General features: G+C 39.7%; 10 protein-coding genes across 12 annotated transcripts in view; 5 read left to right on the forward strand and 5 right to left on the reverse strand.

Moving 5' to 3' along the window:
• Positions 1-13,211: 13,211 nt before the first annotated feature.
• On the forward strand, positions 13,212-21,620 carry smarcad1a (SNF2 related chromatin remodeling ATPase with DExD box 1a). Its single transcript, XM_030765084.1, is given in 21 exon segments — positions 13,212-13,277; positions 13,400-13,466; positions 13,710-13,759; positions 13,870-13,965; positions 14,070-14,148; positions 14,278-14,762; positions 16,154-16,350; positions 16,645-16,735; positions 16,909-17,008; positions 17,120-17,179; positions 17,863-17,938; positions 18,191-18,326; positions 18,575-18,706; positions 19,034-19,129; positions 19,307-19,430; positions 19,713-19,828; positions 20,071-20,259; positions 20,439-20,557; positions 20,957-21,139; positions 21,236-21,342; positions 21,559-21,620. Coding segments are annotated over 21 exon segments (2,631 nt in total).
• Positions 21,621-23,303: 1,683 nt separating this feature from the next.
• Positions 23,304-25,374, reverse strand: LOC115804582 (perforin-1-like). Its single transcript, XM_030765096.1, has 2 exons — positions 24,839-25,374; positions 23,304-24,327 (listed from the first exon to the last, which is right to left on the reverse strand). The coding sequence occupies exons 1-2, from the start codon at positions 25,372-25,374 to the stop codon at positions 23,304-23,306; spliced, it is 1,560 nt and encodes a 519-aa protein (XP_030620956.1).
• Positions 25,375-30,694: 5,320 nt separating this feature from the next.
• On the reverse strand, positions 30,695-33,898 carry LOC115804593 (macrophage-expressed gene 1 protein-like). The gene is made up of 2 exons (XM_030765108.1): positions 33,449-33,898; positions 30,695-32,374 (listed from the first exon to the last, which is right to left on the reverse strand). Exons 1-2 carry the CDS (start codon positions 33,896-33,898, stop codon positions 30,695-30,697), a joined length of 2,130 nt encoding a protein of 709 aa, XP_030620968.1.
• A 9,363-nt stretch (positions 33,899-43,261) lies between these two features.
• Positions 43,262-45,846, reverse strand: LOC115818375 (macrophage-expressed gene 1 protein-like). Its single transcript, XM_030781739.1, has 2 exons — positions 45,338-45,846; positions 43,262-45,044 (listed from the first exon to the last, which is right to left on the reverse strand). The coding sequence occupies exons 1-2, from the start codon at positions 45,785-45,787 to the stop codon at positions 43,332-43,334; spliced, it is 2,163 nt and encodes a 720-aa protein (XP_030637599.1). The 5' UTR covers positions 45,788-45,846; the 3' UTR covers positions 43,262-43,331.
• Positions 45,847-49,486: 3,640 nt separating this feature from the next.
• Positions 49,487-50,316, reverse strand: LOC115811233 (histone H1). The gene is given in 2 exon segments (XM_075353571.1): positions 49,487-49,767; positions 49,769-50,316. Coding segments are annotated over 2 exon segments (600 nt in total). The 5' UTR covers positions 50,288-50,316; the 3' UTR covers positions 49,487-49,686.
• A 3,987-nt stretch (positions 50,317-54,303) lies between these two features.
• Positions 54,304-59,440, forward strand: tspan36 (tetraspanin 36). Its single transcript, XM_030777710.1, has 7 exons — positions 54,304-54,431; positions 56,288-56,479; positions 56,696-56,770; positions 56,904-56,999; positions 57,173-57,322; positions 57,429-57,512; positions 57,866-59,440. The coding sequence occupies exons 1-7, from the start codon at positions 54,372-54,374 to the stop codon at positions 57,938-57,940; spliced, it is 732 nt and encodes a 243-aa protein (XP_030633570.1). The 5' UTR covers positions 54,304-54,371; the 3' UTR covers positions 57,941-59,440.
• A 5,829-nt stretch (positions 59,441-65,269) lies between these two features.
• Positions 65,270-71,770, forward strand: mapk4 (mitogen-activated protein kinase 4). Of its 2 annotated transcripts, none has more exons than XM_030776142.1 (5): positions 65,270-65,812; positions 68,647-68,791; positions 69,412-69,573; positions 69,825-70,029; positions 70,777-71,770. In XM_030776142.1, the coding sequence occupies exons 1-5, from the start codon at positions 65,270-65,272 to the stop codon at positions 71,768-71,770; spliced, it is 2,049 nt and encodes a 682-aa protein (XP_030632002.1). The 2 variants fall into 2 exon arrangements, with proteins under 2 accessions (XP_030632002.1, XP_030632010.1); XM_030776150.1 differs by having other exon boundaries at positions 69,825-70,026; positions 70,786-71,770.
• Positions 71,771-73,614: 1,844 nt separating this feature from the next.
• slc20a2 (solute carrier family 20 member 2) lies at positions 73,615-99,262 on the forward strand. Of its 2 annotated transcripts, XM_030768732.1 has the most exons (11): positions 73,615-73,740; positions 84,185-84,749; positions 85,270-85,410; positions 86,472-86,557; positions 87,204-87,300; positions 87,600-87,719; positions 88,751-88,972; positions 89,174-89,774; positions 90,900-91,085; positions 94,230-94,314; positions 97,473-99,262. In XM_030768732.1, the coding sequence occupies exons 2-11, from the start codon at positions 84,461-84,463 to the stop codon at positions 97,635-97,637; spliced, it is 1,992 nt and encodes a 663-aa protein (XP_030624592.1). In that variant the 5' UTR covers positions 73,615-73,740; positions 84,185-84,460; the 3' UTR covers positions 97,638-99,262. The 2 variants fall into 2 exon arrangements, with proteins under 2 accessions (XP_030624592.1, XP_030624600.1); XM_030768740.1 differs by lacking the exons at positions 94,230-94,314; positions 97,473-99,262 and having other exon boundaries at positions 90,900-91,114.
• Positions 99,263-124,103: 24,841 nt separating this feature from the next.
• lipg (lipase, endothelial) lies at positions 124,104-127,451 on the reverse strand. The gene is made up of 9 exons (XM_030767663.1): positions 127,308-127,451; positions 126,783-126,962; positions 125,989-126,100; positions 125,617-125,841; positions 125,274-125,516; positions 125,035-125,155; positions 124,595-124,813; positions 124,389-124,493; positions 124,104-124,192 (listed from the first exon to the last, which is right to left on the reverse strand). The coding sequence occupies exons 1-9, from the start codon at positions 127,428-127,430 to the stop codon at positions 124,180-124,182; spliced, it is 1,341 nt and encodes a 446-aa protein (XP_030623523.1). The 5' UTR covers positions 127,431-127,451; the 3' UTR covers positions 124,104-124,179.
• A 3,812-nt stretch (positions 127,452-131,263) lies between these two features.
• mthfd2l (methylenetetrahydrofolate dehydrogenase (NADP+ dependent) 2 like) overlaps positions 131,264-143,532 on the forward strand; it is a 12,618-nt gene continuing 349 nt past the window's right edge. The window contains exons 1-9 of the mRNA XM_030765119.1: positions 131,264-131,337; positions 132,330-132,514; positions 134,606-134,728; positions 134,850-135,002; positions 135,274-135,381; positions 139,476-139,568; positions 140,802-140,927; positions 141,519-141,601; positions 143,135-143,160. Coding sequence (XP_030620979.1) covers positions 131,264-131,337; positions 132,330-132,514; positions 134,606-134,728; positions 134,850-135,002; positions 135,274-135,381; positions 139,476-139,568; positions 140,802-140,927; positions 141,519-141,601; positions 143,135-143,160 — 971 coding nt within the window. The remainder of the gene's footprint in view (positions 131,338-132,329; positions 132,515-134,605; positions 134,729-134,849; positions 135,003-135,273; positions 135,382-139,475; positions 139,569-140,801; positions 140,928-141,518; positions 141,602-143,134; positions 143,161-143,532) is intronic.

Here is a 143,532-nt window from a genome sequence, read left to right on the forward strand (position 1 = left end):
TTCAAGACTCATGGTATGGCTGCATGCCTATTCAACAAACAGTAATCCCAAGTTGACAAGAGGATTGGGAAAGCTGCCAGAATTTGCGCAGATTTGGGAACAGAAAATGTCACAATGGCAAACATGATAAGATTCTTATGATGGAGTACGGATCGCCATGTCGGTAATTGTTATATATCTGGGTCTAGTAATCACATTCAGCGGATTGAAAGCTGGTGGGCCTTTTTGAGAGCGCATCTTGCCCAATACTGGATAAATCATTTCCAGGAGCTGAAAGACAATGAGTGTTCCTGTGGAGACTTATTGGACAAGCAGCTTATATTGTTTAGTTGTCTTTAGTTGTATTGTTCAGGTACATTATAGGTCTATGCTCCTGTATCTCTCAATCTGTCCCTGTGTGTGTGTATGTGTGTGTGTGTGAGTGTGTGTGTGTGTGAGAGAGAGAGAGAGAGAGAGAGAGAGAGAGCAGCCTAGGCCTCCAAGAAACCCACCCTGCTTGCTTTATCACAATTTTTATAGTCAATATTAGCAATAAAAATATAGGTAAGCTGAGTACAGTCAGAGACTAGGGGGAGACTATCCAACATCTTATATACAGCCTACAAAAACAGGTGCACTTCAAAACCCAACCGGTTTTTGTTGACCTGACCTGATGGTACATATTTTAGATAAGTCATGGTGAGATTGTCATTGAATCACCATCACAATGCTGCAGAAGTTGACTTTGATGTTAATTTATTGTTTGTTTTCACAGCTACAGTTACACAGTAGGCATAGCCAGTAGCTACAACAGCTGCTTTTCAAATTCCTTTTAAATGGTTTGCTCCACCCACATACACAGCAAGCAGGGACGTCCAGATGGAGCACACCTATAGCTAACTGTGATCCCATGAGCGAATTTCAGTAGCACGTTGAGGTGCTGCATCTAAAATGCATGCATACATTTTAAAGGACTGAATCTCCCAAACTGACAGTCACAACCACATGCCAACACAAATTAAAAGAGAAAAGCAGTAAACAATTAAAATAAGGTAGAAACTAAGTGAGAAATTATTAAAACACAACAACAAACTAAACAATGCAAAATAAAAGGGCCAGCATTATTCAGACAAATCACATATGACATCTTTTCATGTAAATCAAATCACACTTAACAGTAACAATCTCATAACATGCCAGTAAAGTAACCATTAGCAATCCATCGCAGACACTACAAGATATTACCATTTGTTATTAAAATAATGTAAGCAGTTGTCCTGTAGCTTACTCGTCACAACACAATGTTGGCACAACGTCATTCTAGACATTCTTATTAATCTTAGAGGCGAAGAATTTTGCTTAGGGCTTGCTGTCCTCATAAAAATGACATTGGTTGCACGATGCTGGATGCAGAAATATTTTTATTCCCGATTTAAACAATTGCTTGTGAGACGAAAAAAGGCCCCATCCCCTTTTCCCACTCACCCTCTTTGTCCATAAGAGAGCATACAGTATGTCTCAAAATAGGAACCATCATATTAATATTTCAAATATGTTTTATTACATGAATTTTTATGCAAAATACACTCAACGTAAAATCACCAGTATCGTGCAATTACCCACACACCTCCAAGCCTCCTTCCCAGAACGAAACACAAAAAGAGGAGATCCAGTCTAACCATGTCACATGTTTCCATCTAAACGAATCAAGTGAACCTAGTCTGTCTTTATTATGTTCCTTGAACACTACATACATTTGTGGATGAAATGTAATCATTTCGTTTAAGTTCAATTTATTTGCCTTGCATTGAATCGGAATGCTTTTCTTTAGTAAGTCCAGTCAAATGAACGAGTGCATTGTTAGTCTTACTTGTATTATTATTGTTGAATGACTTAATATGACATTTGTCAGTTTTACTAATGTAAATCTTGTTATTAGATTCATCATTTTTGGTATTACTAGTAACTACTTAATTAAACTACCAACAGGTTACCAGAACAATTAGTTTTGATACAATGAACAAAACCAAGAACAATTTAAAGTTTCACATGTCATTGTTACAATACTTGTTTGTTTAGTTTGTTATTCCAAAGTAACCAGCTGGGTCTTTGTAAAGTGATGATGCTATATTTGCACTCTATAGCGCTACAGCTTTCACCAGGCATTAACAATAACCATAAGATGACATATGCGCTTAGCGTTGGGGGGAAGTAAATCTTTCATTAAGATAATTACACTCATGGTATACAGTTAACGTTAAAACTATCAGAAGTATCAATCAACACAACACAAAGGGGAAGCATAAACTGAACAATAACAAACTGGGTCTAAACAACAGTCCATCACCAGTCCAAGCCCCAAGGCATGCTGAAAAGCTCTGTCCATCTACCCCGGGAGTATGGAGCATATGCAGTAGTTAGCAATATTTGTGTCGTTGAGCCAAAGTAACTCATCCTCCTTGAATCAATATATGCTGAGCTAGTTCATCAGAATTTTTGTTGCTTTACATTAAACAAACAAGAACGAATCATGTAACAAGCATAGACACAATACATTCATATTATACAAGCATATTTCTATTTTGGTAATAAAGCATGTGCCTTTGTTGAGTTTTCTGAGTGTAGAAAATTAGCTAACTCCTAAAAAAAAAACTAGGAATGCCCCCCAAAATTTGATAATATATAGCTAGTCTTTTACAACATGTGTCATTCTTTCAATGTGTAGTATGTCACTAAATAACATTAATCTTTGTTCTCGCTGGTATTTTTCTTCTACAGGAAGAGCTGCAGCAAGCTGCACATTTGTGGAATACCCACATTATCTGCAGTAGCTTCAACTGGACATCCAGTTCTCATGTACACCGTCCCTCATCCATTTGGAGGACAAGATCACCTCAAAGAGGTCTCTCAGGAAGCAGTGGAGGCTTGTAAACAAAAAGGCTAACAGAGAGGACCTTATCCTTGCGATGAGACAGTATTCAGCTTGTGTTGCCGTATAATGGCAGAGAACTTCTTACCCTCACCAACCACAGCAGATGAAGCCATAGAGCTGTATCTCTTCCTGAGAGCATACATACTTAAAGACTTACAAATTAGCCCAAGAGGTATGCGCTACTGGTTATCGCGCCAGTCTGTCTACTGGTGTGAACAGGATCTCAATCTTGTTAACACAGATAACTTCTGACCCTCTGACAAACCTTAACATCCTTCTGGGTCCAGCATCATCCAGTCCTCTGATGTATTGTTGCAGAAAATGAAAGCTCTGGTTTTTTTGCTTCAGTTGTAGGAGATGCATCCAGCAACTTCAAAAGCTTTCTTGGGCTCACAAATGCTTCTTTTAGGGAGTGGCTCACTATTAATGACATTTTATCTGCTGCATATCTTGCTTGTGTGCCACTTTTAGAGGGACGCCTTTCAAATTGTCTTGTGTTGGAAGCACTGTTACATCCAAACAGTCCAAAAGATCAAGTAATTCATCCCTATCCTAATTTAAAAGATCTTCTTTTAAGGCACTGGTTATCAGGTCCCTATCTGACTGACTTATGTACAGGAGAAGACTTTATAAACAGCATATCCTGTGAGACTTCATTCTCACCAAAAATAATTGCCACTGTGAAAGCAGGGGCAAGGCGACAGGGAAAGTATCAATGGTCTTGCAATCCCTTCAGTAGTATTTGACCAATGGATTTCCACTCTTCCACCTGCCATTTAGGAGACAGTGATGGATCCCTCAGGTCCTCCCCATTCAGCTGTGTTGCCATAAACTCTGTCCAAAATGCAGCACAAACTCTTGAGACACCATCTGTGTCAGCTTCTTTTTCATCTATGTAAGTGTATTTCAGGAACTGTTTGAGGACTGCTAGATTCTTAAACTGGCTAATCAACACCTCCAGAAGACTGACCCTGTGAAGGTTTAGTCAACATCATATGAAGCTGTAGAACTGCTTGCTTCATCGCCTATAGATGCTATGTGTTGAGTAATGAGTGCTGTGCTTGTTAGAGGAAGCATGGATGTGATGACCAGCCCATCTTCAAACTGCAGGCTGGGGTGAGTTATCAAAGTGTCATCCAGTTGACAAGCCATGGGTTGTCCAAGGAAGGGGTCAAACATCACCTCAGCTGTGTCTCATGCATCTGTACCAATCTCCTTCAGATCTGGTGACAGAATCACGGTTCATAGCCGAAGTACATACCACGGGGAGTCCACCTCCGCCCGAGACCAACTCATCTCCTTATAAACGTGAAATGTTTCATGTAATAACAATATAAGTTATCATGTTTTAATGTGATACTAGTTTATTGTTATAACAAGAAAAGTTTCTTCTCATGACGTGATAGGTTTGTATGTCGTAACAACGTGAAAATATCTTGTTATAATGGGAGATGTTTCATGTTGTAACAGTATAAGTTGTCATGTTTTAACATGAAACCTTTCACGTTATAAAATGATACTTATACATTGTTATAACAAGAAAAGTTTCTTGCTAAAACTCAACAAGTTTGTATGTCGTAATAATGTGAAAATATCTCATTAAAACGAGAAAATATCTTGTTAGAACGTGAAAACCATTTTGTTATCGCAATAAACTTTTCACGTTATAATGTGATGCTGATCCGTTTTTCTTTTTTTGGTGTGGCAGCAATATTCTGCCGTATGAGACGGAGAGGAGAAATTAGACAAATTTCAAATTAAAACTCAATCAGTTTCCCTTTTGACATTTGGAGTGCAGCAGAACAAGTTTTAAACGATTATGTAGCAAGATTGACGTCTATATATTCTTGGTGAGTTACTTCAATTTCAGTTTGAGTCAAGTTAATTAACCGGTTCAGTTAGGCTGTGTTTTGTTGCGTTATGAGCTCTTTGATTCGAGCATTGATGTACATGTTATAGGTGGACTACACCTGCAATTTAGGGTTATTATTAAATAGCTCCTTAACCTGGACCATTGAGAAAGGAAGGATCTGAGTCCCCACCCCAATACAATTAGTCTTTCCTGCTGTGTGAAGTGACTAGTGTGAGTTACTGATATGTGAGTGTGTAAGAACCAGTCACTAGCAGATATGGGTATGGTGGGCTTGGGCGACTGTTACCCTGCCATACCAGCTACCATCCCTCAGATAACTATCTGTAAAACAGAAAATGAAAACAGACATACAGCTATATATTTAAGCAGGCTGCTGTGACTGCAACCCTAACTGTTGGACCATTTTAAGCATATCAAGTAACATCAAAACAAAATGTGATGTGATGGTCAAAAGACTTATCTGCTCCCTATATCCAACAGTTTCTAACAATCAAAAACAAGAGGAATGGCTGCTTATGCACTCTGATGCAATTCCTACAAAACAACTCTTTCTTCTTCACAACCTCCCCAACCATGAGAGGGTCCCTAGGTTTACTGATCACATTCACTCTGATGATACCAGTAAATCCCCTCATCTCCTTCATGTCCGGGTTGGTGCCAGCTCGCACAAACACACACTTTCCAGGGAGATTACTTCCGATGCACTCAGTGTTTGCTTCCAGACATCGTAGGATGGGGATGTCCATCCCATTTGCAGCTGTGAGCCTGATCTAGTTGGCTGATGTCAGTGTCAGCCCTCTTTCTCTAAAGTGTTGCTTAAAATGAGATTCAGTTATGGTGGTCACCTCTGACCTTATATGTGTTGTATGTAATTAATATTTCTAGTTATGTTACTTATGAAAATACATTTAAAAAAAAAGTTTACTGAAGATACCTTTCACTAAAAGGGAAAAATGTATTAGATGACTGACATTGATGGCAATCATTAGAATCAGCTGTAATGTATAAATTGCTAACTTTTTACTTGTCTTGAAGTGGTTAAAGTGCAGCTGTTGTAAATCGAATATTACAAGCCTTGTTTTACAATACAGGCTAGGTTTTTTTGGCGCGACTAGATTCACTGATGAGATGACAAGCCACACAGATTCGGAAAGAAAACTGCATGCAAAGACAAATTTCAGTTGAGTGTCCACCATTCACCAGCTGAATGTTGAACTGTGTCGTCTGTAGCGACTGTGTGGTACACACACAGGACAGGTGCAAGCACGCGCACACACACTCACGCAGAGATACACACACTAACGCTGATGTTCTGTAAGGATGCACCGAATATGTCGGGTGTTTACTGATGGCAAATTCTAAAATTGCTTTGAAGGCTCTGACTGTAATGTCATGCGCCATTTGTTTTGTCACAATATACTTGCTTGTTGGCATAGTACTGTAATTGCCTTAATTATTTATCCATTTGTTTAGTTAACTTAGTTTATAACCAAACTGCTTAATAGCATTATTTACACAATTAAACAAGCCTTTCATTTGAAACAGTGGTGTCTACCCTATTTCTCCCGCTGGGCCAAGGGCGTGTGTTTGCACTAGTGAGTTACAATTGCTTCAGGAATTTCTGGCATGGGGGGTGGGTGAGGAATGCATAATATGGATATTGTCAGTTACTGCTGTTTCTTCTTGTTAAATTATACACCTTAAATTAAAACTTGCATCTCACGTTAGCTTCTTGAGTTAGCTTGTTCCTTGTGCCCCATACAGCTGCTAATTCAATGTGAATGTAAGAAAGTGTTGAGTAATTGTAGAACTACTGTTAAATGGAACTGAGGCATTTTGGTTAGCTATTCATCGGTCTTAATATCACATAAATCAGTCCCTGGCTGTACTGTTTCATTCATTCTTAGCATAAACAACTGAAGAATGGTACTTGAATCGCAGCCTGGACATGTGTCTGGTGATATATTTGCCCATAACCGACTATGAATGAACTAGCTGGATCCCAGTGAGTCACTATAAAGATTATGATATGAAACAGTGATACCCCTAGTAAATGTGCAGTATGTTCCCTTAGCAGACAAAAGTGAGAACTAATCTATCCCCACATACTAATTCATCCTTGATGAAACTTGTTCACACTTTCCATTTCAAATGTGTCCCATAATGAAATGGATTAAGTAGAATCACTGCCATTATTAAGTCAGACGTTGCTGCAAACTCTTTCACATGATAATGTCAATTGAAATAACACCTACTGACACATTACAAATGATGGACAAAAGTTTCAAGTTCAAAAGCTAATTTTATTAAATAAAATCCTAAAGTAAGAAAACTGTATTTAAATAAACTATACTTAAAATATATTTGAACTCTCTATACATTCTATTTACAATCTATTAATAAACTAATGGCTCCTTAATGATAGATACTTTTTGGTAGGCTAGCGCTAAGTGATGCTTCAGCAGGCTGTGAACTACAGTAACCAGAGAGTCTGGGTTGCAGTACAACTCCAGTGGCTGGGAAAAAAGTTCCTCCAAGAGCAGCTTCAGCTGGTCCTGCAAACAGAACATGCACAGAAACAAAACGATTAAAATGCACCTCACCAGAACAAAGAGAGAACATTAACAAACTGATCACAGAGGGATGAACAACATAAGCTCTACATTGATTTAATTAATTTGGGCTCTAAATGGAAAAGAAACCGGTAAACTTGCAGAAGTAAAACAGAAGCTGTAAACTCACAGTCAGCAGCTGGAAACAATGCTCCGCTGCAGGCTCCCAGCTGTCAGAGGTGTCCCACGTGTGTATCACTGAGAACAAACGCTCCAAGAAACCGCCCTCAGACTTAAGGAAAGAAGAGAAGACATTAATGGAAATAAGACAACAAGATCAAACAAGCTATCTATGTTCTACAGTCCAATTAAAATGTGTTGCTAAGGTACTTACAGCCACGGGTGGCCTGTTATGGGAAAAGAGACGGAACAGGACAAGCTCAAAGAGAAGATCCAGAAAGTTCAGGTGGTGAACCTGAGCAGGGACAAAATGAATGTCATAAGAACATGCATTATGGTCATATAACAGAGACTTTTGTCAGTGTGCCAGTTGTAAAATTCAGAGTAAGCTTACGCCAGCCAAAGACAGTTCTCTGCTAATAGCGTGTTGGTTGGATGAACATCTCAGAAAGCCAATGAGAGAGTGATAGGCCTCTATAAAGGCAATCTCATCCTGAAAGCAACAACAAAAACATATCTAATTAAAAACATTAATTCTCTACATTACAAAACAAAACAAAACAAAACAAAACAAAAAAACTGGAGATCAACTGTTTAACCGAACCTTCTTGTTGGCCTTCACCAGGACACGCAGTACCTTCTTGCCCTGCACAAACAGGAAGTTCTGCACAAAGATGTCACTGAGCAAAGTCTGAGGAATAGAGAAACACCAATATAATTTAAGTCAGAATGGAACCATAGGCCAGAGCCATAGGCCAGCAACATCGCAGCAAAAACAAAGCTCTACTCACAGAAAAGGCCTTGCGAAGAGAACACAGTTTGAGGAGGATGTCAGAGACACCCTTGACTGTAAGATGTTGGCTAATGACAAAAAAGAAAAAAAATGTCTGTCAATCAATTCCTGACAAACAGTCTTAATCCCAATGAACATCAATGCAAAAAAAAAAAAAAATTCTCACATGATGAAAGGTACCTCCGTCCGTTCAAGACTTGTGCCCTCTGTAAGACACAGTCTTCTAGAGGAGACACCATCCTGTGAAACCAAATAATAAATCATGGTTAAAAACAGAAGGATCATCTTGTGATGTAAATGCCAAAATGGAGCTTACAATGTGTGTACCTGAGGGTTACTCTGGATGTCAGGATGTGAACCCAGGAAAGGCACCCTTCGAAAAGGAGTGAGAAAACTCTTCTCATACATCCACATACCAGAGGATACCTGGCCATTCAGGCCCATGCATACGTAGCTCAAGACCTCTTTATAGCGCTTGTGCTGCGACAAACATAAAAGAGACCAAGAACACGTTGAGTAAAGTGTCTAAAAGCATATGGTTAAGGTAGAGTTCAAAGTTCACCAGTGTAATGACACAGGACTTTTACTTCACAAAAGCCATGAACTGTAAGACGTTAAGCATTAAACCGTGTAGACATTAGGCTAGTAGATAACGCATACCAAGAAACGGCCTACTGGCACTTTTACGGCCGACCTGACACGACGGAGTGATATGTACTGTGTCACCATTCCAGACACCAACTGCAACTGAACAAAAAAAAAAAAGTCTTGTCTTTTTAAAGGTTTCAGGCACTGCCAAACTGCCTCATATGACTTTGAAACATAAAAGAGAAAGAGAAAGAGAATCGTTATGCTATGATACCTGTATGGAAGTGCAGGACTGAGTCACTGTCATGTAACGAGGGAATCCCTATGAGAAAAATAAAAGAAAGATTGTCACTCTAGAACTGACCTCACACCACAGTTAAAACTTATTCACGTAACCATTGTTACTCCCTCAGTGAAAATTTCCATATGCGCACCATGTTTCTAGTTATCACCTGTGGGTTCCTGACTTTCCTAGTGAAGTTCATCCAAGAAAGGTCAGTTGTTTGACCCTTGGACACACTCAAGTAGCAAAACATGGTCTTTACCCTCTATGAGAAAAATGACAAAATAAAAGAATGCATAAGTATACAAAGATCTCATTATTAACACTTTCATATGTCAGTACTCTTATGGATGAAAAAGTAATCAGGTCAGAGCAGGCAGTTTTTGGTCCTATTTATTAATTTGTCAATTGTCAGATGCAAATATGCAAGTTAGAGATGATTCAACTAAAATGGATGATGTACCTTGGAGGCTGAGCCGTACTGCCCAGCTAAAAGGAACCAAATTGTTCGCTGTGTCCTGTCCACTTCACCAGGCCAGAAAACCTGTGTTCGTGTGTTGAGAGGCAATTAACATCAAAGCCATGTGACATTTTGTAGGACGGTCCTATAATAAGTCTGGTGTACCTCAATTAAGTTCAGAGGCCCAGGACAGAAAGGGCAGAAGTGAACAGGAAGCAGCTGCAGTGTTGGCTCAGTAATTTCCTGTAAATCCAGATATGGAGAGTTAAGAACACTCCACAGCTACAAATGCATTAAAGCAATCATATGAGGTTCGAAAACCCACACAAACCTGGAAGATGATAGCATCGTCAGGAAATTCCTCCTCTTGGCCATTAAAGAATCCTAGGGTATGAATAGAGTATAAATTATTCTGCTGTTAGTGGATTGTGGATATTTACTCCGTTATAGAATTTTTGCCAGATTTTGTAAAAGATAGAAAGGTGCTCATTATGAGAGGGCTACAGGATATTACAAGATACTACAAGTCAGTGGCCAAGACATGTGTTATGCGATTTACGATGGATCCGCGAGAGCGAGATAGCAGTTAACGTTCTTTTTACGCATTCCTTCCTTAAACGCAGTCACGACTTTGTTTACCGTAACTACAGCGACTATGTTGAATTTTTGAAACATGACCATACTTGGATCTTGCTCACTTAGCTAACTAGCGTGCCAGCCTGTGGAATAACACAGTATATCCTTTTTGTTATTTAATTTATGTAAAAAATGTTTCTGAACACACTCAATAGATCTATCGGCAACAATACAACGTTACCATGATAGCGATAACACGAGCAGCCCCGCTAAAAGCCACGTTACATAGTTAAATAAGTTTAGTCTTTATTGAAACTGTATCAAAGTTATATTTTACAAATAAAGGCGAATTATTAGCCAAATGAGACAGAAAATAGTGTACATACCGTTAACAAAATTTAATCTTAATCGACGCCAAATGTAGAATGAGGCTGCGGTCGCAGCAACAAGGCCAGCTCCATATGAAATTGCCCTCAGATGGCGACTGTTGAGTCTGGGTAGCAGTTTAAGAAAGTTCATTTTAATATTGTACGGTCACTCTTAATGAAAACAGCCGGTTCGTGTGGTAGATGAAAATCATCTGTTGTGTATTGCTATAGTTTGTGCTTTCGACATTGCTTAGAACGTTGACAGTGTTCGGCCCGAAGGAGTCACAATACGCGTCGCTCAAATTCGATTGATTTGAAATCAAACACAGGCCTTTTTTTAAAGTATTGGGACTGCCTTATACAAGGCTTGATTTGATCGTTTAGATTCGTAACACTGTGAATAAAGGCAAATCATAGAAAAAAATCACATTTTTATATTCTGAAAAAAACGAATGTTCCTCATAGCTGTACTGAGAGCCATTTCCCCGATTTTACTTTCTTGCAAATTAAACATAAGAACTCAAGATTTTGTATAAATCATTCAGTTGTAAGACGTTTTCTCTTTACATGTAGCCTTATCAGAAATGAACGCTCATAATCTAAATTTAGCTCTGTTCTAACCTGTATCGATCCTCACTCTTTTCATTAGCAAAATGGGCCCGAACTTACTTCGCCCTGATGCTAAGAAAAGGATGATACAAATTATATGCAATTATGCGATTATTCTATTGAATTTATAACAATTATGCAAATATTTTATCATTTTTTTAAATCTTTTTTTATCATTTCTGATTACGTATCACATAACTTGTCCAAAAATATGAAATTGTGATGTTTATGTGTGCACAGTATTCTTGTAGGGAATTAGACAAATTTGCCACTTATAGATTAAAACAAGGTTAAATAAAGAAAATAGCGGTCAGAGTCTACGCATATGTAACAGCGTGTGTCCAATTTTGCGAATGAAATCATCGTCATTTTTCTTATTGCAATCTGGCAACCACTGGTTTGTGCTCTGGAGAGTCTACTCCTATTGGTTCACCCCGATCCTCTGATATTCTGTCCAATCAGAAATGTCAAAGTTTGTGACGCAGTTTGGGTCATGGCGGGAAAGAGGACAGTGTCCATTCCTGGGTGAATTGATGGGAGTCGTATACGGTAGTGCTGTTACAGTATATTATAGTATTTAATGGGCAGTCGTTTTCAGTGTTGTGCAGTAGTGTGTTTCAGGCGTTGTGTTTGAATTCGGAAACACAGCCTATGCAAGGCAAAACCAAGAGGTGGTAGGACTCGAGTCTCATTAACATTCAGCCGGCCCCGCTAAATCTTTTTCGAAAATATGAGCTTATTCAACTTGGACAGGTTCCGTTTTCAAAAGGATAAAACCGAACCTTTCTCTTCTGTCCTAACATCGAAAAAGGAAGACGGCTGTTCCGACAGTCCCACTTCAGATAAAGAGAATAAACCAGGTAAAAACCAGGCTGCAGGAATTCCTGGCTACTTTGTGTTGGCCACCTTGTTATCATGTAAGCCGGCTGGCTAGCAAGGGGGAGGGGTCAAGGAATGCATATGGGTATTGGGTATTGTCAGTCGATTTTGTTGCTTATTGTTAAATTTTACACTTGAAATTACGACTGAAAGTATTGAGTTAGCTCGTGTCTTGTGCTCCAGACAACTGTTGTTTCTATGTGAATGTAGGACAACACTGAATAGCTGGTATGCTAACTGTTAGACGGAACAGAAGCATCCCGGTTACCTATTCATAGCTCTCAATATTACATAAATTAATATAACTAGCGACAGGCCTGGCTGCGCCAGTTGATCCGTTTCTTTGGCGTAAAGCACCCAATAATGACGCTTGAATCGTGTTCTGGACACATTTGTGGTAATAAGTTTACCATAGCTGACTATGAATGAACTAGCCGGATCCTAGTAGGTGAGACACTAACAATAGCTGTGTGTCGTGTCTTCCGAATTTGTTTGTATTTTTATGGTTTATGTGCATTTATACTGTAGAGAAATGTTCCTGACTGGAGGAAAGTTTTTACTACGTTATTGTTGATATCAACAGATGTAGTCTGAATTATGTATAGTGCACGAGAACAAACGAATTCATATTAATGAAACCCCCCTTGATTCGTGTTAATAGCTCGCCAAAAGAGACCAGACAGCAAACATGGACGTGGTGTTACCTCAAGGCAGACAGTGGATTTTGACGAAAGCGTCTCGAATGACAGGTCAGTAGAAGTTAGGAAAGAGACCTACAAAGGGAACAAAAAAAATATATACATATTAATTACGAAAAAAAAATGTTTTTCATGTTGCCTGTGTGTCACGCTATTAATTTTTTATGGAATATTGATTTGTCGGTTCATGTATTAGAATATGTAAATAAAATAAAATGATCAGTTGGTGTGTGAAATATTCTAATTTATTGCATCATATCACACAAAGAAAATTGCCTTCATTTTTCCTTTTGTTAGATTATGGCTATGGGCAGCCGGCTTTGATTGATCGGTATCATTTCCCCCTAATAAATTCACAGGTCGTCCTCGAGAAAACTAGCGTCAGGTGAAGAAAAGGACACAAGTGACACTTCAGGTGGTAAGGCTAAAATCAGTGAGGAGATGGAGGAGAAGATTACCAAGCTAATGGAGATGTTTCCACAGAGAGAGAGGCATGAGCTGCTGGAGGTGGTTAAATTTGTATTAGGGTTGCTAACAGTATTAGACATGCTCTGAGCCATAATATCCAGATTTGGATTCTGAGTGTCTGTTTCAATCTTTTTTTTTTTTTTTTTTTTTTTAAACCAAAGGTGATTGAAAGCACAAGTACTCTGGATGGAGCTGTAGCATTGTGCCTGGTAAACTTTGGAGACAGAGGTAGATAATTAAATACACCAACCATTTAAGTGATTTATGTGGCTTGCTGTACGTGTTAAAATATTTAGTCGGTTGCATCAAAAGCCCTATACAAGTATTTTAATGAAGAATGGTATTAATGTAAAAACACATACACAGGCCTACGCTGAAGCTGTCTTCTGGGTGTTTTTTAATGTCCTTTGTTAATGCTGACCACTTCAAGGAGGTTTTTCTTTTTGACTATTTGTGTGCAGACTCAAACAGGCAAAGAGGGAAAGTTGGTCCAAGTGAAGACCGAGATCTTGTTCAGCCCAGTAAGCGGAGAAGGACAACTGTGGTGAGTCATTAAATCTGACGCACGGTTTTCTTTGCTTTGAAACCGTGGTAACTTTTTAAAGCTGATGGCCTGTGTTTGTCTGACCAGTCTGACTCTGAAGAGGAGCATCAGGAGCCCAGCATAGAGAAGCAGGAAGCTATGTTGCGCAAGATGCAGAGAAAACTCCCTGACTTGGAGAAGGAGGTGTGTCATAGCTGTGCAAAGAATGAATGAACAGTTTTATTCTAGAGCATTTCATTGGGTGTAGTATAAAAATGTCTTCATTGTGTGTGTATGTTATATCACAGGTGCTCAGGAGTGTGTTACAGGAACATGACTGGGACTATGGTAATGCCATAGGTTCACTACTCATGTTTTCATCCTCAGGTGAGGGGGCAAAAAAAAAAAAAAAACATAAAAAGAGATGTAGCCATTTCTCATGTCAGGTCTACCACTTATATTTCATAATGTGATGGAATAATGAGTACTTTTGATCTTCTCTTGCTGTAAATATAGATACTGATTCTCCAGAAAACAAGAAAAAGAAACCCAAAGTGTTGAATGAAATCAAGCCTGTGAAAGAGGGCAGAGGTCAGGTGGAAGGAGATGAGGGCAGGCGTAAACAAGAAAAGACCTCAAGTCTCTCGAGATGGATATCATCGGTCCCGAGCAGATCTTCCAAAACAGAAACGCAGAAGCTACACAATGACGTCAGCACAGTCAAGACTTCACTGGCTAAAAGTAAGACCAAAGCAGAGGTCAAACGGGAGAAAGAACCGAGTGATTCCGAGAATGAAGATCCCAGCAGCGAGGTCGAAGATTTATCGGAAGACTTCGATTCAGAAGAGGAAATCGATAACTTAGATACCAGTATCAGAGATCAAATTGTGCAGTTCCTCCAAGACGGGTCGTTGGATGAGCTGACGCTCATTTCTGGCTGTTCTCTCAAGAAGGCTCAGAAGATTATTTCACTGAGGCCCTTTAAGGCTTGGGATGATTTGGTAAGACATTCATCGTTCTTCCCATTTTTGAGTGATAGTCTTGCCCACACATGCATGTTTCACTCTTGAGAATGAGTTTCAATTATGCATTCATAATTATTACTCCTCGTAAGTGCAAAAATAACATGGTTTGTTCTTCTCAGACAAATTTCATAGGTTGTTGAAAGGTGTGGTATTAGCTGTATCACCAACCAATCTCTCACTCTGTACTATGCCATGTATCCATGGAAACAGACCGTATGCTTGGCTGATACCACATTCAGTCTTTTCTATAGCAAGTCAACGGATTTAAGAATCTGAGTGTACTTAATGGCTATAGCTGTTTTACAGTTTGAAAACTGTTAATGCACTAGCGGTGAGAGAACAATTTAGGAATTGAAACAAATTCTCAGGTCCTTTTGTAAAACATAGGCTCAAAGAAAGATGGAAATTGTGAAATGCAGACTGTAAGACCAAGTTTTTAACACTGAAGAGAAAGAAATAATATTAGATAAAATAATATTAGGAAAATGAAAGCATAGCCGAGAGCTAAATTATTTGTTTTGAACACACCTATTTCTGTTACAAAGGCAGTGGACCACAGTCAGTCACTGTTATGAAAGGTTCATGTGTGGGCCATTGTATAACTGAGATAGCCTTTGATGAAACACTGCATCACTGTAGGCGCTAAAACATTGTCAGTAATGTTTCCTTTGAGAATCAACACGCTTACTAGAATTAATTTCAAGTCATATTCTGATTTTACCACAAACCCTCTTGAAAACTTGTTGTGTACTTGTGTGTACTTTACTGTTTGTCTGAATCCAGAGAAAAACCCATCAGCCATAACAGAAATATTGGCTTATCAGGCAACTGTTAAAATCAAACTTGTTGAACTCTGTTCTTGGGTTCCCTGTTTTTTTTTTCCCCCTTTCTTTTCCACCCCGGGTTTATTTTCGTGCGTTTTTCAGGCAGGTGAGTCATGTGTGGCTGTGCCTAAAGGCAAAGACACGTGTGGATTTGTAAACGACAAGACGGCGTAAGCCTCTGGAATGGAGAGAATATGTGAATTATAGTAGGGAAAGTACAGCTTTGCATAGAGATCATTATCTATCACACGCTGTTCCTCGGAAAGCTGGAAAAGTTGTGTTCTTGAACTTCTCTGTGAATCGAATTGTGTACACCCAAGCTTAAGTAACAGCTTTTTTTTTCCAGTCTTGTTATCTGAAGCTTTGTTAGACAATATCTTCGAGCAGATTGTGTAGTAATATTGAATTACGTTCAATATTCGTGTCTTCTGATGTACAATATCAACAAACATTTAATATTTTAAATATATTTCAGAAACTGTAATGATTCCGGCGACAAGAACTGCTTGCCTGAGCTAAACTCATTTATGTTTCCATTCTTAGAAAGAGCAGTTTGACAAGGATAACGGCCTGTCCCTGGAGCTGGTGCAGGGCTGCAGAGTGGTGCTCAGACAGAGAGAGGTGGTGCTGAAACTGATGGGAAAATGTGAGACCATTGCCAGAAAGATGATGAAGGATGTGACACAGGTCATAGAGAAAGGAATGGGGTCCATGAAACAGCCCAGTGTCCTCAATAGCAGGTGAGAGCAGACTGAACCCAATGACCCGAGAACCGCCCTCCTGGAAACGGGTCCAGCGTATAGCAGTGCGATGAGTGATCAGTAACCCCAACAGCGTGCAAAGTGAAGTTACCGCCACGTTGCTCTCCTAAATGATCTCATTTGTTTATTTTCGTAAAGTTGGTCGACACTTTAGCTCATGCGGCTGTGGCAGAGAATGTCGCTCGACGTCGCCTGCGGAGAGCGCGTTTCTCGGCAACAGCTCGGTGGGTGTACTTGTCTGTCTGTCTAACGTTTTTTTTATTCTTTTGTCAGCTTCAAATTACAACCCTATCAGCTGATTGGACTGAAATGGCTCATTCTCATGTACCAGAATAATCTTAGTGGAATCCTGGCCGATGAGATGGTAAGCTGATTTCCTTTCTTTTTCTTCTTGTGAAAATCTGATCTACTCCACCATCATCAGCTACGGGATTTGATACAATACAGAACCAATGAAATAACACTGAAGTAATTGGTGTAATATCTGTCTCGTATAATCATAAAGTAGTAATGCAGATGATGTCCATTTGTCCACAGGGTCTGGGAAAGACCATCCAGGCCATTGCGTTCCTGGCTCATCTGTATCAGAAGGGTGTTGACGGCCCCCATCTCATTACTGTGCCCTCTTCAACCCTGGGTAAGGGCTCTCATTGTCTGAAATCTGTGCTTGGAGATGAAGTACTCTGGGACACAGCTCCTCCGTGGTAATTCAGCGTGTGTAACTGAAAACCCTCTCCTCTCTCTACAGATAACTGGGTTAGGGAGCTAGGGCTTTGGTGCCCTGCTCTTAAAGTGCTTGTCTATTATGGTGAGTAATATTCTCTCCTTTTGTGTGCTGCTCTTCCATTGTACAGCGTAGATGCTGTGTAATTTTTTTTTTTTTTTTCTCTTGATCCCAGAAGAACAGTTTTGCAGTGGGAGAAAAATGTTCACGAGGGAGATATTAACGGTTCCGAAGCAACCCTCAGAGTTTCTTATTTTCGTATTGTGTGAGGGTGATCAATTTCGTCCTGAACGCCCGATCTGGCCCCTCTGTTATCCAGCAGCTCCCAATAATTTCGAACATATTTTACACATTTTTATGTGCAGCGCATTAGCAGTGTGAGACCTTTTACGACAGAGAGCAAATCACTAGAGTTTACTGCTATCTTAGGACGAGTGGTCCCGTTCTGTGGTAGCCGCGGTGTCGTTTACATTTTGTAATGTGTGTGTGTGCGTGTGTATGGTGACCCCACAGAGACAGATGGAGTTTTAGTAGGTATAGCTGATAAATGTGAGAGGCTTTCCTTTATTAAGATTTTGAGCATGGTGTAATGTCTGCCTCATGACGTGGAAGAGCAAGTATCCTCTCCGATATTGCCCGTAGAAAACTTTGTGTTGCCGTTGCAAGCTTTAGACTTTACTGGTAGAGGAATTGCATAAGCTTTAAGTATGCTGTAAAGACAACACAGAATTCAAACTGACTTTCTCTGTTTTTGTGTGTGTTTAAAGGTTCTGTGGAAGACCGCAGATACCTGCGTCATGATATCCTCAACAAAGAGGTGGAATTCAACGTTATAGTGACCACGTGAGTGTGGTTTTTCGGCATTGTTCTTTTCATACCATTCAATACTTACCCCAGTTCAGTGTAAAGGAGGTCCAACAACTGCAAATTTTACCTGTTCTTACCTATGATGATTTGGTTATCATACTCACTGTCAGTCTCTACATGATGTGAGTCATGTAACCATGCTCTTTGTGCCTTTGTGAGGTTATTACCCCCGGTGTCTTGTGTATGAATCTAATTAATTTTTGTGCTTATCTGTCTTCCTCTTTGTAGATATAACCTAGCAATAGGAAATGAGAGTGACCGTAGTCTTTTCCGCAAGCTTAAATTGAAATACGCGGTGTTTGACGAGGGTCACATGCTTAAGAACATGAACTCGCTACGCTACCGCCACCTGATGGCCATCAATGTGAGTGCACAACATTTCCCTGTAATAACCTCTGTCATATGGCTGTAATTCTTGCTGTTGCTCAAAGTCAGAATAAAAGCAGAGTTTGAATGTATACACGGAAGTATTCATATTCAGACCTGTGATACTGAGAAAATTGTGCAGTGCATTCAGTAATAATTAATATTGGCACAAGTGTCATTTTTGCCCCCTTTGTCTGGCTGTTACTCATGTGTGTCCTTTCTATGGTCTGTGCTGTTTTGTCACAGGCCGAACACAGATTACTTTTGACTGGAACACCTCTTCAGAACAACCTGCTGGAACTCATGTCTCTGCTCAACTTCATCATGCCATCCATGTTCTCCAGCAGCACCTCCCAGATGGCCAAGATGTTCTCCACGGTAGGGGCCGCAAAAGAGCCACAACCAATAAGTAGAAACAGAGACAATTTACTTTCACCTGCCCTCTTTGAGTAAGTTAGTAGGACAGGTAGCACAGACTGGGCTAGGGAACATTCCCCTTAAGGAGCTGCTGAATATCCAGGCTTTTGCTGTAACCTACTGCACTACTGAAATACACTTGACTTGAGATTATCTGAGAGATAGAAATCATGCGTGTTAGATTACCGTTGTCAGTGCCATGCATGAGAAGAGATGCAGCACATTTCATTCTTCCCTGTGTGCGTGTGTGTGTATGCGTGCGTGTGTGTGTGTGTTGTCCCCTGTCAGAAATCCTCAGAGGAAGGGAGCAGTTTTCATAAGGATCGCATCACCCAGGCCAAACTCATCATGAAGCCCTTCATTCTCAGACGAGTGAAGAGCGAGGTAATGGCCTCTTCTCTCCTAAGCCCTCATGATCTGTCCATCATCTCTCTGTTCCTCCGTTCTGTCAGGATGAAGCTCTCAGCTAGAGGGCAGCGTTGTCCTGAGAACGCTGGAAGCACAGTCGCAGCGGCTTCTCAAACATTTCCCTTTTTTTGTTTTTGTTTGTTTCTGTTTCAGGTGCTGAAACATCTCCCTCCAAAGAAGGAGAAGATTGAGATGTGTGCTATGAGTGAGAAGCAAGAACAGCTTTACACCAAGCTTTTCAACAAGCTCAGACGCTCGGCCATTGGGGAGAGTATGTGTTAACAAACGAGTCCACGGGATTACGCACTCTTTTCCACCAAAATACGCTCTTATGATAAAACAGGTCCACTACGAGACCAGTGTAGCAAAGATATCAATTACGAGCTATTATGGCGATTAATAGAGTTTTTAATGGTAGTGGTTAGTAGTCTGATACATTAACCATAATGGGAGTCGAAGTGTTTGCTCCTTGTTTAGCCGTATCTGACTTTTCTATGTTCACTGTGTGTGTGTGTGTGTGTGTGTGTGTGTGTGTGTGTGTGTGTGTGTGTGTGTTCAGAGAAAGAGCTTTGTAATGTGATGATGCAGCTGAGGAAGATGGCCAATCACCCACTGTTACACCGGCAGTATTATACCACAGAGAAACTGGCCGCTATGAGCCGTGCAATGCTCAAGGTACGAACTGCCTGTGTTGTTTAGAACAGTGTTTAAGTCTGAGACATTAGTATCAGTTCTTTGCTTTCTCTGTCTGCATTAACTGTGTAGTATCCTGGCAGCAAAGATATGTGTATACAGCACAATTGATGCATGCATATCTCTGCATCTGTGCTTGTATGACTTGTGGTAGTGTACACCGGTTGTGCAAGTGTTTGCTCAGACAAACAACTGTTAAACGGACTTTTGTATTTCTGTGCTAGGAACCCACACATTATGATGCAGACCCAGCTCTCATCCAGGAGGACATGGAGGTGATGTCCGATTTTGAGCTGCACACCCTCTGTCTGCAGTACTCCACCATACAGAGTTTCAAGCTGGACAAAGAACTCCTGCTGGACTCCGGCAAGTTCCGCCTGCTCACCAAACTGCTGGCGAGTCTGAAAGACAAGGTAACTACTCGATTTAACGCTCTCCAGCATTCGTGCTGTCCCTCTGAGCTCCACCATGTGTACCAAACGTGTTTCTTATGTATTTAGACATATTTTATTAGTTATTGTATTCTCTTTCATTGTCTTCTGAGGATTTTGTTCTGGGAGGCAATTTGATGTGGTGTGGTTTTGTTTTTCAGGGAGACAGAGTGGTGCTCTTCAGTCAGTTTACCATGATGCTGGACATTGTGGAAGTTCTGCTGAAGCACTTGGACCATCGTTACGTTCGGCTGGATGGGTCCACGCCAATGGCAGAAAGGTAAACTCTAGTGTTTCCATCATATGGTTATACACTGGTGTTGTGCTCAAATCATGACGCATATGGTGTACTGTTTTAGCGTTCCTGATTTTGTCCCTGCATTCGTAAGTGGAAAAAGCAAGACAGCATTTGAGCTTATTTTCCTTTTAAAAACATTTAGCCTAAACTGATGGAAAGTGCATTACGCACAAGACAGTGCAGGTCAGGCCTCAAATTTCTTAAAGACGTGCGTCATTCTTGTCTGAATAACCATTGCTCTAGTCTTAAAAACCTGATTACTTTACAAGATCTGTGTGTGAGCTGTGCCACAGAAAACCTCAGTCGTAAAACTCGAGCGCAGCGCGGGGCGTAACAGCGGTGGCATCTCACGCCATCTTTTCCCCTTTTTGCCTTCTCTAGGATTGGCCTCATCGACAAATACAACACAAACCCAGAGATCTTTGTTTTCCTTTTGTCAACACGCGCCGGTGGCCAAGGCATTAACCTGGCCTCAGCTAACGTCGTCATATTGCACGACATTGACTGTAACCCCTTCAATGACAAGCAAGCGGAGGACCGATGTCATCGAATGGGGCAGACCAGGTTGGTGCCGGCAGTAACTGTTAAATTCCAAGTCTTGTACCAGTGAATATAAAGAGCACTTTGGAGCTCAGGGTGAACTGTTTTTGTGTCTTTCAGGACTGTTCAAGTAATCAAACTCATCAGTAAGGACACCATAGAGGCCTGCATGCTCCGAGTGGGGCAGGAAAAGCTCAAACTGGAACAGGATATGACTACTGACGAAGGTAAGCAAAAAGACTTGAGTCACTGCGTGAAGAAACCAGATTCATATGACATCGTGTGTTATCTATGCATATCGATATTCAGTTTAGAGAATTGCATGGGAATGCTGATCGAAACGTTAATTTAATCACTATGCTTTTTGTAACTTTATATGGTCTTTTAAGTCCCTACTTGAACTTTTCATGGTCACCTAATTAAAGAGGTCTGCTCTTCAGCAGGTGATGAGGGAACCATGACTGAAGATATGGCAGAGTTGCTGAAGGTCTCACTGGGTTTGTGAGAACACCCTGTCAAAGCTTGATGTGTTTACAAAAAACTGCCATTTTGGGGAGCCTGACTTTGCCAAACTCATAGAGAAACAGTCAGGAATTTGTCCCTTTATCACTTCATCAGTCCAGCCTTGTCCAGTAAAGCCTTGGAAGCAGTCTGTTGGGATGGGAGGACTGAGTGATTGCTTTATGAATGTGCTCGCACTTAATCCCATAAAAATGATGAGATTTATGAGCAGTTGAACCTGTAATTTGTAACTCAGGAAACGACTGAATGACATTGTCCCCTCAGCAGAGGGACTCATTCCTGTTGTGTCTAAGGCACTCTTTTGACTGACTGAAACTTGTTTACCTCAGTTGTAGTATTTCTTAAAGCACTGAGAGTAGCACCCAACAGAGCAGATAAAAGCATTGTTTCGCTGTTGTTGTTGAGTTGACTGACTGAAAGTACCGCCCGGGATGTGGCATGTGTCATTCTTTTTTGATGTACTGTTTATTCTTTGCTATGGATGTTAGTTGTGTTATGTCTCTCAGATTTCTTTATATATGTATACTGTACTGTACTTGTTTGTCCAAAGGGTCAAATAAAGACAAAATGGGAAAAAAAAAAGTTAACTCACAAATTATTTCAGGCTAAATTCTAAACAAATTTAAATCTCTGAGTAAAAACTAAATACGGAAGCTTTTTCAGATGTGAACTTGATGGTGCGTTATCTGTACACAATACAGTGATGACACACACACACCCATGCGTTTGTTATTAAACTTATTCTCATTTGTGTCAGTGATGGGGGTGGGGTTAAAGTGTTCCTGAACTGATGCTTCATTGGAATTTGATTTTCGACACGCCTATGCTGGTTGTTAAAGCTTTTTTGTTTTTTTTGTTTTTTAAAAAAAGCAAATGCCGAAATCAGATATTCACATACAATGTGGATCTTCAGGTCTGAACTTGGTAGACCTGTTTATTGTTCTTTTGAGATACACAGCTTTAATAATACTAATGATAATAATAATAATAATAACAACAGTAAAAGACCATGATCCCTGCCTGGAAAACACAAGGCAGCAGCCCTGCTCAAAGCAGCACTGGTCAGAAATGAATACATCCTTTGTAAGTTCCCAGATCTCCCAGAGGAATGGTACGAACTCTGAGATCCAGAAGAACAAGACCCAACCCAAGGAAGAGCTGTGATCAACAAACATAATACTAGCTTAATAATTTCAAAGGAAAATGCAGTTTTTTCCAGGCCCAGAAATGTCCGTATTGGAAAGTTTATTTTGTTAAAATGACTTGAGCAGAAAGGAGAACAATTTAGCATTGAAAAAGTTCACATTATAAATCCCAGTATTTCAGCATGCATGTATTAGGTGTACTTGCCATAATTATGTTTGTCCAGCCACCCTTCGGACATTAATCTACATATGTACAGCTCAAGGTTCAGCCACAACGTATCTCTTATTTCCCAGTTATCAGAACTGGCCTAAAGTCTTTTTCACTTTGCAAACTTTCTGACTCCTTAAACTATCCTGAAGTTTTTAGTCTATTTACATCGCTTTATTCTTTTAGTTACGTCTTGTTAATCAAACAAAACAATTAAAAATAAGCATTTGGGAAAAAATGAGTATCCATTTATAGTATATGCTTTAAAAGAAAAAAAAAATCAGCGTCAGTAAAATGGATTAAAATATAGTGTCTAAGCTTTGGGAGAGTATCTTCCACACCTGTAACCTGTCAGGTGAGCTTCACATGATGTGCTGTAGGAAAAGTAAAAGACGCCTCTCTTAAGTTTACAGCTGTGAGAGTGAGTCCCTCGCTCTGGGTACACCACACACCGCCCAACCATGTCGTTATAAAGCACATCACTATCCCAAACCTCAAATATGAGCTCATGACCGAATTCTATTGCGCCGAAGTCATAAGTACTATTCCATTCTGGGTCATTATTGTCCATAATGACATCAGTCTCCTCATACATGTTATTGTACCATAATTTCACATAGCCATCAGTACGTGTGAAAAGATCTGCCTTCAAACCTGAAGCTCGATGCACAGCGACCGTCAATGAACCACGACCCGCTCGCAGAGGACAGCAGTTGTGGTCTAGATTAGGTGTTGGAGAACATACTTGGGCGTGTTTCTGATGCGGTGGAAGCATGTTTTCCTCGACATACTCTGTGATGGCGTTCCTCAGATTGAAACTGATTTGAGGGTAAGGAACCAGGTGATGGAGCGGGAAAACGGCATATGATATAACGTCGGGATTTTCATGCAAGCTTTTCATCCAGTTTGAGTATGCCTCAGCTGGACTTTGTTGGAGTAGAAGATCTGGAAAATATCTCTCCCCGCCCAAGACCTCTGTCTTGTGCGTCATGAAGCCTTGGTAGAACCCCATGCTCATGTTATCCTTCAGGATTTCATTACATTTGTTGGAGAGTGACATGTTTGCTGGGAGAAACCCCAATGTCATCTTCAACTCAATGTTGAGACAGTTTTTAATCTCAGAGTCAGAAAATCCCTTCAGAGTTGCAAGGCAGGTTCGAAAGGCTGTGACCCGCCTTACTCGTCCCCCTAGATGAACATGACGAATGTAGTGAGTCCCATAAGTATCAATGGTTTTCCGATACAGGAACTTTGTTTTATCATTGTACACTTGAGGTAATCCCTGAAGATGTTTAGAGAACTCAGCACTGAGCTCTGGGTGATCCATTAATCTGTAGCTGAAAGAAACAAACAGAAACAAACACATTCTCCAACTTTAGCATGAGGGTCAATTTTTTTTTTGTCAAACCAATCAGTTTGCTTAACTAGACTGAGAATAACTCTCATCCGCTAGATTTGAACAGAAAAGTCTCTTCCCATTTGATTGAAAGATTTGATGTTGAATGCCAGTCTCACACCTGAGATGGATATTTAAGAACATTTAGACTGTTCTTAGAAGAAGTTTTATGATGCATAATTTATTAGTTTTCTGCAACTCCCTTATAAGGCTGAACATTTTGATATTTGTTTTCAACTTTGTTCAAGTTAATTTATTTATAAACGTTTAAAGTATAATTTTATATTTTGTTTGCCATCTTGTTTGTATATTTTGTTTGCCAGCCTTTAAACTATGCCATAGAAAAAGGAGGAGGGTAAGGATGATGGTGCAAAAGACTCTTCAGCGTGCTACTGATAACACACCATACAAAGCTCACATGCATAAGAGTGGAGCCAAACCTGTTCACTTACCTGTAATATGTGCAGCTGATTTCATGAAGAGCAAAAGTCGCCTTGTCTACTGAGTGCTGTGATGTGGCAAACTTAGCAATGTCTGAGCGGCTACCTCCCAAGATCCCTTTGCCAAGTTCGTCTAAGTTAAGGTCTATTGCCCAGTTGTTATTTACAAGTGAAGTTGAGCTCCTGATCAAAGAGTCAACTGAATGGTGAAGAGCGCTGGAGAGTTGTTTGCTGCAACGGCTGAAGGGCCTCCAGTCCAGCACGGCGGCTGGCAGTTTCTGCTCCTGACCTCCGTGGAATCGGTTCTCGCAGAGAGTACAGGTATCGTTGTCCATCACGTGTGATTTGATGTTGATCAAATAGGCACCTTTGCGGTGCATCTTAACCACGTCAAAACCTTCTCCTGCCAGGTTGTAGCCTGGCACAAAGGGGGCTTTCTCGCATTCCACCTGGGATCCAGTCCTGCAGGCTGAGCTCCTATCTGAGACCATCATCATAAGAGAGGTACAAAGGAACACGCAGACAGCTTGGTGTTTCCTAGCAGCCATTTTGTTACTTCTACAGGAAAATTATAAATGTTCATTGCGTGCATAACATTGTGGTAATACAATCAAATTCATATCTCGCATATTTCAAATACATATCTCACCAGGACCCTGTGGTTTTGTCTGTGTCTTTGAAAGGTCAAATAACTGCTTTAAATTATGTTTAGACTTTGACTAGAACAACTGTATAACATACTTCTGCACATCAGCATCATCACCACAGTTAGATTCTTACGCTCATTTCATATTTATACAACTCAACACAGTTTCATAAATTACAGTGGTAGTTTACACACTGAATTTAGACTTTCATTTGTATTTACGGTAATCACCAAACCTTTTATAGAAAGGTTGCCATGGATCTCTATGCCATTCAGTTGCCATGCAGTGTGTAAATTAGGTCACAGCATTAAGTTCTGCATCGATGCATCTAACCACACAATGCTCACAGCACTCAACCTTGTGGTCTACGTAGAAATTTGAATTACAGAGCAAGACATTTAACCTTACATTCATGCAGATTTAATGGTATTTAGTGGTCTGTTATTCACGCCATTAGACCTCCATTTCACTTACCTTTGAAAGTTCCTCTTCTAAATCTTTACCGAGTGGTTACTGCCTGCTTCTCTTCGAATTTTTGGATTCACTTGAATATGATTTTGTAAATGCGGCTGAAAAAGCTTGCGAAAAATGTGGAGCGCATGCCATTTAAAGCAGGGAGTTTCCCACTGTTAGGGCCTCTCTTCTTGAGTGGTTTCTTCAGCTGACTGGTTCTGTTTTGATGTTTTGAATGAATCCCAGCTGTACTGTGGGGGAAGGGTTTCGCACGGGATTTTGAGTCAGCATGCATGCGTGTGCATGAGCAGAAAGCTGATTTTATTTCGAGTGGAGGAAGACACAATATATTGACTGTCAGGCCATCCTTTTATCTCAGCTTTACCTCAAAGCTCCACGTGAGCAGGATTTCCAAGGCAAAGGTCAAATAACTGAAAAAAAAAATCATCTTCAAACAATTTCTGGGAAGCAATTTCTCTTCAGCAGTCTAATCTGAAACTTCATTTTTAAAATATTGCTATATTTACATTTGTCGAGAACTCAGATTCTCCACAGTGTGGCCTTTTATGGAATACAGAAGTCAGTTTCTACCAGTGGGGAAAAAAGAAAGAAGGAAGTGTGATTAGTTTCATTTGATTTTGGTGAAGTTTGGATTTATGTATATTGATGTCTCATATAGTCTGTATATTGCTTGTATATTGCGTACTCTGGTCTGTAACTAATATGTACATTGTCTGTATATTGCCTGTAGTATGAGAGAGACACCAACGGCCGGAACCAAATTCCTTGTGTGTGTTAACATACTTGGCCAATAAAACCTAATTCTGATTCAGATTCTGATTCTGAATTGTGTGAAACCATTGAAAGCAAAGACACAAAAAATGTACAATTTAATACTAAGCATTAATTAATGCAGCAGGCAACACTTCCTGGGATAGACCATAAATGTGGATAGATGAATGATGATCCTTTTAATATATGTTTGGAAAGGTCCTAGGTGCTAGTAGGTTTATCAACTATGCTGGGTAATCAAATGTCAAATGACAGTTCTGGCCAGGCTTTGTAAAAAACAACTGAACATGACACTCATGAAAACTGCTCCAATTCCAATTACCCCATATGGTCTTTGTAGTAAGTATACATATACGGTTCCCCTAAAATAAAAAAAATGCTGTTTCCTTTTATTCCATTATATTCAGTTATTTATTGTACTGACCACTATAATAGACTTAGGTTATTATTAAATATGCTGATGACACCCATGAAACCACCAGCTCAAGAATGAAAACAGCAGTACTTCATGATGCATTTTTCCTGCTACTTTTCTGCTACCTTTGAGCTGTAGTTAGACTGAGTGGAACATATTTTAATTTACTGGTTGACTCACGACTATAATCTCACTATTTATCTGTCCGTAACCGCCTATGAAAAGACTGGCTGTTGCTTCCTCTGACTGCCAGAGGGCGACATAGTCTTTGTAGTTTGTGCTCTGTCATGGTTAATGTTTCTCACCTGTGTTATTTCCTGCTCCTATGTTATTTTCTGCACCTGTGCGCTTGTCTATATAAGTACGTCCCTAAGCCATGCTCAAGTTAGTCTTGAGTGAGATGTATTTGCTTTGTCTTGTGTCTTCAGTATTTTTTTTTTGACCGTGCTGTTTCAATTTGGACTTTGACTTTTGCCAGTGGTTTTGCTAAGAAAGTGAATTAAGATTTTGTGGCCCCCCCTTCTCTTCTGTTCCTTGGGTATTATCTGCGACTGGGTTCACTCTACCTCCAGAGAGGTCTAGTAGTTCATGCTTGGCACTCCCAATGCTGCATCCTGGGTTCATTTCCCAAGGAGGAGCCTGAGCATGAAACTCCCATAACTTCATATGAACTCAGACAATATTCTTCCCACTACTATCCCTGTTATCAGGGTTTTAAAAAGTCACACCAAAGGCCATTCCAAAATGTATCATTCCCGACTTAGAGAGCGACTGGCTTAAAGGGTTTCTTTCGACTGGTTAATGTCATAGGGAGTAGCCAACTAATCCAAGCTTACCCACAATTTTAACCGCAGCTTTATGTCCATCTGTCATCACTGCTGCTCCATTTGTGAGTCATATAAAGGCTGCTTAAAAGGTGAAGAGAGGATGGCCAGTAACTTTGTCACTGGACATATTTAACTGAACACTGAGTGACACTCATTACTCATATCAGCAAGCCACTGGCCAGTAAGATAGTCATAGAAACCACTTACGGACTGTTCAACTCTTTAAAAATTATTGCATATTACATACTGCTATGATTTCCACAGGTCTTTATCACCTTATAATGAGTAATTAGCCTACAAATGAGATTTTGACTACATGCAAGATTTCAAGAGCCATGAAGTATCATCACAGATACAGAACAAAGTGTTTTCTCTGAGCAGTCTCTGTTACACCAACAGAGTGTGAGTGGGCACTGCATTCATTCTGATTCCCTAATTTATACTCTGCCCTCAACTTCATTCGCACCAGCAGTGACCTCGTACTCTTCCGGTTGCTCCTCATGCCGTCCAAACGTTTTGAACCCGGAACACCTCCGTCTCTTTTTCACCACCAAAAGCATAACTGACCTTAGGTTCACTTTCTCCAGAGTCGCCAACTTCCACATCTTTGACTCTCCTATTCTAACCCAAGCTTGGTCACCTTCTGTCATCACTGACACTGTGTTTGTGACAAGCATCTTCATCAGTGGAGGCTGTGTAAAAGGTGATAATTTGATGACTAATAACCGCCCTCCTGTAAATACACCTGACTGAACACAGTACTGAACCTTGCATCCATTGCTTATGGCTGCAAGGTGTTGACTGAACTGTGGTGGATAGCGAGATTCACTTCTTGTCAGTGGGTTAGTGGCCTGGCGACGGAAAAAAATCTTCAGATGGCACAGAGGGGCTGGTACCTGTCTCATAGTCAGTGCTCCACACCATCAGGCCATTAGAGAGTAACTTACATGGGGAAAAAAAGTTGAGGTAGCAGCTGTTGGATTTGGTTAATGGGTCCTGCAGAGATGGTTCATGTAGCTCTCCAAAGGTATCCACAGAACTCTGGTGCGTTCTGTGGAACACCACTAGATGTTAATCTTGTTGAATATAATGGGTATCGTCACAGACATCCTTACAGCAAAGGTCGGTGAATACAGCCAGAGGGAAACAAGATATAGAATGCATGCAAAAATGTGGTGTTTAATTGTTCACCAGAAAACTTAAGATCTTAGAATCTTGTATCACATTTAAAATGCACCATCATGACATATTTTTTGGCTTCAGTGAGCTTGGGTAAGTGATTTCCTAGGCCAAACCTGACCCCAAGCGGTGCCTTAGAAATTGCTCTTCACTTCAGTGGAGGTGGTGTCCCACAAGGCCCTCCTCTTTTCCACTTCTTGACAGAACCAATATTAATTAACAAATGAGCAGCAGATGCTTTGAAATGCAAAGGATGATGAGCTACAGATTTTTTAAACATGCTATAATAATTTTAATCTGCTTGACTGGACAGTATAATTTCAGTCTCAGTCCGTTCCTCATCATTAATTTCCTAATACTCTCTATTTGCTCTCAGCTGACACAACCTCCTTCTCCTTTTCGTTACCAAAGCTACCACCAGCATCACAAGCACTATTAAAGCAATTACATCAAAGGCAAAACCAACTCTTTTCCCTGTCACTTGAGAGGAATCATCATAAAGCATTTTTATTATTTGTTGTAATTCCTGTGGCTAATAACTAACTAATATCCACTTCTTTCTGTCCTTGTCTATAATCCAGAATCGATCATCTTCTTGAATCACTGCTACTGTGTTTTGGGGGGGGGGGGGGTCATGTAAGTGGTCATAATTTGATGGGCAGTAACTGCTCTCCAGCGAACACATCTGACTGAACACAGTGCAGAACCTGACATCCATCACTGACAGCAGCAAGCTGTTGACTAAATTTTGGTGGACAGCATTCTTTGTGTTGTGCTAATGGGTTACCAGCCTGGCAGCTGAAGAAACCTCCAAAGGGCACAAAGAACTTCAGCCTAGCTATACATGTAGTGATGCACTGATGGTGCCACAGACTGTGTCTGTTGGTTTGCAATGTTTGGTTCGTGGTACCCTTCTGCACACTGCTGGCGACACACAAATCAGATGTATTCACTGCAATTACACAAGTATTCAAAGTGTTCATAACATTTCCTGGCCATGAATGTGAAAATGCAATCAAAATTATGCAAATACAGGTAAATGCCTAGACAGTTTCAGCCTATGTCACCCTTTCTTTATCTTTCACACAACCCAAAATTTTTGTACAAGTGTAAATGAGGATGCTCAAGAAATTGAGTGATCGTAAAGCATTGTATTTCACAAAGAACACACACTCAGCACATTTGTTTATATATATATATATATATATATATATATATATATATGTTTATATATATATACAGAGCGAGAGAGAGAGAGAGAGAGATTTCTTATGTGAAATATGATCATTCACATTTTAAAAGGCAAACATATATTCATTGTTGTTCATTGTTGAAAAGTACAGAAGAGTATGCAACACAGTGGAAGTAAGAAGGCCCCAGAAAGGAAACTCATGATTAACATGAATTAATTTTTAAAGAGACCATTTTATTGTGTTGGATTTGACATCTATAATAAACTCAGCTAAATGTCAGACATTCTGATTTAGACTCATGAAACCGCCAGTACAAATATCAACAGAAGTACTGCCTTCTTGGGGTGGTTTTTCTGCCACATTCATGCTAGCAGAGGTTGCGTGGGGCTTTCATCCAGATTCTCTTGTTGCCTGACTTCAGCCCTGCCATGGATCTCCTCATAGCCACTGTTTGCTCTGAACCCAGAAAGCCTCCGTTTCTTTTTTATCCCCCAAACAATCCATACTATTACCAGGGTTGTTACTACAATCACAGTGATGGCTATTCCAATCCTTCCACCAACTGATATCTGGGGGCCAACCCCTTTTAAGGTTTTTTCCAGATGCCCAATCTCTTCAGGAGTAGCCAACTTCCACATTTTTGTTCCTGCAACTCTAACCCATGCTTGATCTCCCTCTGTCAGCACTGCTACTGTGTTTGTGGTGAGCATGTTGATCAGTGAAGCTCGCTTAAAAGGTGGTAAATGGATGGGCAGTAATTTGCTTTCACTGAATGCATTTGATTTCACACAAAACAGAACCTGACACCCGTCACTTATTTCAGCAAGATGTTGGCTAAACTGTGGTGGACAGTGGGCTTGACCACCAGCCATTGGGTTACCAGCCTCGCAACTAAAGAAACCACCAAAAGCCTGTCCAACAGCTGTCTCATATTCATTGCTCAGACAGATCATCAAACCATCAGAAAGAAATTTTCTGGGAAAGAAGTTTAGAGGGCAACTTCTGGTCTTTGTGAATGGGTTCTGGAGGGTTGGGCCATAAAGCCCTCCAAAGAGGTATCCAGAAAATTTAGCGGTTTTCTGATTTGTGGAACACCAGTAGGTGTTAATGACAGCCCTTCGTACATGATAGAAATCTCCGCACACCTCATCACAACAATCAAAGAAAATCCAGCATGAGTGACAAGATCTACTACACTCATACTGAGTATAACCCTCCTCTCGTTTTTCAGATCGTAAAAGGGTTGGAATGTATGGTTCACGACATGAAAAAGAACCTGTGTCTGGGTTTTCCTGTGCTAGTTCTTGACAGATTGGACCTGCATCAGATGTCTGCATTGTACAGTTCTGGTATACCCCACCAAAGCTAAGGTTGGTGGCAGGACCATCACACGAACCATCATCAATGTTTGCCTGAAAGTTGAAATTTTGTGATGTAGGATCCACACATCCTGGACGACTATTAATTTTGTAGTAAAGTTCAACTGCTTTTGACACCCTGTGAGCTAGTTTGCGAAGAGTTGGCACTGGGAGTTCTGGAAACATGAGTGGGTTCAGAAAATAGTGGATTGGCAGTCCAGCACGGTCAATGGCCACCAGATTGTTGAGCGTGCTCTCCTGCCACTTCTGCAAAGAGATACCAGGGTAGAACAAGGCCCCCCCATGACTCTGGATCAAAGAGTATGTGATGTTACTACGATAGGAACGGATCTCAGAGGTTTCTTTTGACTCCTTGCTACCAATGTCAAATTTAACCTTATCAAAAAAATTTAGACCAGCAGATGCTGTAATATTAAATTTGTCAGTCTCACTACTGTAAACATAGGTGGCCCTGAGATAGTCCTCCTGCACTAAAGTAGCACCAACATCAATGCTTGTCAGGACATGTGTGCCATAATCCAGTACTAGCTTCTCTGAAAGGTATGTTGCTCGACGGGTCTGGTTGTTTTCAATAGCATCTGCGATTTCTTGTACTTGTTCAGCAAATCGGATGTCCACTGTGAAGTCAGGATATGCCTTTACAGTGTAAAGGTGATTACGCACCTGCAGTGAGGTAAGATGGGAGAGTAAATAGTAGCACACGTTTTGCCCAATTATACAGTAAACTCTACCATTTCTCAAAAGAACTGTCGTCAAAGTGCTTCAAGATAGACGAGCAAAATACAAAACAAAAAATACTAGGAAAAAGCTGCAAACTGAGAAAACACATGGGAAAAAGGAATTACAAGAAGAAAAATATTGTTGTAGTAAGCTGCAAGCAACAAACTTGAACCACAGAGCCTGAGAAAATATGCAACCCTAAAAAATGTGAAAAGTGCAGTTGGCTAAAAACTGCCAGTCCTGGGGGAGGTTGTGGTGAATATAAACATCTAAAATTTCATCCAATTTGTGTCAAGCCTCATTTGCTGACACCACTAGATGGCACTCTGTACTACTTTTGCACTACCAAATGTGTGATTTTGTCAGTCGGTGGAAGACAGGACTTATACAGCAAACACTGAAGGACTGCTGCAGTAACACTGCTTAGAGTAACAATAGCTCAGATATTTGCCAGCCCTAGTGTCTTTCAGGAAAGCCCCAGCAGAAATGCCTCGGCATGTATGGGGCAGTGTATGAGTCTTAAGGGAAGCCACTATGTGAGTCTGTATCAGGGATGTTTAACCTTGTTTTAATATTAGCTAGAGTACATTAACTGACACCCTTACTTATACTGACACTTCCTTGCAGCATGGAGAAAATTCACAACTAAGTTAGATTTGGCATTGCAATCTCATACATCGCCATCTAGTTTCTAATGCTCCTAGTTCATCAAAAAGCTGCATTTCTCATGCTTTTTTCAAAGCTATGTTGTTTCTGGTTTGATATTGGTTTGTAATTTGTTTTCATGGTTTCCATTGTTTCCGTTTGTGTGCGTGTGTGTGTGTGTGTGTGTGTGTGTGTGTGTGTGCATGCTTGGTATTTGTGTTTCCTTCATTGTTTTCTCAGTTTGTTTGCATGCTTATGTGTTTTGTAAATTTTTGTGCAGCAGTCTTAGCCACTCTGAAAAAGGTTTTAAATACATAGCATGATAAGATACTTTTTGTAGAAATAATGTCTTCTCTCTGTGACTAAACTCACCTGAACACGAGTGGTGACAGAATTGTCTTCTATCTGATGTATTTTTACACGTTGGTTCTCGACTGAGAATTTGGCATTGAGTGTGGTGATGAAGGAAGCATCGCTGTTGATGGACTGTGCAGTGGAGCTTTGGTGGTCAAGCCACGAGTCGATGATTTCTGAGCTTGTCTCCACACCGCTTATCTTCTGTGGGATGACAAAGACCTCGTCTGGGATGAAGTACGTACCATCTTCTGTGGTCTGGCACTGGGAATAGCTGAGGTTCATCACTCGTCCCATGTCCATGTTACGCAGGTTGTCCCAGCCTCCGCCTGGAAGAACTTCCAGTGCTGTTAAGGACAGGTTTCTGCGGCATTCACGAAGTCCATTGTCAGGACGAACGTGTGGGAAAAGATCACAGACACCACAAAAGCTTGCGAGCATCAGCAGAACAACAGCAATCAGGCCCATGATTATTTGTTCTGATAAATACAAGCCAAATGCTTGCTTCCCAATGACACTTTACACCAGCAGAGCTGATCTGAATGGATGCTCTGCAAAAACAAATGCTTTTTTCCCTGATGAATCCTTTTATAAACCCAGTCTCACCTGAAATGAACTTTCTGTTTACATTTAGGACAACCTGTTGGACCACATTCTAATGAGCCTTTTTGGATTATGATATACTCCAACCCATTGAGTCACATGATGTTTACTCATGTCTGTTACATAGTTGATAATGTACAGTGTTGTGAGGATACAGGACATTCAAAATATCTAATTGTTTAATGAAACAATGTCTACACTCTTTTTGATGATGAGAGTGTTCCAGCTTTGTATTCATTATTCCTGCAAGATTAGCTCACTTTACTCTGATTTAGTTAGAGATCCAGCTTAATAGCACCCTATGGAAAGTTAATAAAATGGTGCAAGTCCAAGAACAAAATCAGTTTAATTTTCTTTTTCACCAATGATTTGGTGAACCTGTTTTACTCTTGGGAAGCAAACTGAAAACCTGTGGCATAGTCAGGTAGTATTCAAACTTGGTGGTTGCTCATGTAGATAACTCTGTAGTATTGCTAACAGTGCTTTGAACTTAATAAACTCTCCATTCTGCTGGTTATCATGTCATGTCAGCTGCATTATGTTTGAATTTTCTTGACTGAATTTACTTTACCAATTTTGCATCTGCAGTAAATAGTAGATTCAACAGAATACAATATTTACAAATCCCTAGTAGACCAGTAAGATAAATAAATAAATAAACATTTACATGCTATATGGTGGTGAAATATGCAATGGCAGTGACCATGTTTTTGTTTGTTGTATGGCTACAATATCTAATCACTTTGCTCTGGTTCTATGCTCTATAACCTTATCCTGTCTTACAAAACTTCTAAAATGGTGCAAGCTCTTTTTCACTCTCACAATAATTTGGTATATTTCATAATTTTTTCATTAAGTTTTTGTAGATACTTGTGAAATACTTTTGTGGATATTTGTGGTCCATAATATACAGTATTTCAGCATAACCTGTATCCTACAGAAAATCCTTGTATGATTTGCGATGCTGCACATTTTGAGATGTTTTCCTGTGACATTCTAAGGGTCAACCTGTTTCACTTTTGGACAGTGACCCGAAAACCTGTGGCATGGTTAGGGAGGATTCAACTTGCCCTTGTGGTACATTAACCTCTGACCAGATTAATCTGTAGTGTTTTTGCAGGAAACTTTAAACAACTGAGGGCCAGTCTGCTGGTTTGCTATAGTGTTGGAGGAGTCATCACACGTCTAGGAAAGCAAAAGCAACAATCTGAATTTTGCTTATGCCTCCAAAATTATGTTTCACATTTGCCTAATCCATAATATACAATGCAAAATTAAAGTTATCACAGCATAGATAGGAGACAAACAAGCTATCGTAGATATAAATGTTCTAACTTAATAATACATTTTTGACATGCATACATGGAGGGATATGAAGTTCTAGGAAGTCAACCAGTAAAAAGACGCTTTTAAAAGAGGTTGTCTTCCATAAACCAAGCACATCTAACAAACTATAATTTACTTCAATCAAGTAAGCTCTCAGATTCATGAGTATTTCCTCAAACATGTATGATTTAAAATATTTCCTTCGAAGCACCCTTTACACCAGATAAACAGGTGTGAATACATTTTCTGCAACAAGAAATGTTTTCACTTCCTGATGCCTCCCTCATAAACAAAATGTTACCTGACCTTGACTTTCATTTAATCATGATTAAAAAGAAACCTGTGTGACCACTTTCCAATGTCTCCGGTCACATTATATCTTAGCTATCTGTTTATGCATGTGATGTATTTGTTACACAGGAGATAAATGCAGAATGTTGTTAGGATGTCAGAATAAAACATTTAAATGACATGAGTTATTTATCATGCTAAGTGAACTGATATTTAAAGGCATTGTTTTGTATTTTCTGTATAACACATTATATATTTTTAGTCACGTTGATCTGGTTTAGTGGGAGAAGTCCTCTAACGTTATTTTGTCTTACTGGAAGATTTCTAAACTGGTGCTAGCTCTAGCTAGTTCTTTACGGTTCCCACAATGTCCAGGTATACTTCATAATTAATTTTTCATATTGGTTTTGTGGATGTTTGTGGAATATAGGGACACTATGCCTCTATCTATCTATCTATCTATCTATCTATCTATCTATCTATCTATCTATCTAAGTGTGTGTGTGTGTGTGTGTGTGTGTGTGTGTGTGCGCGCACATTTATAATGGTTTCTGAAAAAAAGAAAACAAGTCTATCATCATTTTTGTGGCACATTTATCCATGAGCAGGTAATTATGTGGCATTTAAAGGGTTTTAACCTTTACAAAACTGAAGTCCCTTCTACTAGTTAAGATATGCCACCGCTCCTTTTGTGTTACTTGCATTATATTCAGTTGTTTCGCTTGAATTTTCCTTCTTTATTCTAACATAGTGACCTACATGCCTCTGCTATAGTGTGACAGAACTCAGCACAAGTCTGAGTTTGTAAAATGAAAATGTTTGTCATCGGTTTCTGATATCAAGATAGTGTATCAAATGGCCAATGTCTCCAATTTACAATACACATGGTATTTATAAGATGAATTTAGCATAGCTACTGTGAATTGTGGTTTGCGTTGGATTTTTCTTAATATGTATGCAATCAGAATTGGAAGTAAGACAACAGTGTTTTCACAGAGAAATCAAAAGTAAATGGCCATTAACAGAATCGAATTTCAGTGAAAAAATACAGTGATATTTTTTTTACATCAGAAACTGGAATATTGTGGTATCAGGGCTAAGATTTATTAAAAAGGCTTTGTTTCCTTTGGGGATACAGAACTGATTATATCAATCTAGCATACAGTTTAAAATAACTGCAGAGATGTGTGTCAAGCAGCTGAGCATAAAAATACAGCAAAACTAGTACATCCTGTTGGCAGCACCACTAATGACCATTTTTGTCATCACCAACGGTTGAACGGTTGAAGTAGAAAAGAAGCAAATGACACTGTAGCAGACATCTTAGCAGCTGTAGCAGTACAAGTGCCAGTACTAGTTTTCATAATCAGTCATAAGTTGCACTGGTTAATCTAGTCTTGTTCTCAGTCTGCAGTCTCCTGGCTTTGATCTGTAGCTTTGTATGGAATTGTAAATACCTGATGTATGTGTTTTTGATCTCCAGATCTGTAAATTTTAAGATGTCCTTTGTTAAGCCTATGCATCTTTGTCTCTGGATTCTTGTGTTTCCCTAGTTCTGCTTCGCTCAAATAAATTGAGCCTTTCTGCACATGCATTCAGTCTCTTCTCCAGTTCATGACAACTAAGGACAACAGCTTGTACCATCTCAAACCAACGGATCCACAAGAATATATTTTTCTTTTTAAAAAAAACTTAATGTTTTGATTATTTGGACAATACTTAATCACTGGAATATTGCACTTCCCACACAAAAAAGGCTGTATTTTACTGGGCTTGAGAAAGATTTCTTGAATCAACAAATGTATCATTCCGAAGTAATGCTGCAGTCACTGATTTCCTCGAATTGTGCTTAAGGAACATAATATATTTCTGTAACTTTCCTCATCAACATTCACTGTAATTCAAGTTTAAGTTCTTTATTATCTTTGTCATTACTGTCATCACAACCAGGTGTCAAAAGAAGAATAACTAAACATGTAACATGTATCATGAATCAGCCGTGGATTACAACAATTCAAACACGTCAATAAATATGACAAAAACAAGACAGTGGACGATATGTTCAAAATAGTAAGTACAGAGGCATGGGGCACACAACAATAAAGTGTACAAGATGCTCCTATGCTGTAGACGTAGAGTTTAAAATGTCAGATGCATATGGTGGGTCTTTCATGTGAGAACCGTAGATAATATGTTCCATAGATGTAGAGTGGAAGCATAAGGTAGTCATGCAGCATGAGTGGGCCATAAACCAGAATTGTTAAGTTGTCCAACGGCCTGTGGGATCTGACTACTCTTCAATCTAGAGGGGGTGAGAGGAAGCCTTCCCGATACTGCAGGCCTTCCTTATACAATGCTGTGTAGATGTCCTTCAAGATCGGAAAACTTGACCCAATGGACTGATCACTTTTCACTATCTACTGCTGTAGCTTCCTGTCTGAGGTGAAATATTTCCTATACCAGCCACTGACAACACAGGTCAGGATACTGTCTATGATGCATCAGTGGAAGCTCGTGAGAATGAGTGTGCATAGGTTACCTCTCTTCAGTCACTTTAGGAAGTGAAAGTGTTGCTGTGTTATCTTCACTGAAGAGGAAGTGTTCAGGAACCGTGGAAGTTGTTAATGATGTGCATTCTTAGGAACTTGAAACTGAGTATTGCTTCCACTGTCATATCACGGAATGTGCAGAGAATTGTGAGCTGTTTGGGTCCTTCTGAAGACAGCAAGTATCTGTTTTGTTTTACTGCCATTAAGAGTGAGATTGTTACCCTTGTACCAAACTTTGAACTGTTTCAGTTCCTCTTTGTGGGCTGACTCATCATTGTTGGTGATGAGCCCCACAGCTGTAGTGTTGTCAGCAGACATGATGTCTTGTAACGTGTCAGCAGAGCATACAAGAGTGACTCAGTACGCAGCTTTGTAGTGCCACACGTTTTACTGTGGTGGAAGAGGAAGTCTGGGGTATTCTGGATCCTGCCGTGAGGTGCCCAGATTGAATGAAAAGAGTTTGCTTATTACGGCCTGGAGTAACATGATGATGAACGTTGAGCTGAAACTGATAAACAACATTCTTTCGTTATCTGGGCGTGATAGAGCCAGAAGGGTTGCTGATTCGATAGCATGCAAAGTGAAACGGTTTTAATGATATGCTCCCCAGAATGGAATCCTTAATGTGAAACATGACCTGCTGCTCAAAACACTTCGTAACAGCTGAGGTTTGTGCAACAGGGCAATGGTCACTAAGACACATAACTGCAGACTTCTTTGGCACCAATATGATGGCTGCTGATTTGAAGCATGCAGGGATAGCAGCCTGGCCTTTGAAGATGTCCATGAAGACATCTGTTAGCTGGTGGGTTCACTTCTTGAGCAGATGACTGGGGATGTTTTACAGGCTGGTAGCCTTGCATGGCAAAGTAAGATAAATGTAGTAAAAATAAGTAAAATAGAAGTAATATCGCAAAAAAAAAAAAAAAAAAATTGCAGCAACCTAATGATAAAAACAACAGGATGATAAATAAATGTAACATCAGTGCCTATAGAATAACAATAAAAAGTAAGATACATTTAGTGAAATAAGTAAACTGAAATAGAAAGTAGAAAAGTAATATTGCACATAATCCAGAAGTCATATTGGCAATGTAATAAAAAGTAATTATTGCACATGATATTGAGAGTAATGTTGCACACGAGGTAATATTTCACATGACATTGAAGAGTAGTCTTCCAATAATGTTGAAAGAGTAGCATTGCACATGATATTGATATTATTGTTCTCAGTGTCTGATGTTTCAGCTGTCCTTCCTACAGAAGGGGGAGGAGTTATTCAGATTGATGGCCACCGGTAGAAAAGACCTCCTGTGGTGTTCTGTGGTGCACCTCGGTGGTCTCAGTCTACGGCCAAAGGTGCTCTGATGTCACTCCAGTGATGCATGCAGAGGATGAGAGGCATTTCCCATAATGCTGAGTTTCCTCAGCATCCTCTTCTCTGACACCTCCACCAAAGGCTCCATCTCCACTCCCAGGACAGAACCTGCTTCCCTGATGAGCTAATTGAGTCTACTGGCATCGGCTGCCTTCATCCTGCTGCCTCAGCACACTACAGCGTAGATGATGACGCTGGCCACCACCAAGTGATAGAACATCTGCAACATGGGTATGCAGATGTTGAAGGATCTGAGTCTCCTGAGAAAGTACAGGCGGCTCTGACCTTTCTTGGACAGAGCCTCTGTGTTTTTAGTCTAGTCCATCTTATCGTCTATCAATGTCCAGGTACTTGTAGTCCTGGACAATGTCCAGCTGTGTTCCCCTGATGCTGACTGGGTGCAGACGGGTCCCTCACTTCCTAAACTCCACCACCAACTCCTTGGTCTTTGTTATGTTGAGTAGCACAAAACTGTCCACCACACTCCTGTGCCCAGCCTCCTGTCCCCTGCTGATACAACCCACAATGGCAGAATTGTTCAAAAACTTCTGCAGGTGGCAGGACTGTGAGTAGTATCTGAAGTCTGCGGTGTAGAGTGTGAACAGAAAGGGAGACAGGACCGTCCCCTGAGATGCCCCCATGCGGCTCACTATTGTGTCTGACACGTGGCTCTGCAGCCTCACATACTGTGGCTAACCTGTAAAGTAACCGGTGGTCCAGGCCACTAGTGCAGCATCCACCTGCATGTTCAGTAACTTAGTCCTGAGCAGGGCAGGTCGTATGGTGTTAAAAGCACTTGAAAAGTCAAAATATGACTCTCACATTGCCATCTGCTTCATCCAGGTGAGTCCTGTTCAGCAGAAACATGATGGCATCTTCCACTTCCATGTGGGGCTGGTATGCAAACTGCAGAGAGTCAAGTGATGGCTCAACCAATGAACAGAGGTACTTCAGGACTAGCCTCTTCCGTGACTTCATGACATGTGAAGTCAAGGCCACTGGTCTGTAGTCACCGAGGGTGTTGGGTGCTTTTTCTTGGGGTCAGGGACATGGCATGATGTCTTCTAGGGACAGTCATCAGGCTCAGGCTGAAGATGTGCTGAAAAACGCCACACAGCTGAGTATCACATCCTCCGAGTACTCCGAGGCTGAGGCCCTCAGGCCCTGCAGCCTTGCCTGGGCGTATTCGACTGAACTGCCCTCTCACATCCTCCGTGGGGTGGGGGTGGGGGGGTCACTGGAGAAACAGGGGGGATGGTGGGCAGAGGGGAAAACCAAGGAGTATTTATACACAGCTAAATGAGGTAAAGCTAACTTAAAACAGGTGGAGTGAATGAATTAAACCGGGCTAAACCAACAGAGCTCAAAACAGAACTGAACCAAGGAACCAGGAGGTAAACCACAACTGACCACTAGAGGGGGGGAAAAGCCAAAGGAACTAGTTAGAGGGGCAAAGAGAAACAGAGAGGGACCAGAGAGAGGGACCAGAGAAGGACAGAGAAGGACCAGAGAGAACCAGAGAAGGATAGAAGGAAAAGTGGATAGAAATAGCTGGAGGGATACCATTGGCAGAAAGTCATTATTTAACTTAAAATCAATCACAGAAACAAAGCACCTCATTACCTGAATGCCTAACATGTTTAAACCATGAAACTGGCACAGGGGCCCTCTTCCTGGCAGTCCAAAGTCCTCTCCCAAGTGTTATGTAGTTTCCCTGTTATATTCTGTTAACCACTTACTCACAGGTTTATACCAGTCAGCTTTTACAAGATCTATCATAGATCATTTCTGTTACTAAGATGTAATGCCATGCAGCTACAGTAGCTGACCATTTAAAGGTTTTAAAGATCTTTTTGTGTGTATTTTGAAGCTCTGAGATAGTCCTCATTCACTAAGGTGGCACCAACATAAACACTTGTGATAACATAAGCACCATAATCAACAGACTGCGAAAGTTCTTGATCTTGTTAGACATTTCTTCTGCCTGTTGAATGAACTAAAGGGTTCAGAATGAAACAAAGATGAGTCTCTACTGTGTGCTGATGATTGCATGTTTGAGGAGGGAGTAAAGAGGAAAATGATAAATAATACTTGGGTAAATATGGAGTAATTACCCTATCCATTCTTCCAAAAAATTCTAAATATACTCAGATACAGTATCCTTTCACATTAGTATCCTATTAATTATCTTTTCTGAGATATGGTTTTCTTAAGGAATTCTCATAAATATTGCTCAAGTAGAATGTGGGAGAACTCAGTATCTCAGAAAATAATGTCCAAGGTTGATATGTTGTTGTGTCTAAAAATTGATAAAAACCCACTTAAACACATTAGTAGACTGGTTATGCAGTTTGAATAGAGAAGAGAGAGAGGAAGCACAACTATCAAGAAAAGCAGAACTCTTTCCTTTTATCACAGGGCAATTGTCAAAGTAAAAGGTTATCTCACAACTGTGTATATCATTAGGGTTATGGGTTATCATATAAGAGTTATTTCCACAGGAACTCACATGCAATTATTTACAGTGTCCAGTCTCTCAACTAATCTTTCTTCATTGTTTTACAGCAAATCATGTCACTGGGGCAGAGCAAAACAAGCCAATAACTTGTATTAACAAAGTGGGGCTATAAGATGACCTTTTCCATTCAAAATTGTAAAAGTAATACTATAGTTTCTTTACAATTTTCCCCCACTGAACATATTCATTTGCACTTTGTGAGTAGGTTCTATAGATTTTCAAAGCCACTTGCCCTAATTAGGGTCACGGGGTGCTGGAGCCTATCCCAGCGTTCATTGGGCTAAAGGTGGGGAAACACCCTGTCCACCAGTCACGGTCATCAGTCCATCACAGAAAACTGTATCTGCTCTTTAAAAAATATTCAAAGACGAAAAATTATTAGTTTGAGATGTTCTCACTGGAAACTGTTTTTGTGCTCACAAGTGTTTTCTTTTGAGCAATACTAAATGTTATTAGCTTGTTTGCCTTAATGACCTTATTCCCCTTAAAACAATGAGGAAAGACCCCTTGAATGACTGGGTACTGTAAGTATTAAAGTTCTGTATGAATTCCTATGGACATGTCTCATAATATAATCAGCTTTGGAATAGTCTTTTACCTCATGACATTTAAGACCTAAAATAAAAAATAAAATAAATTTAAGGAGGAAAATGAAAGAAAAGAACCAGACTAAAAGTAACTTAAGGTGTCCTTAATATTTAATGGATTTTTAGGTGTGTGTTTTGTTTGTATGATTTTCAGCTGTACATATGAACATGACCCTGAAGCATGTAGTGGTTCCTTGGACTGTGCACATTCAGAGGGTAAGGATTCTCAATATATTAATAAGGAACTGACCCAGAAAAAAAATAATTCCTTTACATCGATAACATTATCATTTTGTTTATTTGTATAAAAGAAACATAAAAGATAATGATTGTAAATCATTTTGCACAATTTCATAAGACACTATTCATTGAAAAAATTTTGTGAGAAAATATGTGTTATAGTAAAGCACATGTCATAGTACGTAAGGCAATATAGAGAAAAATCCTAAAATAGAAATCATAATCCATAATAATCATTTTAAGGTTTTTAGTTGCAGATAAAATTATTCCATTATTCCAAGTCTTGAACAGTTTACATTTAGTGATGTGATGACAAAAATGTACTGATTGAAATGAAGAATATCATATAGAATGCCATGATGACATAGATACTATTCTGTACTCATGGCTGACTTCAGGATTGTCTTTCTCACTCAAGCAGAGCCTGAGTGGGGCTTTCGTTCTGATTCTCTGACTGTTGCTCTGTTTCACCTTCCACTTCAATCCCAGTCACTCCATCATCATTAATCTCCTCATATCCTGTTTTCCCTCTCAGACCAGACAATCTCTTTCTCTTTTTCACGACCAAAACTACCACTATCATCACCAGAGCAATCAGGGCGATGAAACCAAGGGCTACACCAAACTTTTCTCCCCCTGTCATATGGAATGAAGACTCATCAAACATTTTAGACATTTGGTTCACTTCCTCAGGTTTAGCCAACTTCCACATCTTTGAATCGCCAAGTCTAACCCAAGCTCGGTCACCTTCTGTCATCACTGCCACTGTATTTGTGACAAGCATCTTCATCAGTGGAGGCCGTGTAAAAGGTGGTAATTGGATGGGCAATAATTGCCCTCCTGTGAACACACCTGACTGAACACAATACTGGACCTGACATCCGTCGCTTATGGCTGCGAGGTGCTGACTGAACTGTGGTGGACAGCGAGATTCATTTCTTGCCAGTGGGTTAGGGGCCTGGCAACTGAAAATACCTCCAAATGGAACAGAGAACCTTGTCCCTGTCTCATAGTCAGTGCTCAGACACACCATCAGGCCATTAGAGAGTAATTTTTGTGGAAAAAAGTTGGGGGGGCAGCTGTTGGATTTGGTTAATGGGTTCTGCAGAGATGGGCCATATAGCCCCCCAAAGAGGTATCCAGAAAATTCTGGAACTTTCTGGTCTGTGGAACACCAGTAGGTGTCAATGCGTGCCCGTCGAACATAATAAGAATCTCCACAGACATCTTTACAGCACTTTGCAACAAGCCAACACCGATGGCATTGGCGATGGCACCCATATTTACTATAACCCTCTTCTCGTATTTCAGAACGTAAGAGGGTAGCACTGTAAGGCTGTTTACATGAGTAATCACCTGTGGCTGGGTTTTTCTGTGCCTGTGCCTGGCAGATTGGATCTGCGTCTTCAGTTAATCTAACGCATCGTTGGTAAACTCCACCAAAGCTATGGTTTGTGGCTGGACCTTCACAAGAGTCATCATCAACATTTGCCTGAAAATTAAAATTCTTCGAGTCTGGTTTCACACATCCTGGATGCGTGTTGACTTCATAGTAACGCCCTGCAGCCTGCTTCACAGATAGTGCTAGTTTATGGACAGTTGGTATTGGGAGATCGGGAAACATGGCTGGACTCAGAAAATAGTGAATTGGCAGTCCAGCACGGTCAATAGCCACCAGATTATTGAGTGTACTCTCTTGCCACTTCTGCAAAGATATTCCAGGGTAGAACAAAGCTCCTCCATGGCTCAGTGTTATAGAATATGTAATGTTGTCTTGATAATTATGAGTTTCAGTTGTCTCATGGCTGTACTTAGTGCCAATGTCAAATTTAACTTTATTAAAGAAGTTTAAACCAGCTGACGCAGAAATTGAAGACTGAGCTTGCTGATTATTGGACACATAAGATGCCCTGAGATAGTCCTCATTGACTAAAGTGGCACCAGCATCAACGCTTGTTATGACATGCGTGCCGTAATCAAGAATTAGCCTCTCTGACAGGTACGCAGCTTGACGAGTCTGGTTGTTCTCAATGGCATCAGCAATCTCCTCTGCCTGACGAGCAAAACGAGTGTCCAGTGTGAAATCAGGATAAGCCCTCACTGTGTAGAGATGATTGCGCACCTGAAGCAGCATAAAAAGGACCATAGAAAACGAAATGCGTGAGTGTGCAAGAACAAAGTCCAATTAGAATTCCATTATTATGCAACGTGATTATCCTGATTGAGATACCTCTGTTTTATTTCAAATCACTTAGTCCTTCAGGGATATGGAGGAAAATGAAAATTAAAGTTATGGGTTTCCTATCATGGATCTAAGTTCATGTCATTTTTAAACTTATTATTTTTATTTGCAACTGTCATACAGTCTGACAGTTTAAGGATATTGAAATCTTAGTCATCAAGAGTTGAACTTACCTGAACACGAGCTGTAACTGAGCTCTCTCTGACTTGATGGGTTTTCATCCGTTTGTTTTCAGTTGAGAACTTGGCATTAAGCACAGAGAAGAATGACACATCACTATTGACAGAGAATGAAGTGGAGCTGCTCTGCTCAAGCCATGAGGAGATGATCTGTGAGTTTGACTCTACTCCACTTGTTTTCCGTGGTATGACAAAGACTTCATCTGGGATGAGATAAACACCATCCTCTGTGGTCTGACACTGTGAATAGCTGAAGTTCATGACCCGTCCCATGTCCAGGTTACGCAGGTTGTCCCAGCCTCCACCAGGCAGCACCTCCAGAGCTGTCAAGGATGAGTTTTTGCGACACTCACGAAGACCATTGCTTGGACGACTGAGTGGATGATGAAAGGAGACCTGAATTAAAGTGCAGAAGACGAGAATGGAGGAAGATTTCAGCTCCATGATCACTCTATCACAGCACTTAGGTGCTGATGTTAAGCCACTAGTGCTGTATGAACCCCGTTTGTCTCAGGCTCGAATAAGATCTGATAAAATCTCTCTCCAGTGGAGGATCCAGTGGAAAAACCTCATTTGCGTTTAAGTTTCACATGTGACAAGAAAAAAACAGACATGTGACTGGCATTCTGTTCCTCTTTTCAGTTAAGGTTATGTACACACACACACACACACACACACACAGTTTCAGTTTCTCAGTAGGTCTTATCATTTCGTATAAGTGACTCTCAGACAAACAGATTTAAAAAAAAAAAAAATGGAGACACTTTCACTATTGTTGAGCAACAATTAATATTGTTAATGTACGTTATCAAGTGATGCAGAGTGATCATTTGGGCAAAACCTATTTAACATGCTAAAACACAGTGAAATGTAAAACATACAACATAATTTAAATTAATTTGTGAGATCTAAGCTTTTTAACAATGGTTTAGCCAGTAATATAAGATTCAAATTATTGTGTCTTAGACAGACTTGACAGGAAATTATTGATTTAGAATGAGGAACAGAAAGAGAGAATGGATATAAATGTTTGCTCTGATTGCACTGAAGGGAATTCACAGGAGGAAGTTAGCAATGTGGAATGATTGTCATGCTTAACGGAAGTGAAATACTGACTTTATGACATGTAGCATAAACATTTCTTTTACACATCCATACAAATTCGTCAGCCAAAGGAACTGAACCTTTCAAAATAGAAGAAGTGAGCAGCCCAAAAAGAACACAGCTGAATGAGCAAAAAAGGTACTGTGGAAATAATTTTGAGGATTATGTCAAAGTAAAAAGCAGTTAGTACACAAAATTATTTATTAATTGATCAAAATGATTGCTCATACCCATTGTCCCAGACCAGACAAGAGAGAGTGGTTAAAATTGTACTTTTGCACACTAGCAAATCTTACTTATCAGCACTGACTTCAGAATAAAGTCATGTATTGAACAGAGACACTAACATACTGCAAAAGCTAACTAAGAGTGAATCTGTGCATATCTTAAAAGCTATTAACTCCCATTTTAGATTTTTTTTCACTGAACATTTATCAGTGTGTATCACACAAATTTGTAAAAAAGAATAACAAATATTTGGTAACTTCCTTTGTAGTTTGGAATTTTTATATCTTTATCCGCTTACATTTTAGATTGCCTTGTAAGTTGAATACTTCTGCCTTACAAGTTAAGGTTTCTGTTTTGGGTTGACATTTAATGGTGTGAACACAGTGAGATGACATTTAATGAAGTGAACATTACTATCTTTATCAGTTTTGTCTCTGCCCTTCCTGTATGGCTTTTTTTCAACGGTTTCAGAATATATTAACCTCTTGGGGTTAATGTACTTTGACTATGAATATGAATGAATATGTTTGATGTTTTCATCTAACTTCATTTTCAATGCATTTAAAGTGGAAAGTCACCTATATAATATCAGCTCTCATTAACTATCAGCTATCAGTAATATCAAAACACGCAAGCATCTCTTAGGCTGAGAGCAAAGGACAGAAACAAGTACATCAGTCTAGCCATCAGTTATGACTCATGTCCCTTTATGAGGTCACATCTTTCGCCAGCAAAAGTACTTTCCATTTTAACCACAGAGTGGCGCTTCAAACACTAAGCCTTGTCCTCATTATATTAAATTGTGTTCTACAATATTATTTGTTCCGGTGGTGCTTTAAGTTCCTTCTTCGATACAGAAAAAGAAGTGAAAGGAGTGAAACGTGCTGCTTTACCCCCCCCCCCCCCCCCCCCCCCCCCAAAAAAAAAGTTCAAAAAGTTCAGGATTATAATCATTCCTAGCTGTACTTTGATCGTAACACGCAGCGCATTAAGTGACGGATAATAATTTTAACCCAAAACGTTTTGTGTAGCTAAATCTTTATGCTATATTCAACGAACCATCTCGCCCAAGAAAACAATCTAAAGGGGAACGACAGTACAATGCTTCATCAATAAGTGTTGATTTATGACTTTCTCGAACGTACAAGACGGAAGACAGTTCAAGTTGCAACGGACCCAGCTGACGTAAAGTCAGGATCTTTTATTCATCATTATGGCCACACACCATGAGTTTAAGTTTTTTGAAGTTCGTTTGTAAACGCGTACTGAAAACTGACTTGTCTGACGTATCTGTGTGCTACATCGTCCATTGCCACATATAAAAACTGTTTTTTCATCGCCCTCTAGTGGAATATGCCTGTCTCGATTGTAATTCACCCAAGAAGACATGTACTTGTAATTTTCAGCAATATATTATTCAAATTACGGGGGACTTGAGTCAGCATTTCGTTTTGTTCATAATACCTGTTATTTATAAACTTGTCCCATAAAAACATAACACAGTAATTGAACGCTTAAATCTGTTTCTAAAACGTTATATTAATGAAACTTTTGATATTGCAGCATCATGAAAAACACAATTTGCAGCTATTGATGATTTCGCACGCACGCAAATAGTTATGCTGAAAACTGGAACAACACTTTTTCCAACAAATTAGGAGCAATTAAATACACTTCATGCTGTCATATATTTGTTTAGATGAAATCTCACTGAGAGGAAAGAAAGACTGGCAAGTAATGTAATATGAATATAGATTTTCTCATTCAGGTTAAAGTCTTCTCGCGCTCTTTAGGATCACTTAATTGACGCCATTTAAAATAACCCTTTTCACAAAACACGTGTTCTATGTGCGCATGTCAACTTTTTTGTTTTTGTTAACTAATATGAACTGTTGTCAACAGGCAACACCAACATAAAAGGATATACACGTCATATATGGGTTTTAAATTATTTGTCACGACCAAATCAATTTAAGAATGTGGAGAAAAAATAGTGATGTTTAAGTGGCAAGCCAGCATGTGAATCTAAAAAGATTCTTAGAATAGGAGGGCAAGATAAATTGCAGCCTTTAACAATAGCCTGTTTCGAAATCTCTTTACAGAAAGTAAGTGCTGTGTCAATGTTAGGCAAAAGCCATGGACTTCGGAGTAACTGTTTCAAGCCGATGTGTCATATAAAGGCAACGAACATATTAAGGAACGTGTGCCCCCTAAGAAAATATCTTGGGCGTGCGTAATTACGCACATTGTAGTCGTTATGCTATCAGTGACGCACACCCTCTTGGCTGCAATTAGGCTATTAACGGCTGAAAAATGGGACAAAGCTAAATGACAATTTAGTCTTGCCGCCAAGCAATATTCACTGTAGCTTCGGACAATTGGAAACTCGATGCAAAGTGGTCTTTTGATTTTTGCTTGTGTGTTGCGTGTTCTACAGCTCATATCCTATTAGGCATAGTTTCTGAAGAGATAGTATTTCGCAGATTCTACATATAAAGAAGTATGTTTCATTTATATGTACGGTTATTGCCTGAATGCTTAAAATGTTAAAATCAAAATCTATTTATATGTTTTAGTTTTTCATTGTTCGATGTTGTGAAATATCATACATTCATACAGGCATATCCAATCAGGGGATCTATAAAAACAATGCCTCATACACGTCTGTTCAGGCTGCTGATACTCAAATGTTTACGTAGTAGTGGTAGTAGTAGTAATCCTGATGATGCCTGCGAATTAAATGCCATTTGTGATGCCATGTGAGATCATTTCCATCGGAAATTTGAGATGAAATCAATTTCAACAAAAGTATTCAAAAGAAATTCGTTTATTGCTATACTTCTTTACAATATTGTAGACGAACTTGCATCCACCGTTAGCATATGTGAAGTAATAATATTATGACAGAGCTGCAATGAAAATGCACAAATACTGCCTTGCGCGCAGAGTTTGAAAAATTTCAAAGACAGTCCACTTGTTGCACAGAGAGTGCAATCACACATGACGTCCATTCAAGGGACAGGTGGCCATCGTCTTGTCGCTCTCTTCTTAGGGGCAGCTTTAAGCTTTGGAGACTCTGCGCTTGACTCTCCTGGGGCTCTTGGGTTTGGAGACTCTGCGCTTGACTTTCCTGGGGCTCCTACTCTTTTGGACAGCTGCAGGTCTCTTGGCCTTTTTCGGGCTGCTCGACTTTCTCCGGGCTTTCTTTGGGGACTTTTTGGTCACAGAGGACTTCTTAGCCTTTACTCTTTTCGTTTTCTTCGCTCGAGGCTTTTTGGCTTTCTTAACAGCTTTTTTCTTCCCAGCTGGCTGTTTCTTGCCGATCTTGAATGACCCTGATGCCCCGGTGCCTTTCACTTGAAGTAGGCTACCATTAGCAACCAGTCGCCTAACTGCCAGGACTACGCGAGAGTTGTTTTTGGCCACATTGTACCCACCGGCAGATAACGCCTTCTTTAAAGCGAAAAGGGACATTCCACGTCGGTCCTTTGATGCTGATACAGCCTTCAGGATCAAATCAGAGACACTGGGACCGGTCCTCTTGGATTTGGAGGACTTTCGCCTGGCCGTCTTGGCAGAAGACGCCGGGGGAACGGAATCCACCGCAGACATGACTCGCAATCTTCTTTCCTTTAGTGAGCTCTTCAGTGGCCTCTAGCACGTTAGATAGTGATAATGGGATGTCCCCAGACTGTTAATATAGAATTGATGAGAACCGTGTAGACTCGAGGCGCCACTGTTTGCGTTTCACCTTCACGCACAACTACTACTACTACTGATAATAATAATAAGAAGAAGAATAACGGTCTGTACATGAAACTCACAAGTCCAGTACTGTACGGGCACACATTTAGTCTGACGTGTTACACAATCGGACACAACACATTTTTTGAGCACGTAATGTGTCTTTATGGCGCTTTTTTGAAACATAACAATGAGTCAAACAATGTAGACAATATAGCAAGCAAGTAACTGTGTATCAGAACGGATGGTTTATCTGAGAGATCATTTTTATGCGACTGACAAATCAGCTTTGGTGGATTCAGCCTGTATGTGGATGGGGCTACATGTAGCCAATACTACACTAAATTGAATATAGATATATTGTAAGAGACCGAAAATGACACCGCTTCAACACGTCTTACTCAATTAATCCCCTGACATTTGAAGCGGGAAATCTGAACGTTGCCAGGATAGGGTAATCCTGGCGCGCGCGCGCTCGCACACACACACACACACACACACACACACACAAACTTAATTGGGCTGAACAAATTAAAACAGTTTCACACGGTTAATTTCACTTTAATTTACATGAAAAACAAGTCACAACAGTCTCATATGAATCATACAGTCTTATCAGATTCTTACGCAATTCGAACTCTTGTTTATATCTTCCTCTGTTTTTGCCTCGTATTTGTAACGTAATTGTAACATAAAACTCCAAACTTATAATTCTCTCAAAGGGAACACTCTCTATCAGACCAACCATTGATACTAGAGACAACACAAATATTTCGGATAATATTTGAGACAGCTTTCGGTAAGTATATTAAACAGACTCTATATGTAATACTAACTTATCTTAACTAGAGTGTGTACTTATCTTTGAGTCCAGACGGGTGATGGGTATAACGTAACCTTGCATGACCTTCTGTTTTTATTTTCTTTCTTTCTTTCTTTCTTAAATATAAGATCCCACATGCAGCAATAAAATATAATTTAAGGAATCAGCGTTTCTATAATTTCCTGTAGTGACGTTGCTCTCCTTGTTCTTCTTTTAGCTCTTGTGACACTTCATTTCAAAATGTATTGATTCGTTTTTTAAATGGTTCATATTTGTATGCTTTGCACAATATATCTAGAATTTAAGATGATTTTGAAAATAGGCATCTTGATTATTTTCTGGGCAGTGTTGTTTGAAAAATAATGCATGAGAGGACTTTTTTCAAGCTGAAAAGAGTTTTTTTTTTGTTTTTTTTTTTTGAGGGCTGATATATTTGGGCTGGTGTTTGATTAGTGTGGAGTTAGTAAAAAGATTTAACCCAGGGTACATAAAAAGCCTCACTGGCAAAAAGACGCTCCTACAATTAAAGACATTCTTCCTAACCGTGCCGTGACCACACCGGTGTTATGGTCTTGTCAGCTTCCATTGACCGAATAAATTTAAATTTTAGTGTTTGTTTTCTTTTGCCCCATTAACATCAGTGCCATACACTCCACAGCATACTGGACTTTTTCCGTGAAGCATACTGGTGAACGTGCTTGTGTTTAGCTTTTGCCTCCGATTCATTCTACAGAACATAGATTACGGCAGTGAGGTGTCTGCAAAGGGTCCTCAAATCCTAACCAATGCTAAAGGCAGGGACCCTGTCACTCTAATGTCACTCCAAGTGCATTACTGCACTCCTCACCCAGTCACACAAATGTATGCTCACCTGGACACAAAGACCTGAATTATGCACTTCCATGTTTTAAGCACATGGCAGAATCCCTCACAAAGAGGCAACACTGGATCATTTCCACATCGCATGTAGATATCTGCAGTCTGGAATTGAATATTCAGGGCAAAGTAAAACACTTGTCGTACATTCTGTTAGAGAACAGCTGTACATGTAGCCTCCACTCGACACACATTTGTCTGCTAAGACAAGTAACAATGAGCATTTGTCAAACACTTGAGTGTGTTATCTCAGTTTGTCACTCCAGTAAAAGGGGTGCTTGCAAGAGGACTGAAAAAATGGATTTGATTTCAGCTTCAGCTATTAGGCCTCAGAAGCTGGATCTGTTTTTAGGCCCTGTTTACACCTTGCGTTAAGATCCGATTTTGGTGATCCGATCACAAGTGGACAGCTCTAAGTACGTCCGTTTACACCTGGCTTTAGAATCCGTGCCTCGAATGACCACTTGAGATCGGGTCTCACTTCCCTGCTCTATATGCAAATAAACACGTAGATCATTTCCAACACGTTACCCATTTCATTGAATTTCAGTTTTCTTTTGTTTTTGTTATTTTGATTGGAGATAGTGTTTACGGCATGTGAAATGTCAGACAAATTTGGTGATCACTGATCGCTATTTTGGTACATTAAGTTGTTTTCTTATAATGGGTGTCAGTAGAGAAGAAAACGCTCAACATGAGATAACGACCATACTCCTAGGATTTCGATTTTGATTTTTTGACAGGAGGAGGCGTTTCTGACAAGAGATGTCCGTGAGAAATTTGGTGATCATCGACCGCAGTTTTGGAACATTAAGCTTTTTCACGTTACACGTTCTTGTTTTTAATCGGCGGAGGCATCAATACACTTCCTGTGCATAGTCTGTCGGAGATTAAAAGAAGAACAAGAAAAGAAGCAGAAGCAGAAGAAGAAATCAAAACTATAGCTATCTATTTTGCCTGTTGTTGTTGCTTGTTGTCGCACTTAAATATGATGCCGTTTGCGAGCTAATGTGTACATACGAATGACTTCGTACTTCCGCGTAAGGAGAGGACGTCAGGTGAGTAGGCGGTCGTTCAGTGTGGTCAAGATCCATTCGGGTTTACACTGCTATAAGACTGTGGTCATATGCGGTCCAGACCACCTCTGAATGTGGTCTGAGTGATCGGATCATGATGCGACATCAATGCGCATTGGATGCATTTACACCTGTACTTTTGAGCTGTCCACTTGTGATCGGATCACCAAAATCGGATCTTAATGCAAGGTGTAAACAGGGCCTTAGAGAGATGAATATTAAATTCTGCCATATTTATTTGGCTATCTGGTGCTAGAGCGATCTTTGGGTTAAGTGTCTGATTTGGTGTCAGACTGTCACAATGAAACCTTAATCAATCCAGTCTCAAAATACAGTCAGATGTTGCCTATCCAAGAAAATGAATCCCTTACTGCCTCGAATAATAAGGCTATTCCCCTTACCCAAGCCACTGGGCTAATGGATTTTTTTGGGTGATATTATTCAACTCCGTCAGTCTTTTGCAGGATTGCAAGGTGAACTGACTCATCATTTTGGAACGTCTTCCATGTGCTTAGTGGGTCGAAGTCTGGAAACAATGTGCTGAGATTCTATATAAATAAAACCACATGATGTTTGATTCCTGTATTTTTGGCTTAATTTGACCCAGTGTTGGCTTGAACCTGGGTTTAAAACGACATCTACCTGCTAGGTTCGCCTAGCCTCTTTTAGCTGGAATAAAATTGCTCATAGGTAACGAACTCTATTTAAAATAAAAGCTATGGGCAACAATATTCTCGTTCTGTTTAACTGTTTTTTATTGCCAAGTCACCGTCAGGAAAACTCAAATGGAATACAACTCATTCTCATATGTTAAAAATTATTGTTAGAAAGTTTTTAAGCCTGTCAGTATGGGTTGTGGCTGTGTTTGAAGTGTTGTCGTCACGTCGTTTGCTGGTTCTCTATGTGTAAGATGTGAAAAAGTATCAGGAATTTTAAACGGCGATATTCCAAGACTTTTAAATAATTGCACAACCATATATAGTCATTTTTTGGGTTCCAGCGGAAGACAGACCTGATCGGCTCTAGGACCCTTGACACAAACTGAACGTCCTACTGCTCCCCCGCAAGCATGTGATGTTGTGTCATCTGAACCGTCAGTTTCTTGCGTTTTCCTTAAGGTGAAAGGAAGCTGAATATTCTACAGGCATAACTAAGTGTTTAAACAACCTCTTCAGAAATGGATTGTGGAATTATAACATCTAAATCCGTCCTTTTGCTTCTGAGCGTAATATTTTGGGTAAGTACGTTTCGAAGTAGCCTATTAATTTTTAAAAACGATAACCAAAACTGAGCTGAGCCCTGGTCAACATCAGCATTGCTTAGCCCACGAAATTACAACTCGTGGGGAATCTGTTCATTTTCGCTGTTCTTTTGTCTGTCTTTACACTAAGATTACACTTTTCTTAACAAGTACTGTGATTTTTTCACCATTGTCTTTGTTCACTTCCCACAAGATCAAATTGACTTAAATCTGTTCCGCCTGTGCGGGGCACATTGCCATGGAAGACTGTCTCGAAAGCGTTTGAAACTCGTTTAATTTCACTCACGCTTGACTAGGCGTAAATAAAATCTTCACGAAGAACTTCCATTTGTTAAGTTGTTATGCGAGACTGCTGAACAACTTTGCCGTAAACCACGTTCTCGAGTTACCTGGACACAGCCCTCAAACAAAATCTAAAAGAGCGTAATTTAATAAAGCGTGAATAATTTGAAACCTTCCTGTTTGCTTTGAATTTACCGACATAGCAAAACACACTGAATTGGCCTACTTTTTTTTTTCTTTCTTTTTGCAAATGGAGATCTCAGTCTGAATTATGGGTTTGCTTCCTGATTCGCTGGCAAAACATGGCCTTTGATCAAGGATTATAACTGTAGACCTAGATGAATCTTCCTGTAATTAGGCTAATGGTGATAATACAGTCACCTGACTATCTCGCTGCGTCATTGTCAGAACGAGATCATTACACTACACGGGGACATCTAGAAAATAATGGTGCAGTAGGCGTTCCATCTCTCAAAATCCCCTCCTGTTTTGATCTTACTGTACAAAGCCGTTGAACTGTCAACTAAAACGGAATAAATACGCCATAAGCTCGGTGAACAGAACGCACTGAATGTTTGTGTACTTCTCGTAGTTATTACTTGTATAATATGTGTGGTTGTAGCCTCACTTTGATATATTTTCCCAATATCTTTGTGTAGGAAAAAGGAAAACTGAAGCAAAAATGCAGTTTCAGAGGGTTAAACATCAGTCAAGAACCCTGCAACATTTGCGATGTATTCATATACTTACTGTTAAATTTACAAGACGTATTCGCAGTGGTAGAAGCGATCTCAAATCAGATCTATTCTAAAAGTACTGCAGTTCAGTAAAGAGAGTTTTCAGATATCCTTAACCTGTAGCAGCATTTTCTGAGGCCATAGTTTAGACATCTGTTACGGTATAGTCCACAGAATTAAGGCATCATTAATGGTTGGTCAGAAAAAGAGTTCAACCAGTGAGTATTTCTATGCCTAATTACAGGACCTCTAAATTTCTACTCTAAAGAGAATTTTAGCTTTTGATTCCCCCTCCCTTATTTTGTGTGTGCATTTTTTCCCTCTCATATCTGAGGCACAAGACCCAAGTTCCAGGAAAGATTAAGGGGAGGTTACTCTCAGTCCTGTGACCGCAGTTCGATTGTGAGAGAATCAAGTCATGTGTTATGCTTAGGGAAAAGGTGAAATTGCTGATCAATAGTGAATCACAAACATGAGGAATGTTTTATCAGCCTTTTAAAAAAACCTCTTCCTCAAACATTTGAGCTGAACAGAACAAATAGAGTTAAAAGTAATGCAGTGGTTATGTTTGTACCACTGTTTTTGACATTTACTTTACTGACGTACTTTGCTCTCTGTACATTTTTCTCAACCATATTGTTAAGCTGATTTTTTTTTTCATTTAAACTTCTTATCATATGAACAATTAGAATGGGGTTTTTAAAAACAATGCTCTGTCTTTAATGTCCTACACCCCCCCCCCCATTTCCCCAAAAACATAAAAAAACACAGTCTTTGTTTGACTGGCTCTCATATGCTTCCTTCTCCCTTAAGGCCGCAGGATGTGGACTTGCCTATGTTGGAGCTTATGTCATTAAGAGTTACAACAACTTTGAGCACTTCATGGAAGATAAGTACACTCTCATCCCTGCAGTTATTATCATTGGAGCGGCTGTGGTCTTGTTCATCATTGGGACAATTGGCTGCTGCTCTACGCTGAGGGAGTCCACGCTTGGCTTGAGTTTTGTAAGTAGTGGATGTTCAGATGGTCTGTCTTCGCAAGCTTGGTTGCTAAGAATTTTTTTGTTTATTTTCACTGAGAGCAGAAGTCATCATGCATGGTTTCAACCCCCTCGTTTGTTTCGGTTCCTCTAAGCCGTTATTTTTACAGCATGGTTTACTTTTTTTTTTTATGTGGGAGGGACATTCCGTAATGACTGTTTCTCTTTTATTTACATGTAGTTCATGATTGTCATCCTGCTCATCTTTGCTGCCGAAGTCGCTGCTTTCGTGTTCGGCTTTATCTACAGGGGAAAGGTAAGATTTTCTCTGTACATCATTACCTATCTACAATAACTGTACATTCTCTTGTTTCATTCAGCAATGCATAGATGTTTTGAGTGGGGGTTTTTTGTATGTATGGTAATGTATCAGTTGGGTATTTTTACAGATAAATGGTAGTTTGGAACGCTCAATGAATGACACCTTCAGTAAGTATGATGGGAAAAACTCTGAAAGCAGAGCAGTGGATTTCTTGCAATCTCAGGTAAGAGTTTGCTTTGAAAAGGTGACTGCTGTAATGCGCTCACATCTTTCAAAGTTTTTGTTGTTGTTGTTGTTGTTGACACGACTTTCCAAGAGTGAATTTACACCTGAGGTGACAATAAAAATGTTCACCAAATGACCATATGAATCTCTTTTTCTCTTCGCTCTGTGTAGTTGCATTGCTGCGGCGTGAGGAACTACACAGACTGGTTTGCTACGCCGTGGTACAGCTCCAACAATAGCACTGTTCCCCAATCCTGCTGTAAATCCAATGCCACTGGATGCACTGGACGAATTGACCAGCCAGCGTTGTTGAACACTGAGGTACATTTCCAGCCATTCATCACACATGTTATCGTATGACTACGCTAGATGATGTTCATCGCTCTGAAATACCTGAAATACTCTGAAATAATATATATATTCATAGGGATGTGAGACCAAACTTGAGAAGCTTTTCCAGGATGTTCTGAGCTACGCCATGCTGGTGGTCTTGGGCTTTGCCATTGTCAAGGTAAGTTTGCGCTAAATTGTTTTCTTGGTAACCATAATAGAGCTTACTGCCATGTAATTCATTTTAAATGCTGAGCTTTATTTTTCAGGACAGTTGTTAGTTAAATTCTCCCAGTTTAACAGGCTATCTCGATTACAATTCAGATTTTAATGATTTTTTTTTTTTTAATATGACTGGAAATATAACTTTTTTTAAATATGACTTTTTTAAATACGACTATTTGAATATGACAAGAAGATGTACTATCTTGTGTTACAGAGGACCTTTTGAGTTTCACTGAATACAGCTCGTGTTTTCATTCACTCAGTCAAGACCGTTTTATTCTTAAACGGATGTTTGTGTCTCTTCCTCAGCTTTTTGGGATGCTCAGCATTTGTGTTATCACCTGTAGAAGCAGAAGAAATGACTACCAGCCTTTATATGCATGATGGCCTAAATGAAAGATTGATGAATCAGCTCCTGAAGTTTCTGCACTCCACTGTAGCACAATGCTAACTTCACTAGCGTTTGTGCAAGCTGTGACCTAAGTCTTCTTGTAGCCATCTTAAGGATTAACAGTCCAGCACACAACCTTTTTTTTTTTTTTTTGTCTTGATTTTTTTGATTGCTCATATGCTAAACCTGCACTACAAAACTTTGTGGAAATTAACTGATAATATTTTCAGCTCTGACTTTTAGATCTACTCTTTTAGATTATCCCTTTACTTATTAAATCACAAAAAATCTATATCTTTTGTTCACTAAAATATCAATTTGGCAAACCATTATTGCTAGCTTTATAAGTCGTATACAAACTGATGAACTATTTTTTGTGTGTGATTAGCACATATGATTGGCCAGTGAATGGTGAGAGTACATTATATGTGGCTATTTTTGAGCCGTCTGTGGTCTAAATGACAAAATACATACATTTGGGTTGTTGAAAATAGTGTTAGAAATTGCTGTAGTAATTGGGGTCCTCTGGTGTACCACTTTAATTCACACATCATGTGTACTAACTGTAAAATACACAAGAGGGCACTCTAATGACAACTTCATAAAGGCTTACTTTACCTGTTTGTTGCTGTTTGTCATTTTATACAGATCACTTACTTGTGTAGTTAGACTCACAGAAATATGCCTTCAAAGAGGTTTTTAATGCATTTTTAAAATATGGTATCTAAATAGGAAACGTCTTGAGTGAGTTACGGCAAAAAGAAAAGACACTCAGCAGGAAAGAGACAGATAAACAGAGTACTATAAGATGCTCCTCAAACCTAACAATATTTCAGCCTTACCCTTTGAAATCCTTAAGATCTCTGTTTTTCCTCCAATGACATACGCTACCGACCCCCCCCCCCCCCCCCCTCCAGTTACATATACTAACAATTTTGTATCGCTGGCCAAGGAGTTGACACATTTGAAATTGTTCTGTGTTTAGAGGGCAAGGAGGGGATCAGCATATTTGGATTTAAGAACCAGCTGAACTGGTTTTATCAGGTGTTGTAATACATTGCTTTTGAACTCCTGCGTTGTGACCCAACAGGACTGCACATTTCTGTTAGCGTTAGCCCACCTGATTCAACATGCTACTTGGAAAAGGAAGCTTTGCTAAGTCGAATCTGGTGTGTTGGTGCTGGGATATATGAACGAAATATGCTTTCCTGTGAGTCTCAAGGACTGAGTTTAAAATATCTGTTGCAGTGAATAGTTTGAATGATTACCTCCTGCAAATATGGTCTTCAAAAACCATTGGAAAATCACTGTGTCAACATTATGTCAACATGCTGTTTAAAGTGGGCGAGTGTTGCATTCATGATTCATTGTTGCTATTGTTCATTTATTATCATTTGCCTGGAATATGATATGCCTGGATTTATGATAAATGATAGCTCAATACATTGTTACTTTGAATGTTTGTAATCCTAAATGAAGGCATAATATCTTGATATCTTGTCTGTTGATTTTGTGAATACAGTTGTGCAAAAGTCCAAATTTTATTGTGCCATACTTGTTTCAAAGCAGCAAGTTGATTTGCCTCGAAAAAATGTCCCTGCTCATTCAGATAAGTTGTAGGCGTTGACTTTAGTGGTTATCTTTGACATTTGGGGACACACATCAATAGATATCACTCATGACATGCTGGCCTTTCTAACATGGAAAAAGCATCATCAAGTTTTCCTTTGCCCTTTCATGTCATCAAACTAGGCACCATATGTAAATTAAGCACTATTTAGAATTTAGTAATTTATGTACTACTTTAGATCTTCTGTCATCATTTAAGACTTATAATGTTATGCATTTTACTGGGAGTGTGCATCCCTTTGGCTTCAAATAGAATATTGAATTTCATTCGTTAATAGCAGTGTACTACTAATTAGCGATACCGTTATTGGTAATGCAGTTTTAAATAGTTATTGTGAAGCCACTCAAATTTTTTTTCTGGCATTTCAAAGTAAAATCCATGACCCAAAACAAATGATACTAGTACTGTTCACAGCTTGTAGTAGCAACATCAGCCAGCAGAGGGCTCAAACATTTCCCAGCATTAACAGTTTCCACGGGCTGCTGACCAGAGCACAGTGCTGGACACTGGTATAATTGAAAGAACTCATTTCAGAGGTCATATTGGATTACGCCATTCTGAGCAGGTAATAGGTGATGGTAATGTTTCTTTTAATCTGTCTAATGTTGTTTTGAAAGGTTTCCTGTGTTTTGCAATGTTATTTAATGCAAAGCGGTCCATATGTAATGACAGAACATAAACTGAAATAACAATCAGATTACTTACTTATTTCATTGCATTATGTTTAGTGAGAACAGTTCACGTTTTTGCATGATGCCAGGAATAATAGAGTTTGCTTAGCATCTCCAAAAGGCAAGGCCTAAGCAATTGTGTTACAAGAAACAAGACATATTGTATAAACCTCAGGTAACTACCAAAACAAACAGAGGACTTGGGCAAATGACAGAAAACACACTGAAAGCAGGTGATACCACAAACTTGTGGTTCAGTGTTTAACATCCATCATCATTTCAGGAGAGGAAGAGATCTCGGTGACTCACTGAAAAAAGACGGACGATTTTTGGAGTGTGTTTGACAGAGGCCTCCGTGGTAAAGACTTTCCTTGTACACAAGAAAAGGTTAAGGTGATGTAGGCATGGAATTCCAAAGGAAAGGCATCATCAGTGCAGATCAGCGGGTGCATGATATATCTGCACCAATGTGAAATGCAAGGCAAAACAGAAAACCGGTTCAGAATCAGATGACTGTAAAATATCAACTGAGAGTGCGCAAGCAGTTTCATCAAGAAGGGTCGGTGGAGAGGGAAAATGCAACACGAAGAACGCTAGGGTCAAGCTCCAGTTTATAAACCACTTACTGTGCCTAAAAACGTATGCTTGTGAGAAAAAGAAAGGAAAGAATACATGCAGCCATCTGCTAGACAGTGGCAAACATCATATGGTTATATGAGTCAAATTTTACCCTCTTCTCAACAGGATGAATGCTCATGTCACCCAATGGTAACCTTTGTCCTACTTTGAAGAACTGTTATCCTGACGTGTTTGGTCTCTTCCAAGATGACAATGTCCCGTCTATCTGGCACAAGAGAGTCATGGAATGATTTGATGAGCGTAAAACAATGAAAAACATATGCCAGGGCTGTCGTAATCACTAGATCTCAACCCACTTGGACAGTGGCAGATATTGGAGTACAGCCGAGGGCCGCATTCTCTGAATGGTGTCGCCTCCATCCAATAGAGTTGCATACTCTTGTCAATTCTGTGCCAACATTTTTAATGCAGTTCTGGCAGCTCTCAGTGGTCCAGTTCCCCGGTTAGACACTTAATATTTGTGTTTGTTTCAAAAGGTATATCTATATATTTGAGTTGGTCCATATTTGTTGTGTTTCACCCTATTAAATCAGATATGGTGATCAGTTTTGTTTGATTTGTGATTGTATGACAGATCTGAACTTGTCACTGATCAACAGACCTCCAGTTGGGTCAGATGACTAGTTCTCTGATCTTTCATATTTTAACTGAAACTTTTTTTCCATACAGGTCACCCTCATCTGAGATTTTCCATGGGGGAGCTGAGTCAGGTGTTTTCTGTGAGGGAATTCAGAGCAGCTCCTAATTTATTTATCCCACCCCCCCTACATTGAGTGTTCTGGGCCGTAACCTGACCCTTGTGATGATGAGGCACTGGGAGGACAGCCAAGCATACTGTCTCTCAACGGGGTTCCAAGGACTCTGCATCTCACATCTCAGCACTGCTGGTACTAAAGTTTAACTCCTTATGGGCAAGCATTAATGACTGCGCAGGTCCATCTCTATTCCGTAAGACTGTTACATCCACAATAATGCACCTCTCTCTCTCTCTCTCTCTCTCTCTCTCTCTCTCTCTCTCTCGCTCTCCCTCCCCCTCTCTCTCTCTCTCCCTCTCCCTCTCTCTCTTTCTGTTTGTGTGTGCCGTATTGCTACAGTATTTTCAGCCTAAATCATTATTGTCTGTTTGCTCTGTTGAGCTGGTAATTTAATTAAATTTTCCATTAAGACAGGAGGACAATGAGATGCATACTGGATGCGAGAGCAGTGAGAGGTCATATCTACAAAAAAAGAGCTTGTATTAAATTTAATATTTGCTTTCATCTCTGTCTTTCTCCCTATGCCAGCAATACATACTGAGATGAATAAGCTGATACTGGTACTGATATTGATACTGCACAGACACACAAGCAAGACTAGTTCAGTGAAGGTTAGTGAATACTTCAGAAATGTTAATCCGCGTTTGAAATTGACTTACTTTAGTTTTAGGTTTTACTGTTATATGCCATATCTGTGATGCAATCGAAAGTATTCTTCCTTATACATCCGAAAACCATAATTTAAAATTCAGCAACTTGACTTCCCATCTCATGCACTCATGTGTGACTATTCACAGCGTGACAAAAACCGACGCAGTGACTCGTACTTCGTTAAGCCTTTGCGCTGACTGAAGATAGCACAAGGGTATGACAACGGTGGATTATACTGTCGTATTTTTTTGGAGCTCATTTTGTTTACTGTTTCGTCGCAAGCACGCAGGTGTTAAGATAACGAGGTTGATTGACGAGGGACGCCGTGACGTCATTTGGGGGGCACCGAGGAGTTTGGAGTCAAGTAAAGCTTGGAGAACACAGAAGAGGCGAGAGGCTGAAAGAAAACATGGGGATAGGGGTCTTAAGCATTAGTGCAGCGTTTTCTCTACGTTGCTTTTCTCACTCTGAGCTTATCACGGGGCAGATCGAGGACTGATACTGTCCAGGAACATTCTTCACGCAGCAAAGCACCGTATTCTGAAATCATAGCCTTACGGATCATATTAGTACAATTCCACATATATTTATTTACAACAAACCACAAAGAGAGAAGACATGTGGACACTATTAACTTATACGGTGGAAACCCGGCCAAAGGTTTTTCTTTGGAGCTTAATCTTTTAAAGCTCACAAAGGCATGTTACGGTAAGAGGTTTCTCTGCATCGCTGCTGCTGCCTTTGTAGTTTTCTCAATGGATGGGCCGACAGATGAAAAGATAGGCTACTGTTATCAAATCTCGCTGTGCGGTGCTTAGAGGTAGCGCATCTCGTGTCTCCGAGCATTATTCTCGACTCTATATCACTTCAATACAGATTGGCGATCGAACCCGATTTTAATCTGCTTACTGCAAACGGGTTAGACTGTCCTCATGTAGTTATGATACTGACGTTATAGTATTGCCACACACAAAGCCGCAGCAGCTTCTGTTGTGTGGCTATGAACAATGCGACGTAACCAATAAAACTAGAGCAAAAACGATCAGTTCTGCTCTTTGTCATTGGTAGTTAACAAGTTGCTGTTTATCTTTTCTTTTTACGTTTTACAATTTAACATACGCTGAAGATGTTCAAGTTTATTGTATATGCAACAAAACATGCGTTGGTTTCATATTGTGGTATTACTATTAAGGTAATCTAACGTAAGAAGAACTCTGATCGGTAGACATTTGTCACTCTCGACTGATTCTAAATCAGATTAGCTTGCATACTCAGCGCCATACCACCATGCATAATTGATAAAGTTGGGCTGTACAGACTGCTGCACATTAGATGCTGCTTCCTCTTCATCACCAAAGGGACCCATTTCCCAGAGCGTACTGCACGTATGATGACACTTTTCTTTACAGGAAATATATACAATCTAGTATTGAGAGTAACGCGTGAAGCAACAAATTATGTTATGTTTTAGTGAGGTAATAGCAAAAAAACGACGATTTGAATTCAATAAGTTCGTAATTTAATTGTGTAAAACTGTTACATTACGAACATCTTAAGTGTTGTGTTGTCACCATTAACACAGGCTCCGTACTTTAATTGGTTGTCCTGCAGGTTTATCTAACTGAAGTCTGTATAACAAACTGTATCCGTTTGTTTTTATTATGTCTGTCTATTTCCAGTGCAGTACGTTTAGTGCAGTTATGAGAATGCTCTTCTTGTCAGTAGAGCCCTGTAAACTATTTGTGAAGTGAATGACTTTGATACATTCTGGGCTTTGATCCTCCTTTCTATACTTTTCATTTCACACCACTAGTTAGGAGTAAAAGTAAAATCCATTGATTCTGAGTTAATGACAGGGGAAGGACATCTCTTGAATAACATATTAGCAAAAGTGATGGAGGAAATATTATGTGTGATCACAGTTCTATGACGTCTCATGCATGAGAAGAGCTTTAATCATCGAACTTCATTTCCAGTCTTGCAATGTTCATTATAGCTCTAAAATTACTTTCCGTCATCTGTATCTGTATTGTATTTTCCCCCACCTTTGTCCTTGTCTAGCTCAGTTTGTCCCTGTCTGTCTGCCCACAGCAAGATGATGACAGAAAGCTGTGTGTGGAATATGGAGGTTAAAGGACAGCCTACAGTCAGAGAAGGCAAGTAAAGACTCTTTTAGATTACAGGAGGATTACATGTGGATTTAAAGTATCAACTCAGCACCAATAGATTGGAACTGCCTGAACAGAATGTCCCACTGACACACGCAAACTATGAACGACATACAGCAGCGCCTCCACTGACATGAGGAATTTCTGTGATTTTCTTGGAATGTTACAAAATTTAGAACGAGGTGAGACTGTTGTTGGCTAATAGAGACATTCAGAGTGCCTATAATCCAGTACATCTACTGTGTGTGTGTGTGTGTGTGTGTGTGTGTGTGTGTGTGTGTGTAGCAGGCGCTGACTGTGGGATGTTGCTATGGAAACACTTGCCCTGCACAAGGGTGTTGAGTTGTCTCCCCACCCATTACTCTGCCCTCATTGCTTTCTTAGGCTTGTGGAACAGACTGTAATTTAAAGGTTTTCTCTTTGGGAGAATGAATCTACAAACACAGTAAAGATAGAATAATCAGGGTCGATAACATGCTTTGTCGTGGCTGTCTGTTCATGATTAAAAAAAAAAAAATTATCTCTTTATAAATTGATGGCTGGCATCCACTTTATTACTATAATGGATGAGATTTGCTAAAGCCCCAGAAATTGTTAGATTGTGCAAAACCCATTACACAATGATGATCAGTATCTTAAAAAAATTGCTTGTTGTGTCTGAGAGTTGCAATTTTTCTACTATTTCACACATCATTAGGAACTTAATTGGTCATGTCCATTATATGGGATTTTACACTGCAGTTCATACGTGGTCATTTCTTCCTCTGAAGCCACCCTCAGGCAGTCACTGGTGGCACCAGTCTGAGAGATGGCCAGACAGAATCCTTCATCATTCCGCTATGGCTTTGACCTGGGAGGACACTTCCAGGATCTGCATCCCCTGGGCAGCGGAGCGTCTGGGCTGGTCTTGTCAGCGGTGGACAGACGCACGGGTCAGCGCGTGGCCGTCAAGAAACTGTTGATGCGTGATGCAGTTAGTACAAAGCATGCCCTGAGAGAAGTGAAGATCACACAACGTCTGCAGCACGAGAACGTGGTTAGGGTTTTTGAGGTACTGGGTCCATACGGCCAGCCGCTGCCTCGTGACCTTACCCAGCTGAGTGCTCTGTACATAGTTCAGGAGTGTATGGAAACGGACTTGGCCCGGCTCCTTGAACAAGGTCCTCTGCCTGCGGAGCATGCTACTTTGCTCTTCTACCAGCTCCTGCGTGGTCTCAAGTTCATACACTCTGCCAACGTCTTGCACCGGGATCTCAAGCCTGCCAACATCTTCATTAACACCGACCAGATGCTGCTGAAGATTGGAGACTTTGGCTTGGCTCGCATAGTTGACCCCCATTACTCGCACAAGGTCAGTGTCAACAATTTCACAGGTCACTCCAGAAATGCAGGGTAGGTGTGAGCTGGCATTGAGGAGAAGATTCACTGATAGAGATGAATACCTAAATCACACAAAACACATAAGAAAAGTATAAATAAGTCCCTTTGCTGAAGGAGTACAATCCATCTCAGGTAAATCTTGAAGAAGCACCCAATTCAACTAATCAAAGGTTTAATTATGAATTGAAAAGCCGGGTAAAGTGTAGAAATAAAAGTCTATGAAGTTCAGGTGATTTCCAAAGGGAGGGTTGAGAAGCAGTGGTCTAGATTTAAATGAGGACATCTAGAACAATGATACGTTACAATATTCTTACTCAACATTACATCAGAAATAAATTATTTTGGCAACGGCTCTAATGAGTTTCATATAATCAACCAAAACACCGACCCAGGATTCTTTTGCAAATGAGCAGAGCTGGAGGTGAATTAGAACAAACGTTAATGAATCGTTAGAACTGAGCTCTAGAGGTTGTACTTTTATGCATGTTCTGCCCGGAGGAGCCTTCAAATGACTCAGCTGTTGTCCTTTGAATGGGGAATAACTACTGTTTCATCCAGAGCCAACAAATTGTGGAGTAATACTTCCATAACCTCTTCAACTTCTGTCTTATAAAGTTACAGTATGATCAATGTGAATTATAACCCTGTCTGTTTTGGATTAGGACCTGAAAGATTAATGTGGCAGTTTACTGCTCCATTGTGTGGGTTTATTGTTGAAGGTAGCATACTGTGTAACACTAGCAGAGCACTGAGAGCCCAGTGAATGGGAAGCTTTGTAAGAGCTAGAAGGAAATGGACGGATAAGAACAGGGATGGGGGGGGGGGGTGCTATGCGACGGATGGGGCAGTGTGCAGACGAACCAAAATAACAGACTGGCACAGAGTGAAACAAGGCAAACAATGGGACATGCCGAGTGTGATTGTGGGAGTCTTAAATCTAATGGGGCCAAATGACTCTGTTTGCACAAGAGAGTGCTCACAAACTTTTTGGTTTGATGAGAGAGAACAGCAACAAAAAGGTAAAGTAAAAACCCAAGCTGGAGGGTATTTTATGAGGTCAGCTGAGTCTGATGGCCAAAATGCTTTTGTAAACGTTCTGATAATTGCAGAAGATGAATAATTGCATAGGTTACCTAGGTAGTTAAGAAATCTTGCGACTCACACAAATTTCATGTTTTTATGCCAAAAAAGAAATGGTTATGTTTAATTAAGTATGTCAATCTCTGCACGGGGCCACATAAGGGAAAGACTATTACCATTCTTGACAAACATTTGTATTTTCCCTCTTTGGGGGTCCTTGGCTCTGGCTGGATCAGAGTTAGCCTATACTTATATTTATTGTCAAATATATTGGTGATCTCTCTCGCTCTCTCTCTCTCACACACAGACACATACACACACTGTCAAGTTATTTGATTTAATGTTTACAGTTTATTGTGAGAAAATTGCGTTTATTGTGTTTTTCAGTGCCCAAGTATTGCTTTTCCCTGTTGATCACGACCAGCTTCTTAGAGGAGTCACTGACAACAGCTGTAGACCTAGTGTCACCCTGTCCTTCAAGTCATGCAGCCTTCCTTTTTTGAGTCTGTTGTAATACTGGTTCTAGAAGAGCTCTTTGGAAATGGTCCAGAATGTCAATACATTTTTTCCAGTTCATCCTCTGCGTTAGCAAATGCACCACTACACTGTAAGCTTTAAGAAGAGAGTGCGTTCACCTCACACCGTGGAAGGGAACATTCAGTTCTGAGCTCTTACAGAGGAAAATAGATAACTGAAGAGCGGTGTCAAAGGAGCACCTGTGTCCACATGTGACAGCTACAGAAGGTGCTGTGAGAAAGCACTAGAAATCAGCTAGATACTGAGAGAAAACAGAGCATGATGGTCAGCGTTTTATGCTACAGCTTAACACACACACACACACAACACACAGACAAAAACCTATCTAGTCTATTTGCACTCCATCACCACCTCATTACTTTGTGGTGTAATGCATTGATTTAGATTGAATTGTAAATCAGTTGCGGTAACACGAGAACTGATTCAGCATTAATTGTGAAATGAGTCTGAAATCTGTTGCAATGACTACATTTGGCCTCGGTGCAGCGCACGTCCATGGTACAAAGTCATGCAGTGAACAGGACGTATGAATGGCTTTCATGTTTTTGTGGAATTCACCCCTCCAAAACTAGACCCCGCTGGGCCTGCTCAGTCAGACCTCACAAATAATTCATCTCCTGAGCTTGGGAAGACTGGGAGGTGAGAAAGGCAAGACACAGAGGAAGGAGAGAGAAAAAAGGGTGAAGTGAAGACGAGATGGAGGGGGGGGGTGGGGGTGGGGGGGGGGGTAGTTGTGTGGTCCTATTAGCTGCTGCTCATCAAACATTGAACAGTTCTCAGTCTTTTATTCAAAGATGGATTGAAGAATTGAAATGAGATGGCAAAGGCTGCTTGCGCATGTAGAGACATGGGCGAGAGTATGTAGAAGCTGTTCACAGTGTGTATATTGTGGGGTTCTGTATTCTATTTTAAGTGGATACTATGATTACAACCTCATTTTAAAACCAGATTATCTTACTTCTAAGCAGAAAGAATTATTTATGGACTAATTGGAAAACAATGTAGTATATAATTATTATTATCAACATTTGGACACGGATACAAACAGTAGTAACATAATACAAATGCATGATTATAATCTAGGAACAGGATTTTTTGCATCAGTAACTACAAACCAATAGACAGCGTATTATGTCTGGTTTTTTTTGTTTAAGCAGTCTTTATTTGTCTTTGTCTTCATAAATACAGGGGTACCTGTCAGAGGGTATGGTGACGAAATGGTACCGCTCTCCACGCCTCTTGTTATCTCCAAACAACTACACCAAGGCCATTGACATGTGGGCAGCTGGATGCATTCTGGCTGAAATGCTCTCCGGTCGGATGCTCTTTGCAGGTGAGACAAAGAGAAAGCGGACAAGGCTAAACAGAACTCTCAGGGCAAAATCTTCTAAAATAAATGAAATACAGTATGTTATTGCCCTCTTTTTTTTTGGGGGGGGGGGGGGGGGGGGCTGATAAAGAGAAAGGCAAAATCACCATAATTAGTTATAATTAAGGCCCTAAAGCCCTTCATTTTTATGTAATATGTTTTTTTTTCCATGCATGATTTGATTTGATAATTTCCTCAGACTACGAAAGTGCCTCGCATCCGATGTTTCAGTTACAATAGCTCTCCCTGCTGGTCAAACTCAGCTACATTTGTATTTAAATACGCTAACACATGACATCTATACATGAAGAGATAAGAAGTTATGTTGGACATGTGCTTGAACACATGAACATTTCTATAAAAAAAAAAAAGAGTTCGATTTCTGACTTCAAGCAGCATATCAGATCTTTACTTAGAACATGTGTGTACCTCGTGGTTGTCATCTCTAGGATCGAGTTGATGTTAATAAGCGCTCTAGTGTTGTTTATCATATTCCATAAACCAGCACATACTCTTCTGTTTTTTTTCCCTATCTGTAAGCCCTCATCTATCTTTTTTTATGGGCCCTCATGTGCTGTGTTCAGGGGCACATGAGCTGGAACAAATGCAATTAATCCTGGACACTGTGCCTGTGTTGCGGGAGGAAGACCGCCAGGAACTGCTGCAGGTCATGCCGTCTTATGTCAGCCATAGATGGGAGGTCAGGAGATCCCTGAGGCAGCTTCTGCCTGGAGTCGATAATGAGGGTGAGATTGGGAGGAAATGGGGGTGGAAACTAGAATCTATTTTTAATGAATAAGTAACTGAAGTTTTGAACGAGTGACTGAAATATACTCCAAAAACTGACTGGCAGCAGGCAATATTTCGATGAGACGTTAAAATGTATTCAGAGAGTCACGACGTGAATAGAGCCAAGTGTGAACCGGTAACTGTCATGCTATTACATCAGGATCATAGACGATCAATTTATTCATTTTTGTACTTTTGTACACTTTAGCCATTGACTTCTTGGAGCAAATACTGACGTTTAACCCGATGGACCGTCTGACTGCTGAGGCAGCCCTGTCTCACCCGTTCCTCCGACGGTACTCCTGCCCACACGACGAGCCTACGTCCCTTCAGCCTTTCCGTATAGAGGATGAGCTGGACGATAACTTGGTCACAGATCAAGGACAGTCCTTGAGATCACACTGGGACAGGTAAGGGAAGGAACAGAAACCACAACCACATAAAGCACTATCATAATATAAGAATAAATGAATTTGACATAAATAAATATTTATTGACATAAATATTCGATTATTTATAGTCCTTTGGTGTTGTTTGGAAAGGGTGACTGCCCCCAAACTCTCCTTGTGTTAATGGACAGTTAAAGTTCTGAAAATAACTAACCGTCGCTTGGTCAGTTGGACTTCATAGGAAAATGCAGCCAGTTTTATTTCTATGAGTTTATGACATCATACACAGCTCTGTAAAGCAGCACAATGTGGAGTATCCTCAATTAATGTTAACAGAGCCATTCACCTGGATCTTTGTTTGACTGAGAATAGATGACTTAGATGACTTTGGAAATGAAAAATTACTTTGTCATGTATGTAGTTAGATCAGACAAGAATGGAAAAAAGGCTATGCTTGGAAACCAAGATGAAATTTCCCAGGGGGCTTTGTGATGCTTAGTGCTGGTTAAATATAGAAGTTCATTAACTCTCCTCTTAATTAAATGTCATGGTTGAATTTCTGACAGCTTCGTTCGGATATCATTGTTGTTCTATACTGCCAGTGATATGTGTTACCGACGTGAGCAAATTACAGAAAATTTACAATGGACTGTGGAGGTATAAGCCAATAAGTTCATTGATTTCAGCTCAATAGCAGTATCCGTATAAAACATGATTCGAGACGATTACGACTTATTCAGCTGTATTGACTCGTTCATTTTTTTTTTTTGCTGTTTTCAGCATGTCGTCAGATTCATGCTGGCAGCAACGGGACCAGTGCGGGTGCATGCAGAGTGTTTCCGAGATTGGCGAGGCCGAGGAAGACGAGGTGCAGAGGGACCCTCGGGCAAATCTGGCCTCACTGATCGAGGAAGCTCAAGTGGACCCTCGCAAGTACTCCCACAGCAGTTCCGCAGAGCGCTTCATGGAGCAGTCCCATTCTTCTCCAGACCGAGCCTGCGCGCCCTACGCTGATCTCGACTGGGGCCGTTCTTGCGATTACAAGGTGGGTTCGCCATCCTACCTGGACAAGATAGCTTGGAGAGAGGGGAAACCGCAGCACTACTCAGAGCCCAAGCTCATCCTGGATTTGTCCCACTGGAAGCGCAATGCTCTACCTGGACCTGGGAGGAGAAATGAGGGACGGACTGTGGAAAACGAAGACCCCGGAAACCTGTTCCAGGAGATCTCTCAATGGGTCGAAAGTACTCAGTCTGGCCTGCGCTCCCCCAGCCCACCTCAGGAACCTCTTTCCCCACCCTGTTCTCCTCCTCTGCCCCTGTCTCCTACCACGCACCCTCATTCCCTCCTTCACAGGTGCCATCCCATGGATCTGCTGTCAACTCCTGACTTAATGAGTGAAGACAGCAGAATGAGCTCTCCCTCTTTCTTTTCATCTCCTCCTCCCATTTTGCCTTCTTCCCCCTCTTCACCTCGGCCAGACACCACGTCTGACACCTTCATTTCCCATGGTTCTGAAACCAGCCAGGAACGCTCTCGGACTCCCCCCTCTGGAGAGGAACATGCACACTTTGATTTGGATGTGTTCATTTCCCGAGCGCTCAAAATGTGTGGTCAGAGTGAAGGACTGGGAGGAAATTCAGATGCTACTGAACAGGGAAACTTTAATGGTATTCCTGATCTCTCCGGTCGCCAGCGTTCCAGACCTCAGACTTCCACTCCTGACATGGTAAAAGCTCAAATCTGCCACAAAGAACACTGGTAGAATTACGGAAACTTAGAAGAGGTAGCTACACCCAGACCCTCATTTTGAAAATGAAGCTGATCCTTTGCTTAGCGCTGCAATATTGTATAGAATTCTTATTGTAATCATTTTTGTGTGGCTCTCTCCTTTTCAGTCACATCTTTTGCATCCGTATTGCTGAATTTTTGTACGCTGAAGGCTATGGCAAGGGACCGAAAAGGAATGAAAAATCAGAAATCAAGTGGGAGCTTAATATTCAAACTCTACAAGATTGTTCTCAGTGAAACTCCATCCTCAAAGCCCCCTGTTGGAGTGCCTTTTTTCTAAGATTACATTTCTAGGTACTATGTATTTTATGAAATCTTGATTTGAACATCTGCACACACTTCATGATTTGGAGTTTAAAACTTAATGTTTCAGTCAGGAATTAACACTGGACAAAAAATATAACAAACTTTACAGAGCAATATTTAAGACATAGCCAAGCAGTCAGCTACATTAATTAATACCATGTGACCTTTGAGGGATCAGGCTCACTTCAAAGTTATTTATTAATTGCATTATCCAGAACTTTTCATTCAATAAACTGTCGTGTTTCATATTATTTGAGTGTGCCGCTTTTTCTTTTTTTGGTAGCAAGCTTTCATTCATTTAACCACAAATCACTTAAACTAATAACTGGGACAGGTAAGGGCAAGAACAGAAATAAAACTGAAAACATAATAAAACTGAAAATGTGACACAGATCAAATCAGATTTGATTTCATAAAGCAAACATCTTTTCATTTGTACTTTACTTGTGTGTGTGTGTGTGTGTGTGTTAGGCTGCAAATAGTACATTTTAGTTTACACTTATGTCACTGTGTAACGTTCTGTCATTGGCTGTCGTTGAATTGCCTATATTAAACACATGAATTTTTCTTATTTCCTATGTTTTTCTTATTTTCTTATTTCTCATTCGTGTAATTGCGGTCTCTGCCATAACTACACACTAAAATTAATTGCGATCTTGCAGAACAATGTAAATTCAGACTTAATAATTTGCCTATTATACGTCGAGAAAGTAAGCTCGGAAGATCTAAAGATATACGTATATACGTCTGTTCGTCAGACAATACGGGAGACAACAAAAGAGCACAGCCCTCTACTGCGAACCGGCGTAAATGCTGTACTTAACATATTTCTTGATTCATAACTGCAGATCGAACGCAGCCATACTGCTCACCAAAACAATTCGACTTGCTTGAACGCGCCCTGGTAGTGCGGGTCATTGAGACACCACGCCTGCACACTACCTTGAGTTACGTAACACTCAAATACACATGACGTGAATATATGTGGTCGAAACAGAGAGGAATCATTTTACCTTAAAGTAGGTCTGGTCGTTTGCTCAAGAGAATCTAATCAATAATATACAATAAATGTATTTGTTTCGTTGTGAAACAGTCGACGTTGAGATGGAAATCCATTTTAAGCTAATGCCAGTTTACAAGTGGATTTGCACCTAAGCACACATCCTGTTCTTTGCCATGGAAAAGCCTTCAGAATAACCGCTCAGCTATCACAATAACCGTCGCAATCTCTTTTATCTCACTCTTAAGGTAGGCTACTGTAAAAATCGACAGCAGACTTCGCTACAAACTCAACTTAAATTTTTAATGGCATTGTGTAGACATGGCATTTTGTTCGTCTTATCCGTGTCAAAACTCATGAACTTCAAAGCACTGTCGATTACCAGTAGACTAGTTTAGATTTATGAATCCATTTCTCCTTCCCGAGTACAACCGATGATTCCAGTGCTCCTGCCCCTTGATCCGATAAACGCCCGGATGCAAAATAGATTCAGGACAACATGGTCGCTTGACTGAGGGGGACGTACATAAGAGCGTGGTGGAATCTCTCAGTGTAGAAGAGTCGCTTCAGACAACGTGAGGTGTCATTCTTTATCCAGTGGGACAGTCTGTTCTTCCCTTTTGTATTTTTTCACATAGGTAAGTCGGACATGTCTCGTTAATACGTTGTCATATATTATTCTTCAAGTAATTGATTCATGGAAGGATAGCCGGATAGCCAGCAATCGTTTGCGAGTAATACCATGCGTTTAAGAATAAACAAACGGGCCTGGCACATACCCATTGTGTCTCTAATGTATTTATTAAGCAAAAAGACTAGTAATTTATTTTAGTAAATTTATTATAAGCTCATTGTTTAGATTATGGTATCCTTACTGTATCCTTAAAGCAGAGGAGAATTCAGAGAAGCTTGGTAAACGGAGGAAATCCTTCTCGTTGATTTGCAACGACTGCCAAGGTCTCTTCTAAGCGTAAGAGAGTACATATATCGAACAGCGTGTCGTTTTACTGTGATGGCTCGATACTGCGGTCTTTTAAAGTTGAAATCGACTGCATCACTCAGATTGGTGTCTAATTTGGGAAGTACTTCGCAATGAGCTGTCCGTAAAAGCACGCGTACCATGGCTGTGTATTTCAAGGGTTAGGCTACTACATTGACTACAACATGTGACAGTTTTTACATCTAACAAGTTGTTAGGCTAATAATTTTCATGAATTCTGTTTAGCCACGTGGAGATTCGTTTAATTTTTTAAGAGCTGGAGGAAACAAAGTAGCACGCACTCATCGTTTGTTGCTCATGTCCTACAGCGCCAAATGTGGACTGTAATTCAAGCATGTTTGAAATCAGTGTACCGAGTCGCGTGACTCGTTGGTTTGGACCGAACAAAATCAGGCGTATGTTATATCATCCGATAGTCTCCGTTATAGACGCCAATTATATATCAGTTTAATTGCACTGCCATGTCAGTGTTATTCACGTTGTTGCTGTGGTCGTATCTAAACATGGTAAAACGTTGAGAACCACGGGGTAAAACACGGTAACGGCGTATGAAAGGGATTTCGCTGTCTTGGCCTGGATTGACTTGATGTTCTTTGGCCAGTAGGTTACTTTGTACCGCAGTGTTCAAATATACTGGAGGATGCGAAATTTGGTATACAAAACATTAATGATTGATAGTAACGTTTTCTCAGGACTTTCATAAACGGTGGACAAACCTGTTCACTCCTGCCGTTGGCGTAGGGGGTGTTTGAACGACATCATTTAGTTAGATAACAGCAGTGAACTTGTTTGTTAAAGTCAGGACTGTTTAATAGCAAGAAATATTCTTTAAAAACCCAAGTTTTTAAATTGGGTCAGATAATTAATGTAGATACCTCTTGGTTTTGAATATCTTCATTGTCTAACTAACTGATAACATTTATTTTATTCGTTTCAATACAATGAGGGACTCACTCATATACAATATACATCTACAAAAACTTTTTTTTTTAACATGTGGAGAATATGAAGAATTGCCGGATTAAGTTGAAACAAACTGGCTAATTGCTAATCATGACACAGGATGGACGTGCAGATGTATAATTTCCTGATACAGACTTCAAATTGTGGTGTTGATACTTCATTCAGAATTTGTGTGCGCAGACTGATTTCGTTGCTGCTTTGATCCAAGAGATAAGCTGAACATTTCCTTCCCACTCACTCTCATAGTTAAGCAGACAATTGGTGGGAATCAAAACGGGACAGAAATATCTCTCCAGTTCCTTTTATCATTGCACATATTGCCTCACCCTGGATCGGGACTCGGTGAAAGACGCGCGGATAGAGGGCAGCATAGGGATCTAATTAAAATGCGGTTGTTTTGCAGTTAAAACACGAATCGCATAAACTGAAAAGTTAAGCGTTAATTTATTGTGAAACGTAAGCTTTGTTCTGACGCCTCCTTTTTAGTTTTAGCACAGTAAGGGGTCAGATCTGTAAAGGTTTGGGGCACTTCAGCAATGTTAACGCTTGCCTTCAGCAAGGGATGAGGCAGAACTTTCCACAGTCATCAAACGAATTGTAATTCATCAGAGGTTGTTTCACTGTTGCCCTCTCCTGGCCCCAAATACTTTTCCTTAACTCCCACTCTGCTCTGACATCCAGTCTCCACACCAGAGTCTTGTGTGTATCCAAGACTACCCTCTAAACTGGCTCTTTATGCACAGAGTCATCTAGCCCGCTTGCCAGTTTTTTTTTTCTTTTTTTTTTTGTACAGCAACTATAGTTCACTGAAATGCCAGCAGTATTAGAGGACAATGTGGAAGAGGGTACTGGGAACAATTCAGAAGACCATAATAAAACCTTAGCCATGTCGTTGTCAAAGAGTTGTCACGACAACTTATGTGGGGTTAAGAAAACACAAAACTGTTGTGAAACTTATCAGTTTTCCACTTTCACGCATTAGCTACTCCAGGGTTGTCCTGGGATTGAGGAGAAGCTGGACATTGATTGAGGACCAGGCATAAGGTTTCAAGCAGAATTCCAGCAGTTGTCAAAAACTTCTCAGAATAGTTCATTCAGACAAGCTCTTCGACAACAGTCAAAATTATTCTTTTACTTTCAGTTGGTTTTCTTGTGTCGCCAAAACCCTACAGTTTTTTTTTTTAAAACTAACAAAGAGAAATAAACAGTGACATGCTCCTGCATGTACTGATGTGACCGAAGAAGTAATTAGAAAGCCTGTAACATCTAGCAGAGCTACATTAAAAGGTATTCAAAGGATTCGGAATTCCAGAAATATCAGGTTCGGCCTTTCCTGCCATTAAGCTATCATGAGGTTTGTCAGCTCTTTTAATTAAGTGACAGGATGTAATTTACAGTCAGTATAGAGACATTCAGAGTAATTGCTTTTTCTGTTACAACCTCAGCTGGAACCCTGTCTACTCTAAAGCTTTTGAATGGCGACATTTTCTCAAACCAAATCGTAGCAATTTTTAGACTTTAACACAAGGTTCAGTTGTGTTTTATATTTGGGCATCAGGGAAAGTTTCTGGTTCTTTTGACGATAAGGATAGAATAAGCACAAGGACAGCTGGCCTGTCTTTTTTTTTTTTTTCTTCTCCCCCTGGTTGGCTTCATGTGACAGGACTATTTCCAGCACTCGTGGGTCAAGCGTCTGCTTTGGAAGCTAACACTAACAGTGCTATTGACAGTCACTTGAGCCATGCTGGGAATCAGGAACAGAGGCCTATATAGGGGCCTATGAAGTGATGTGTGATGGTGTGCTTTGGTGTGGAAGTTTTGTACAAATAAACACCCCATGTTCCCCATAGTAATTATGAGGTTCGTATGCCATTTTGTTCCCCATTTAAACAAAAAGCCATTTCTCATATAATCCAGCAGGCATGATTCAGCAGCCGTATAATTATGGTAGAAGTGACGTCCTGAACCAAGGCCAGCAAGCTAGAATATTTGAATCGAGGATCTATCCATGCTTTATGTGTTGCTGGCATTAATAAGAAACCCTGTAATTCTTCCTCAGTTAATCTGTTTATTTATCTATGGCTATAGCAAATCATTGTTCAGTTGGCCATTTTCATAATACATATTCCAAATAAGTTTGAAAAAAAAAAAAAAAATCCTGTACCTGGTATGTAAAGGATTTGACAGTTACCGCTGCATCTAAACCCTGGGGCTCTCTGTAACAGTGTAAAACAGTTTCTTGGAATTTGCTTTTCATTGAAACCAGTTTCAGCAAATGGCAACCTCAACACAAGTTTGTTCTGTGCTTGAACATAACATGAACATTGTGGAGTCTTAACTTGGTTCTTCACAATCACTTGTGCAATTCGAACCATGAGAAGATATGAGGGGAATTTGATTTGGTCCTTGCCTCCAGGTTTAGTTCTTAAACATGATAATTCTTGTTATTATATGGTTCCTCAGAATGCTGCATTGAATTGAATGGGCCATCCCATAATTCCGTTAGTTACTTTTTTATGGTTCCAGAGATCAGGAGATGATCAGAACATCTGACATAACATCCCCAACACTCTGAAGTGCCTCAGTTACAATAGAGTTATGTTGCTTTGTCCCTTGTCCTTTTCTGAAAAGCCTTTATTGTCTCTTGTTGGTGTGGGTGAAATAATGGAAATCTTGAATTGAAGCAGTATAATGTTTCCTTAGTAGTCATCCCCTGAGATTTGAGGAACGGTGTCACTGGGCCCGAGGATTAAGCCATGGTCAGGTCATCTATTGAAGATGATTGATTGATTAAATAATGAATATTTTTTTTCTATCCCAGGAAAAAAAAAAAAAAAAAAGTGAGCCCACAATACGTTAGTTTCTTATGAAAAAAAAAGAAAGAACAAAAAGAGTCCTCTTATTCCGAAGAAGAAGAGGACAACTGACAAGTGAGATATCATCCAGGTATCAAACAGCACGTACAGTTTCTGTATATAAAAAAAAAGGCTTTAAAATGAATCTACCATTAAAAACTCCTGTTAGGTACCTATCATTTACAGATAGCATTAAAATAATATTCTTAGAGTACAGCCCTGTTAACACATTCTTGTGTACAGCTTGTAAATTCTTTAGCCATCCCATTACTCATCTCAACACTCCTGAGTTAAGAGCTGATGAACTATCATTGACTCAATGTGTGACACAGAGAATGAGCCGTGATTGGTGGATTATTCGCAAAATCCCTCTGGAGTTAACCTCCTTTCGACCTGTAACCTGAGCACGACCTTAAAAAAAAAATTGAACAGTCCATTTATGGCAGAGTCCTGTGTAGCGACAGGAGACAGAATACGTGTGTGTCTAAGGCTGTTACATGTCTCTATCTTGTTTGTTTTGGTTCAAGTGTTAGCACTTAAACCTTGGGCTTCTGTCGGGTTCTAATAAATCACCGAACCCAGGTCTGTGTAATCTGTGTGGGCCTGCTCTGCATTCCCTCAGCTTTGCTCCGATCGCTAGCGCATACGTGTTTACTTGTGCGCTGTTAGGGGGGCATCCCATAATTCCCTTTGTGGGGTCATGTGCTACAGGAGTGCTGGAGCCAAGATTAGGCCTTGAAAGAGATGCCAGATCATTCTAGAGCTGATACTCAGTACACTGATGCCCCACACACTTAGTTCTCCTTGCACAATAATAAAATCCTTTTTAATACATTTATAGGTAAAAATATGTAGGGTAAAAGCAGTCTAGATTACTGTCATTTTTAGCTATATGTCTCCTGGCTGACATGAAGAACTGAAGTTCTTTAGTCCAAATAGGGTAGTTCTTTTATCTGCCCAAGCGTAACAAACTGCTCTTATTTGTTTGCACACCAGATAAGAGATACCCACTCTTGCAACTTCATTGAAAAGGTTATATTTAGATATGGGTTATGTCATACTGTTGTCTTTGAGACTTGTTATCTTTTGATCTGTTTGGAACATTGAAATTTGCCATTGTACTTTAAACAGTATCTGTTGCTTTTACCTCAACCCTTATGTTGTAGAAGAAACTGTCTGTAAGAGAGGCTAAAACTGTCTATGGAGAGGCTTCCTTCAAAAGTATTGCTAAAAAGTAAGTTTATGAGAAAGAGGAAGGAATGATTTCTTAGATTCACACTCCCTGCAGTTTTCTAATAAATGCAGAGCCAAAGAAGGTATGGCATGAGGTTTTTGGCCGGGAGTGACCTTGCGCTCGCGCTGAACTGTGCCCGCAGGAGTTTCCGAGGCCCTAGGTAAGTGCAGAGACAAATTATCTTGCGTGGCCGACGCGATAGCATACGCGCATCAATATGTTCAGAATGACTTCAGTGCTATTAAAAGGCGTGTCCGGGATCATTGTTTCCCGTCATGTCTGACTTACCACTTCAGGCGCTCATGCTTTGGCAATGATTTTGTGGCTGGTTGAGCGTCTGGTACTTTGACCGCGGGCGCACCTGTAGCGCCGGATGAACGGTCGTTGCCTCGGATGGGTTTATTTTAAGGAGGCCGACTGCATGACTTGGAGGGGGGGGGGGGGTTGTGACTGTAGGTGACAGCTCTACGAATGTGGCAGACTTCGTCTCAGTCAGCGTCTGAAAGACTGGGGCGTGATGCGCTCAAACAGCGCCTCTTTATGTTTGATCGTTTTTGTTGTGGTGTTTTGGTTTCAGAGTGGAAGAGGTGGCGTACGAGGGAGGGGCACATGATAATGATATCATCTAGCTGAAAGGAGTGATTGTTTGACAAGAGAGACAGATGCAGACAGAGAGAAAGAGGGTGAGGGAGAGAGAGATGGAAAGAGAGAGTGAGTGAGACAGAATGAGACTCCGATCGAACAAGGTTCACCCATTCTCTACAGGGCTGTTCTCTGAGCAGATTAAAGCTGATGTTTGCTGTGAGTGAATGATTCTTTCATACTTGCATGTCCTGACTTTTATCCTGTTTATCCGTTGATATCTTGCTTCTCAGTAAGTTATTTCCTGTACAAGCGTTTCAGCGTTGTCCCTGTTAGCTTTTCTGATATTTGGGTTTTTTTTTTCCCTCTCCACTGTCAGATGCTAATCTAGTTGTTCTGTCAGTCTGTTCCACAGGTATTCTTGCAATGTTTTTTTTTTTTTTTACAGATATGTCATAATGCTGGTGTTTCCTAGGGGACACATAATGCAGTTATGGTGGTGTCAGCAGTGTAAACAGTACTGAATGTCCTTGGTATGACTGCATGCCTTTCCCTAGTGTTAAGACCCATAAACCCACCTCCTTTTACCAAGCTCCTCTTTGGGCATTGGATACTTTATCTATATCGCCCCTTCTTGGCAAGCAGTGTTAGCCAATCAGGATCCTCGTCCCCCTTAGTGGCACCGGATTGGCTGGCTGGACTCTGATGCAGATGCCTTCCTTTAAGAGGCAGTCTAGACTGCATTGACTAGCTTTCCACGAGGAGGGAGCTGCTCTAGCCTGCAACACGACTCCCAACCTGCCGATTTCTTCAGTCTGTCTTTCAGAATGCCTGTCCTTCTTTCTGTGTTCATTCCTCCTCTCCGCCTCCTCTCTCACTGTCATTAACACATCGTTTCATATCACAGTCTGTCTTCATATCAATTCACATTTTATCAAGTCATTAGTCTTTCTCATTTTTCTCAAACCACTCCCCCCCCCCAAACAAAAACCTGATGTGAATACTGCATACTCTGAAGGTGAGTCAAGTTGACTGCAGTCACTACGACAGTATTTTCTTTCTCTGTTCAACTGTCTGTCTCTTGTTTTTTTTTGTATATGCAACAGGTGATTTGAGTATTTTACATGTACTCACATCAGAGAGGGGACGTATGCGTACATGGATGCATTTATGGTGTGACTTTCATGAATTGCGGATGAGTCTTTGTCTTGAATTTGGAGGGAATCACAGAATGTACCCTCCACTTTTGTTTTAATCTATCAAGACTATGACCTGCTATCAAAATTGAAGTGTTTGATTAGCCTAAACATTTAAACAGGGTGAGTCTGATACACTGACGACAGGACTTGGTGAATTAGAGCAAACCTCTAGTGGCAGATGGCTTAAAATCAGTCATAACCTTTTCTGTCTTTGTATCCTTGTGTGAGTGCACACTACTGACTCATGTTAGCAATTGATGGTCTGAAGCCTTTTCATTCATATCAATATGAGGCAGCTGTTTTCAACATGATTCAGCGTACGTATAAGGATTATATAGTAAGAGGAAAGAGATAGAAAGGAGTATATTATAAATGCTGATAGAGGCCTGTTTTGGTATATGTGCTACAAAAATCAACAATGGGCAGTTGTTAAGGTCTTAGAGACTACAGTTGTCAGTTTACTTTTCTGCTCAGTGAATGCTGGATTTTCCACCAATGTTCATTTAATTTAAGTGAGCTTATATTAATTTTCCATCCGGATATTAGAAATTTTGGTATTACCGTTTCCCCCTGCTCTGTATGAAAGTCTTTAAATTTCCTCCGGGGGTATTTCTGTTGAAAATTCCAGTGTGTCTGGCAAATTAAATTTCATCACTGGTATTTATTTAATCTGACTAAAGCTGCAGATTGTATGAAGAATGGTAAAGATTTAGAAGGTGACAGGGGGGTGACGGTGACCTCATGGTGCTATTTGGTGTTCAGGGTTGTGTTTTGCTGTCTGGATATTGGGCATATTTTGAGTGTGGAATATTTTTTAATATATTCTTATTTTTGTGTAGGCCAGGAAAGTGAGTATAGTTTTAAACAGGACAAATGTATTTTTTTTTTCCTGTAGTACTACGATAAGAGTGCCCATTACAAGAATGAAAGGTAGGATGTGATGCTTTTTGGATAGGCTTTTTAAAAGTTATTTTTCCCAGAGGCACCAACCAAATGCTGTAAAGTTAAAACTGCTTTTAAGAATCCCAGTCGTCCGTCCTTGCTCAGGAAGACATTATCAAGCTGTGCTCTCAGACCGCCCAGAGCAAACATCAAATAGTTCTCAATAAATCTGTTTACTTGATTCTGTGAACATAGGTTTCTTCTGGTGTTCTCATTGTCGATGAATGAATTGTTCAGCATCTTTTCGTACAGATTTAATCAGTTTAAACCCATTGCACTGTGGTTGGACGTGACAGGATCGTGGATGGATGAGAGCTGTGCCGTGGCAGTTGTCCCTGTTCTTGACTTTTGATGACACCATTGTTTTTGGTGGAAAAGCAGCAAGAGAGTAACTCGATCCTCCATATGCACTTAAACTATGAGAAAGTCAACCAGCCATGTGATGTTTATATGAGAAGGCCAGAGGCTCACGTGATGCTGCCGTACAATTAGTTAATGCTTAGAGAATGTATTAGCCAGGCTTTCAAGCTGTTTACGTTTAATGCCATTTAAACAAAAGGCTTAGTCAGTCAGGAGAATGTGCTGAATTCCCACTCAAAATTGACTTTAGTTGTACAGTCAAGTAATGAGTTTTGTGTAATGTGTACTCATCTTAACACCTATAATTCAATCGTTTTTAAAACAATGAAGTGTATAATATGATTATGGTACGACTGACGGATTCATTTTACTGACATTTCATTGCTGTAATAATTGCGCTGGCGAGATCGCTCATACAGCCCAGGAGTAAGACAGTTTTGCTCCTGAGCGAGAATGTTCATCACTACTCTAAAACCTTACTGCCTGAGAGTTATTAAACTTGACAGTTCTGACTTCTTGTGTCGCGACACACTTTCCTCCTCTTGCCCTGCTGAGGAGTCACACATTACTAGGGTTCTCTAGTGCGTTTAAATGCTGCAATAACCTCTACACTGTAAGTGACTTAATTACAGAGGTCCATGGAGGGTGGCTGTGAGTCGCAGGAGTGACAGACTTGGTGCTGATGATACATGTTGACTTGCTGGATGATAAATCTTCAGCTCAGCCTGAGAGAAAAGAGGAAGCTCATGAAAGAAAAAAAAAAAAACCTGAGGCAATAAGTACAATGTCTTTTGATGTAGTGGAACACATAGCTGGGGTTGTTTTGTTCTTCCCCCCCTTTTTTTTTTTTTTTTTTTTTTTAAAAGTTTAAAGCCAGACTTGGTGCCGTAGCAGTTATAGATGAAGTCTTTTTTTTTTTGCTCCCTCTCCACTGAACTGTTGTTGGATTTTTGATGGGATGGTTAATTACGTATCTAATGAAAAAAATACGTAATTAACCAATGCCTTCTATTGTCTTCGACTTTTTTTTTGCACAAAAGAAGTTTGAGTAGCTTTGTAAATCACTCGGAATATTAATTGAAAGTGTCATTTGGTAATTATAATTTTAAATTGCTGTGTCTAACCAAGACTTCTGTTGTAATCCATGTCCAATTTATTTCTTTCCCTAATGTGAATATAAAGCGTCTTCTGTCATAAAAATTGTTGAATATATTCCCTTTTTCCAAGAACTAAGCTGCCTTAGATTTTTCTACTTCCATGTTGGTTGGACTTTTAATTTTTTTTGCGTTTTTACAAATAAGTCCCCATTTGAAGACCTCCCGTGTTCCAGTGACTCTGACCTACTAAGAACCTTAGACCGTGTAATTCAGGAAGCAGAGTAAATAGGTTTCAGGGACTACGTCTTCGCATGCGCCGTTACAAAGTGGAGTTTAGGGCATAACTGGACGTACTGTAATACTGCGGCTCAAGCCTTCGCTAACTTCAGCCAGTGCCAATGAAAAGTGCAAAGTAGAGCGGCTGTTTTCGTGATACGGGCTCGCACTTGATACGTGGGAAAGGTGTGAATATATTGGACTGTATGTCGGGCATCTGTCCATGGCTTATGTGCTCACGCATCTTTTTGGGAGTGTGTAGTCTTTTAATAGATGTTTGTTAATGGAGAGTTGATTCTCAGAAGAGACTCATTTGGCTGCGATCAGATATCTTTGTATCCTCAAAATCTGTTTTGTGGATCTCTTCATCTCTCTCTTTCTTTCTCTCTCTCTCTCCCTCTCCCTCTCTCCCTCTCCCTCTCTCTCTCTCTCTCTCTCTGTTTCTTCACCTCTGTCCCCATCTGTCCAACCTCATGTCTCTATGTTCCCTCTGTTTTTTTGCACTTTTGTTATGGAATCTCATACTCAAATGTGGTTATGATGTGTAATTATTTCCCTTGTCTTGTTTTGACAGCTGAAGGGACCTGGTGAACAGACACAGAGAGCCAAACAATGGAATGCTCTCTCTTTCCTACACAGCTCACAGCTCAACAGACTGAGGTCAGACGGCTTAGTTAGCAGAGTGCCTCTCCCCTAGAACTTACTCAGCAAGGGGAAGAAGAGCGAAAAAAAAAAAAAAAAAAACAGGAGAGGGAAAAGTTCCTTCAAAGCAACAGCACCTTATTTTAACTTGGATCTTGACGTTATTTATTTTTTCGGATCTATTGGAGCCACTCAAAAGAATCCCAAGATGGAGCTGGAATCGTACCTTTGGATGGTAATTTTAGGATTCATCATCGCCTTCATCCTGGCTTTTTCGGTTGGGGCCAACGATGTGGCCAACTCCTTTGGCACAGCAGTGGGTTCGGGGGTAGTCACACTACGCCAGGCCTGCATCCTCGCCTCTATCTTTGAGACTCTGGGGTCCATGCTTCTCGGGGCAAAGGTTGGGGAGACCATTCGGAAGGGAATCATTGATGTCAGCTTGTACAATGACACGGTGCCTGTGCTTATGGCGGGTGAGGTCAGCGCCATGGTTGGTAAGGACTCATTCCTCTGACATGACTAATTTGACCAGTGGTGAGCTTGACTGATGAAACTTCTGAAGTAATGCTTAGTTTTGGTCTCGTAAAATGTCAAACAATTTGAAACTTGGATGAATAAAAGGCAGATTATGAAAGAGTGTGAAGGCGCAAGTTGTTTTTTTTCCCTCTAAAGTATTCTTGAAATGAGAGATTTCCACAATGTTAAAGAAACAAAGTAGAGTCTGTTTTGAGCTGCTGCAAGACACAGTGAGTCAGTGTTTGCACAGCAACCAATAATTACCAGCGGGATATGGTTAGGATCTTTCCCTGGTTGACATGATGGTTAAAAAGTGGAATGTATTAATCTGTTTGTCTTGCTGTTCCCAATTGTTATGTATTCAGCGTCTCTGCTAAGTACTCCTTGTTCTAAACTGTGTCAGGCAGTTTTGAACTATTAGGACCAGGATCTTAATCATTTAGCAATGAAAGACCTTCCTTCTCCTCGTAATTCACTTTTCATTATTTCTTCTCCCAGGGTCAGCCGTTTGGCAACTCATTGCCTCTTTCCTGAAGTTACCCATCTCTGGAACACATTGTATTGTGGGAGCCACAATCGGCTTTTCTATGGTGGCTATTGGCACCAAAGGGGTGCAATGGATGCAGCTTGTGAAAATTGGTAAAAAGTTTCTATTGAAGTAAAAAAGATTACACCAGTTTTTACATGGCAACGGATTCATAAGGGCTCTTAAGCATCAGTTTAACGACTGTCTTAATTACTGAGCATGTGTTTTGGAAATGAAGGGTACATATGTTTTATGTTCTGTTTACTGTGTAATCTGTGTAATTGTACAGTGATTGAAAGAGGTAATTTTATGAAAGATGTGATAAGATTATATTGGGTCAGATAATGGTAATAAATGTTACTTCACATTACAGTCCATTATCATCTTAATTGCTTGGTAGATTAAAAGGTATTTACTAGTTTATACCCGGATCATTTTTGCAAAAGATCTCACCACGCCTAACAACTGCATGATGACCATGTTACTGCCTGCAGTACCATGGTCATCATGTGCTCCTGTAACAGATTTCATTGGAAATACTTCTGCATATATATAAATGCACTGAGGACAATGTTGAAATAGACATGGACAATTTTTGACCTGTACTGAGGTGAAATTGCTTGTCACTTTCGTTAATCCTGGTCCTATTACATGTATTCAAGGCTGTTAGCGGAAAAGCTTCCTGTCTATTTAAAGACTGTCCTCGGACTGCCCTCTTTTACCCAGGGAAAAAAAAAAAAAAGTAATTCCAATAATATGTATTTTCTCAGTAAGTACTCAGAACTATGGCAACTGCAGAAGAAATTGTTACTTAATGGTCAATCATGTAGTTACCCAGCATTCTGCACTGCGTGATACTTGTTCAGATGTGCATATTTTTTTTTATGTTTTTTATCAGGATTTGCTTATTAAGATGCGTGACAGCCTGCGTTCTCTCTTTTTTTTTTTTTAGATCTCAGTTTCTCTGCTAACCTGCAGAGAATGTTTTGTTGCCCCTCTCTGTGCATGTTCTGATTCAGCCCTGACTTCTGCCTCCCTCTGTACACCACGCAATGCATTCAGTTGAAGGGCGGCACATATGTGCTATTTTTAGTGTAGTAAATTGAAATGAGTAGCTCACTGACTATCGTGTGAGAAATTCTTGATTGATTATTTATTTATTTTTATCATCCAGTTGCCTCCTGGTTCATCTCCCCTCTGCTGTCAGGACTTATGTCTGGGATTCTGTTCTTCGTCATTCAGTATTTCATTCTCGATAAGGTGAGCATGACTTCGAACTGCATCTTACCTGTGCAAACTTTTCATCAGACCTCACTCTCCTTAAATTAGCTTATTCTTTGCTTATTCCTTCACATTCATCACACAATTCCTCACTCAGTACTTAGAAGCTTGAACGAGTTTTTTTCAAAAATGTCAAAGGTCTCTGAAACAGCTCACGTACTCGTATAATTAATTTGATAAAAGCCTTGTCCAATCCGTAAAGCCCTTTCTGTGATTGCCTACTTATCAAAACATTTGCGTCAGCTGGTACACCTAGAGCAAACACTCAGAGCAGTACAGTTACATGAAATGACACGGCTTCCGCATGAACTGATCAAATGTATTGACATTGCTTCTCAAAGCTGATAGGGCACATTGACTTGGTGAACCATATGAAGTCAGTTCAGAGTGTTTTACTTTTAACACATTATTTCTTTAGGCATAACAGAACCTCTGAATAATTTACACTCCATAATAAACTTACTGTAAACTTCACACATTTGACACTTTATAGCCATACTAGGTATTCCTCTATCGTAAACCCAGTAATGGCACTGTGCTTTGTGAATAGCTGGTGACATTGATATGTCCTAAGTTAAAAGATTTGTTGTCCTACCTACTGTGATGATGCCTCTCTCGTTTCTAGGACGACCCTGTTCCCAATGGCCTTCACGCCTTGCCTCTCTTCTATGCCTCTACTATTGGCATCAATACGTTCTCCATCCTGTACACAGGAGCACCTTGTAAGCGTCTAATCTTTATACGAGAATACCATTTGGTGCCTCTTCAAACCATTTTAGAGTTTGAAAAAGTAGCACTTAAATGCAAATTCTGTTTCTCATACACTGTTGTCCTGCTTTTCTTTTTTTTTTTAACCTACAAAATGTTCCTGAGTAGTTATAATACTTGGTGTTAAATCAGTGTTAAAATTGGTCTTTCATTTTTTTCAGGTGTGTTTTTAACTTCTTGTGTTAAAGTTCGGTTTTCTCACATTTCACCTTCCCTTGTTTCTCCCCCCACTTTTGAAACTTTGTCATGCCAGTACTGGGTTTAGAGATGCTCCCAGTATGGTCCATTGCCCTCATCACCCTGGCTGGCTCATTAGTCTGTGCAGCCCTGGTCTGGATTTTTGTTTGCCCCTGGATGAGACGGAAAATAGCAAGTGAGTAGTATTCCTCTTTTTTTTTTTTTCTTTTTTAAACAAGTCTCTTTATTACCTTTTGTTTGTCTGCTGAATGTTCTGTACAGATGTTCGGAGACAAATTATGAAACAGGTTTTCTTTTAACAGTTGAAACTGATATATGGATTTTGTAGTTACATAATTCTTGTTTATGTATGCATGAATCATCTTACTTGTCCTCACTTGTGTGGATCTCATTATGTACTTTGTTGAGATACTTTGCAAAGGACAATGTTCCCCACTTTCATGCATGTCAGTTTCTTTTAAGCCAGAACTTTAATATTTTCATCACTTGTTGTTTTATCATTGTTTTTCTACTTCTAAATGAGCTGATACACAATCTTGACAGCTAATTTGCAGGATGTAGACTACTGTAAAATGTGGCTTACTTGATCAGCAAATAAAATAACAAATGAATAAAAATGGCCCTGGGTTGTGAGACCATAGGTGGTACATCTGACTTTTTGTCTCCTGTAAGCACACGCTAATCCATGGGAAAGTTGGTTCTTATTTTTGTTTACCTTCTTATGAAGGGGTTAGCATGGGGTCAGAGCCCAGTGTGTGTTATGTGTTCACAGTGTGGCTGTACACTAGGGCTAATAGCAAACATTTGGCTGTCTGCACACAAGTCTTGTCTTTTATTTCACTCAGTTTAAGTGCTACCACCCAAATTAATCCTGTTAGCTTTGATACAGCACAAAAACTGTTGTCCTCTTTGATTTTTTGAGGTGTTTGAAGTAACAGTCCAATTGTAATTTAACTGACATCACAGTTTCTTGTTCTTGCCGTATACCTGTTCACTGGGAATAGCCCTGTTTGATGTGTACTTAAAATGAACACTGTTGCTGTAGCTATTCATTTTCCCAATGTGGACAGCCTTGCAGCTGCTCTAATCTCTCATAGATCTCGTCTGTAGATTCTTATGAAGATCACATGAGGTTTGTCTGTGGTGCGAAAAAACATGACTCATCGTTAGTGTAAGAGTAAAACACTGTTGAATATTGTATGGCAGGTCAGCTAAAGAAAGAACAGTGTTTGTCCCGCATCTCGGACGAGAGTTTGGATAAGATCCCCGAGGAGGAAGAGGAGGCCCCCGTCTTCAAAGAGCTGCCGGGGGCCAAGGGCAGCGATGACGCTGTGCTGCCCCTCACAGGACGAGGCCCAGTGGAGTCCTCTGGGGAGTTAAACAGCCTGGCCAATGGGGGCACTGTCCTGCCCAATGGCAGAGTGTATGGTAAGTTGCCAGATTCTCGTTAGAAGCCTGTTTTTTACCTTCATCATCACCCTCTCTTTTGTCCCTGCTCTGTTTGTGCTAATTCAGTTTTATATCATATCTTTTTGTTGTGTATTTTCCTCTCTGAAGCTGTGCATGTTGTTTTTGTCATTCTGTTTACTAATTAAGCTTCATCCTTTGTTTTTCCTCTTGTCTGAGCAGGCCGGACTCACTCCATGACCAACGGCTGCCTGAAATCCCCAGTATCCAATGGCAGCTTTAGCTTTGATGGCCACATGCGTAGCGATGGCCAGGTTTATCACACTGTGCACAAAGACTCAGGCCTCTACAAGGACCTGTTGCACAAGATCCATCTGGGCCGTCTGGAGGACGACCGCAGCGGGTCTCGGGCTGATAACAACTACCGCCTCCTGAGACGCAACAACAGCTACACCTGCTACACCGCGGCCATCTGCGGCATGCCTGTCCAGCCCCTGCTGCGGTCCGAGTCTAGCACGGCACCCGAGGACAGCGAGAAGCTGGTGGGCGACACCGTCTTCTACTCCAAGAAGCGGCTTCGTTACGACAGCTATTCCAGCTATTGCAACGCCGTGGCGGAAGCCGAGATCGAGGCGGAGGAAGGGGACGTGGACGTAAAGCTAGCCGCGGACAAAAGGGAGCCCACACCACCAGCTGCCCTCGAGGACTGCCCCGAAGAGGACAAGGAGGACAAGGATAAGCCTCAGGTTTTCCTTCTCTTCCACTTTTTGCAGATTCTCACTGCCTGCTTTGGGTCCTTCGCGCACGGAGGAAATGATGTCAGGTAAACCATTCTGGAACCTCGCACTCCTATATTCGGTATACACAGCAGTACCCATGATGTTGAAGTACATTTGTTCATCATTTAATATTGAGGTTTTATCTGGTTCCTGAAACACAGTGCCTCAGAGCACAAATGTGCTGAATGTAATCAGATCAGACATCACGTTCTGATCTGATTACATAGCGACAGCATATAACATTCATCTGTTGCCATTGTGAGATGATGTTTGAGACCTAAAACATTTGTTTTCAGTGTTCCTTCCTGCCATATAAAAAAGACATGTGAAATCCACATTCCATAGAATTAGTCTGTCTTGAGAACATACTCGTAAGGCAATTCTGTGCCACAATTGATTTGGCCATTGACCAGAACACTAAGCCCAAAGTCAGACCTTCCTAGCCCCATGAATGTAGGTTAATCCATCTCTATTGTGCAAGACAGACTGGCTTGGGTTGGTTAATTCACCTCATTTTAGCTGTAAAATGTTTCTGAAAGGTAAGAGAGTTGCTGTAGATTGTAACAGAACTACAATTTTGCCAGGTAATATTAAGATACATTTTGACCTTTAACATGATTTGTTTATGACCTCAACCATGCTTTCCAAGTGAACTTTGAAGAATCTTGATTGCATGTTTTATCTATTGAATGCCAAACTCTCATTCAGGAACTGCACAATCATAATTATAACATGATAACTATTTATTAAATGATTAGTGGACAAAGTTCTCTTGGCTTTGACAGGGCTCTTTCATAAAATTATACTGCTGCAGTATTATATTGCTGCAGACACAGACAGTGGGCAGAATGTGAGTTTTATTTGTTTGTTAAAACACATGTCCAAATGGGTTTTTCATCATTGTGTAATGTTTTCTCAAATATGAGGGTTTTATTAGAGATCAGAGGTTGTTTTAGAGGTTGTTTTTTTTTTTTTTTTTCTCTCCCAGTTTTAGGGTAATCCCCTCTTTGAATTTCCAAAACGATCTAAATCCAAGTAACAGTGCTGCCATATTTTTTTGGCTAGGGGCAGTAAATTGTGGTCAGTGTGTGTGGTATGTAGCTGAATGTTACCCATTAAAGAAATGTTGTTTTTTTTTTGTCGTTGTTTTGAACTTTTTCCCTTTGTAGTAATGCCATTGGGCCTCTGGTGGCTCTTTGGATGATTTACGAGCAGGGAGGGGTGATGCAGGACGCCGCCACTCCTATCTGGTTGCTGTTTTATGGCGGGGTGGGCATCTGTGCCGGCCTATGGGTGTGGGGTCGCCGAGTCATCCAAACCATGGGCAAGGACCTTACCCCCATCACGCCATCCAGGTGAGATCACCAAACTGTCTGCGGAGGCGTGCTACGTTCCCACCGGGCTGTCACTGCATGCTGAATATGCGATTACTGAATCACCTTTGTTTTGTTTTTTTTTGTTTTGCTTTGTTTTTCATCTAAACCCATCATTGGCCTCTGTTTGACCAGCTCTGGCAAATCCAGATTAATAATCGGGTCCTAAAGACTTTCTCTTCTGTGGGTTTATTTCCCCCAAATTTAAAAAAAAAAAATCTAACAGGAACTGTATGGGCCTTTGCTTTAATAGTGTTGATGGTAAATGGTCTTTGTTCATTCAATCATCATAAATAGTTTATCAGTTTATTGTGTACCTCAGCTCTGAGAGAGAATGTGTGTGTGTGTGTGTGTGTGTGTGTGTGGATACCACATAAGTAGACCAAATATCATGTACTCATAAAATTTCTTTCTGATAGAGAAGCACACATAAGAAAGAAAGACTTGGGACAGCCAAAACTTAAATTGAATACAAATTTAAGCGTGGATTTTGTAGATATGTGTGGATTGTAGGGTCTGTTTGGTAATGTAGCAGTATTTGAGCCCTTATGCTTTATTATTTGTTCCCTTGTTTTACTTTTAGGATAAAATTCTGTTGTTTCCAGTTCTCAGTAGGTGCCTGTTGATTATGTCTGTTCTGACTCACCCAGTCCCATGCTGATTCCATTAAAGAAGTCCAAGGACACCTGCTGCTTAAAACCACAGGAAACACCCTGAACTCAAACCTTTTGAGATAGTCATGTTGGGGCCAGGCCAACACCAAAGTACTACCCCTTAGATAGTTCACAATGTGTTTTTTTATGTGTCAATGACAAAATCAAGGTCACTATGATGACATGCCCACAATTTAAAGAATAATTGTCAGAAATTGTATGTTCAAAAGAAGGAAGTGCTTATAAACATAGGAACATTAAGTGTCTTAGTGGGGCAAGAGGCCACCATGTGCCGCCAGAGCAGCTCCAGTGCACCTTGGCACATACTCAACTCTCAACATTTTTGGAGACACGCCACACCTTTCTTGCATTAGAAACTCCTTTCTTTTGCCGTTTTATTGTTAGCGCTGTAAAATGCTTCCTTTAGGAAGTGTTCCAGAATTTCTCATAAGCAATAGGTTTGCTTGAGATGTGGTGATCGTGGTGATACACTGGTGATATTTGCAGTCAGCTGGCTCCGAATTGCTTGCTTGTTTTCCCTCTTGCCTGGAACTAGTGAGGAGCATATACTTTTCGGGTACATTTGAGCCTATTGCTAAATGTCTCCCCCCCCCAGACGTCCATGTCAACGTGACCTTAGACACAGTTTCTCATGAAACCTCAGTAAGTGTAGACTTTATCATTACAGCTTTCGTCAAACATGCCCAAGCAATCACACCCCTCCCCCCTTTTACTGAGATCATTGCCTCTAGCCATGGCAACCAAAATATTTGGTGACTGGTCCTACCCAGCATTTTTATACGTGGTCCAAAGCATAATGGGATGTTAGCTTGTTGATTAACTCAGTAACCACACCTGTGTGGAAACACCTGTTCCCAGAGTGTTTTGTGTCCCTATTGTAGCCTCTCTTTCGGCAGTTACATGTTTACTGAACTTTGTGCCTGTAACCTTTTATGAAAAATGTTGGAACACAGTCATTTCATACAAAGCCAGAACTATAGCAGGCCTCATGCTACAAGATAACATGCTTTTATTACATAAGGAAAATCTCATCTACTTTATGTACTTTGAACAGATGGTTTTGTCTCAGCTTTTGATCATATCATAAAATATCAGAATTTTGAAGATGGCCCTGGAATACGTATAGCACATACATCTTGGTTTGCCAGAGGGGGTCAATTGTAAGAATCTTGCATGTCAATCCAGTACCACAGCTCTACTCCTGCCATTGTTTGTCTAAAGTAAACAAGTCTCCATGTTCCACACCCAGCCGCCTTCATCAGCTCCGTGTTTGAACGTGCTTGCATGTCGCAGTGGTTTCCGAGTTCTTAATCTTTCATTCATACTTTTTTTTTTTTTAAATAGTGCCTTGCGAGGTCACCGGGACGTTTTAAAAACAAAAATATTTGGTTTGGTTGTTATTACATTGCCTCTTGTTTCTAGAGTTTCTTATTTCCACCTTATCAAAAGATATTTGAACAAACCGTCCAACTTACACAAATGTAAAATCACTGGCAAGTACACACCTGCAATTGCATCTTTACAAAACAAAAGGCCTTTCAGTTCAGAGACTTGTAACAAATTCCAACATCATTTTAGTCGGTGTTATAGCACTTTATAAATGTGAGAACAGGATACATAGTGATTACGCTGTTGTAAATGTATTGAAGATGGAGAGGGGAGTTGATGCGGTTTTTGACACTTGGGCCCCGGCCCTGAGCGGATAGGAGCAGAAGTTGGTCAAACACCCCCCCCCAGCACTTCCTGTTTCCTCCTTTTTTTTTCTCATCCATATTTTTCTGCATTCACCCACAACTCATTACAATGACACACCATTCTGGAAAGTTCCTTTTCATTTGTGAAATTTGCTTCTACACAAAAGGGACCTTTCATCTATAAGAAATATTAATTTCCTAGCGTATTCCACCGAGAGAGATTTTTTTTTTAAAAGACGTGCACGATTGTATGAGGGTATGCCATTGTGCAAATGGGTTGTGCAGTGGTTATGTTTGAGTCACGCCCTGCTTGAGGCAGGAATGTTCATGGATGGGTGTGTGTGTGTTTGAGTTTTAAGAGTGTGTTTTTGTAGGGTCTTTTGTAACGTTGGTGTACATAACCTTGGTGATGTTCCACATGTGTTAAACGCACTCGTGTTCGCATGCTTAATTGCACACCCACTCACTTTCTTTCTCACCTGAGCAGTTAAACTCACACAACCGTTCAACAAGCAATCAGAATCACCTCCCTGCAGTATCTTGAATGGTGCACTTCCTTTGTTCACACCCAGGTCTGCATGCTCTCCACGTGCAAGCTTGTTTTTTTTTTTTGTTGTTTTTTTTTTCTTCTCTCTCCATGTGTGCATGGTGCTCTCTGCAGCCTACAACGATCCCTGTTTGCATGCAAATGTTGTCATGTTTCAACAGTTTTAACAAATGTTTGAAAGTGTAAAGTTATCTCTTGTTGCTCCCCGCAGTGGATTCACTATTGAGCTGGCTTCAGCGCTCACTGTTGTGTTTGCTTCCAATATCGGAATCCCTGTCAGTACCACACACTGCAAGGTAATGAAAAGGTCGCCTGACGACTGGCCACATTTTGCTCTTTTGCAGGTTTATTATGTGTGCACAGAGGGGTGAGGAGAATGAAACACTTCCTCTTCTTTGGGAATCAAACGCTGTTGAGAGGTTGCCAAGAAACAAACAAACAAAGAAAACCCCTAATGTAATCAGTAGAGGAGATAGTAAGCCCTTAATACTGATTTTTGTTTAATAAGCAGACAAGAAATTTTTTTCTGAGTGGTTTTGAATTCACTATGTTTTGAGTTTGGTTGTCATCACATTTAAGATGTTTAGCCAGCTAACACCGCCCCCCCCCCCCCCCCCCCGCCCCAAAAACGTTCCTTTTTTGCTCCATTGGATATAATAAGATGCAGACAGCTAAAATAGCAGTTTGACTTTCTAATGTTTACTTCAGTGGAAGCTTGTGCAGCATTCCACTGTCTCTTGCGGTAGTAACACGGTACCCACAACTCATTCTTCATAATTGAAGGCAACCTCTATAAATGGCTTTGCCAAGGCAATGACGTCAAACCCTCTTGGATAGGAGAAAGTGTTTCGTCCCCCTCTCCTGAAGCTGTGAGGCACATACAGGATAAGTGAACCCTGATGGATGTTCTTCACTGATGTCCCTCGGTTTGACGCTTCATCAGTGTATCCTCGCCCTTCTCACGGCATGTTGTGGTGTTTGTGGTTCTCCAGTGTCTTGCTCTAGTCTTCACCATCCCCCATCTCACATATTTCTCTGTTGTGTGTGTTTATTGTCCCTATTCTCTCTTCATTTCTTCACAGTGGATTTTGCGTTGAAGTAATGAGTGCTTTAACCGTGCTCGTTGCCTCAAATGTTGGCATCCCAGTAAGCTCCACCCACTGCAAGGTATTGGACAGCACAAGGTGGTCTAGTAGAGAGGCCTTGTAGAGCTCTGCCCCCTGCATAGCTTCACTAGCACAATCAAAGAGCCAATTTGCAGCTTATCGCTGGGGACCTGTGACTTCCTGATTTTGGCTTTGATTTTGACTCAAGTGCATTTCTTCCTCAAATTGGTTCAATCATATAGACTTATTAAATGAAAACAGCGTAGGTATATTGTTTACCAGGGCTCTATGTGTTACAAAATCAAGTTGTAAACAAACAAATATACATTTTGATACCATATTTAATAGCGTAGCATTTATCATCTGCGGCCATTTCTTTGCTTACCCACTTAGAATACTGGTTGCCTAGTGCAGTTCTTACTAAGGAACAGTAATTGGTAATGACAGTATATCACACAACATGCATTGCAAGTGCACTGACCTGTTGTTAAGCAATAATATTTCTGTCAGCTTTTCCTCATAATAAATCACCAATATGGCATCATCTGTTAGAGAAAAGAGTAGAGCTTTTGACCAAAAGATAAATCACAGGAGAAAAATAAAGCATCAAAGAAAAGTACATTTGTTTTCAACCCAATCAAAACAAACATGATAACGGTTTTGTCACTAACTACCCTGTAAACCCTCCTAAAATGGTGTCTAACGGTCTGTTTTCTCCTTACCCTTTATGTATGCTGTTGTAATGATGATATTTTGGTGGTTCATTGACATTTACACAAAGCAGCATTAGGAGCTAAAGACCTACATAAGTTGAGAAATTGAGACTACATGTACAAGAGAATTGGAGTAAGTTGAGAAAGCAGTAGCTTGCTTGTCTTTTTAATAAGCCTAATGCTTTTGTGTAATGTCAGTGACCCGAAAAAATATGTGTGCGGTTCCACTGTTGGTGATGTGTAGTTGTGTTATGGTCATATTGAGTTTTTAAATTGAGATAATCGCAGTTGCACTATGGATCTGTGTGGACATGGCAAACTTGCAGGCCATGGATGCAGTTAAGATATGTTTCAAACATGCATATGACCAGATTCGCTCATGTAGCAAGAGTTTTGAAACCATTTCTCCTGTGCGGACCACCACAGTGTGCTGAAGTGTTGATGCGCTTCTTGCACGGGATCGGTAAATTATTTCAAAATGCATCACAGGTGGTCCAACAGTCAAGTTCCCTCACTTTGTGTGGTTCTCATTCTCAATGACGTTTACCCATTATTCAGACGCGTTTGGTTTGTGAGTTTAAGATATGCTCCATAGTGCAACAACTTCTTTTTTTTTTTGATAATCTGAATTTGTGACAATTGATCAAACTGGAAAAGAGTAGAATTCAACTCGAGTAGTACACACTAGAAGCATCACCTGCAGTAAATAACAAGTATACCTCACCTGAACATGGAAGCAGTTCAGCGGTCACATTTCCAACACATTCAGCAATAGTTTCTGCATCATTACTCTTCTTACAGAAGACATGTATGGGATAAAGTTTAATTTCAGTATCCTCTACAGTATGTGTTTATATTGATTTGTTATTTAGCCATAGCTCAAACGGAGGTCAGTCAAGAGAAATTATTATATAGCCTTAAATAACATGTATACAAATGAAAGAAATCTCTGATGCAGAATTGGGGAAAATATTGTAAATTTGAGCTATGTCCATGATAATTCTCTCAGAAACTTCAAACATATTTAAGAGTGTTTTCTCCTCACACGTACTTCTACTTGCACGTGTGTGTGTGTGACTCGAGGTCCAGAATTAGACACCCTCTTGTCAAGTCTTGGGTTACACTGGCTCGAAACCAGTGGTCAAATCCTGCACGGGGTTTCCAGACCACCTGTCAGTAAATCCTCTGACACGCAGAACATGTATGGAAATGTCACCGCTAACGCTGCCCGTGCCCCTCCTTACACTGTGAACATGACTTTTCAAAGCAAACAAAACAGGTAAAAGATGCAAGAAAAAAAAAAGAGAAGTAATACACACATATATGTGTATATATACATACATATATGAAGTGTGTGTATGTGTATATGTGTATATATATGCAGTATGAAAGTCAGAAATGTGTAGATGTAAGCTACGACTCTCCCTGTGTCCCAGAGGGAATTTAGTCATGCATAAATGAGAACAGATTTCTGACTTTCCCATGTATGCTAAAGAGGGGTGGGCATTCCTGGCTACTAATTAGTGTTTCTCTCTAACACTGTGTGTACGTTTCCCCCAGAATTGGGGGGGAAAAACCAAGCTGAAATTTCTGCTCTGTAGTATGGCTGATTGAACTGTTTGTTTTTGCTGGCAGGTGGGCTCAGTGGTAGCGGTGGGCTGGATCCGGTCCCGTAAGGCTGTGGACTGGCGTCTCTTCCGGAACATCTTCCTGGCCTGGTTCGTCACCGTGCCTGTGGCAGGCCTTTTCAGCGCCGCTGTGATGGCTCTGTTTGTCTATGGCATTCTGCCTTACGTCTGACCTGAAAAACGAGGGAGAGAGGTAGAGGAGGGGAAAGGTTGAAGGCAGTAAAGGATAAATGAAAAGAGAGAGAGAGAGATGGGATGAGAGAAAAGGGGCGCAACGGAGAGAGAGAGGTAGGCGTAGAATGAGACAGAAAGAAAGAGTGAACAGCCAGAAGGAAATAATGGGGGAAAAGGGTTTGGTCAAGTGCTGCCTGGAAAGCTTCCAGAATATTCTGACTTCTATGTCCTGTGTATGTTGTTTTATCAGAGTATTTATTTTTTTTTCTTTTTTCTTTTTAGCTGTCGTACCAGAAACTTTTTGGTCTCATTTACTGTGATTTATGAAGTGGTGCATTTCATGTACTAATACAGTTTTAACAGATCAGTGTTCTTATGAAATACCATTCACACATGAGTGTGTAAAGAGATAGACAGATATGCGCACACACACACACACACACACACACACACACACACACACACAGTAAAATCCAGTAGTGTTCATGTATATATCTACCAGAATTCTCATAATACTTCTGCATTGAGGAGCGAAAGTGTCATGCAGCTGTTGAATACATCATTTAGCCTCATTACGGTGACATTTCTAAGTGTCAGTAAACATCTCAGACATGGATTTTACAGTTTCAGCAGTGCAAAAACATATGGACGCTGTATTAACTGTGATTTAGGTTTTGTAAATACTGTTTCATTGAATGATTTCTCCTGTGCTGAGTATCTTCAACTAACGAAATAGAAATGTAAATGTTTCAAACAGAAACATTTAAAAAAAAAAGAAAAGAAACCACCCGCAATCCTACGATATAGAATCAAAATTGGAATCCTCCCCCTTTGTTCTGAATGGGCTTTACTATACAGACCTTTTTTTAAGATGTTACAGTTGTTTCAAAAACCGGTTTCAAAAGCATTATTTCAAAAATGTGTCTCCATTTTAATAATACACACTGCTGTAATTTTTACTGTAAATATGTCCTCATTAGATTGATTATCTTCTTCTTTTCTATCTTTTTTTTTTTTCTTTTTTTGGTCATAGTATGGTGCATACTAAACCACAAAATATGGGCCATCCCTCTATGATATCCATTTTTTCACCATCAGATGAATCAAAAGAATATACCATATCTAGTCTAGAACCCTTCTTATATCTTATGATCTTATGAATTGCTTTCAGGCAATACCAAAATACCAAAAACATAAAATGCATGCATAATAATTCTCCCAGAAGCTTCTATGTAAAGAGCAAAAAAGAAACAAAAAACAAAACAAAGAAAAAAAAAAACAAAAACAAAAAACCCTGGAACGCAAGTGTAACAGAAACTCCTGTCTAATCTGAATACGTTGATAACATTTATCTTTTTTCTCAGATTACTGCTTTGTGTTTAAGTGTCTGTTAAGATTTCTCTCTCTCTATGTGCTGACGGACGCTACTGCTTTTCAAAATGGTTTAGCCAACTGCTACAGCAGCTTTCTAAAATCTCAGCCTTTACAGTGTGTCTTCAGATTCAGCTCATTTACATTCAACTTAATCATGTAATCTGGGTGATGATACATTTTTGGGTGGATGGATAAATATTTAAATTTACATATAATTTTATCATTTAAATATCTGCATTCACACCAACAATTCAGATATCCTTTTTGTCTTGTCTATCTCAGTATCGTTGATTCTAATTCAGAAATTGTCATTAAAAACAAGGACTTATAAAAGCTTAAATATGTTCATCAAGTTAAAAAAAAATACCACCTACGTACATCTTTATACTGGTAGTATCTCTTTCGATAGCAGCCCCCCGACATTTTCATATATACACTAGTACTAGTGAAATTTGTTTGGTGGAATCTCGGACAGGGTAATTCGTTTTGGATTGGGGGGGGGGGGTACACAAGGAAATTGCTTCTCTATTTATAAACAAGTCACAGGCCTGATACCACTTATCAAGGTGAAACTTAGCCTGTGAAACCCCTATGGGAAATTCTGTTTGGCCTCTTTAAAAAATGAATTACCAAAGATGTACACAATCTCTCATACAGATTTAGTTCCAGCATTCTCATGAATGCCCTCAGATAAGGTAACATTTCATTACTTTGGACATTAATATTTCGATGATTTACACATCAGTGGAAAAAAAAGCAGCAAATTTGTGTCTTTGTACAGGTGGTAGCTATTGTATTTGGTGTAGTACTAAAATGCAATTTATTAGAAAACATTGCCAATATCGTACATAATATTATGCCAATAGTATCCATAAAAATGAATGCCAATAAAGTACTTCCAAGTGCAGTAATGGCCAAAATCCCCCATCTCAGCACTTTAGGAAGGTCATTTTAGCAGCAGCCATATTCTTAGCTATACACATACACTTTAGACAATTTACAGTTTTTTGAAGGGCAAGGTTAGCATCCCCCGGAACAGCTCTGATCTCTCTGGCGTTCGTACATATTGGATATCTTCCTCTCCTCAACATGTGTGTGTTTCATTCAGTCCTGGTGACTTCATAGAAAAAGCCCTGGAGACTTAGTCGTTTGCATCGTAGCGGCGCCATGATGGATGGGGCCCTAAGCTTCCCTGTATTCATGTAGAAGAATGATTTAAGAGACAGAACACTATTTTATCAATTGGCAGCATCACGTTTGGGGAAAGTTATCCCAAGTAAATAGGAAACCCGAGAGAGGTCTGTGTGTGACTGTAGAGCGAGTGACTGAAGGCTTTTGAATGAGAGGTCAACATGGAGACATTGCATGATATATTCGCTAACAGTGGACAGGCCACCGCAGAGATTTTGAGACGTAATAACACGACAGCCGTCATGCCAAAACGAAGAGGTCGCAGAAGTTAGGGTTTAGACTGGCACGGAGGGTCGTGGCTGGCCTACACACCGCATGGTTTTGCGTACGATTGTTTTAGAGGAGTTAACCACTGTTATTGTAACGGTTAAACTGATTTGGGGTCAGTGTTTTGAAAAAGAGTCTTTATATTCTGCCTCTGGACAGTCACCAGATTTGGAATTGTATAAATATGTGACTTTGAACCAATGCAACATGTTGCTTTTTTTTTTTGTTTGTTTATTTGTTTGTTTGTTTGTGTGTGTGTGTACTATACTTCTTTATCTTTCATGAACAAATCTATGCTTAAATGGCCATTTGCCTTGTAATATTGTGCTTTACTGTTTGTTTAATACAGTAATTTCAGTACTGTGGTGTTTACATCATAATCATTTTGTAGAATTGCTCATAAAGTTGCCTAATAATGCCAATGAAAGACAAACTATTAACCATGAATTAAGTATGAAATAACCAGGAATAGAAAGGTGTTTCATGTCTATTCGGGTTTAAGTTTGAAGTGGTGTAAATCATGATACTATGTTGTTTTACACTGCAACACTTAGATAAATCTTTTACATGGTGGGTGTGAATCAGAAAATTAAATCAATAGATATATAATTTTCATTAAGCTATATTTTTCTACATACCTGAGTTTTACCAGAGTGGTGACGTTACTCACAGAGTGAAAACTGGCTTCAGTAAATCCTGACAGAAAAAAATGATGTTATACTAATGCATATGTGTATTATATACTAATGAAACACTGAACTTTTTTTTTCTTTTTTTTTTCTTTCTTTTATCGATTCACATGATATGATAAATTCAGGTAGGAGTGTAATACACTTTAAAGTCTCTTTGAGAGGTTCTGTATTTTCACCTCTCTTACCCAGGGAATTCTCCTCCTGAAGGTGTGTGGTTCCTTACTGTTTAAATTCAAACAGTTTCAGCTTTTATTTTTGCAACATAAGACAAATGCTTTGTAATTTTGTTTCCCTATCATGATACTGACTTACTGGACTGTGGTCATATATATATGTAATATATATATATATATATATATATATATATATATATATATATATATATATATATATAATCTCAGAGCTGTGGACCACAGTTAACAGCGGCTGCATTTTAGTTTCGGTCGATGTAGGCACAGCAAGACCAAACCACAACGGAATCTTTAATCTTCTAGGGTACTATGTGCTGTGGATACCTCCTGGTTAACTAAAGGATCTCTCTGAATTTTTCTTTTCACTAACAGTAGTGCAGTTCAGTACAAGTATGTTTTGTTTCTAGGGTGATGTAGTTCAACGTGTGGCCAGCTGGGGGAGGTGCTGAGCTATGCATGTTGTTGTTCAATAGTCCTGGCGATCTGAAAATCCAGTTGTAATCAAACATATCAGTGAGTCATGACAATGAGCAGGTCATTTTGTGACATGTTAATAGAGCTCTTTGTGTGGAAAATTCAAGGTTTAAACATTTTTTTTTCTCTCATTCTGTCCATATTCTTGAACACATACAAACTCTCCTCTGCTGGCCTGCTGGTGCCTGCTATGTGTTTGTCTCTGTACTGCCATGCTGTTATGTCATGCTGTAAAACTGTCTGGTATCCCCAAAAGACATGGCTTTAGATCTAACAAACTCCCCTTATTTGCATATGTACTGTATTACTGGTTTATTTCTTTGGAAAAAAAATTGTGAGTTGTCTGCATTTGAATTAATTAAATTATGGGAATTAAAATTACAAAGAATAACAAAATTGTGTCCATTTCTTGTTTTGTATATTGAACTTATTTGTAGCGTGCATTTTTGAAAAATGATTAAGTATTATTTTTGTGCCTCTGAATGAATGAATGAATGAAACTCATTGATTTGGCTTCTAAGTTGGGATCTAGAAGGTTCCTTTAACTTTAGTTATAAGGTAAAATAAATTACAGTGAGAATGCAATTGTTAAAATAACTGATTAACTAATCCCATATTTAAATTTCTGATATCTAAGAACTGATTGCATATTGATTGTGTTCAATGCAAAATGCAATTTTTAAATATTGAGCACAAAAATGTCTTAGAAATATTTGTCAACATTTTGCCAATTTTATTCCAGTCAACCTCTAATAACTTCTCACGGTGGAATGTGAAAAGGAAAAACGAGTTGGCTCTTGTTTTTGCATGAATTAGCGAACTCCCCACAAAGTCAGCTGACTACACCTCTTCCAAAAATAGACAAATTCCCCATGCACCTCAGTCATACAAAATTTTTTGGAGTGCATAAACACTTATGTTCCACAAGATGGCAGCACTGAACTATGTGCAAGCATGGCCTCAGAACTGAAACAGGGATTATTATAGGTTGACTATTGATGCTGGTGGTTATAACTTGGTTATAACTTTTTATTGTTTAATGAGAGGCCACTGTTAATGTACTGTGTTTCTGAAGAATAGAATTCTCTACACCAGTGTTGCATCCTCAAAAGGGGGAAAATATTTCAAAACTTCATATCAGTGAGGTTTCCGATTATCGTGGAGAATTTCTTAAGAAATGTGTAATAAATCTTCTTATTTATATAAATGTTCATTGTTATGGTAAATCCATTGTTTCTTTTGTCATTTGTATCATTTTTTGGAGGAATTACAGACAAAACTGAATGGGAGCCCAGTGTTGAAGCTTAAGTGACGTCTAAGACCCTTACACACGCAAGCACTGCAGACGCTACCCCTGAAATCTAATGGTCTCCATAGATTTCTGTTTTTCATCTTGGGATACGGTTGAGAACGTCAACAATAAGTTAACTACTTCGGTGAAAAGGATGTGTTACGGATGTCACGATGAAGGGGGCAGATAAATGAAATTTGAATTCCCGAAATCCTATTTGTTACTTTGAATACTGACACACGTGGTCAGGTAGCATGGTCTGGTCTTCCCTTCTGTTGTGCAGCTGTTGAGATTTCTTGAATGGCATTCTTCAGATCCCATGACCCCCCCCACATACACCTATGAACTATTTTTCAAAGAAGCTATGGTCCCTTCTTGACTTACAGCTTGTTCTCTTTGACCCTGTGTCCTGTTATTACATAAGTCTGGCTGTATGATGTAAGTGAGAGAGACAGAGATTTCACTATCTGTATTTATGATGCTCTCTACTGAAAATTTCAATCAGATTTACATCAGGAGATGCCCAACCAGCCTAATGAGCATCTCGATGATAATGATGATGTTACTTTTTGATTTAAGTGACCAACAACACAGATATTAAACCAGTTTAGTCGTCTGGGAGACTTGTGTGGTCCTGCTGCTTGCAGCGATGGAGTTAATGAACTGGGTGGCGCGACTGTTCAGTACAATATGGCTTTAATAAGTGAAAATGAGTGTTCTGAAACAGGAAAACCTCAATCTCTGTTTCAGAAACAAAACCGGAAAAGTCAAACCCTGTTTATCCCCCTGCTTAGTTTGTCTTAACAATTGTAAAGGGGGGGGGGGGGGGGGAGCCTGTTCAGTTGCTCTGAGGATTGTTTGTATGCTCAGAATGTCAGCAACCCACAATGTCCCTTTAGTTAGAAACATCTGCTACATGCATGCATTAGCATGCATTTCCCCTGCAGAGCAAAACACGGGCACACACACATGCATGGGGCGAGGGTGGGTTGAAAGGGGGGGGGGGGTGCAGTTTCTCTCACCGAGACAAAACCTAGTCAATTCACTTTCAGTGCAAAACCTCAGATCTCAATATGCTTTGTAGTTTTGAATTAGGGTTAATCCGACTTCTTGGAACTGGCAACAGGAGGGAATGGGTGGGCATTTTAAACATATTTTAAAAAAATATGACATAAGGCTTTTTTTTTATTGGTTTTTTTTTTTATTATTATTTTTGTTTTTTTGTTTATCTTCCCCCCAGCATGTGGGTTCCTTACAATCTTCTCGCCCTCAAAAACGTGAAAGAGTTGTTTGGATCTTGCAGCTTTCATTTCCAAGTAGGTTAAATCAAAACCCTTAAGTTTCCATTTAAAAAGTGTTTGACATGAAAAACAAACCTTTTTCAAAATCCTGCCCACAGTTTATATATAAAAGAGGGGAATTCTACACAATGTGAAACTGTGGCATTTCCCCTGAAGAATGGTAGACAAAAGTCAAGAAGGGACTTTTTTTCCCGTACTAGTTGTGACATTCTCGGTAGTTTACATCTTTTTTGTTTTGTTTTGTTTTTCGAAGATTTGTTTTTAGAATTTTGTGTTTGCCCCACTCATACAAAACTTACTTTTGAAAATGAAAAACACTTAGCATTGCATTCTCAGAAAAGAATCATAATGTATAGAAATTCTCGATCAAGGTTACTCAGGATTACTCAAGGACTAGTCTTAATGTTTGTGTAGGAAACTGGACATTTACTGTAAAAGAAATTTAGATTTTCTAATAACTGTAGCTTGCTTCTCTCAAAGGTCTGGTAAATATAAAATCTGTACACATTTTAGAGTGTGTCTGGTTTTCCATATGTAAGATCTTACACGTCAGTGTGGATCTGTGATTCTGACCTTCCACAAGACATTTAGGCATTAATGTACTATGACTACACTGCGCTGTATTTCACTGGGAAGATGTCCTTTCTTGGAGAGTAAATCGTTTGTGTGTATCACTGACCAAAAAAGACATTGTCTTAGATCTGTGAAGTCTGGAGCATAAGCTCCCTACACCAGCTTTCAGTCTGCTATTAAGAAATTCTCTTCACAAATTTTCTACATCAAGCCTTTGCCTTCCAAATATGGGTGTCAGTTTGGTTGGTTTGTGACATCAAAGCCATACCTTTTGTACTTGCTCATTTAAGCTACTGACCACACCACTGAATCATTAGACACAGCTTATAATGGCCACTAGGCAATGTTCAAATTCAGCTGGATTTACTGTGGAAAAGTACGTGCTGCTCAGCAGACTGAGAAATGATGGGTTTAAAAACTCAGCTCTGCAGTAATCTCACACTACCACAAGGCTGCCAGTCACCATTGACAGGAGACACGTGTTTCTTCTGAGAAAAATCCCAACACAAACAGAATGAGTGGTCTGGTGTGAGGCCACATACAACCACCCTTAGAATATCATTGACCTCAAGTAACCCTCTTTAAGGTGAGGCCATACCTCTCTCAACCAATCAGAGGCAAACCAGAATCAGGCAGTGCCTCTGAGCCAATCAACATCTGTGTGTGTGGTTTTTTTTTGTTTTTTTTAACTATCTTTTTGAAATACTCTATCATGGCAGTAATTTCACACCCACAGGCAGAAACGGTTAGCATCTGTCAGACTGAAAGTATTGTTAAATTGCCTCTTGCTTCTTTTTTTTTTAAGTCCTTTTTGTGCATTTTTCTCAGTTACAGTTATTTTACTGTTGTGTTTGTGTCGCAGAAAACATGGAGGCTGTGAATAGATTTTTCCGCTCCTAACCAAAATGATCATTTTCTTTCTCGGATGCAGATATATTAAGTGCTAAGTTAGTTGATCTTAGAATATAATTTCTCTTCTCTCCTGGTTCCTATGTCCAACAACTTTGACAAATCCAACTGTAAAGTTATGGACATCCCTTGTATAGTCAAAGAACTGGGTATGACTCGTGTGAAATGTGAGAGGGGTACATGCCCGCTATTTTGCAGGCCTGTACTTAGTTACATAAAATGCGATCACCTATCTCAACCAAAATAGAAAGCCGTGGAGACCAAGAAAAAAAAAAAGGCATTGTAACATCAAAGTATAAGGAGTTTGAGATGGTCATATTGTCCAATTATTTGCATGTAATTTATTCACAGGTATTCAGATGCATCCCATATGGTTTAATAGTCTTTCAAAGGCCGTCGACATTGAGCCAAAACCTAAGATGGGAAACCCGCTCTAGTTGTGTGGTATTTCAGGCTGCTGCCATGGCAGGGTGAGAGAGTTTGCTGTCTCTGTGATCTATGTGGGAAAGTCTACCTTCAGGAAGATCTAAGGCCTTGAGACTTACAGTATAGGAAAAGAAGGATCGTGTGACATGGCTAATTGACCCACTAACTGTACAAATGGCCATCCAAGGAATATGGTTCATATCAAAATAAGTCTTAGGGGTTTACGCATGATTTCATTTTGTTAATGCTAATGCCTCTTAGAGAGATTAAGCATTCATTTGTCATAAAGTCATTCTGAGATTTTGCAGTTGTGCGGCTTAAGGATGCATACATTTTTCTGAACCTATCAATATTGCTTTTTGTAGTGAAGTACATGGCATAGCTTTCCTTTCTAAATCAATATTCTGAGTGACTTAATGTTTATCTCATTTTACTTTTATTTCTTAAAAACATCTTTTTTTGTCACTGTTATTGTCTAGGAGTATGTTTTTGTACTTTTAGTGCTTCCAAAGCAAGATAGTGCAAGAATTCTCTCCAATCCAAATGCACTTATATACCAGTATATCAGTGAATATAAACATATACACAAGAAAATAGAAATACTGTATTGCTGGGTATATCAAACAAATTTGTTTCTATGACATGCCTTCAGAAGTGAATGTCTTTAAACCCAAAGCCTTTTTGTCCCATTTTCACTCACATAATAATACTGGCGTGTGAGATTTCATCTTCTGCAATAGTTACAGTGCAGTAATCCCAGTGGGTGTCAAGACCTCTTTTTTTTCTGAATACATTCTTTTCTCAACCCCCATGTTTTTTCTTAATGTTTCCCATGAGAAAGTCTCACACTTAAAAGAGAATCTAATATGAGATCTTTAGCTTTACTCAGCGTGTGAATCTGTATTCTGGACAATGAGTAATGGTGTTGCAGGCTGGCTATTGTATTGCTAGGCGGACACATCTGTGTGACGCCGCATGTATGTCCTTTAGAAACAGGCAGCCTCTCCTCATTTAAAGGAATGAAGAAATACTGGATTTTTAATGACTTGCACACGTTTATATACACCCTCTTATCAAACGGAAGCTTTTTTTTCCTTTTTTTTGCCCTTGTGTAAACTCAACTTTTTTGCCTGTCATACTTACGAAGGAAGTGGTGAAAGATGCAAGTGTACCAGATCATTCACTGCTTTAATCCTTTAAAATGAACAGTCTATTCACTTAATACTGAGCAGAGAAGTTGCAGCAACCCTGTATCAACATTTCACACCTACCTACCATCTGCTTTTTCTTTGGCAGTGCAATAAATTGTTTATATTAGGTGTCTCCTTTCGAAGGATCTTGTTTAGACTGCATGAAACACAGCTTGAAATGGTAATCCTTGGCTTGATTTTGAAGCACAGTTTGCTGGTTTTTGGCAACAGGAGGGAACTCTGTGTCTCTCTCGTGGACTAGGATTCTCAAAAATACATCAAGGTTAAAAAGAAAAAAGGATCCCCACAGCAAGACACTTTGAATGATAAGTTTGAAGTTATTGAGAGACTGGTGAGATTAATACCCAAATAGTGACATTTTGATGTAGTGGTGACAGTTTTAGGTCACTTTCATGGTAGTGAGAGAACAGACCAGACTGTCACAGCACTGAAGGGCCTAATTGTGTGTAACAGAGATGGTCTGGTTTGGCAGGCAGACAAGAAAGGCTTGTGTCAGACAAGGCGGTGAGAAAGAGTTGCCACTGCCGTTGGGCAACAGAGAAAAAAGGAAGTTCAACTGACCCATGTCCTCATTTGGACCAGAGACCCTTGCTTAGAACTGTCTTTTCGTGCAAGATCATTTCTCAGGAGTGACGCTCTCAGTTTCGGCACAGTTCATATTAGTGAAAGGAGTTTGTAGTCACGTGGGAAAATAAGTTCATGAATGCCTCAATGCTATTGTCATGCAATGTGGAGAAGTTGCTTTATGAAAAGTCTTGTGGATGTTACATTGATGTACACTACAGAAAATATCATTAGAAATGCATCAAGTGTCACATTACCTTCATATGAAAAAAAAAAAAAACATTATTTTTTTTAAATCTGTATTTTTTAAACTTTTTTTTAAGCCATATTCCATGGAATATACGCACTTAACTACAATATTTATGTATGTAACTACCAGAGTTGCTGAGGTACATTGAGTTTATTCACGTATGTGGGAGGAAAGACAAAGAAGACAACGCAGCATTGACAATTGCAAATGGTGAAGTCAATTGGTCCTGTCCAACCTGTTTTCCAGCAGGCAGACATGTCTCAAATTGCCAGTATTTTGTATATGGAGCAAGCGATGAAAAGGGGCCTTTCGACATCACAATGCGACCATACAGATCTTTCAGAGCAATGAGAGGCGGTACGTCCAATTTGGCTAATCAGAAATCTCATAACAACCAAAATTTTCACGAGGAAGTCAGTATATGACAAGTGTGAATAGCCGATAATGAATGACTAATTGCTGATAAAAGTATCAAATAGCAGATAGCTATAGGCTAATTATAGACTCGCTGAGTAACCTTTTGACTGATTTGTGGTACACTCAAAATGTGTTCACTTTTGTGCTAGTTATTGGAATTATTATTATTATTATTATTATTATTATTAAGCATTGCTGAGTACTTTATTATTTTTTGCTAGTTGTGGCACATTTTAGTATTGAATTGACCCTAAGTAATTAATTTCACATGTGTTGTAAGAAGAAGCCTTAGTTTATTAGGAAAGCGAAGAGCGGAACCAAAGAGTCCAGGAAGTGCAGCGCCCTTTGGTTCGTGTCTTCATCCTTTCGAACAATATGTCTGTTTTTTTCAGGTTAGTATACCGCCTGGGGCTGAACTTTGTGTAGCACGAGTGTAATGAGTGTTGTTGGCGGATTTGAGTGTTTAGTGTCGAGTTTAGGATGCGTGAGAATTCAGAGCTGCTAATGGCGACATTCAGAGAGGATGGCGATTGTCACATTATTAGCATGATTGTGTACATAGAACAGCCACATTTTAAATGCTTGAGCTCTGAGCACCTGACAGATATTTTGAACAGGGTTATTTCTGTTGATAGAATGCTTATAAGATTTGTGAACAAGTTCATTACAGAAATGCACTTAGTTAAGATTAAGGCTGGAGTTCTAAATTTTGTGAGTTTGAATCGAACTGAAATTTTGAGTTAACTGACATTCTCTGTGTGACATGGTGAATGTTCTAAACTACTAAAATAGCTTAAAGTGAAAGTATGTTGAATTATGTTGTTCAGAAAATTAATATGAAAGACGTAACTTTTAGTTGGCTTTGCACTATGTGGTAGTAGCCATGGAAACAGCACAGACGCTGAAAAGATTCATTGGAACAAATAGTAATGTTCATTTGGTTTAAGGAGTATGGTGGAACTGACTGAGTTAAAAAGGTAAAAAAAAAAACATACGGTGTGTTACATACCTATATACTTTATTGAAACAAAGCAAGACCAGTGAACCAAACAATGGACAGTGAAACGAAGAGACATTCATGTTTTCAAAATTATGTAACAAAAGACAAAAATTGGGAGGAGAAATTTTGGTTTGGGTCTTCATTCTGTCAAACAATACTTCTGTGTTTTTCAAGGAACCGAAAAGCATTGAGCCTAAATTGCTTGTTACTGTGGTACCAGCTTTGGGACCCATATCAAACTGTGGGGGCTTGTATTGGATCTCTCCTCTTCACACTCATCAGGGGAGCAGATCCACTTATAACAGAACCACAAGACTGAGGTGATGAGACGTAACTGCAGCCCAGGAGTCAGCTGGTGGGTGTCCATGGAGAGAGATCAAGGAGGAGAGGGATCTTCACTTTGCAAGGGAGCCACACTGCTTAACCAGGAGGTCAACGCACGTCAGTCACCAGGGAGCTACGTTCATCAGACCAATACACACCACAAAGTGACATTGCCTTGCCATCAGGGCCATGCACACCATGTCTATGGCCAGAGGTGGACAAAGTACACAACTCCTTACTTGAATCAAAGTATAGATACTCCTGGTCAAATATTACTCCAATACAAGTGAAAGTTGTTCAGTCAATTTTTTACTTGAGTTAAAGTACTGGAGTACTTGCTTTTAAAAATATTTAAGTGTTCAAAAGTACATTTCCTTTTTAATGTCAACGCACTGCTGTATTGTTGCTACAATGCATTTACAGAACCCAATGACTTTGAAAAAACCTACTGAATGCACTGACTTGCTTGTAAAACCTGTAGAATAAAAGGCTTGTGGGATATGCTACAAAGCCTATAGAAACAACAAATCAAAGCCTATTGAATCAACAAAAGAACAGCCATTGTCGTTTTCATTTTTTTTACCACTCCCCACCCCACCCAACAAAACAGCATGGCAGTGTGTGTGTGTGTGTTCTGTCAATCAGAAACAATTATAGTTTTTTATTATTATCTTTTTCATCATCATCATCATAATCATCATGATTAAGCAAGTATACAAGTTTAGTGTTTCAAAAAAAGTGGAAATGAGAAACTGCTGCCGTGAAACTGCTATTAGGTGTAAAACTGCGGCTCTGCAGACAGGTACTATTGGCAGCCCAGCACTTGCTGGGCAAATGGCGGGGAAACGCCCTGGACAGGTCGCCAGTCCATCACAGGGCAGACACACAGACAAACACATTCATGCACACATTCACACCTAGAGGCAATCTGGTATCTCCAATTTGCCTGACCTGCATGTCGTTGGACAGTGGGAAGAAACTGGAGCTCCCGGAGGAAACACACGCAGACACGGGGATAGCATGCAAATTCCACACAGAAAGGACACTGCCCGTCCGGCCGGGTTTGATTCCCAGACCTTCTTGCTGTGAGGCAACAGCGCTACCTACTGTGCCACCGTGCATCCCCGTACAGGAACCAATTAGCTTGAAAACCAGTTGAGACATAACATCGGTCCCAATATGACAATTTGGCAGGCAAATCCATAAAAATCCATAAAGTCATTTGATAAACCATAGCATCAAACTGCAACTATCACAAGCACTAGCAACTTTGTAAAATGTTTACTGGAATTAAACGAATGTTTACATACCTCGAAATGCTCTCAGGTTGGACGGCGAATTTTGAAGGCACTAAGTTTGTCCGTGTTAAACAGAGCAAGCACTTAAAACTATAGGAATCTTTGGTCTTCAGATATGGCCATGGGTGCTCTGGTGAGGAACCTTTATCTTTATCTTTATCATTTTTATCTGTAGTAGTAGCCATCATTACAACCACCAAGTTAAACTGTTCAAAAAATACAGCATGCACTTTGAACTTTACTGACAGCATAGGAGTAGTTTACTGTGATTGTTTTTTCTCCTGTGATGAACACAATATGGCCTGTCACATTTTTGAAAAGAAAGTTCGTCTGCTGATCTCAAAGCTATGCTTCAAAGTAATGAGTAACGAGAACGTTCATAGAAATGTAGTGGAGTTAAAAGTATATTATTTGTCTTTCAAATGTAATGGAGTAAAAGTCATACGTTTCCAGAAAAAAAATTATATTCAAGTAAAGTACAGATACTCAAAAAACGTACTTAAGTACAGTACTCAAGTAAATGTACATTGGTACTGTCCACCCCTGTCTACAGCATGCAAAGAATTGATGTGGAGCATCAAAAAGAGCTTGTTCAGACTCTCAAATGCTAACATCCACCATGTTGCAAGGGGCATTGCAGCTGACAGCCGAGACATAGTCAAGTTGAGCCCAAGTGACAAGGAAAGCTGCATGGACTATGTCATTTCCTACATGCAGTCTGACACGTTGCCAGAACTTGAGGATGAAGGTATGGGTCAATTGTTGATTTTGAATGATTTGATATATAAGGGTATTGATACCAGTGCTTCTGCTGATTTGCTAATTGAAACATTGGGTGATGTTATGACAAATGTTATACCCAGGCCCAGCCCATCCACTGTGATCCCAGACCACATTCCACAATCACACCCTCAACAATCGCACCCCAACACACATGTCAACACAACCACACAGTCAGTAGAAGAGCTGTGAAAAGTGTTTGAAGAGTTGGGTTAGAGACTGTGGAGCTACAGCTACCCAACCAGCCACTACATACAACCACCAAGGTGAGTTGATGTCACACTCAGTGCCACCCAGAACATCAGAGAGAATGGTTCCCCTCGAGGACCTCCTCCATCTCCAGCACAGAGATTTTAAGGTATGTGGGGGTCAAATTGGAGACCACAGTTCTGACATGAGTTATAACTGCATCAGCAAACAAATTGACAGAGTCAAAGAGGGCTTTGTGGAGGCAGAGCTAGTCCGGGGCGTGTTGAGAACTATTAAACCAGGCACTTTTAAGGATATGCTTGTAAACAAAGATAAGATGACTGTTCCTGAACTCAAGGGCCTCCTCAGGTCCCACCCTGGGGAGAAGGCAACTACCGAGATGTTTCAGGAGCTAAGGTGTGCTAGGCAACTCGAACCAGAGTCACCCCAGCAGTTTCTGTACCGCATGATTGGACTCAAACAGAAACTCCTTTTTAAGTCAAGGCAGGCCAACACAGTCATCTCTTACGATCCTAAGACCATCCAAGAGGTTTTTCTTCAAACTATCTACCAGGGCCTTGGGCTGAAACATGCTGATCTCCAAGAGAGACTGAGACCTGTCATCTCGAACAGTCTAGTCAGCGATGAGGAAATCCTCGGCCAAGTAGTGAAAATGGTAAGTGACGACAATGAACACCAGCGCAGACTCGGCCAACTCCCCCATCAAAAGACAACATGCGCACATGGTGCCAAGGTGGAAACAAGAGATTGGCAGAGTTGGGACAAGCCAAGGGACACAGCTTCAGACAATAAGAGCTTCCAGACCATACAACAGCTCAGTGCTCACGTGAAGACCCTGACACACATGGTGGCCACTTTGATTGAACAACAGGTAGCAAGCACCCAGGTGGCTCACTCACTGATGCCACCAGCCCAAATACCGTGTCACCCTCTGCCACACCCTCCCTCTCAGTCGCCTCCTGGCGAACTTCCTCTACCCATGTTGAGGCAGTCCTCCGTCCAAGTAAGGGGAAGGACGGCTCATTGTCCAAAATGCATGGAACAGAACCTGCGGGAGTGCAACCACTGCTTTGTGTGTGGACCAAATTTCAGGGAAATGGGATCCAGTCTCTGCCGAGGGACAGCCAGAGGCTGGTGCCCAGTCTCAGTCCCAGCCAGTAAGTCCCATCCCTGAACAGCTACCAAAACAAGCCAGGCACAACAAACAACCGCTGCACACACTTGCCTGTCAGAGTACCACAAGATTCAAAGCACCCCTAGTGGGAAAAAACCTACTTAAATGTTTGATCAGTGGGTATCCCGCAACAGCCCTATTTAACACTGGCTCACAAGACTGCATAATGAACCGAGAATGGGGTGACACTCACATTCCCAACTATACAGTGAGACCTCTGCAGGAGCTTCTCAAAGAAAAAAAAAAAAAGCTCAAAATCTCACTGACCCACTGGGAGAATACAGTTGGTTTTCGATCCTGGATCAGGGCAAGGCCTGTCACCAAAGCTTTATTACAGAAGGATCAAGTTACCTGACAGCGTTTACAACCCCTTGGGAGCTGTATGAGTGGGTCCAAATACCCTTCATATTACTGAATGCACCAACAGCATCCCAAAGGAGCATGGAGAAGATGCTCGACACGCTTAGAGATGAATGCTGTATCCCCTACCTTGATGATGTGCTTTGTTTTTCCCTGTCCTTTGATAAGCATGTACAAGTGCTGCGCAGAGTCATCCAAGCTCTATGGCGCCACAGGGTAAAACTGAAACCAGAGAAGTACAAGTTATTCCACCAAGAGGTCTGATATGTTGGTCGGTTGGTGTCTGCAGAAGGGGTGAAGGTGGATCCCAAAGACCTAGAGGCAGTACGGGTATTGAAACACTGAACACCCCAGACAGTTGAAGATGTCAGACAATTGCTCGGATTCCTGAACTATTACCGAACATGTGTGCAAGACCTCTCACAAACAGCCAAGCCCCTGTATGACCTGCTTAAGGCAAAGTCCAACACACCTCTGCCCAAACTGCCACGAGAAAAGTCAAAATGTCCCCAGCAGTCCTAGTGGAATGAAGAACACCAGCAGATCCTTGAATGGCTGGTGGACACACTTACCAAACCTCCAGTGCTGGCGTATCAATATTTCAATTGCCCTTTCAACTCCATAGAGATGCATCTCATGAAGGTCTTGGTGCAGTCCACAGTTTTTATGGAAAATAATCCTCTGAGATATATCCTGAATACTGCCAAGCTCAATGCAGTGGGCCACTGTTGGGTGGGACAGCCTGTCAGGGTCGATGTGAGTACATTCTGGTATTGACAGACCACTTCACCAGGTTTGCGCAAGCTGACCCCACCAGGAGCAAAGCTGGCAAGACGGCTGCTGACAGGTTTCTCAACGATTTCATCCTCAGATTCGGATACCCCACCAAACTCCACCATGACCAGGATCGGGAGTTTGAAAACAAACTGTTCAGAGTACTTCAACAGTTATCTGGTGTTGGCCAGTATAGATCCTCTCCCTTTCACTCCCCAAGGTAACCCCACTGAGAGGCTAAATTGCAACCTGTTGCAAATGCTGTGTCATCAGCTAGATGGTGGTTCCACTGTGTCTACAGATTGCTTAAACAATCCAAGCAGAATGGAGATCATGGGTTTACTCAATCACATTTTAATTTTGGCAGACAACCCCCCCAGGCTGAGGTCCAAGATTATAATAAGTTGTGTATCCTTTTGCAGAATAACACCCAAACCACTGGGAAAAGAGTTAACCATACCGCTATACACGTCATCTTGCTAGCGTCATGTCTGTTGAGTGGCATTGACCAAACATGATAGTAAGCTGGGTTGTTTTATTTTATTGTTTTATTGGTTATTCATTTTGTTCTTTTGTTCTTCTGCTGTTGTTGTTGTTTTTATGCTTTTGCTTTTTTTTTTGCGAAGTCAATTCAGTGTGTGTGTTGTCTGCTTTAATGGTGGCCGTTCTCTGCTCCCGTTAATTACATGTTGACTATAGTTGCATCTTTTAGAAGCATGAGGTTAACCATATCAAAATCATAAAGGTCAACAAACATTTATTATATTTGAATTACTTATCCAAAATCCAGATTGCTACAGCCTCAATATAATTCGTCACAACTGAAGTTTTTATGACTTTCAACGAATAAAGAGGTAAAATATACAGTTAAACTTACCATATAGTATTTAAAACACTGTTTTGGTTGAACATTATTTTATTATACCATATAAGATTATGACTTTCTATGCTTATCACTGTTACAAAAACTCCTCCAGGCGATTCCCTTTCATTTACAGTGTGTCATTAGGTTTAGGTTTCATTACACTCTTTGTCTCTTTTGCCTGTCTTATCATGTCTCTGAAATACTTTCTATTTGAATAGACAGCTTAACTTTTAGTGGCTGTTGCTTGAACTGCTTGAGCTGTACATTTACACAAATGTATTTTTTATATGGCTGAAGACACAAGTATCCATAATTTGACTGAGCACTGATAAAAACAACCTCCAAATTGCAAGTTACTAGTCCCTGCAGTTATAGATAAGTACCAGCTCTGCTTTAGAAGAACCTCAAATGACCTTTCATTTGACGAGCAGTAAGACTGACAGGCTAAAATAATTTGTATGAAAAGTATGGGCACCCAGAGCTTTGGGGGTTTAAACAAAGATCTCACAGTTAGTTCTAGCTACCGATCCAATTGGTATATTTAGTTACAGGTCTACAAAGCCGTGTACAATGGTTTCTTTGTCCTCAAAAGGTCAGTGGATAATTTCTTACAACTTTTCCGTCATAATATGAAAAAGAGTGTTCACAGCCAGCAAAACCCTTGTAAATGCTTCTTTGACAAGTTTTGTTATAGAAGCAAGTTCTTGTATATTGGTAAATTTGCTCTTTCAGTAAAGTGATACCAAATCCACATACACAATTAGCTTTAGCTTTAGCTTTAGTGTGTCCAGTACAGCAAAACAAAAAAGAAACATATTCAGTGTTGAAAATGCCAATGTCTCTTTACTGTTTTAATTTTTACAGTCATTTTATTATAGAAAAGTACATGTCAGTGGATTTTTTTTTTCTTAGACAGGTACCAGCTAAGCATTTGCTGAATGGAACCTTCTCCGCGTTCCAGCTTTAAGAACAAGATGGGATCAATAGTTTCACTTCTTGTAGTCTTAAAGTTAGATTAATAATAGTTTTATACAATCAGCACATGCATTGCATAGTTCTATGAAACAGTAGTCATTCATAATTAAATCAGAATTCACAGAAGACCAGATGGTAAATTGTACAGATGGTGGGAATGTAACAGAATATAGCTAAAAATAAACTAAATATGAAATTGTAACTGAATTTATATTGTTTGAATTGTTTAAATTAAATTTTAATTAAAATGTAACAGAATGTAGCTGAAAACAAACTAAATATTAAAGTTCCTTTAAATGAGTTATCACTGATTGAAACATCATCTCGTTACATTATATTCCCATTAACTGATTTGTAGTGCAAGCAGACCACTTTTGATTCTATATGATTCTTTGATTCTATATGACACTTTTGTTAATTATCATGCATTGAACTGAAGACTCTCATTGCTTCAGGGTTGGCACTGTGAAAGGATGTTGATACTAAATAATATAAATATCAACCAAATGTACATCGAAAAATTTAAATGATGTAATGCAGGTCCCTAACCACTCATTATCTATTGTCCTTTCTGTTTCTTATCCTGTGAATAGAGAGGTAGCAAATGGTCCCCTTTATCTTTTTTTCTTTTTTTTTTAAATTCTCGACAGGTCAGTATTAACATAGTGAAATCACTGACACCCACTACAGAGTCACCGCTTATATTTGTTTGACATGACATAAATTAGGTGAGAGAAACGCAGCTCTGCTAAAGAAATTGATTGTGAAGCTAAAACTTACTCTTATTCACAAAATGAAAGAGAGATTTTTGATCCAGTGAGCTGTTCTACGGAATGGTGTATGACGTGGTTGTGTATATGTAAACAGAAATACGTCACCGTAACATCTGCTGAACTTGAAAAAACGTCACTGTCACCCCGCGTCGAGTTTTTTTTCCTGCTTCCCGCCATCTCCCAGCAGAAGACAGGAAGTTGCTCAGTGTCGGAGTAATACTAAGAAAATTAACTGGAACCCTGCACACAACATCCCAGATGTCACACTAAGCTGGATGTGATAGTAATTAAAACCCGCAAGTTTGTAAAGGTAGCATATTTACTGCATTTTTTAGAACTTACTCCCATTCCCATCATGCCTTAGTGTTTGATGCAACATCTACTCCCTCTCCCTCTCTCTCTCTCTCTCTCTCTCTCTCTCTCTCTCTCTCATGTGGTCTTGCACTCTCAGTCACACACCTAAAATGATGTCATGCACGTCCTTGCGAAATGGTTTCACATGCAACATGGTTTCCCATACACAGTTAAATTTCCTAGAGTACTATACAGTCAGGGGTTGAGACTTGAAATTGAACTGCTGTTAATATTTTGCAATTATAATAATGAAGTATGTGTACCTGACCATCAAAGGGAATTTTATGTGGTGAAGAAGCCACCTACAATAGGCATATTACAAGCCGTGACAGTTTGCCTCTATGCCTGGTTTTCATCTTTGCTGTTCAACTGGGTGAGCAGACACTATTACCGGGAATTTGCGGTGTAAAATTACATCTGGAACAATCTTGCTGTGCTCTTCAACAAAGAAATTGGCGGATGTGTGGTCTTGGACTGGTTGTCAGGATAAAGAGTCTATTTTACGGGCGTTTCATTGTTAGTTACGGTTTTCAAAAGAAAAAAAAATGCATCAACATTAAAGACATTCTTACATATAATGTCACCACTATAACTTCTTCAGCGATGAACCAAAGATTCAAAGACATGTTTTTGCACTTAATTAGCTTTAAATATCTCAGTTTAATGTCTCTTAGGGTATAATCTATCTACAGTCTAAAAGACTGTGAAAGTATGTCAATCAAAAAACCCACACACAAATAGAAAATAATACAGATTTCCACTGACCTTATTATAATGATGGTCTCTGTGTTGGACTAGCAGTCAGGCAACAATGAACAATAGTGGTGTGATATAATGTGTAACTGTTGTTTTTGGTGAATGGACCATTTGATACATTCATTCTCTTAATAAGCCCTTGTGTTAAGATGGCTTGCGGACAAACATTTGCTGACTTGCACTATATTTTTTCTGGGCTTCATTTTGAACCGATAATACATCACACTGATATTTCGGATACTTTTCAGCAGCACGTCACATGCTCTGCGTGAGAACTTTTGAGTGATGAGAGCTTTAGATGTACTACATACATTCAAAGCCAAGGTCATTATCTGATTTGACAGAATTTGATTTGTGTGTTTAGTCTGCTGTACTGGCATGTCTCTGTTTTCGTATTTGTGAGAAAGGAGGAGTGAATTGTTGACATAATACAGTATAACAAGGTTAGCTCCAGTAGGTGATAACGTTTGTGGTGTTTAATACACACAAGCTTGGGATTCAGAGATATTTGACACAAAAATGACAGTTACCCAATTTCATCTCAAGGACACACTTCTTTTGGCAAGTTTTGAACCTTGCTATTCTGAAAATTTAACACCATTTAAGAAATTTGCCTCAAAAAAAAAAAAAAAGCCTTGTCTCCATGAAAAGCCTTCTCTCCATTCTGTGTTTTGTCACTATATATACTTAAATGTTCCATAAGCTGACTGTTGTAAAACACACACACACACACACACACACACACACATACACACACTCAAAAACCACTTTTACGTAAACTGGGAAATTTCCTCAAATTTTTTTAAATGTTTGTGGTTCTTGTGATGGCGTGCTATGTATGGTGTTGTCAGAGAGTTTTTTTTTCCATTTGACTCGGTCAGATGTTGTTGCTTTGTTTCCATCTCACTGACATTGCTGGCATGTTGGCTCTGAGGGACACCTGCTCCATGCGTAGCAGCAGTGCGTGTTTACACTTTGACACAAGAGTGCCTGGCAGCGTTACTTTCCCTCGTGCCCTTCCCCCATGACGTCACAATAGATAGTACAAGTGACTCCGTAAAGCATGGAACATTCTGCACGGTTCTGTTCCCTCAACTTCAAATAATCAAGTCACGTTGGAGTGTTCCCTTTACAGTGCTGTGCATCCATTGGCTCTCTGAATATTGACAAACACGCTGCCATGCCATAAACATGCCCGCACTGTGTGTTCCCTCATTTAAAGGACACAGTTTACATGGAACAGCCAGTGGTCACACAATGTGTTTCAGATTACTGACTGTGATGATACCATAGCTCATGTGTTTGACATACATTTTATACGAGGTTCATGTGTTCACCATATGTTCAGTGACATGTGTTTGACAGTCCAGGCAAAAAAGAAAAAAAAAAAAAAGGTTTTTCTGGTTAGGTGGAAATTGGTTATAGAAACACGTAACAGTGTTATATTCTGAGATTCAATGTTTACTAATTTGAGAGAATGTATTACCTATGCTTAAAAATAAGAGATCATTTTGTTCCTGTGTCAGAATCCTTCATAGTGCTCCCTGAAATAAAGAATATGCAAATTACTTGCTCACTTCTTTTTTTCTTTTTGTTTTTTTAAGTAAAGTAAAGTCTCCGTGATTGCACAAACACACTGTGAACAGTGAGCAGTGAATTTGTCTCTGCATTTAACCCATCCAACACACCAGTAGTGAACACACAACAGACGCAGGAGCAGTGGGCAGCATTCCTCTGCGCCCAGGGAGCATTAGGGTTAAGTGCCTTGCTCAGGGGCATACAGCCTGTGGATGTTGGGCCTGGGAATCGAACTGGCAACCCTCCGATCACAAGCCCGGTTCTCTAACCTTTTACATTAAGTTTCAGAAAGTTTTAGACCTGTCAACTGCCTCAGTGACTTCAGCTACATTCAGCCACATATGTTGTGCAAGAAACTACTGTTAATGCCCAGACGTGTTTATCTTGGTTTATCTTGCATGCCAATGCTCGTGAAACACTTGCAGTAACAAAGTTTCTTGGAAAAATTTCAGCATTTTTATGAAGCTTTGTCATCGGAAGTGTTCAATGGTGGCAAGTGGTGGCATTCTCCTGGAATGTGATTTCCAGCACCACCAACCCAAGGTCTTCAGCAAAACTGACATTTAAGCCACAAACAGAAGGCAACCTCCAACTGAGGGCCTTTTAGTAGTGTTTTTAAAGCTTTTCATATTTTGAAAATATGAAAAGTTTGCTCCAATTTCAGTTTTACAGAGAGAGCCACCCTCTTGTAGGATTTGTATTTTTCATGAAACTGATAGATAAGATTTCTAAGACTTTTAGTAGTATTGTTTCGCTAGCTGATTTATAAACAGTATAATATGTCATTAAGGATTAACATTATTTTTAGTTGCTTTATTCAGTTAATTGTAATTCCTGGTAACTGTGGCTTTAGCTTCCTGTAATCGAGCCAGTTCTAATAGTCACTCTGATGATCTGTCATGACCTGTTTATGAAACTCAGCAAAAGAATTCATTCTAGACAAGTTGGTATGTTGAAAAGCCAAGCTTTTACTGAATGAGAGTGTGTTTCACAGACATTAAATACTTGTCATGTTTTCTGTGTTTGTCATGTACTTTTTTGTATATGTTCTTCACGTCCCCTGTGCCACCAGGTTATTCTGTGTCAAGCTGATAGCTTCCAGGTTTCTCTATGAGTATTTTCAAAAGTTTGCTCCATACATAACTTGTCCAGTGCATTTTTTGAGAACCTGACATACTTTTCAAAATACAGCTTTTGTTCAGTGTACCATCTCCTTTTTACATGTGATACAACATTTCGGATACCCAACTTCTTCTTGTCAACTTCAGCTGCTTTGTTCCATACCTTGAACAGTTTCATTGAAACAAAGTAAATTCGTGATTAAGTTTGTTTGGAAAATATACATATTTCATGGTCATTTTGTTGGCCTTTTTATCAGGAATATCTAATAAAAAAAAAGTCTACATGACCTTTACCTGGTATATGTGATTTTTACTTGTGTGCGAAGGAGTTCACAGTTCTGAGACAAGCTTGGAAGTCTGCTTGATGAGCTGCTACATTCCATTTAATCATTCTCACTGCCAAACCCACCCATAAGTATGACATGGCACCTGCAACTGCTTTTTTACCTTGACTGACCCATTTTACACATAAGGCCTAAGTAGTTTATCCTTAATGGGTCACTCCTCCCATGATATAAATGCGTATTACGTGTGCTTAATCTTCACTGAAATGTTCTCCTGCATGTAACATATGTTTTTAAACATCATCTTGTTCTCTGATATTATTCAGCGAGAAGTGTAACTTGGAGCACCTGCTGCTCTCCCAAGGAAATGGGAAATTCCATGAAGATACTCAAGTGCTGTCTAAAACCTTAGTACACAATTATACAAGAGTATGACACACATTTGTGTCATCAGTACAAACATGTCTGACCAATGTTTACAAGTTCTTTGCAGGATTCTTTCAAATAGACTGCCGGCTCTACTACAGTTCCAACAGATCATAACACAGTCTGTTCTCCACATGAATACTGAATGACCTGCTTTTTGTAGGTTAGGACGTAATAATAGATTGAAATAACCTACTTCTAAGGGATTTCATAATAGATGAGCTATTATCTGAAATCCAAATTTTATGATGTAGCACAAAGTAGCACTGGTACATACATATACTAAATACTGAATAAACATTTTATATTATTTAAACAGTATTGTACATGGTTTTTCATGTATTTTTCATGTGCAATTAGTAAACAACATGTGCAATTAGTAAACAACACTAAAAACAGATGACCATGTGGTACAGTGATAGTATCTCTTTGATTAATTATCCCAGTTTCATAGTATCTTTGTTTAGAAAATAAATTTGATAAAAAAAAAAAAAAGTACAGCAATTAGATTCTGTTGTTGAGTGTGTAGGGCACACAGACCGACACCTTGTTCTGGTTTCTGTTACGTCAAACGTAGTTTCAGAACATGAAGATCTGCAGAGCCTCCAACATTCCAAAACAGCCAACCGTGAGCATTCCATCAACATCGTTCTCAGAGCGAGAGTGCAGATGTGTGTCATATTTTTGCAGTCTCATAGATACCGTGTGTTCTTCAGGTATGAAACTTGCAACACCTAGCAAAAAATCAGATAACCCTTAAGAGACATCATTTTAGTCAACCACCATTCAGGACCATCTTACGAGCTGGTACAATCTAACACAAATACATGTTTGTGGTCAGATAGATTGGATGATAAGATGTTTTGGGCTTGCATTTTGCATACAGGAATTTTAGGATTAAGAGTAGGCCAGTTAGTAGGAAGTGTGGATTATTTGAGTTGTCTGCATTGTTTTATTTGCTTGAATGGTTTATGACTCAAGGTAGCATTACCAGCTATCAATCTCTCTGTGAGTCATAATCTTTTTATTGCAGACTACAAAGGGAGCTTCGTTAATCTCAGGTATGATGAATGAACATGGTTTATGATGATTTACAAATAACATCAAGAGTCAAGTCGTGTAAATGTTAGTTGGAATTAGCATTAAGCAGAGCGGGAGTGGCAAATGTTTGTGATGTTTTGCAGTCGAGTGTTGGCTTTCTCTGTTTCTCTGATCTTTCCCTCATTTCAATACATGTTCAGTCATCACTCTTGGTCCTTGTTCAAGTTTGTGCTGTGTACAGACATTTCTGGGTACACTGCGAGTGCTTCCTTTGTAAAAACAGTGTAGCTGTTTGAGTTTCGGACATTTGGTCCTGTTTTTTTTTTTTTTATTTCGGGGTTAATGGCCGTGATCTACACGAATGGTGTGTTCGGGCTGTATCTTTTCCTCGTTTGTGATTGCAGTACAAAGTACAAATCTCCTTCCTGGCTTTGTAGTATTCTGAGTAAATGTGAGAAATGCCTTTTCAAAGAGCAAACCATGACCTCCAACACACTAAGGGTTAAGTGAGATATCGTGTGTATATTTACTACTAAAAAACATTCGGTGTATCCTTTTCATCTTTTACTACAGCATTAATCATTAACAAAAGACAGGAAGTCACAAATAAAGTTTTATTACAAACAAACAAGTCATATTTATATACATTACATATACAAAATTCACATGTATTGACCTGGCAGATAATGTGCAATTGTTATTTTACAGACCATGACTTATGTGCATTTGGCTCCATTCTGTCCTCCTTAAATAATACTGTGAACTCACATTAAAATTGCTTTCCATTGACTGTTGAAATCCACAGACGCACAATAATAAAACAATAAGCAGTCACTAAGGTCCACTCAGAAGGAGAGAGTTGAATGTGCCTTGGCACGTGATGTGCATCAAGTTGATAAATAATCTCAGTTTTGCAGTGCTTTTGTCCTTCATAAATTAAAAACGTACAAAAAATACATATATAAAGGGTTTTTTTTTTTGCTGAGGAGTGCACGAGTAACTCAAATCCACATTTTCATCACGTTTGTTTTTCCCACATCAGTTCAGCCTAATATCAAAATATGAAGATGTTCTAGAATGATCCTCAAACATTCTGGAACAGCGCAACAGTGAAAAGAATGCCCTGAGCAAGTCCTGCAGTCTGTCCTCATCACATCAGCTAGCAGACCGAAGAGCCGAGGTGTGAGTCAGCTCCTTCCACAGAAAACAGTCACGGTGCATGTCAGCTGTGTAACAATCCCATCAAAGTGCTCAGGCAGCAGGGGTGAAACCATGTCCTGCTTTGCCTTTGGGTCCCTATAAATACAGTGTGTTCTTCAGATGTGCAACCTGCAACACAAAGGGACACATGAGTTTAACTTACAGAAATAATACATTTACATTCAAACTACCCTGAAACAAGTGAAAAAAAAATCTTAAAAGGGAATCTACCAAAGAGTGGTAATACCTAACTTGGGGACTTGCATTGTTTGCTTAATATTGTTAGAATGCTTAAACTGTCTTAATGAAATGTTGTTCATTTTACCTTTTACTTGGCTTCACTTCCCATCCATCCCTACATTTGACAAAGTTAATCTCTTTTCCAGGCATAATCTCAGTTGGGGAGGATTCTTCAGCACAGAAGGTTAATCTGTATGTACAAAATTGAAGTTTTAGGGGAGAATGTCACAATCTTAGCGAAGGATCATACCATTTGAAAAAACATCATGATTAAATGAGAAATGAACTTACTTCTTTTGTGTTTCTCCACATTTTACTCTGATTCTTCTAACTTCAAGTACATGATTAGATGGTGAGCTTGACAGGGACCAGAATGAACTTTTGATGAATTTCCACACAGATGACAGGGATTGTGTAGGGTCTTCCCAGGTCAGCTTGATCTTCAAAAGGTCACCAATGTCCTCCTCAGTGAACACCAGGAAAGTGTTGGTGAGGTTCAAGCCAATAGGACTGATGGAAACACATGGACATTGGATCAAATTTTAAACAATTTTTATATGGACCAACAAGATGATATTCAACCAAGATATTCACCTTTAACAATTTGTTGCTAAGCCAACTCAAAATGTCCAACAAACATTTTGTTAAATAAAGCAGGAAACATTTGTGTGAAGTGTTATGCATAGACAACAATATTCAAAAATGTGTCTTTCAGGTGGCAAGACACTTACGTGTCCAGGTCCAAGTCAGGAGAGTCATTGTTTGTGCCGTACAACTTGACAAAGAATGAGGGATCTGAATCATCAGCTTGTTTTCTGTTGAACACATGCATCTTCATTTGATAATGGTACCCTGTAGAAAGACAATAGACAAGTTCAACATTACAACGACAACTATGTGTAACATCTGACGCAACTCCACAAGCTCACTGGCCAAACCAGTTTCCAGTGGTTCTCTGACAGACTTTTACCTCCGAACGGAGTGTCTGCACGAGTCTTCAGATACATCTTGCTGTTTCTTCTCTTACGCATTTTCTTAGCGTTGTAACCCATGTTGTTGCAGCGGTTCTTTCGGCAACTCAGGCAGATGCCTTTTTTGAAGCGGTCTGGACCGGTGCACTGGTAAGCGAAGTTCGTATGTTCCTTGTTCATTAGTGAGTCTACAAACAAGTGGACGGCTCGTTCATGCTCACACTTCATGACATCCACAAAGTCTGTCGAGGAGAAAAGACAATCAGCAATGCTGCACAATCCAGGAAAACGTGAATGAAAAAAAAAAAAAAGTGGCTCTTCCAGCTCTCACGCACTACTCACTTCCAGCTGCTGCTGTAGACAGAACATCACCCAGGGCACAGCCTGGTTGCACATCACCACCATTGGGGTAGATATCGATGTCACCAATTGGTTGCTGAATACCGATACTAACTCCAAGTGCTTCCCGTGTATACGTGTGCAAGACGTCAACAAAATCAGCATCATCTGGGGAGAGTCGTCTGTGTGCTTCCGCTCCCTCAAACATGGGACCTGCTGGGTCCAAGCCTGTGTTGAAACAGAAAAAAATTTACATCAACCTCTTGGAATTGGAAAATCTCACTGTTTTGGACATTAAAAAAAATAAATCATAGTATTACCGAAGGTACTGAGAAAAAGAAAACCAGAACATGTTTTTACTGTAAATGTTCGTACCTGTAATCCGACCGACTTTTCCGTTTACATAGGTGCCTGCATATCCAGCAACATGTGCTCCAAGACTGTAGCCAATCAAATGCACATTTTGAAATGGAAGCTCAGTTTCTGCCTATGAAAAATAGGTGCACATTAGCCATAATCTCAACATGTCAAACCGATCTAGTTACACTCAAACTCTAACTGGCCCGATTAACTGATCACAAACAGTAGAAATGACTATCAGTAACACGCACTAAGCAGTTTTCCAACAGAAGCATTTGCAAGGGATCCAGAATTTGATGTAGGAAAGGGATTTATCAGTCTTTGGACCACTACACCAGCTGCTCCCTGATTCCTCATGGAAGATGGATGGGAGGGGATAGAAGTGAAGAAAAATCATTAGGCTTTGTGTTCATTGCTGCTGTATGATGCTAAACGCCAGCTGGGACAGAGGAAGGGGCGGGGGCTTAAAATGCTCAGCTGCTCATACACATTGGCTAAATCTTTCCAGTGGAAAAGTTGCCAAAATCATCCCTTTAACTGTGAATATTAATTACTCCATTAAAATAACCATGGTGCCATGCATTAACTCAAAACATCTTGGACAATAACATCACAGATCCAACTGTGAAAGACAAATTGCACTCCATTGGGACATCTGCTAATTTAGAATTCATTACCCTGACAATGAACTAACCCAGAAGATTGCAGCCAAGCTTGCCTAGATGCCAAGTCCACTATACACATCACAACTCTCATTCTCTTGCCGTGTCTCTAACACACACACACAGTTTCATATGAAGTGAACTTACTTGGAGCCAATCCAGTAGGACAGCTATGCTCTGCCCAACTTGGTGTGTGTGATTAACAGCATCAGGGTACAGCTGATGGGCTAAGCTTAGCCAGTCCACAACCACCACATTAGCTTCTGTCTCACGCTGCTGCACAGCTGCTACCAGTTTATGCATCCAGCTTTCAAACATTCCACTCATCTGTGAGGGAAACAAGAAACACAGTCTTCTTAACTGGACCAAACCAGTTCAGAAACATTCAGCAATCATATGTGACATTCCTGTATGCACAAGACTTGAGTCAAAAAAAGTAGAATTTGGTATTCCGATGGAAAAAAAATCTTGGTTTGAGTGTCATACAAGCACATGTCTAAAACATTATTTAGAAAGCTACCTAAAATTCCTACTTCATAAAAGTATAGTTTGTTGATGAGTTGAAGCAATACAACACCCTGAAGCAGGTGCACAATGAGCAGAGGGGTCAGTATATATTGTGTAATGATTATACATATATATTTGTATTTTTTTTCTCAAAGGAATTCTCACCGTCCAGCCATGAATAATCAGAATTGTCTTGGCTGTGGCGTTGAACCCACACTCTTGAAGACATTCCTTCTTTCCCACGTGGAGATAACATCCATCATCATCAAGATCAAGGGTTTTGCGCATATCAAACTTAATCCTACCATGAGAAAGTGCCGGATCTATGGATAATTTCTCATCTTCACCTGTAATGGAATGAAAAATACGGTTTTTTTTTTTTTAGTATCACATGACCCCAAAGGCAAAAATTGCGCTGCTTTGACAAACAAAAACCTTTTCGTTGTTTCCCGTCAGCTTCCTTTTTCAGTTTCATAACCTTATTACACGTTAATGATTACCATATGCAACAATAATTACAACATTCATAAGCACGTCTGCAATTTAAATCTACTTATACAGGGAAAGCACAATTGAGCCTTTAAGACTAAAACTAGTTTCACAACAGGTCCTATCTGTACTCGATTATGCGCTCTGAGCAACTGCGTGGCATTTCTTTAAACTTTGCGAACGGTTGCATGACTCATTCAAAGAGAACGAACGCTGAGGGTTGACACAATTTACACCAGATGCAAATTCGCATTATGTACACGTAGCGCTCTACTTTTCCATCTTATGGATTCCTGACAATTCCATACCCAGTTTCTCCGGACACCACCACAAGACCTAAAAACACTCAAGCCTCATCTTAAAGTCAGCTAACCGCATAAGGAGAAGCTGGGGATGAAAATCGTGGTTTAGTAATATGAACACATACTACATGTGCTTGGTTCACAATGTGAACTTCAGGAAAGCGAATAAAACTTACAATTTTAAGGAAAAGCAGTCATGTCTGGCCTCCGTTATCCCTAGAATTGATCAAAATTTTTCAGATAACTAATACTTTTTTTTGGAAAATTAGCTGGTGAAGCTGCCGCTAATGTTCTGTCTTTTTCGGCTTAATCAATCGGTTTTCGCTACCATAGTATCCTAGGCTAATCTAACCCTCCATAGACCTTAAAATATACGCATGCGTGCGCATGGGCACAATAACTAGCAGTATTTTTGAATGGCTAAAATAAATTGTCAGAACACCGGCATCTCAGCGGCTTTGATCACCGCTAAGACCCGGGTCTGTCAAAGCACTGTTACAATCAGCACTTCAGCGAACTGCTGATTTCCCGGGTCTTACTTCACAGCCGGCGTCTTTTGAGCGGACGTTTAAACTTGAATACAAAACGCTTTCACGGTTTTCTCTCTAAATCAATGACAGACTCAGCCGTTACACTTCCTAGGCACCAGCTAAAGAGAAGACGATTTGAAATGTACAACTTCTCATACAATCAACATGACCACAGCGGTAAGATCATTCAAATAGCGGCATTATATTTCCTCCCGAAAGTTGTATAAATAGGCAAACAGGACCATAAGGGCAGTTAAACATCTTAAGTCGTATCATTATTACACCGTGACAGGCTTACTGTTTTACTGGGACTCTCTAACAGTTGAAATCGAACTTTTGAAAGGATCTCCCCTTACCTCTCATTAGCGCGTTTTCACCCGGCTCCTTGGCTAGTGCCATGACTGCACAACATAGGGTAAACCATAAAGAAAGCTTGATACTTCTTTGTAATATCCTTATCATAATGTTCATGAGTTAAAAACACTTAACTGTTTGACTTTACTCGGCGCACTGAGCAAGTTTTGTCTTTTTTGACCCGTTATCGTTACAAGAAATGTATGAACATGGTATCAGGTTGCTCATTAGTGTTTTAAATAGTTTTCCTTCAGTCATCTGATCATCGGCAGATATCTACGACAAAATTCTTTCCTCCTAATTGGTCAAGCCCCTGGGTACGTCCTGAGGGCGTGGCATCCAGAGGGTTTGAATGAACTGTAGTATTTCCACTTTCTCACGTTACGACGACAACCATGTTGTCTACGGATTATAGCAGGAACGGAGGAGGTGCACTGACGCACACATGATACTAAATCATACATCATCGATCAATATGTTTATTTTCTCAGAGCTACATTAAATAAATCCAAAACAGATTTGTGAACAAGATTTAAGTACTGCCCTCACGAACTCCGTCTTAAGAGTCTAAAGGTGCCTAAATAGCTCATATGTACATTTGACCTATGCCGCACGAAAACTATGTCCGTATGCGTCTAACGTTTTCTGATTTCCCATATTTTAAGCCGCACTATTGACTATAATTACATCTTATAAGTTAACAGATAAATTACCCCGAGAAGGATGTTGTAATCTCGGTATTTCCCCAAATGAGATGTTTTAATGAGGGTACCCTTGAAGGTCAATCAAGGTCAGATGGAAGGAAAAAAAAACCTGCTCAAATCATACATGGAGAAAATATTAATGTAGACAATAAGGATTCAAACCCTTTAGCATCTAAACAAATAAATAAATATCTCAACTAAACTACAAAATACTGATGTTGTGATTTCCAAAAGTTGCAGAAAGAGTGTTGTTTTGCAGCAAGGAAAAACACTAGCAAACAAATGATGTATATTAATCATTTTCAGAGGTAAAAATGAGATTCAGCAATGTATATGGAAAGACTTATATTTGTTTCTAAAGAACTTTATAGAATTCTAACAAAAATGGCTGATTCCAATGAATTACACAGGACAGAACTAGCCACTGTCCTCAAATGTGAGGCCGCAGGACCATTCCCAGGAATTGGACAGAAATGTCTCTTACAGTTGTATACAATTCATCAGGTAATCCGGGCAGAAAGAGACATTTCCAAGGACAACGGTGGTTTTTATTGTTTCCCATCTACCAAACCTCCCCCAATGATTAACTCATGCATTCCACATATATGGGCAAGTCTGTGGAGAGCAGTATAATAGTCTTTATTATGCCATACACCTTTAGAGTAGGGGTCTGCACTATAACCATTTATAAGATCCCCAGCTTACTATGAAGCATCAGCATTGCTCCATAACAACGCAATAGATTTTTCGAACACAATTTCAACACTTAGTTAGTAATCCACCCTCCTCTCCTCTTCCCACACACACCTTTTACCTGACTGCTTTGTCAACAACAATGGTTACAGCCTTTGGATTATTCTGAAAGGTTAAAGTCTTTTTTATACGATTATTTTTATTCAGTATTTTGGTATAAATGGAAGCATTTTACACAGATTTGATATTTTCACAAAGCTCATAAGATGTTATTCATACTATTTAAAAAAAGAAGTCTGACAAGTCATGAGAAGTAATAATTTAATCAGCATATTTCTTTGCAACATATTATGTTCATAGTTCTTTCAGTTATTTCAAATAGAACAAGAGGTGAACACTCCCCAGTAGAAAAAAAAATCATGATATTCTCTGCTGGGGTCACCTGACAAATTAAAAGTACAATAATGATTATAATTATTTTTGCTTGTCTAAGAAATAAAATATGCTCTATGAAAACTAATAGAATTGCGTGAAAACTTGCACGGAGCCAATGTATAAAATGCAAATGATTTTGATGGTTTAGCCTACTTTTTATGGTTGAATAAGTGCGAAAATAAAAATATTATGTTGTTGAAGCTATGCTTATCTTAAGCGTGATGGCATTTTCATCATGTTAAAAGAAGAAAAACACAAGTCATATTCAAAGCTTAGCAGAAGTTCTTAAAAATCATACACTAATGGAGCCAGGTCTTCAGAAAACTTATCTGCAAGCAACGTGAGCTATCTTTGCAAGTACAATGAAGGACAGGTTTGTTCTGTTTCGCCATTGGTTACCAGTGAACCATTGAAAGCTCTTATGCCCAGACCTGTTGTAACGCGAACATGGTATTCATTCATTTATATGACCTATTAAGATAACTAACCAAAATACACATTTATTTTCAACGTCGCTGTATTGTGCAGAAAAGTGACGCTGCTTTAAACGTGGCACCGACCGCTGGCTTAGCCAATAAAATGAAAGGCGTAAACGCTGTGCTGTTCTGCCGGGGATGGGGAATACAGAACACCGGAAATGGGAGGAGAAAAGTGACGTTTACAAACAAGCGCATCATCCGCCGAGCAGGTGGACAGAATGGCTGTTCCCATGAGGATGTCATACGTTCATCTCAAGATGATGAATAAAATTCTCCAGTCATCGCTTCATCGTTGCTGTCGAACAAAACAATGGATTACACTGAAATATGGCACCCAGCGAGGGCATTTCGGTCGTTCACTGCACAGGTTAGGGAAATGTACCCTGATAATGATGGCCAAACATATACAGCATTAGCGAGCTAAATTTTATCGTTAATGCGGACGTTAAGCAAATATCTGAAATCGAATCTTCTCGTCTCCGCTTGAAAGAAGTTGCGGTTTACTTCAGTCGAAAAGACGAGATGCTTTTCCCTATTCCATTTACAGTGTGGTACTGTTAGGACCATGCTTTGAGCGGTGATCAATAATATTACTGAAAATAGCCACGATGGAATAGTTCAAGTTCAATGTAATGAGGACATGATTCCCCCCCAATATGCTCAGTCTTAGAGACACTGAATGCAGTGAGTAGCTTATAATTCGAGGAACAAAAAAGGCATAGCCAAACCCCAAATCAGAGTCCTTGGAAAACCTAATTTGTTACATGTGTTCTTTTAAAAAGCTAGTCTGAAGATCATGAATGGGTCTGAAAAAATTCTGAGTTCTTGTATTTGCTCAACCTTTCTCCTACCATTAGTGGTTAGTTCTGTGGCTGTCCTGTCCTTTGGCTTCATTACCCATGGAAGCAAAAGAAAAAAAGAATGAGCCATGTTTATTCAAATTTTTTGTAGCCCTTTGGACACTCGACTTAAGATGATGATATTTAGCTTTTGTAAACAAGAGACTATTTTTCACACATGAGCCATAGAACATACTGTATCAGAGGAAATGAACCATAACTTGTCCTCTATGCATTGGACATTTACCTGAACTGAAAGCAAATTGGATTTGTTGAGTAATCCTGATTTATGAATGTATGTTTCACATTTTGCTTTTAGTAAAACTATCCTTGAAACTCAAACACATTTGTGCACTTTGCAGTCATGCTGCAAATGTCATCTCAGGAAAAGAGCTTGCTCGACAGATCCACAAAGAAGTCCAAAATGACATAGCAGAGATGGCCGCTCAAGGCAGCAGAAGGCCTCATCTAGGTGTGATCCTGGTTGGTGATGATCATGCTAGTCACTGTTATGTGAGAAATAAAACGCGAACTGCCACTTTGCTTGGTGAGTAAATACTTACTTTTCTCAAGAGTGCTCTGCATTCTGTCTTGCGGTGATAAGCTTCAGTTGCTGAGAAAAAAAATTCTGAAAGCTGTGTAAGGGGTCTGTATCACAATGAAATGCGACTTGAAAACAAAACTGCCATGCAATTAAGAGGATAAAATTAAATACAGTGCGTATTGGTGTCTTTAGTATGATGTCATGCACTGAATTTCATTTTGTAGTCTTTTAACACAATACCTACAGTTTTTTTGTTTTTCATTAACAGTGCATTGCTTTTCATTGATGTATGCACCTTTCATTGCTATGCTCAAGTTTAATCTGCAAAAAAGAAAAGAAAAACAAAGAAGGGCATGTTGCATTTTGGACTTGTCCAGAAGGGGGCGTCTTAAATGCACTTTATAGTGATTTCTAAAATTGGCCTGGATTAATCACGGCAAAAATGTATTAAACTTGGCTGATAATCCAATCACGGTCTTGTTATTGGGTTTGGAGGTGTGGTTGTCTCACTGATAATTTGCCTCTGAAATGAAGACCAAATCTTTCAGCATATCTCATCAGTGAAACTTTAGAAACAATAGATCACTAATTAGATCAGTGCCGGCACAAATCAAGTTATTGTTTGAGATGTGTACATTGGAATCGTACCTTTGCACTGGGGAGAGTAATTTAAACCCAGAGGTGATACGGGTAAGGATAGGTAATTTGTTTAGACTTAACCACTCAGCTCTGAATTTTTTTTCTATGAGTAGTTTCTGACCATTGTTATCTGACAGAAATATACTGTGTTATCAGTGAATAATATAAAGGAAATCTTTTCATTTGATATCTAATACATAAACACCAATTTATGTAAATGATGAAAAGTAATTGGCTTAGCTCTCACCAACGAGTTCAGACACTGTGTCATTGCAGGAAACTATCTGTTTCCTCAGATATGATCAGGTATGTAACTTTAAAACCAGCTAAATCCATAAAGCTGTAGTTATGCAACTAGTTCTTCATGAACGGCAGGTCATGTAAGATGCTATCAAGCGGTTCAGACAGGCTGTGGTATTCACCAGCAGCTGACATAGCATCACGGAAATGAGATGCTTCTCTCTAAAGTCTCTCTCAAGAGGATGTAGTGTTGCAATACCTCATAGAGCAAGTCTGTTCTAAATATTTGTTTTTAGAAAACTTCGCATAAGAAGGATAGAGTCGGAATCAGCGTGTGATTGGGAGATAAGCATAAATCTGCTGGTTCATAAAGGGAGATGCCTTGCAGTGAAAGATTTGTAATTGTTTCAAAACAAAATCCAAGCCTTCTTATTTTAGGAACGAGGATCCCAGTTCATCAAGTCCACAACCGTATTAGCTTTTGTAATGTTTTTTGTCAGTTTACTGATGATAGTTTGAAACAGAGACATAAATGATGGAGATTCAAATTTAGGATGGGCCACAGGGTTGTCTTGTCAACCAGTGGTAATAATGGTATTTTGCCTCTTTATAGAAATAATAATTATGTTCAATCTATCCAAGGCTTACATTGCTTAAATAGCAGGGGCAGCACAGTATTTGTGAAGAATATTATATACCAGTGAGCAATGAAATGCTTAAGTCACTGATTTTATACGAAAAGTTGATGTCTGCTATTAGGTAGCATATTTTATTTTCTTCAGAGATTTTGCCAATTCTGTTGACTGGATAGTCATCTGTGTCTAGGAGGACTACACTTATAACAAATACTAGGCTACTAGACAAGATTCAGAAAGAGAGAGAGAAGAGAGAGACAGAGAGCTAACTGTGAATAAACAGAGTCTACGAATGTCTCTGAACTAAACTGAACATACTTTTCAATCCAAAAAGGTTACTGCAGTAATATACCAAAAAACAAGCACAGAGAGAACAGTACCTGCCCCTCGACAACTTTCCCTGACATTTTGAAAGACTGACATGAGGTTAATTCCCAGCACTTTCCATGCGATGCGTGGAAAAAGAGTCTGAACCTTAGGCTGTGCCATGTATGAGTCTGAAAGCACAGCTACATAAGTTTTGCAAATTTCATGCAGGATAAATTGTGGGATTTTGCACTGAGCGTATGACTTTTGACAGGCATGTCCAGCAGTACCATCTTCAGGCCTGCATCAATCTCTCAGGAAGAACTGCTGGAGCTGATTGACAGAATGAACAAAGATTCAAGAGTCAGTGGTTTGCTAGTCCAGCTTCCTCTCCCAGGTACAATGCTGTCATTGGTTCTATGAGAAGCAAAAAACAATGGAATAATCCTGCATTACAGGTGATGCATATATTCGTGATTAATTAATTTGGGGTTAGTGTGTGTGTCTCTTTCCGTCAGATCACATTAATGAGAGGGCTGTCTGCAATGCTATCGCTCCAGAAAAGGATGTGGATGGATTCCATATTGTAAACATCGGGAAACTTTGCTTGGATCAGAGATGCATGGTCCCAGCTACAGCAGCCGCTGTCTGGGAGATCATCAGAAGAACTGGTAAGAGGGTTGAGCCTGGACAGAATTTAGGTGTAGTTGTAAACCACAGTTGCTATTCCATATTGCAGTCCTCAGGTTTACTGTTAACGGCCTTGTGATTCCCAGTCACTTACATTCTAGCTGCGTATGTGAAGGAATATAATGCTCTATATTTCTATTTATGTGTTTACAGTTGCAACTAAGGGGAACACTCATGCTCTACAGTATCATAAACTAATGTGAATGAAGCCATTGAAATCGAGTAATGTAAATGAGATTTGTCATTATTCAGGCATCGAGACTGTGGGTAAGAATGTAGTCGTTGTTGGGCGCTCCAAGAACGTGGGAATGCCTATTGCCATGCTCCTGCATTCAGACAGAACACACGAACGCCCTGGAGGTGAGTGAGAGAGAACGCTTCGGCCTTTTGTAGGAATTAAGCCATTATACACAGGGTATAGAATCATTATTCAGAAACAGTGAAAGTTCTTTCATCGCCAGGTAGCAGCATTGAGGTAACCTCCAGGTGGCAGTAATATATCTGGTTACCTTGCAAAGTGTTTTTGCAGAGCACTGAGTGAAGCTTCTCTGTCACGCATATCTATATCTCCATTTTATAATTGAATCATTCAGCCTCAAAACCCACAAAGGACTGTTCAGTGCCATGTTCAAGAAGCTTTCATCTATCACTTGTCTAACTATCTACATTCAACCTTGCAACATGCTGGTAGAATGTGTCCTTTCAAAATTCATTTATGAACATTCTGATAATACTACATTGCTATGTTATGAATTTGCCCACCAGATTAGCAGTACATTTAGCAAGATAAGCTTTCTGTGACAAGTCAGGAGACACATGGTGTGATGCCATGCTGCGGGTGATGTGGCTTCCTTCTTCCTTTCCTGTCTTTCACTATCCTTTAAAAGAGGCAAAGGTTCAAAACTGAGGGATTCAAGGCTGCTATTCATGTTTGTATGTGTTTTTTTTTTAAATTGACACCACAGACAGATGTGTAGTCTACAGGACTGGAATTGAGAACCACTGGTCTAGAGGATGGTGTTGTATTTGTCATTCAGAATGAAATCCTTGTACCTGAACATGGTCCCCCCAAATGTCAAATAATATTTCACATATTCACATGTGTTTGCCCTTGAAAACTAAAAACAAACATTGCTAACACAGCACTTCTTTTTTCCCCTCCTTGATTACTAAATAAAAAATATTTTCATAGTCTCGCAACTAATTAACACGGGTGCCTAACGTTTTAACTATTTTGGCCAACATTATTCTGGAGTATAACCTCTTAATTTGTTCTTCCAGGTTTTTGTTACATTTCAAGTTTTTGCTTACACTGTCAGCCATGCTTGTTCTAGGCTTATGTTCGTTCTGGATCAAGTCAAAGGCAATGGCTCATTTCATAGTGAGAGAATCCGGTTTGAGTGGGTTGTATCTGAACTGAGACGTCGGTTTAGTGGTTAGAACAGGGTTTCCCAGTCCCGCTCCCGGGGGACCACTGCATTGTAGAGTCCTCCTTGCTTTAAAACACCTGATTTAACTCATTAATTATTTAGCTAAAGTAGGTATGTTAGAAAACGAGGAGAAATAAAATGCCTGGAACATGGTGCCTCTAGGAGCAGAATTGAGAAATGCTGAATCACAACTTGCAGCACATAAATCAAATGTAGATATTGTATCAACTTTTAGATCGATGCCATTACCAGTCTTGGAGCCAACATAGAGTTTAAGTTGAAAAGAATGAAATGTTCAGCTTTTTCAGCTTATTAGTAAAGGTACCTGGATTTTTACAAGATGTGTTTTAGTGCTTAATTCATTACCTTTCTTTCATTTTCTCCCTCAAAAACACATTTATTTATTTCTAGTTTGCAGATTGCCTCTCATGAGGACAATTCATTTCTTGTGGTTAATCAGGGAGATGCTAAATGCAGTTAATCCCCACACATTTTTCCTTTTAAGCCTATGTAAACTACCGAAGAAACCCGATGTGAAGTTCGGTGTCAGTTTATCCTGTTGAACAAACAATGCAGAAGTAAACAGTCACCTACACTACTGAAAGATAGGGGCATTAAAATCAATTAAGTGTGAGAACAAGTACAGACATGTTAGTTCCCCAGTTTCAGGACTGATTTCAGGCATCACCTCCTCAGTTTAAACTGAAAGGCAGAACAACTTTCAGCAAAGGGCTGTTCACATCTTGTGGTTATGATGAAAGTATCACTGTGATATTGTGGTCTTTTATTGTGGTTTTACAGTAATACGTTTGTCATTTTCGTAGTAAAAGGTAGGGGTTATAGCCAAAAATTTATGTTGCATAATTTGAATTTTGGAAGATAGTGATACATATTACAATGATATTTTGTGTTTATTCATTTTTGAAATAGATAAATACTTTGTTCATCTCAGCCCCACAGCCCTCTGGTTTCTACTCGTTTCACAGCACAGAACGCATGTGTTTTTTCATGTAAGAATTAGGCTGATCTAGCCAGTAGGTTAATTTCAAAGAGTCATTTTTTTTTCTTTTTTTAAATGGTAACACTTGATTATCCACTTGATTTGGTAGTCTACATCTATAAACATGAAAATACTTTTCCTCTCGTGCAAATGAATTTGCTGCTGGTATAAATGGTAGAGTAAAATGGTCTAATGTACTGTAGATGGATCCCTCCTTATAATAGTTCCCTGGCTGAGCCATATAATTAAATATTGAAATGAAATACGTGTGATTTAAAAATATAATTACTGTTCTATATTATTATATGTTTCTTGTTCTTCGTGTTCTCTTTAGACCATCTAAAGAGAACAAGAAGAACAAGAAAAAGAAGAAGAAAACAGGTGAGGTGTGGAGGAAGCAGGTGTCTCAGTGGGTGTCAAGGTAATATTTATTCTTGCATCATCAAGAATAGTCAGTTTGTCTTTGTTTTCTGAAGTTAACACTGTATCCACCAATTTGTGGCTTAGTTGAAACAGTGATTCAAGGCTTGATAAAATGCTTCCTTAGTTATAAGAGTAGGAGAGGCAGGATGTACCATGTTTAAAGACGGCCAGAGAGTCTATATAAGGTTAAAAAGGAAAGTGAGGGGTGTGTTTTCATGGTTTTGAGTCATTTCAGTCATTTGTGAAGAAATGGTGGCGGAAATATGTGTTGACCACCTTGTAAGCTTATCGAAGATTTTTTTTTTTTCCCCAGGAGATTTACGTGCAGGATTGGGAAAGTCGAAAACTGAAAAATGAACTGTTTCTCTTTTTTTCCCCTCCATTTTTTTTTTTTTTTTTTTTACACTAGAATGGAATTTCACTGAGCTTATGTCCTAACATGTATGGAATTTTTGGCTCTGTACAGAGCCGCAACCAGGAACTCAACAAAGAAAATATCAAATATTGTTTTAAAAGTCAGGTTGTGACCAGTCCTTTGGTACTGCATATGGATTTTGTTGGCTAATGGCTATGTCCTTGCGGTGTCTTCCTTGATTTCTCAACTGATGTCAAAAGGACACTTGGGACAGATGTGAGGAAAAGGGGAGAGGCACTGTGGATATTCAAGGGGGTTCGAATACCGTTTAATTATGATCTTCCCCAACGATAGCTAATGTTTTACAGGAATTCATCCAGTTGCTTCAGTGAGTGAACGAATCCTTGATGAGTAAGAGCACTAGATGCAGCTGAAACCATAGGGTCAGGTAGCACAGTTTCCATTGAGGACCAGTCTCATTCAGTTATATTTCTCCTACTTGTCCCTGAAAGACTCATGGAGTAGAGGAAAGCTATAGAATATTCTGTTCATGCATACTACATATCAGCAGTGGGAAAATGAAGAAATCTGATGTAGGGAGGGAGTCTCTTCAACACAATAGCCACTTTAAAACAGAATCAAGCCTTTTTTTTTTTTTTTAAGTTATTCAATGTGCATTTCTACTGCAAAGAGTTTGTGTCGGTTGCTAAGATTTTGTTTATAGTGCTTTCGAAAAGCGGGGACATTTTGTGAGAGCTCTGTCTTGTCTGGCCAACCTAAACTCAAGTATATTTCCAAACACCGGATTCTTTTCAGCCACTAATCAAAGCATTAAGCTTCATAGACTCATGAGCTCTTATCTCAGCTATGACAGGTAGTACAGGCACTGGCATGTCTGTTATCCATCTCCTCCATTTGGTTATATCTCCTTCAAGACTCTGCCAGGCCAAAGACTATAAACGAGTTCATATTGTTATAGGAAAAAAAGCTCTCATCTCACATAAGGGTAGGCTGCACTTCAAAACAAAGCATACAAATTGGAAAAAATGGAGCTTAGAATACAACTTTCTCTTGCTCTCTCTTTATACATACATACACACACACACACATATATATATATGCATATATATATATATATATGTGTGTGTGTGTGTGTCTGTGTCTGTCTGTCTGTGTGTGACATTTTTATAACTGATGGAAGCATGTTACTACATGTTATTGTTGATGTGTGATTTTATCCCTGCAGGTGATGCCACGGTAACCATTGCTCACAGGAGTACCCCCCTGCCTCAGCTGAAGGAGCTTACATGTTTAGCTGACATTGTCATAGCAGCTGCAGGTTAGAATATATCTGCTATAATGCACTATGGCTCTTTGGTTGACCTACCATGTCTCTAAACTAAGATCACAGCTTTAGCTGATGTTGTTTTGTGAATAAGCTCTCAAAGGTCTGGCTCTTGCATTCTACAGATCATTACACTTCACACATGTAGACTATCAAAGAGATGTTAAACCTACAGTTTGTAGCTGTTATATGTATGATTGGATTATTGAGTGACAGAGATGATAATTTTGAGTGATAATGAGACTCTTTGCCTTTGACATGAGCCAACATGAGAGTCTCATTACCATAATCACATGGACCATGATGTGAGAATTACACTTAGAGGCAGAACGAATCTTTTTCATGCATTTCTCTTTATCAGTCTTGACTTGATGGATCATTGCTCAAGACATGATTTTTGTGGTCAGGTGTAGGTTGAAAAGCATTTATTCAGCCCACACCCTTGTTTTGAAAGGCTTTTTTGAGTTCCTCATTGAAAGGCTTCACTGAGATCACTGAGTGTAGAGTGCACTTCTTTTCATGTTTCTTGGCAAAACGGTTACAAGCATTTCAATTTTACAACAACCATGGCAAAGCCATCAGGAAACATTTCCTGTGTATTTGTCATCATGCCCTCAGTTTCACAATGATTATTTCGGAATCAAGGATTATTTAAAATATAATTTAGACATGGTCATTCCTGGTCGATCATCTCATATCGTTAGTTATGATTGTTGTAATCCATGTACTGTAGTACTCTCTTGAATTATGGTTTATCATGGCAAGAGATACTGTAAATTCTGTACATATTTCTTAATACTATCTGCAGGGTACAGGTAATTCAGTGAAATTATTTTTGTGAGGATCATATAGAGGCGCAGTATAATAGAATATAAATTATTTGAAGTTTCTAGTTCAGGTTGAAGTATGCGTGTATGTGTGTTTGTGCAAAGTTCTTTATTCATTTTGCCTGTCAGAATCAAGTGTTCCCACAAGTGTAGGAATATTTGAAAAGAACTGAAGTTTAGTAAACATCACTGGGGTCCCCAGCAAACAAAATTCTTCATAAAATCAATTCGATCAAAAGAAAAATGATTTCTCGTTTGCATCCGTGGTTTGTGTAGGGCTTTGATTACACTTATTAATCTCAGGAGGCTGTATTGTGAAACTCTTTTTTTTTTTTTTTTTTTTTTTTTTAGTGTTTATTTATGTTTTTGACTTTTCTTTCTCTCCATATCTCTGATAAAGGTGTTCCTCATCTCATAACAGAGGACATGGTAAAACAAGGTGCTGCGGTTATTGATGTTGGCATCAACCGTATCCAGGACCCGGTGACTGGAAAGAGTCGTCTTGTAGGAGATGTTGACTTTGAAGGTAAGTCAGAAAATACATACATAATTTACTCTCATCTCATTTTCCATCACAAGGAAAGGCAAAGTTGGAACTAGAAAGAGTTTGTTTATTAAGACTGTAATCACAGCTGCGTATTATGACGTAAGTTTACATGTTTCTGATCCCTTTACGTCTAATTATGAGACCTAATCGGCTTAGAATTGGTTTATGGGCGAAGTTTTTGTCGTAGCTTATGAAGTACCTGCTTTTTTTTTGTGGTGCTGTGACCTTAAGCCACTTTTCATGAGAATTAATACAATACCTGCTTTTATTCTCTCAACCTTTCAACAAGTTTAACTAGGAGAAGGTTCGAACAAAACGCCTAATGAGAGAGTCTTGGTTTTGATAGAACTAGGCACCATATATTTAGAGAGCGACATAGTTTATAGCCACCGACACGCCCCCTCTGTCTTGAGAAAATTCCATCTCTTAGTGAATGCATCAGGATCTATGGTCTCTGTCTCTCTGAGAGGCCAGCTTAATATGTGGGAAATGTTCAACTGAAATTGATGTACTGTTCAAGGAATGGTTTTAACCTTTCCTTTTTTTTTATTTCTGTCTTACTCTCTTCAGGCGTGAAAAAGAGGGCCGCATTTATAACACCCGTTCCTGGCGGAGTCGGTCCGATGACTATCGCCATGGTGATGAAGAATACTGTTACCGCAGCCAGAAATGCTTTGGCACATTGAGGCATTTTTCACACACCACACACATACACGGAAACACACATGGAGAGACCAACGTATAGAACAGATTAAAGGTGCATGGTGTTTTAGGTGAGGTTTTTGAGGAAATTTGACTATATTTTAAATATGTTTATTTCATTTGCTACTGCTTGACCGTTCTCTAAGGCACTTAAATTCATTTGCTGTGGCATAATAGGGAGAAGGAGTTTGAGAGCGCTTTCTCCTCAGGGGTGCAGATTAGTTCTATTACTGATGAAAAGCAGTTACCTTTACCCAGACTTGGACCATAATCATTTTTTATAAACTAGCCAAAGGCAAACGAAGCACAGTTAGTGCTCCACAACTAAAAATAAGAAATATGAACATGGAAAAAAAAAAAGAAAGTTTGATGAAACTGATACCAAAAGTAACATACCTTGGTATCTCAGATACCACAGTGGAGCTATGCCGTGGCCTCAAGCTGCCCAGTTGTCTCTGCCCAGTTGTCCCTGCCCATTCCCACTGGCAAGAAACAACCTGTTTTCTGTGCTGACATGGCAACCTGATTTTGCTGTGTCAGCTACTGCACCCTTTTCTCTGTTAATCCTTCATTAATCACACTGAATAGTGCATGTGTGAAACCAATTTACTGACTATAAACAAACAAACAAAGACGATTACAAATTTTGGTATTGGCTATAAAAAAATACCACTGAGCTAGGCACAGTGCTTTAAGCTGAAGTGGGTTTTAATAAGTATGTATTTATGAGGAAACAGGGAGTGATACTGATAGCTTGTCAAAAGTCATGCAGGGAATAAGAGTATATTTCTTGTCTTGCTGGTTTCCACACAAAGCTCAACAAGAATTCTCTGTTCATCTGTAAACACCTTGACACTTTGTTATATACTACTGGTACAACATATGAACAGTAACGGACCGCTTTCTTTTGTACCTGCCCGGACAAATCATTTATAGTCGAAATGGACTTCAGATGTAGGGTGATACTTGTTTTGTTTTGTTTGTTTGTTTGTCCTTTGTGGGGTTTTTTTGTTTGTTTGTTTTGTTTTTGTTTTTGTTTTTTACTCTGGATGCAAACACACATTACTTTCTCTGCCTTACAGTGCTGTCATTTAAGTAGTTATTATTTATTTGAAGTGAATGTATTTGTTATTTATTTAAGTTATTGTTCCTTTTTATGTAAGTTTGTAGATTTGTATATCTGTTCTATAAAGGAATTGATGCAAGTTTTTCCTTATTTTTCATTCATTATTACTTTGTTAACAGTCATCAGTTCATCAAGACATATCTGGTATGGAACAGATATGTGATCTGACCATTATGCTACACTATGCAGAAATAAAGGTGTGTCACTATCTGCATCAGTGGAAAAGAACACATCATACTGATGATGACAGGTGTTGTGCTCTAAATAAACTGTTTGCAGTGGGATAATAAGATAAAAATACAGGTGCATTTGATCCTTTAACAGAATAGTCTGACTTGTCACCTTTCCTGGAGACCAGCTAATTGCTGAAAAAGAAATTATATTGTGATGTTGATGATAGCTTTGAAGTATGAGGTAGTCTATATCAAATACGTTGAATGAAAATGTTTAAATTCTAAAATCTTGTGACACAAGAGACTTGTGATAACATGCAAATGGCTGCGCTTCGCTCAGTAGATTTTTTATGCATTTATTAGCTTTAGTGGCTTTAAGTTAAACTAAATTTATTAGTGTTGGCATCTGTTGCAAGGTTCAATAAATGAGCTCTCATGGCTTTGACCTGTCACGCATTTGAAGTATATGCACCATTTATATCAAAGGATACATGCAAGAGCTTGACATTTGTATTATAGGGGAGATATAGGTGTGATGGAAAGGCAGAAAATGGTTACAATAAGAGCAAAGGGCAAATAACAC

The sequence above is a fragment of the Chanos chanos genome, chromosome 1, assembly GCF_902362185.1.
Source record: "Chanos chanos chromosome 1, fChaCha1.1, whole genome shotgun sequence".
In the NCBI taxonomy this organism is placed as follows: Eukaryota; Metazoa; Chordata; class Actinopteri; order Gonorynchiformes; family Chanidae; genus Chanos; species Chanos chanos.

Excerpts from the sequence above, each read along its gene's own strand:
- LOC115804582 (XM_030765096.1), bottom strand. The coding sequence starts at position 25,374 with ATGGCTGCTAGGAAACACCAAGCTGTCTGCGTGTTCCTTTGTACCTCT. Across the intron at positions 24,328-24,838 it reads ATCAGCTGCACATATTACAG|CTACAGATTAATGGATCACC; the intron begins GTAAGTGAACAG and ends TGTTTCTTTCAG.
- LOC115804593 (XM_030765108.1), bottom strand. The coding sequence starts at position 33,898 with ATGGGCCTGATTGCTGTTGTTCTGCTGATGCTCGCAAGCTTTTGTGGT. Across the intron at positions 32,375-33,448 it reads CTGTCACCACTCGTGTTCAG|GTGCGTAATCACCTTTACAC; the intron begins GTGAGTTTAGTC and ends ACCTCACTGCAG.
- LOC115818375 (XM_030781739.1), bottom strand. The coding sequence starts at position 45,787 with ATGGAGCTGAAATCTTCCTCCATTCTCGTCTTCTGCACTTTAATTCAG. Across the intron at positions 45,045-45,337 it reads CAGTTACAGCTCGTGTTCAG|GTGCGCAATCATCTCTACAC; the intron begins GTAAGTTCAACT and ends ATGCTGCTTCAG.
- tspan36 (XM_030777710.1), top strand. The coding sequence starts at position 54,372 with ATGGATTGTGGAATTATAACATCTAAATCCGTCCTTTTGCTTCTGAGC. Across the intron at positions 54,432-56,287 it reads TTCTGAGCGTAATATTTTGG|GCCGCAGGATGTGGACTTGC; the intron begins GTAAGTACGTTT and ends TTCTCCCTTAAG. Across the intron at positions 57,323-57,428 it reads CAGCGTTGTTGAACACTGAG|GGATGTGAGACCAAACTTGA; the intron begins GTACATTTCCAG and ends ATATATTCATAG.
- mapk4 (XM_030776142.1), top strand. The coding sequence starts at position 65,270 with ATGGCCAGACAGAATCCTTCATCATTCCGCTATGGCTTTGACCTGGGA. Across the intron at positions 68,792-69,411 it reads CGGTCGGATGCTCTTTGCAG|GGGCACATGAGCTGGAACAA; the intron begins GTGAGACAAAGA and ends TGCTGTGTTCAG. Across the intron at positions 70,030-70,776 it reads AGATCACACTGGGACAGGTA|TGTTTTCAGCATGTCGTCAG; the intron begins AGGGAAGGAACA and ends TTTTTTTTTTGC.
- slc20a2 (XM_030768732.1), top strand. The coding sequence starts at position 84,461 with ATGGAGCTGGAATCGTACCTTTGGATGGTAATTTTAGGATTCATCATC. Across the intron at positions 84,750-85,269 it reads TGAGGTCAGCGCCATGGTTG|GGTCAGCCGTTTGGCAACTC; the intron begins GTAAGGACTCAT and ends TTCTTCTCCCAG. Across the intron at positions 87,720-88,750 it reads GATGAGACGGAAAATAGCAA|GTCAGCTAAAGAAAGAACAG; the intron begins GTGAGTAGTATT and ends ATTGTATGGCAG.
- lipg (XM_030767663.1), bottom strand. The coding sequence starts at position 127,430 with ATGCGCAAAACCCTTGATCTTGATGATGATGGATGTTATCTCCACGTG. Across the intron at positions 125,517-125,616 it reads GTCTACAGCAGCAGCTGGAA|ACTTTGTGGATGTCATGAAG; the intron begins GTGAGTAGTGCG and ends TCTCCTCGACAG. Across the intron at positions 124,494-124,594 it reads TGTGGAGAAACACAAAAGAA|ATTAACCTTCTGTGCTGAAG; the intron begins GTAAGTTCATTT and ends TTGTACATACAG.